Source organism: Ahaetulla prasina, chromosome 1 (assembly GCF_028640845.1).
Source record: "Ahaetulla prasina isolate Xishuangbanna chromosome 1, ASM2864084v1, whole genome shotgun sequence".
Classification (NCBI taxonomy): domain Eukaryota; kingdom Metazoa; phylum Chordata; class Lepidosauria; order Squamata; family Colubridae; genus Ahaetulla; species Ahaetulla prasina.
The window spans coordinates 243,692,291-243,826,235 of record NC_080539.1 but is presented as its reverse complement, the minus strand read 5'-3'; the positions used below and the strand labels follow the sequence as shown (position 1 = coordinate 243,826,235).

Here is a 133,945-nt window from a genome sequence, read left to right as displayed (position 1 = left end):
TGAGCAACCTTTTCCTTCTCTACCTCTCTTGTGAGATTTTTGACTTCTTCCCAGCGGTGAAATCCAGCCGGATCTATCCGTCTCGTGTGAACCGGTAGCGCCAGTGGCAGGAGGCTCCGCCCACCCACTGGGATATCATTACATCCCATTTTTGACCCTCTGCGCATGCGCAGAAGACTCTGGACATGCGAAGAGGTGCGCGCGCTCCCATTCCCGAACTGGTAGTGAAGGTAAATGGATTTCACTGCTGCTTCTTCCTCCTATAGCTAACTTGCTCACCTTGAATTCCTGAGCCATAGATTTCTGCTAATTCTCCGCGTTTCAGCACAAGAGACCTAGTTTGTAGGATAAAGTATATGGTTGCTCCTCTTAGCATTGACTCTGCACATTAACAGACACTTCTAACAAACCTGCATAGTATATTGCACAACCCAAGGATGTGCCTGGCTTGGACCTGGTCATCCTAATCAAACCATGCATTTAAAAAATCCAATTAATTATCCTGTTTGCAAAGGAACCAGCAGATGTATGTTTGCTTGTCAGTAGTTCAGTTTTAAGATGGTTTAGGATTACATGCTAACATGGTAATTGGTATGGGATAGTCTTAGATCTAGGAGAGCATCTTAATTGGAGGGGTGAATTTATCTGCTTTCCTCAGATCCTAGGCAAGCAGTCTGTATACCTGAACAGCAGTTTGTCTGTTTCAATTATTGCTGAGTTGCTGGAACAGCCTACATATCAAGACATTAAACACCCAAAGGAGGAAACGAGCAAATCAGGGGCTGGCGCATGTAATACACAAAACTAAATGTGGTTTATTGTGAATAAGCATATGATGTGAACCCACCAGGGAAATTCATACTTACAGTATGAATTACTGTAGCACTTTAATGATAACAAGTAGAAGAAGCTGTTGTTACCAATCAGTTGAACACTGACTGGGTATTTTTATTCTATAAACCATTAGAAGAAAATTTACACAGCTATTCAGAAGTGGCAAATGTTTGGCACTGTTGGCAGTACTGTGTGCTATACAATTTAAGTATCCATATTGTTAGTAAAGCATATTTCCATTCAGGCAGGAGTTCATTTCATTCCATATTTCTCCTTCATCTCATTAACTTTGGCTATATATATTTTGATTGCATCTTCTTTGGACATACCTGAAGGGGAATAAAAAGGTTTTTTGATGGGTGATAGCATGAAAATTTTTGCAATTCCCATTTATTTACTACCCTAATTTCTCCCTTTTGCAACTAGCTTGAGAAAACCTAATTGGGAAGTTCTTGTGTAAGTAATGGTTCCAGTGTGCCAGCTCCCTGAAAAATCTCGTTTTCCTCCCTTGTAAACTTCCTGGGGGGAAAAGTTCAATAACAATTAAAAGAATAGTACATATATTAATGTTAACTTATGCAGAGCACTGTGTATTTAACAGGACTCTTACTCCTAGCTTTTATGGCCTTTTGGTTAATGGGGTTGAGTTTTGATTTAAGCCATAACTTTTGGTAAGAACAAACAATGCATTTCATCAGTTCAATTTACCTGGGAATCCTGACCAATTAACTGAACTTTAAGATTCTTATCATTGTCAAGTTCTACTATAAAAACTTTCTTATGTAAAACTATCAATAATAAAATAAGATGTTGCCTAGAGAACAATATTGGCTAATGTAAGAGATTTCTACCTACTTATTTCTTCAAGAATTTTAGATTGGCACTGAATTTCAATGACCCCCCTCGGGCAAAAGAAGCATGTGCAAAAGTTAATTGTCTTTTATGCCGCCAACAAATCATCCGTTAAGAGCATAGAGATGATATTCTTTCCATTTGCAGGCTGAAGATTTGGTTAGAATTGATGCTTTTAAGTCATTTGTCATTTCACTATCTTTGCCAAAGCCTACCTTTTAATTTATTCCAGGCGTCCCACTTCGCTTTGCCTTTTAAATCAAACATTCCAGGGCGTTCTGAAAGAAAACATTTTCACATGGCTCTTAAGATGTGCTTATAGTACAAATCACAGCTTTGAGAGACTCACATGAGCAAAAATAATGTGCTTTAACTTTACAGGCTATGCAAAAGGTATGACCAGAACAAGTGGTTTTAAAAAAATTATATGGAATCAGGCAGTTTTGACATAAAAAAAATGTAAGGCTCTCCTGATTCTATTTTATTTGATCAACTAAGAGCTTTTATATTTTAAATCTTGCTAACTGGGAGACTGAAAGGACATTAAAAAAAATTAATTATCGGTCACAACACTAAAAATGCTTTATTGCAGTAGGGTGGACAAATTATTTTGAGCTGCTAAAAAAACTGTAGCTGTTCTAACTTAAATTAAAATATCCTGCCAGTGTGGGACAATTACAATTTAGTGATCCATGACATTTATTAGAAAACCAGAGAAGAAATGGTATTAATAATTGTAATATTTTCCACCCAATCAATATAGTATAGCTGTTGCTAGGTCAGAATACACTACAGGGGATCTGCTAATTAGTGCTAACAGTACTTATGTCAAAGAGATTTCCTATACAGCTGGAAAACCAGCCTACCATGAATTGTTATGAAAAGCTGAGTATGGCTTCTATTGCAATGGAGATCTTGACATACATGGACAAGCTTTGCTTGCAACATTCAGTTTAACATGCCTATCGACATGTACGCTCATGCAGAAGTCAGATTTCTCTGCTGCAGATTAGGTCACAAAGATTTGAAAACAGGCTCTACAGGTAGTTCTTGACTTATGACCGTGTTTGAGCCTGGTAATTATGCTTTGTAAGTCATGACAGTTGTAAAGCATTCACCATATGACTGGACCCAATTTTACAACCTTCTTTGCAGCAGTCGTTAAGTGAACCCATTGTTCGCTATGAAGCAGTTTTTGCTGGAAACATGAAGTAAACCTTTTTTCCCCAGTAAAACATTGTAAATCATGGTCACATGATCACGGAGCACTGCAAATAGCTGCAATGTGGGGCAGTTGCCCAGTGCCTGAAATACAGTCACACAACACTGTGTGTGCGCACAACATTTGAACTTTGAAATCAGGTTGCAAGTAGCTTTTAGGGGTCCATCATAACTTCAAGCAGTTGCAAGTCAACTACTTGCATTAAAAGGTAAACTTTTTGCATGAAATGGTAGAGTATACATGCACCATTAAAAACAAACTTTTACCTCCACATGAAATCACCTGCTTTTCATACTCAAGTATTGCACTTACAAATTTATTCCTGAACTTTCCAGAGTAACTTTGGAAATTTCCAAAAATAATTTGCTTTATTTTATATCTCCTTGTCTCCTTTATCATCCCAGTGAATGGAACAGCAAGATATAAAACAAATGAAAACATACATCCCCAATTTTGAGGGTTATTTTGTTCAAGCAAGTAGTTCCTCTATTAAAGATAGAAAAAGATTCTATTCAGAAACTATTCACATTAAAGCCCCATCTCCTTTTAGAAGAGGTTATGCTTTTTATTTTATATTACTTATAATTGCTATACAGCTAATTGCATTTGCAATTCTATTTCAAGAATTCAAATTAATCTGACATTGGGTCCTAGGATCCTTAGAGCCATTGTAAGAACAAAAGATGGCACCCATGTTCTAGAAAACCTCCATGGAATTTTCTGGCCATGTTTGTATATTTATGCTGACCAGAAAAACTTAAGCAGTTTTAAACAGAGTGCCATTTTTAACCCTTTGCTGTGCCTGCTTTACCCAAGACTCTAGACTCGGTGTACTGTGTGAACTCAACACGAATAGTCTTTTAGATTCCTGGTTAACTCCAACCAGATATCCATCGATGCAGCTATATATATAGTATCTGAGTGAAAGGGATGTAATATCACACCCACTCTGACTGATACACTGCGTCTGAAACCTTTGTAAAAACAAAGCATGTGGATGAGAATATTCCTGTGTACATTCATACAACCAGAGTTTTCCATTTTACACATTGTTCTGTGAACACGGACTTTGTTTCTCAGTAAACGATGTGTGCTTCTGCCTAGTGAGATAGTTATCTGAGCAGAGCAGTCTCCCTTTCCTTGACAACCTGTACATTTTGGGCACTTTTTCTTCTGACAGGTCACCAGAACGAAAGAATCAGGGTTGCGTACTTATCTCACATGAAACATATTTTGGAGATCTGTTCTATGCCTAAACTTTTGGTCTAAGCTACAAACGCAGTGAGGGGGGGGTGTCGTTCAACAAATCTGCCACTTTAAAACTTTAATTCTCAAAGTTGGCAGCGAGACTGTCAGGGAAAAAAAAATCCGCTGCTCACCAGGCAGAATGGATGACCTTGAGCTCAAGTTGGCAGCACTAACCTAGAGAAAAATTGAGCTACTCTCCCTTGCTTCCCCAGCAGAGATGCCAGCAATGCTCAGCTGGGAGTTTTATATCCCCCTGAAATGTCCAACAGTATCAATATAGTTGCAACTGTATTAGGGAAGAGGCTTCTGTGTCTCATTTTTTTTTGATCTCCAGGCTGCCCTTAGACTCCCTTTCTTATATGAGTAAGCAAAATTATTTTAAACTATAAGGAACATCTAAGTATAAAAGAGGAGCAGTATTTCAAAGTTTGGATCAGTTGCACAATAGGCCAAATCTTTAAGAAAATGAGGATATTATAATAGCAGGGGGTGATTGAAATGGTTCATGACATAATGATAAAGAATTGCCTCCAGGCTCAATTCTCATGATTAACGTAAGTGCATTCTCATTATTTTTTTAAAAAAATTGGACTGTTAAGACTAAGTTTCTTTCCAAATTCTCATACAACTTACCATTCTCACACAGATCTTGAAGCATAGACAGATAATTTGGTATCGTTTACATAAATCAGACCACAACTAATGCAAACATTGGCTATGCTGAACAAGGAAGATGACTAAGACATCTGGAGTTCTCTAGGCTGCCTATTCCAGTTTAAAGGTTTATGATGCTTATGGCTCATTTTACCTAATTTGAGTAGTTTTTTACATAGCCTTCCTGTAACATAATCATGTATGTCTGTACTGGAAACCTTAGTTAATTGTAAGGTGTTAATTAAATGGTATTACCAGTAATACCAGTAAATATTTTCCCATCTTCTATCAGGGCACCAGATTGTACTCTTCGTAACATATTGTAGTAGGCACAGTCATGCAAAACAAAACTTATATTTTCTACCACTTGTCTGTTATAACATCATGTTCTGTTATACAACCAAAATCAAACATCTGGTATTTTGATTTCAGTTTTCTAGAATTCGAAGAATCAAACACTTCATGCATTAATATGGCACGGCTTCTATAATCATTTCTTATATCATAATTCATGCAAAATTAGTCAAGACAAGTGACAAGTCAAAACTAGGTCACAATGTTTAGTTAAACTAGCTGTTCTATAAATGAAAACTCGGTGAAAAAGGCTGCATAACCAGGATGATTTTAGAAGTTGAAACTGCAATTCCCATAACTCCTATTTTGGAACAGTTCCATGATATGTGCCAAGATTCTTGGTCTAGTCATTTTAAATAATCCCCATAAAGCAGTAGAAGCCTGAAGTGTGCTGGTCCTTACACAAGTTACTTAAACAGCATATTGGCTAAAAAAGTTTTGCCAATAAGGCAGATTTCTTAATAAGTTATGCAATGCTTTAATTCCCATCTCTGATTGTCTATCTTGCTTGGAACATGGTATCTTCCTTAGCATCATAATATGCCAAGTCTGCTTGGAAAATATTGCTTAAGGCATTAACCACAAATTCCATCATACTTGGTCTCTATTGCTTTATGAAGAATAGCTAAAATGAATAGATCAAGAAACCTAAGATGCACTGTAGTATCACATTGTTTGCAATCTCATGCAGATTCTCAGAAGCAACACAGAAACATATTGAGTGGGAAATTCTAGAAGATGTTGTCCCAGGATGGCTAGTAGAGATGGCTACCTTGAACACTATCAAGCACTGCGTCAAAGAACCACTGCAATCATTGTGACCAGTAACATTATAGAAACACTTTGGTGTCATGATTAAGTTTCTGGAAAGTTCTAGTTCCCTATTGGCGTGAAACCTGGTTGGATGATTTTAGGCCTGCCTCTCTTTTAATCTAATCTTCTTAACAGAGCTGCTGTGTGGAAAGTAGAATATTACGTTCTTATCCCTAGATGCATGAAATAAAGGCACAATATAAATCCATAATAGTGAAGTATATGAATGAACATATTGTGATAGGTATGTAATAGCTGCAACTATGCCATAGATGATGTAGTGGCTGGCATGTTGGATTAGGGAGCAGGTTCAAATATCTGCTTGATCAAAGATACCTCAAGGTCTTAGACACAAGATGGGAATAAATCAAACAAAATGTAAATATATATTTCACTAAGAAATTAATGTTTATATTTCAGGGAGCTATGAGCCATTGAGGACCATGTATTAATAGTTATGCTTTTAATACTATCTGGAATAAATGAACTTTTAGGCATATTAAAGTGATGTGCATCTCTGCCTGTAGCTTATCTCTGACCAAATAAGGATTTTCAATCAGAAGTCAAGCTGAAGTCTATTAGCAAGTCTGTCATGAGCATAAATATTAAAGTGAAAGTAGAATAGGTTAAGAGTGTGTAGCTAAAAATGAGTCAGGTCTTGACTTCAGTCCAATAGCCATTTGTATTTTTAGCACATGGGCTTTATGGAAATAGTTCTGTTCGTATCAATTCTGAAAAGTTTTTGCTCGATCAAGGTGGTTTTATTCATTTGAGATGCTGCAACCTTGTGCACATATAGTTACTACCGGTCGTTCTTACCTGTATTTGTATCTCCAACTGTAACTTGCTTAAAGTGGGCGTAGAGATCCAGCAATTCTTGATCTGATGGTTGTGTCTTCAGGTTCTTAACTTCTTCAGCTGCTTTATCAAACTCTGCCTATTTCAGTAGATGCAATAAGGAAAAGGTTTAGTGCTGGAAAGCTGGCCATTCTTAATTGTATTCAACACAAGGACTGCCGTTTCTAAAATGTTCTTCAGTTTTAACCTAACTACAGCACAATAAACACAATGCACCGATTTCAACTTGAATTGAGGGATGCATGTATAGAGGGTTCTATTTTCAACCTACACAGCGCTTACTTGAACAAAGCCTACAGAGATCAAAAGTGTGATATGGGGTTGTGAAATGTTGCGAAATCAGGTTCCAACACAAGGCAACCGAGGCTTCAGAATTGTAATTGGGTCTACCTCCTACAATTCCGATTAGTTCCTACACGTCCCTTCCACTGAACATTGTTAGGTGCAGTATCAAAAGAAGTTACACTAGCAAACACTACTCTTCAGCGTTCAACTGTAGCCACAATTGCCAATTGTTTCACCAATGCACTGGAAACAAAGTACTACTTTGCTGTCCCTCCACCTCCCCCGGCAAGAATCAGAAGCTGCTTTCTTGTAGGCGTTTTGAACGCACTTCAGCTGCCGGCAAAAACTTAAGGTAGTTTATTTTCCCTTGAATGGGTTTCTCTAAGATGCCGAACAAATTACAAAGAATTCTTCTTCTTGCATTCATTGCGATCACTTCCGACAAACCTGCAGGGACGACTCCCTCACAGCTTTGCTAGGGCCGGTAGGAAACCGAAGAATTACAAGGAATAGAGCCTTAGAAACCGAAGAATTACAAGGGATGAGATTTAATTTAGCCAGGTTTCTTTAGAGACGAAATAAAAGGGAAGAAAGAAAATGGGCGCGGGGGTGGGGGAGTTAGAAGGCATGGCACACACGTCCGTATTTCCCCCCTCCCTCCCTCCCTCCCTCTCCATGCAAGACAAAAGAGTAATTCAAAAGAGAAAAAGAGGAAGAAAAACGCTTTTCGGCTATTCGTCCCAGGACGGTATTAGAACTCACCTGCGTCATAATTGCAAGATAGTCGGAGATCCTCGACAGGAACGAGAAAAAGACCGAAGACCGCCTAAACTACTGAGAACACGCTTCCCCTTTGCAGTTTTTTCGCTTTGCCGGAGCCACTATTTCACTCATCAGCCCAGTGGATGCCGACCAATCACAGAGGGAGGGCGGAGAATTCCTCTCCTTCCTTCAATCGCGTCTCCCCAAAGGAGCTGATGGACGGCGTGGACTAAATGGGAGACAAGAGTTCTCGCTCTGTGAAGAGTGGCGAGGGACCCTCACGTCCGGTTTCTGAGGGGAGCTAGCCGACTTCGGCCCGATTAAGTCCCAGGCTAGGACATCGGATTTTCATCAACAGAATAAAATATAAAAGTAAAAAAAGATCCTCTATTTCTGGTGAAGGTCGTTATAGCAATGCAGTCTGCCATTGTCTTTTCAGAAACTTCCTCCTTTGCCTGAAGTTTTTTAAGTTTCCGGGCGGACTCTCCCCCAATTAGCAATCCGGTTCAATTGTGTTCAGCTGTTTTAGCATTTGCAGAGCTGGTAATGGCGAAATCAAGGAAACCTATATGTTGGTTAGCCAGGGTAACAGTACTACAAGCACCATATTTCAAGTATTACAAAGTCCATACTGTGTGTCAGCTGCACAGCTGGAGCTAGACTTCAAAATCCTACAATTGCAGAGGGGATGACAAATGCTCGTTCAGTAGAAGCAGGTGCTAGTACAGCATAGGTACGTCCAGTTTGGCCACTGCAGGCTATTGAACAAGTGTTATTGTACAGATCCTCATCTTTTTACTTCCTTGTTTTCCAACATTAGTTTTTTTGCTACAACAAAATCAGGCTGGCTTTCAACTACATTGAATGCTAGGCCTGCCAAGACATTTTCTTTTTTTAAAAAAAATATTTGATAGTCATAGAACTTAAGTCAATGCAAAATGTGAAGCAGTATGATGAAAGTATAAGGGTCCTGTTTTGTCATTAAAGCAAGAAAGTATTCTAAAGTTGGATTTGCATGACATGCAGGTTTAAAATATGATTGCTCAGTTTATGACTCGGCATGTTATAAAGGTACTCAGTGTTGAGCTATTGTGATTGAGAGTATTGTGGAAGCCCAGATCACAAGGTTAATTGTTAACATGGTTGCACTGGGCCTTGGAATAGTGGAAAAGAGGTGTGTATTCGTCCCCCACCCCCCAGTAGAGAATATATGTAGTTGAGTGTTGAAATGTTGGGTTCTTGGCATTTGCTGACGTGGGTTGTTTTCTTGCAGATTCTTCTTTACCAGGTTAAGTAACATTATCAGTGCCAGAGGAGTGAGTTTCCTGGCTGATTTCATAGAGTTTGCCCTATTAATCACACTTGGGGTGTGGTTTCTTCTTGATGGTTCCCTCATTAAAGTAATAAAACGTCTGTGAAAATAACCCAGCTTGGCAAACACCAAGAGTCCAATAGCTGGTCTTTTAAAATATTCCCCCTAACACATATAGAATAGAATAGAATAGAATAGAATAGAATAGAATAGAATTTTATTGGCCAAGTGTGATTGGACACACAAGGAATTTGTCTTGGTGCATATGCTCTCAGTGTACATAAAAGAAAAGATACGTTCATCAAGGTACAACATTTACAACACAATTGATGATCAATATATCAATATAAATCATAAGGATTGCCAGCAACAAGTTATAGTCATACAGTCATAAGTGGAAAGAGATTGGTGATGGGAACTATGAAACGATTAATAGTAGTGCAGATTCAGTTAATGGTCTGACAGTGTTGAGGGAATTATTTGTTTAGCAGAGTGATGGCCTTCGGGAAAAAACTGTTCTTGTGTCTAGTTGTTCTGGTGTGCATATAGAAGTTGAGGCAGGAATTTAGGAAGCATAGGTAGAACGAGGACAATCCTAAAAAGTAGTAATGCCCAATGTTGGCAACTCTTAAGATCTATGGACTTCGACTCCCAGCATTCCTCAGCCATCGTGGCTGGCTGGGGAATTGTGGGAGTTGAAGGCCAAAGGTCTTAAAGTTGCCAAGGTTGGACACTCCTGCTGTAGAGTGAAAGATAAGCAATCTCAACCCTCCTATTCCCAAGGTTCTCTGGGTTTTAGATGCTCTGGCCCATTTTGTGGTGCTCTGCTTGGTGGATGCTGTTGCCATCTATCTTCCAGAGAAATGCATTTACCTGGCACCTTCCCCATATCTTCAACATGTTAGGCAGGTAGGGAACCCACAACCTGAGTGTCTCATTTTCAAGGAAGATTGACTAATTGTCTATGTGCCAAGTTATTGTCTTAGTGACCACATAGATTTTTCCATGACATTCTGTCCCTAACCTGGTCCTTCAGCTCTTCTAAAGAAGGCACTCATCAACACTGTAACTGAGTACACCTTGTGCTGGTTGTTCTCTTCTTTCTTAATCAAATTCAAAGACCTGCAACTTTGGGTGGCACATAACAATAAATAAAATAGCTAATATAAAAACAGATAAAAATATAAAAAGACCCCTATAGTAATTAACATAAAAATGAAAATAATAACCATGGGCAGAGTGTGATGGAATGTGCAGAAGGAGAAAAAGTGGAAGGAGAATTTTGGCAATCACACTGGCTGGATAGAATAGAATAGAATAACAGAGTTGGAAGGGACCTTGGAGGTCTTAAGCCCAACCCCCTGCTTAGGCAGGAAACCCTACACCACTTCAGACAAATGTTGCCCAATCTCTTCTTAAAAACGTCCAGTGTTGGAGCATTCACAACTCCTGGAGGCAAGTTGTTCCACTTATTAATTGTTCTATCAGGAAATTTCTTCTTAGTTCTAGGTTGCTTCTCTCCTTGATTAGTTTCCACCCATTGCTTCTTGTCCTGCCTTTAGGTACTTTGGCGAATAGCTTGACTCCATGGTGGGTTGCTCCCGGTTCTGTCCGGTTCTATAGAACTGGTAGTAAAGTAGTAAGAACCAGTGGGAGGCTCTGCCCACTCACCCCGACATCATCAAGGGGCTTCTGCGCATGCGCACACATGCTCCTGTTGCAAACTGGTATTAAAGGTAAATAGAACCCACCCCTGCTTGATTCCCTCTTCTTTGTGGCAGTCCCTGAGATATCGAACACTGCTGTCATGTCACCTCTAGTCCTTCTTTTCATTAAACTAGGGACAGATAAGGCAGCACGTTCCTGAAAGAGGCACAATATATGAAACTGCGCAGTCTTAAACTCCATGGAGATAAGGAGGAAAAGATTTAGCATAGCCACACCCTAGTTTTTCACAGGTTGTATCTTTTAAGTTAAAAGATTATAGATTTAATCTGGTGAGATTCTCTCTATTAGGTGCAAGCACATAAAGAATTGGACTCGACTGGATTTCCTTGAGTCATCTTTTTGCTTAGGCCAGACATGTAGGGAGGATAAAAATGGCCCCCTCAGCAATATAGCTCATTGAGACAAATCCCCCTGGGAGTCCCAGATCTGGCAGCATTAACCAGGTTTTGGGGGAACTTTAAAAAAATAATAATCAAAAGATTCTTCTTCCCTTTCCTTCCATCTTTTCCAGCATTAAAGCTTTCTCCAGAGAGGTAGGTTTGTATATAATGTATTTGAAGTAGGATAATTTGAGCCAAGTGCCTTGCGTAAAAGCTCTCAGTTAATTTGTTTGATGAGCCATTGGTTTACTTTTTTGGGGTGGGGTGGGGGGGGCTGTCCTTGGTTTTCTCAGGCATCTTTTCAACACCACAATTCAAAGGAATCAGTAGTACTCTGCCCATCCTGCTCCTTTAAAGTTCAACTTTTGCTTCCATAGAGTGTCACAGGGAGTACTATGGCTTGTACAATCCTTATCTTTGTAAGTAAAGATACATCATGGCATTTGAATGCGGTACCTTTTGCAAGGCCTTCCTGGCTGCTAAATGCTAAACTGTACTGCTGATCTGCAGTGTATTTCTTGACTGCTTTTGCTTTTACTATTGATAGATAATCTTACGAGACAGAAGCTATCCACCAGTTCAATCTCTTCACTGTCATTTCTAAGGCTGGTTGTCCTAAGGCTAGTTTAGTCTTCTTTATATTTTATAATTTTAGCCCTGCCCTCTTTTCACTGTGCTCCTTAAATTTTATTACTACGGCTTGCAGATCCTTTGTATTTTTGGCTAGGGCTGTAATGTCATCAGCATAACAGAGATTACTGATGTTTCTTTCTCAAGTTTTAAAACCATATTAATCTTTATGTAATCCAGTTTACCTAACTCAGCAGATAGATTGAATAAATGAGAAAGTGCCTTGTTGCACTCCTTTGCCAATTGGAGCCATCATGTTCTGTCAATATTGAAGCTTTCTGACCTATATATAAATTTCTCATGAGGATAGTGAGATGTTCTAAGATTCTGCCCTTCCCCTTTTAATCCATTCTACAACTTGATGTGATTGACACAATCAAAGGCCTTTGTATAATCAATGAAGCACATGACTTTTTTTTGGCCTTTCTCAATTATCTAGCATGCATTTTTTTTTGTTTTTGTTTACATTTATACCCCGCCCTTCTCCGAAGACTCAGGGTGGCTTACAGTGTATAGGGCAATAGTCTCATTCTATTTGTATATATTTTTACAAAGTCAACTTATTGCCCCCCCAACAATCTGGGTCCTCATTTTACCTACCTTATAAAGGATGGAAGGCTGAGTCAACCTTGGGCCGGGCTTGAACCTGCAGTAATTGCAGGCTTTGTGTTCTTAATAACAGGTCTTAATAACAGGCCTTACCAGCCTGAGCTATCCGGCCCTTGTGACATGTCTTGTATTCCTCAGCTTTTTCTAAAGTCAGCTTGAACATAAGGCATCTGCATTGGATGATCCTAAGTATTATTTTTTTAGCACATGAAATCAAGGACATAGAAAGTGTCTCTAGAGAATTTTGTATCAAGAAAGAATATGTAGGAGAAGTTTACAACTGGAAGATTCTGGACCAAATAGGTGACAGCATTGATTTGCTATCAGAAACTCCTCTTGCCCAGAGATTTCAAGTGGTATAAAACTCACTGAAAACTAAATTCACTGTGATAAATATACTATCAGGGCAGAACCAACATATTAGAGTCAATTAAAAACATTGGCTGCAAGGACAATAGATTGCCAGAGTAATGTAGATTTCTAGCTAAATGCTTAATCCATTAGCAGAGTCTTTGAATCAAAAGGTCCACTGTGTCCCTAAATCCTCTTAGTTCGATCTGCAACCATAGATTCTTCTTTGATTCCTAGGATTATGCATTTTTAAATGCATTTTGGGTCATGATTTGCCCTCACTTCCAATGAAGGCTGCCTAGTGAGGTTCTCATGAAGATGCGACTGTTGCCATTTCCTTGCTCTGTTTTCAGGAATTCTAGTGCATTCATCCTGTTCTCGATCCTCTGGAAAGCAGTCTATATGTTGCAACTAGGAACCCGAAGTCTACTTGCTAAATAATTGAAGTGAACTCTTTGATGTCACTCCGGCATCCACCCAAGTCGGTTGGCAATGGAGGAGGAATATAGAACCCGATGTGGCCAAATCAGAAAATGCTATGGAAATGATGACATTAGAACTCAAGCCAGTTTTAACCAAGAGAAAATTGTTGTCTTCATATATGTTGTAACTTCTTTGCGTGATTTGTCGTCTCTCCAGGGTGTATAATAATGCAAGTGAAAAAAGAATTCTAGTATTTTATAAAACTGTGGTCGTCCCCAACAAGACAGCAATCTTTTATCTTCTGGTCCAGGTCTTATTTCTAATCAGATAATAAAATCACAAAACTTAAAGAGCGTAGAGATTGGAGAAGCTGCAAAATGGGTAAACAGTGCAATAGTGTAAGGACGATATTTTATTTTTGAGAATTCTAGGCTTTCCTTTCAAATCTGAATATATTACTGCAGTACTTTGCATGATTATTGTAAAATGCTCTTTCCGCTGCATCCTTATTTTATGATTAGATTTTTATGCCGCCTTTATTACTTTGTAAGTAACTCGTGGTGGCAAACATACCTAATATTTCTTCCTCCTGGGTTTCCCCACAACAATCCTGCGAGGTGGGCTGGGCCGAGAGAGAGTAGAGACTGCCTCAAAGTCACCAAGCCAGTTTTGCAATTCAGACGGGAGAATAAGCGTTTCGGAGTGGGTGGGAAACAATCCCAATCACGTGGTGAGAAAGTGTAATTATTTGGAAGTAAGACATACTTTAATTTAAATAGGCACCTAACACTATTTTCATTGTTCACAGAAGTCTCGAAGTGTATCACAATAAAATCGGCATAGATACCAAGCGCGTAACATTCTCCCTGAAAGTTTTAGATGACCAGCGAAAAATTTTCATTGGGAGAAAGGACAGCGACACCTTTCATTGCAAAGCAAGGCAGTGAACATGCGAAAAGGGAATTCTAAGCTTTGTCATTGGGTGGAACGCAAAAAAGTAAGAGGAACAGCCAATCGTTGGGGAGAAGGGCGGAGAATAGCGAAAAAAGGGAAAGGAAATTCTAGCCTTTGTCATTGAGTGAAACGCAAAAGTGGGAGGAACAGCCAATCGTTGGTGAGAGGGGCGGAGAGTAGTCGCAGAAAGGGAATTCTAAGCTTTGTCATTGGATGGAACGCAAAAAGTGGGAGGAGCAATTAATCTCTGGCGAGACAGTTGGAGAATAGCAGAAGACGAGCCTTCTTTCTCCATCAGGAAATGACAGGCGGATAGGCGAGGAAGCCGCGGAGGAAGCCTTGTAGCCACGTGATTCTAAGGCAGGGGCGGGATGCAATTAGAGTGACTTCGCTGGGGCGAACCTGCAAGGCGAGGCGAGGAAGTGAGGCTTGGAGGAAACTATAGGATCCTTAGCGAAGCTGTCACGGGGAGTGGCAGGTGACTTCGGAGGTAGAATGACATGCATTGCAGATGAAGCTGAATGTGATGTGGACAGGGGTGCCTCCTGTGTGCTTGGAGTTGAGAGGCGTTAGCACGTGGGAAAGCCGGTGCGCGCATCTGGGTGGGCATTTTTGGAGTAGAGCCCATTGGAGTTGGGTGGTTAACAAAAATAAATGAAAATAGTATTCTGTTCTACTGGTAAAATAAGTGAATTAAACGCTGCTCCGTATAGATGTGATGCTGTGATTGCAGTGGTGAGCTCGCAGGCGGCTTCTGTCATGCACACACACACACACACACACACACACACACACACACACACACACGGTAGTGGACAGTGAGAGAAAGAATACGAGGGTAGAGTAGGTCAGTATCCACTAAGATCAGAGGTCTTCAAACTTGGCATCTTTAAGACTTGTGGACTTAAACTCCCAGAATTCTCCAGCCATCTATGCTGGAGTCACTGCAGCTATGCTGGCTGGAGAATTCTGGGAGTTGAAGTCCACAAGTCAAAGCTGCCAAGTTTGAAGACCTCTGCACTAAGAAGTTTTCTATTAACATCACTGTTTTAGGGCTTCTTTTCTTTATGCAGCTTTTAATACTTCTTTTCAAAACAGTATTCAAATGTTTCTAAATTTCTGAAATAAGGATTACTGTAAATGAATGAAATAATTATGTACCTTCTAAAAATCTCTTTGCGCCTCTTAGTTGATCGCTTATATTCTTATTTTCCAAAGAAGATCAGTTCTTTCAAAGGCAATAATTCAGTGGTTTTTTTTTTTTCCCTTTCCAGGTTAATTTCACATGTCATCCGAAAGTGTGATAGTTACCATTCGTCTAATTCGCTCTTTTGAGCATCGTAATTTCAGGCCCATTTTGTACCGTAATGTTAACCTGGACCAGACTGTAAAAGAATTTATTGCGTTTGTGAAGAACGGTAAGAAGCTGTGAAGGTTGACTTTGCTGGTCAGAGCACTGAAAGACTAATTGGCAGAACAGAGGTGGGGAGGGGAGGGAGTTTGCTGACAGCTCTCTGGCAGAAGAATTGGAGCATGCACATTTTTGCCTACAAAATACATATTTAGGCAAGCTGGAGAAAAAAAAAATCCCCAGAACTAAAGTGCTGCAGTCAGCCAGCTAGGACATCAGCCATGTATATGTTGGTTGGGCCAGTTGCTGATCTGATTATATATTATTTTCTTTGTTCCTACAGTGTTTCTGTTGTACCATGATTTGGAAAAGTCAAACTCAGTAAAGCTTTTATTTCAGTCAGAATATATGCTTTCTAAGGCAGGGGTCTCCAACCTTGGTCCCTTTAAGACTTGTGGACTTCAACTTCCAGAGTTCCTCAGCCAGCCTTGCTGGCTGAGGGACTCTGGGAGTTGAAGTCCACAAGTCTTAAAGGGACCAAGGTTGGAGACCCCTATTCTAAGGGATAATCAATATCATATGTTAAGAGATTATGAGAGCCAGTTTAATTAAGACACCAGGCAAGAAACAGAGAGATACTGAGTTCTGGTCTTCTTTTAGGGATGAAGCCAACTGATTTTGGGCCAGTGACAGTAACTCTTTCTCTGCCCTAGAAAAATGCAGTGGCAAACCACTTCTGGAAAACTTTGCCAAGAAAACTGCAGGCAAGCAGTCTAGGCAGTCACCAGGAGTCAACACTGACTTAAAGGCTGTAAACAAATAAACAAAAAACAAGTCATAGCAGATTCCGAATTATAACATTTCAGTCTATATGATTGTTACAATCCATTGTATGGATTAACTACATGTTTACAGGCAGTCCTCGTTTAACAATGCTAACAATCAAAAAGCAAACAATATCCCAATCAAGGAACTAACAACTCAGACAAACAAGCTAACAGTAAACCCAATCAAACCTAAAACAGCCCAATCAAGGAAACACCAAGACCACTCTCATCAACAGTGAAAGGGCAAGCCACTAGTATATAAAATGAAAGCAAACCCACTCCCTTCTCGCACTGATGATGTTATCTAGTTGAGTAATGAAACATCTGCAAGAAAACAACCAAGCTCAGAGAGCACTAAGAACCCCACAGTGCTAATTGGAACCAGAAACTCCATGGTTAAATGACAGGGGCATAAGTCGAAAAAATAACATGACCTTAGCAATAGCAGCCCTGGTTGCTATTGTAAAGAAAAGATTAAGTGGACATTGAATGAAGACCTCAGGTGATTCTGGCTTGCAACCTCCTGCCGGCTTCCCTATTGACTTTGCTTGTTGGAAACCGATAGGAGAGGTTTCCAAATTGCAACTACATGATTCCAAGACCCTATGACATCATCAGTGTGAGGGCTGGTTGTAGCTACCGCTCATTCACCACTATTGTTAAGTTTGTTTATTTATTTATTTATTTATTTATTTATTTATTTATTTATTTATTTATTTCAATTTTTATACCGCCCTTCTCCCGAAGGACTCAGGGCGGTGTACAGCCAAGTAAAAATTCAATATATAAACATTAAAAAGAGGTTAAAAAGAAATATTATAATGTGGCCGAAATTTTAAAACAGTTTAAAATCTTAAGACATAAATACCCCAATAAAATTTCAATCCAGTCCCGCTTGAATAAATAGGTGCGTTTTCAGCTCACGCCGAAAGGTCCGAAGATCAGGCACTTGACGTAAACCAGGGGGAAGTTCATTCCAGAGCGTAGGAACTCCAACAGAAGGCCCTTCCTGGGGCCGCCAACCGACATTGCTTGGCGGACGGCACCCTGAAGGCCCTCTCTGTGTGGCGTCTGGTCGGTGGGAGGCAAAAGGTAACAGCAGGCGGTCCCGTAAGTACCGGGTCCTAAGCCATGGGCGCTTTAAAGGTGGTAACCAAAATCTTAAAGCGCACCCGAAAGACCACAGGAAGCCAGTGCAAACTGCGCAGGATTGGTGTTACATGGGAGCAACGAGTCGCTCCCACTATTACCCGCGCAGCTGCATTCTGGACTAGCTGCAGCCTCCGGGTGCACTTCAAGGGCAGCCCCATGTAGAGAGCATTGCAATAGTCCAAGCGGGAAGTGACAAGGGCATGAGTAACCGTGCATAAGGCATCCCGGTCAAGGAAGGGGCGTAACTGGCGCACCAAGCGTACTTGGTGGAAGGCCCTCCTGGAGACGGCCGCCAAATGATCGTCAAACGACAGCCGCCCATCCAAGAGGACACCCAAGTTGCGCACCCTCTCCGTTGGGGCCAATAACTCGTCCCCCACAGCCAGCTGCGGCTGCAGCTGACTGTACCGGGGTGCCAGCATCCACAGCCACTCCGTCTCGGAGGGATTGAGCTTGAGTCTCTTTCTCCCCATCCAGACCCGTACGACTTCCAGACAGCACTTCGACAGCTTCATTGGGGTGGTCCGGGGTGGAAAAGTACAGCTGAGTATCATCAGCGTTCAGATGATAACTCACCCCGAAACCACTGATGACCTCACCCAGCGGCTTCATATAGATGTTGAACAGAAGGGGGCGAGAGAATCGACCCCTGAGGCACCCCACAAGTAAGGTGCCTCGCGGTCGACCTCTGCCCCCCTGTCAACACCGTCTGCGACCGGTCGGAGAGATAGGAGGAGAACCACCGATAAACTCCCAACCCTTCCAACCGGTGCAGCAAGATACCATGGTCGATGGTATCAAAAGCCGCTGAGAGATCTAATAGGACCAGGGCAGAGGAACAACCCCTATCCCTGGCCCTCCAGAGGTCATCCACCAATGCGACCAAAGCTGTCTCCGTACTGTGACCGGCCCGGAAGCCAGACTGGAACGGGTCTAGATAGACAGCTTATGTACAGTTTAGTCATTGAATGAGTGATTGTTAATTGAGAACCACCGTATTGGATGTAAAACTGAAAAAACAACAACCCACCAAACCTGAAAATGGCAAAAACCTTCCATACTATTGCCATGAAAACTCTGTGGAATACCCATGTAGCAGTGGTGAAATCCAAATTCTTTTACTACCAGTTCTGTGAGCGTGGCTTGGTGGGCATGGCTTGATGGGCTTGGCTTGATGGGCTTGGCAGGGGAAGGATATTGCAAAATCTCCATTCCTACCCCATTCTAGGGGAAAGATACTGCAAAATCCCCATTCCCTCCCCACTCCTGGAAGAAGGATATTGCAAAATCTCCATTCCCACCCCACTCTGGGGCCAGCCAGAGGTGATATTTGCCAGTTCTCCGAATTACTCAAAATTTCCGCTACCTATCAGAACTGCTGGATTTCACCCAGGGGTGAAATCTAAAAATTTTCCCTACTGGTTCTCTGGGCGTGGCTTAATTGGTGGGCATGGCTTGGTGGTCAGATGGCTGGGTGGGCGTGACCAATAACAATAAATAATAAAAATAATAAACAAAGTATAAAAAACAATAAGAGGTACCAAAAACCAACTTTCACACTTTACACACACACAACACAACACAACATAACTGACTCACAAATAATGTAAAAGCAGCTGCCTTTCACACTTCACACAGCCACAAAAAGCTCAAAAACTAACTTTCACACTTTACACACACACAACACAACACAACTGACACACACACACAAAATGCCACATACAGCTTTGTGAGATTTTGTGTGTTTGTGTAATTAGAGTGAAACACTACAGAAATACACCAAATCTCAGAAAGCTGCACAAATATTTTATTTTATTATTAAGGTTTGTGGACTTCAATTCCCAGAGTTCCTCAGCCAGCAAAGCCAGCCAGCATTAGTTGCTCAGTGATGAAATAGATTAGCTAAATTTAGATTAGTTCTGTCTGGTGCTGAAAGTGAAACTGGGGCTTTCAGGCTGGGAAAAAAGCCATGTGGTTGATCAGTAATCAGGTAAGTGCCTTAGAATCTCTTAAAAGGAGGTTTTCTACATGTTTTCTACAGAAATATTTTTAAGGTTCTGCTGATGACGAACTCAGGTGAGATCTCCAGAGTAGCCTTTAAAAAAATTATTTTTAAAAGTTTAAAGGCTCTGCCGATCTCAGCTGAGGGGCGAATCCTCAAAGGCTTTTTTTTACTTTTAAAGGCATGATTCGGCTGAAGCAAAACCTTCTTTTAAAAGTAAAAAAAAACCCCTCTGCTGATGGTGCAGCTCAGCAGAGGCGGGGGGGGGGGCAGGGATTTTTGCTACTGGTCCTCCGAACCAGCAGCCACCATTGCTACCGGATTGCACGAGCCGGTCCAAACCCGGAGCATTTCACCCGATTTCGCCCCTGCCATGTAGTCAGCAGATGTCAAGCCTGCCTCAAACATGTCTTTATTAAAATATGATGATCCTCATTGGCTTGGTATCTGCTTTCTCAGTCTAGCCGATAATTCTGGTGGGTTCCCATCTAAGTATTAACCAGATCTGACCCGGTTTAACCTTTCAAGATCACTGAAAGTTGACTAGGTGCTGCCACCTATTGGTCTCTTTGGGAGAAGATCTCATTGCTGCCTACCATATGTATACTTCTTTTGTGAGTTTCACTGGATTTGGTGGAGTTTGACTGGTATTGAAAAGCAGCTTATTTTTCTCTTGGCCTAAGACAAGGGTGTCAAACTCACAGCGGCACAGTTGCCATCATGTGATGTTTTGTGACGTTTTTCTCTTTGCGGAGCTGGGATGGGCGTGGCATGCGCATGATGCATCTGGCCCATGGGCCGCCAGTTTGACACCCTGGTCTAAGAAAATGGTCCAGGTGCTTATGTACATTGCTAAACTGCTAAATGTAAGGGAACGCAATGTTGATTTTCATTTTTATTCCCCCTCTAGATATCACATCGAGGACAGAACTTTTGCCGCCTTTCAGAAAATATACGTATGGTAATTTCCTTTCCTTATTTTTTAAACAGCATTTTAATATTGACACAAATTCTGCTTTAAATAAAGTAAGGTACAATCCATGAAAGCATGGATATCAACTTGGCTTGGTTTTCTAATTCGTTCAAACTTTCTTTGAAGATTTAACCCATAAAAGTCAGGCTTGGAGATCAGGGAATGACATAGTAAGGTGGGGATCAGTGGAGCCAGATGTGGGGTACATTTATTTTTATGTCTCAAACAATGATCTGAACTGTAGAAATGTGTATGCTGTGGGAGACCTTGTGCTGGGGAAGCAGGTGATTGAAAACAATTATTTCCGAAGAAAATAATAATTATTTTTTTCTCTTTTTTTCTCTTTTCTCCCTTTTAATTTGCCTCTGGTTTTAAAATCCTAAATCAATAAATAATCTTATTGCAATCTTATTGATTTAGTAATGTTCATGCTGGTCAATGTTGCCAGTCTTTAATGCATATATTCCTGTGAGTAAAGCTATTGAAGGAAGAATTTCCATTTGCTTCCTTTTGAGTAAACAGCATAACTGAATTGGTTTTTCCCTGGAGCTGATGGTAGTTGCATTAGTGATGTGGGTTTAAAGATTTCCTGATAGGAACCAGAGAAACCTACTCCATCACAGGACAAGGTTAGTGAGGTATTAGTGATGTGGTCTACATTCTCAGTCTGCACAGATACAATGGCAGCATTAATCATTTCTATCAATCAAATTTTGTATTTTAATTTCCTGCTCATCCAATTTTCTTAACAAACTTTGCAGATTGCATCACTGTATTTGTAAATCAGGCTTGCCTTTCATCTCTTGATTTGTATTGATGCTTGTGACAATTAAGTTCAAGAGAACAATACATGTTCTCTAGTATGATACCTATAGAGGGGATAGAGGAATGTCAGAAATAATGTCTCATAGCAGAGGATCAAGTATCTGGGTACCCAAGTTACTACAGGACATGTCATCAGAATATCTCCAGGTATTGGGGAATGGAGACCAAGTTTTATTCAAAAATATTCCTGGCAGTGTATCAACTGTTTGAATTATGACCAAATCATTACTAAGATGTGCCACTAGGCCAACTGCAGGTGTTGGGTTTATACCTGTATTTCTGGAGACAAGAGGCCCCTGATTCTGAACCTATCATAGACTTAAAGACATAGAGAAAGGTATTACACCATTACCAGCTGTTTCAGAGGTACACCTGCTGTCATTCTGGAGGTCCAGACAAGTTGAAGGGATGCAGTTTGGCATGGTCTTTTCTTTTAATGTTTAATTATTTTTCCAGAAATTGTGAGTGCTCCAACACTGGAGATTTTTAAGAAGTGACAGGACAACCATTTGCCTGAAATGGTATAGTTTCCTGCTTAAGTAGGGGATTGAACTAGAAGACCTCCAAGGTTTCTTTTAATTCTGTTATTCAGGTAATAACATTCTTGCTTGCACTGAATTCTATGACTTGTTAGCTGCCATCTTCCCACTGGTGCCAACAATGTTGGATTCCTGGCAAGACCAGGAAAACTCATTCCTGACAAAATATTTCCTATCCAAACTGGTTTTCCCAGTTGCAATATATGGCTGTGAAAGTTCGACCATAAGAGAGACTGAGTGCCAAAGAATTGAGGCCTTTGAATTATGGTGCTGGAGAAGACTCCTGCGAGTCCCTTGGACTGCAAGGCAATCAAATTGGTCAATCCTAGAGGAGATCAACCCTGACTACTCTTTAGAAGGCCAGATCCTGAAGATGAAACTCAAATACTTTGACCAACTAATGAGAAGGAAGGACTCACTGGAGAAGAGCCTAATGCTGGGAAAGATTGAGGGCAAAAGAAGAATGGGACTATAGAGAATGAGGTGGCTGGATGGAGTCAATGAAGCAGTCGGCGTGAGCTTAAATGGACTCCAGAGGATGGTAGAGGACAGGAAGGCCTGGAGGAACGTTGTCCATGCGGTCACGATGGGTCGGACACGACTTTGCAACTAACAACAACAATCCAAATTTAAAAATAGGGAAAAAAACTATCCAACAAAATGAAATTTTGATTTCAAAATTTTTACACCTTTTACACAAAAGGTTTTACACCTAGGCAGGAAAAACCAAAGGTACAAGTACAGATTAGGTGAAATCTGGCTCAGAAATAGTAACTGTGAGAGGGACCTTGGAGTGCTAATGGACGATCACTTCAATATGAGCCAGCAGTGTGCTGCAGCAGTTAAAGCGAATACACCTTTGGTTGTATAAACAGAGGCATAGAATCAAAATCATGTGAAGTATTAGTACCACTTTAAAAAACCTTAGACCACACCTGGAATACAGCATCCAGTTTTGGTCACAACATTACAAAAAAGATGTTGAGATTTTGGAAAAAGTGCAGAGAAGAGCAACTAGGACATGGGTGTCAAACTCTGTTGTGTCACATGACGTATCATGATGTATCGCAAGGTTTTTTTGCCTTTGCGGAGCTGGTGTGGTCATGGCCTGTGCATGACACATCTGGCCTGCGGGGCCAGCTGAACTAGGATGATTAAGGGCCTGGGGCAAAAACATATGAAGAAAGGTCGCAGGAACTGGGTATGTCTAGTCTAGAGAAAAAAGGGATTAGGAATGACATCGCACTATTCCAGTATTTGAGGAGCTGCCACAAAGAAGAGGGGGTCAATTTATTTTCCAAAGCACCAGAAGGCAAGACAAGAAGCAATGGATAGGAACTAATCAAGGAGAGAAACAACCTGGACTTAAGGAGAAACTTCCTAACAATTAACCAGTGGAACAGCTTGCCTTTAGGAGTTGTAGATGCTTCATCACTGGAGGTTTTTAAGAAGATACTGGACAGTCACTTGTCTCAAATTGTATAGGGTCTCCTGCTTGAGCAGGGGGTTGGACTAGAGGACCTCCCAAGTCCCTTCCAGCTCTATTCTGATTTATTGAAAAATAGCAGGCATTGCGATTCCATTGTACTGAGAACTTTTCCTTCTGGAGTTGTATCTTGGCATTCAACTTCCACATACTAATTATCGGAGTTGTCCTTGGGGTATAATTTTTGTGATATGATCCCAAAATGCTTTTTGGACTTGACTTACATGCTGAAATGCCATTCATGACCCACAATCCTTTGAACTCAGTTTCTTCCATGCTTCTGCATTTCAATAGCCAGCAACTAATTGTGAGGTCAAGAAGGGGGAATCAAGTAGGAGCTGGAAGCAACGAATAAGAATTATGTGCTGAAAGAATTTACATAGTAAGTAAGGTGCACATGAGAGCAGAGATAAACAAATAGGATTCTAAGATGAAGTAATATTTAAATCAAAATAAATCATTAAATTAAAAGATAAATTAATGAATTGTAAGAGTCCAATTATGCCAATTTTACAAGTATGGGGTGGTTTGAAACAATTAAACGTTTGGCTATATATCTATTAATATTCATTTAATGACCATGCCAGGTTTTTCAGTAAATAAATTTGCATGTCATAATGTAATGGACCATGCTAATGTAAAAAGAATGCACTAGCTGGCAAATGTTTAAAAATAAATAATGCACATCGCTTTGGACAAGTAAAAAATTATACAGTATACCTAGACAGTATATGAATGTCTGTTATATAGTATTTAACTAATTCAGAGAATACAGTGCTAAAATGTATGAATGTTAAAATTCTTCCAGGAAAATTGCATCATGTTTTTGCAGGTTTTTTTAAAAAAGCAAAATATACTAAACTGACTTAGAATTTGTTTTTTCAAAAATAATAAGAATTGACAATATTGTATACCAGCCTATTGAGATTAAGAGACAGTAGATGGCAGAGTTCTATAGTAAAGCCCTTGCATGATACACTGAGAGTAAAGTTTGAATAGGAATTACGGTAGTATGTTTTCAAGTTTTCTTTATTTGTTTTTATTTGTTTTTATTAATTTGTTTTTATTAAACCAACAAATTGTGTATTAATGTTAAAAAAAATCAAAGTCTTTTAATAGATGCTAGTTTCTGCCACAATCTGATAATGACATGAAATCACAAGATATTGATTAATATAGTTGATACATTTTAGTTCTATTGTTTTCTTATTCCACTAAATACTTTTATTTTAAAAGGATGCAGAGGGGATGGAAGGTAGAGGAGACCCCTTGAGGATTTGATTAACTTTCTCTTTGTGGTGAAAACAGTGTAGTTTTTTCCTCTTTTGGAAACATTAAACACAGCTTGTATTTTCAAAGATAACAGAAAGTGATGCAGAGTTAAGGTCTTCCCTGATGGGTTGCTGTCAAGGAAATAGCTTTCTCCTCCTGTTAGATCTAAATTATTTGAAGCCTGGTACAGGTGGTCCTCGATTTATGACCACAGTTGAGCTCAAAAGTTCTACTGCTAAGCAAGACAGTTTTTATGTGACTTTTGCCCAATTTTAACGACCTTTTTTTGCCACAATTGTTAAGTGAAGTAACATTGTTGTTAAGTGAATTGGGCTTCTTTGTTGATTTTACTTGTCAGCAGGTCGCCAAAGGTGACCCACATGATGCTGGGACACTGCAGCCATCATAAATACATGCCAGTTGCCAAGCTTCCAAATTTTGATCACAAGACCATGGGGATGCTACGACTATTGTAAATGTGAAAAACAGTCATGTCACTGTTTTTAGTTCTATTGTAACTTTGGAGGGTCACTAAATGAATGGTTGTAAGTCAAGGCAGTGGTGAAATCCAAATTCTTTTACTACTGGTTCTGTGGGCGTGGCTTGGTGGGCATGGTGTGGCCTGGTGGGCGTGGCAGGGGAAGGATACTACAAAATCCCCATTCCCTCCCCACTTCTGGGAGAAGGATATTGCAAAATCTCCATTCCCACTCCACTCTAGGGCCAGCCAGAGGTGGTATTTGCTGGTTCTCCGAACTACTCAAAATTTTCGCTACCAGTTCTCCAAATTGCTCAAAATTTCTGCTACCGGTTCTCCAGAACCTCTCAGAACCTGCTGGATTTCATCCCTGAGTCAAGGGCTACGTCTAATTCTTAGCAGTCTTTTATAATTAGGTGAGGAAAAAATAGATTGTCATTCTATAACTGAATAAATTAGTGAACTTGAAGAATTTGTTCATATGTTTGAGATAGTTTAGGGTTCTTCCCCCCCCCCCAATAAGTTGATTGAGAAAGAAAAATTCAGCTGCTGTAATGGCAGCTTAATTTCTTGATATGAACAAAGTTCAATATAAACCACATTCTTAGGTTGCTTTATATCAGGGGTGTCAAACTCGATTTCATTGAGGGCCGCATCAGGGTTGTGTTTGACCTTGGGGGCTGAGGTGGGCGTGGCCAGGGTGAGAGCGGCCAGCTTGACATCACTCGTGCCATGGCACCTGTGGTGGCCAGAGCACTCTGCCAGTGAAAACGGGCTCCTGAGCTTCATTTCTGGCTCTCACAGTCTTCTGCAACCCTCTGCCAGTGAAAACTGCGCATGGGAGGTCTGCTCGTAGCCCTTGTGAGCTCCGTTTTTGGCTGCGTTGGCCTCCTGCAAACTTCTGCCAGTGAAAACGGAGCTCAGGAGGGCCACACATGGCCCTTCCTAGCTCTGTTTTTGCTGGCAGAAGCACTGTGGGTTGGTCCTTTGCTGTTTCTAGGGTGGCCCTGCGGGCAAGATCTAAGCATCCTGTGAGCCGGATCCGGCCCCCGGGCCTTGAGTTTGACACCCCTGCTTTATACCATATGTTTTTACTTTGTGTTTATAATTAAGCACATGCATTATAAATGGAGGAATAATGAGTAAAGTATGTATGATAGCAGAATTTTTGTGTCGATAGCTGGACTGGCTAAATCCTTAAAACATGCTGTATTAGGGTATTAAAAATCACTGTCCACATGCTCCCAAATCACATGATGGTTACTTGACTGGAACTAGAAATAATCCTAGCAATCTATTCTCTAAACTAAAATATATTTGTATGGTTTCTCTTTTAACCATAGTACAATAAAACAAGCATAATAAAACGGAACATTGAAATTCACATTGGAGCCTGAATTTGACTGATCTAAAGACATGCTGGTTATTGCTGATTTGTGTCTTTGAATAATCTTAACAATGCTGTTCTGTGTGTTTAGTGCATTTTGGGTATATCTATATATGTAATTTGTAATCTCTTTTAAAATGTTGGAGAGAGAGGTCGTAGATGATAGTATTTTTAAAGCTGGCAACAAATTAATAGTTAAAACCCATGCAAGGATGTATTTGTATCAGTGGTATTGATTTAATTTGTTTATAGTGCTTTTAAACACTATGCAATGAAATGGACAAATAAAAGCGGCTTATAATTTTATAATTTAAACTTAAAAACTTTTGAAATAAATTCTAAAGCCAGTGTTCAAATTAATCATAATGAAATAAATAATGACTGGTTGTAAACTTTCTGAATTCTTAGTTGGGGTCCATTGATAACCCTAACGCTTCTTTTCTTTATGGGTCTAAATCGGGGTGAAATGCTCCTGGTTCGGACCGGATCACCTGATCTGGTAGCGATGGCGGCAGGTGGTTTGGAGAACCGGTAGCAAAAATCCCTGCTCCCCTGCCCTACCTGAGCCGCACGATCATCAGATATTTCTTTTTTTACTTTTAAAAGCATTTTTTCTTTGGCCGAAAAAATGCTTTTAAAAGTAAAAAAAAAAAAAGCCTCTGATGATCATGCGGCTCAGCTGGGATCGTCAGAACCCTTTAAAAGCATTTTTTCTACAACCTCTTCGGCTGAATACTTTTAAAAAGCTTTTAAAAGGCTCCTCTGGCGATCCCAGCTCAGTTGCCCGATTGCCAGAACCTTTTAAAAGCATGCTTTTAAATGCTTTTAAAAGGTTCTGGCAATCAGGCAATTCAGCTGGGATCGTCAGAACCCTTTAAAAGCATTTTTTCTACAACCTCTTCGGCTGAATACTTTTAAAAAGCTTTTAAAAGGCTCCTCTGGCGATCCCAGCTCAGTTGCCCGATTGCCAGAACCTTTTAAAAGCATGCTTTTAAATGCTTTTAAAAGGTTCTGGCAATCAGGCAATTCAGCTGGGATCGTCAGAACCCTTTAAAAGCTGTTTTTCCTTGGGCGATTCCAGCTGAGTTGCCTGATCATCACAGGCTTTTAAAAGCATTTTTTACAACTTCTTCGGCCAAAGAGATTGTAGAAAAAACGCTTTTAAAAGTTTTTTTTTTAAAAAGTTCACCACGCCCACCCAGTCACGTTACTCCCCCACCCAGGCACGCCCACGGAACCACATTTTACATTTCACCCCTGGTCTAAATTTATCCCAAGTGGCATCACTTCAGGAAGAAGTCGTTTTATATTTCAAACTGTGATATCATCTAATTTTAGCAAAATGAATGAAAGTAATACTCTGCAGAATGAATGAAGCATGCACAAAATCAGGAAAGTGTCCGTTGAGTGTTTAAGATCAACTCTGTCTCAAAGTAAATAATCTCTTTCAGACACAATGAAGATTATCCATCAAGCGCATGGCTCTAAGGTGCGTTTATCATTGCTTTTTTATTTCCCGATGATGATGATGTTATCTACATCTTCCAATCTTGCTCTGATTCTCTGAGTTTTTCTACACTGTGGCTGTTGTCAGCTTTGATGGTGTCCAGCCATCATGTTCTTTGACTACCTGGTTTCCTTTATTTCTCTCTAGATCAAGGGTGGGGAACTATGACCTTTTATGACCTGTGGACTTCAACTCTCAGAATTCCTGAGCCAGCTGGCTCAGGAATTCTGGGAGTTGGTCCACAAGTCATAAAGGGCCCATAGTTCCCCACCCGCTCTAGATCGTTCTAATGGATTTTTTTTTCTCTTGATCTTGGAAAATGTTGACTCTCTCATTCCACCCTTCTTTTCCTCATATTTCTAGACCAATGAACTTGTTCTGAGTTTAGAGGATGATGACAAATTCATTTTGGCAGAAGACAGCACCTTGAAAGCAGCTGGAGTAGGTAGGTTGCTCGTTTGAACTGATGGAAGATGTGGTTCATTGTGCTGGCCTTTATTCTGAGAACAGCTGACCGTATTTGGATAGCCAGCCAAAAAGCAAACACTATTTCCTGGTGTGCTTGGTGCACAAACTGGTAATAATTATTCAGGAGCGGGAGAGGAGGCCAGTTTAATGTACATTCAAATCATTGGGCTTGAGGGCACCCTGTCTCTCCCTACAGAATGCTAACGAAGGCATCTCTTTAAAAAAAGAAAAGAAAAGAAGGTATGCCTAGAACTCTGTGGAGAGTAATTTTAAATGATTGACAGTTTGGTTATTAGAACTACATCTGCTTCGTCTTTTCAGTAACATTTAAATGGACGGTTTGGTTGGAAATTTAAGAAGGGGAACTAGCGAGGAGACGCGAGAAAGGCATCTGTTTAATAAAGCACAGCGGTGAAATCACCCTGATGTTTGAAGCAGAGTGCCCTGGGGTATGTTATCCAGTAAGAAATGTAGAGAAAGAGGATCGTGTAGGCCAAACCAGGTGGCTGCAGGGTGCCAGTTAAATATTGATTTGGCATTGCAGGTAATCCTTGTTCAGTGACTGTCTTTATTTATTAAATTTGTTTGCTGCCCATCTTGCCACAAGGTGACTCTGGGCAGCTTACAGCATTAAAATGAAACCATACCTGTAAATATATGCATAAAAGAGCCATTCAGAGTTGCCTTGCAGTAAGATGGGCAGCTAATAAATTTTACAAAGAAAATCACATTAAAATTAGAATAAAATACAAGTTATAAGTAAAAATGGGGAGGAGGAGAGGAGAAGAATATCACGGAGAGGAAGTATTCATAAAAGTATTCCATAAAATAATTAGTGGTGGATCTGATCCAGGAAGACCTCAGGAAAATGTAGCTTGTGATGGTGAAGAGAGACAGGAAAAGTGGAATGTTTTCTGGTCATTGGACAGGCTGTCTTTTCTGGCGTTTGTTCGATGGGAACTTTCCTTTCAAAATTTAAGCCTCCAAGGAAGGGTGATTATAAAACCCTCTAAAAATACTAAAAACGATCTGAATAATTAAATTGACAACAGAAGAGAATGTATCGTTTCAGTAAGATAATTTTGAAATGATTTGAACATCGATCTATAAGATAGAGTTAGTTTGTAGGTAAAAAGGAAACACAACTTTCTTACATTTAGTGCATGAGTATCAGATACGTTCATTTTTATCTATTTTCTGAGGTTTATATGCCTAACAATACTTAATTCATCTCATTTGAATAACAATAACCAAGACTGTAGCCTTAAGAATAATTATAATGTATTAAAATAATAAGTCATAATAATTGGACAAAAAGGATTTGTCTTTGGTACATATGTTCTCAGTGTACATAAAAGGAAAAAGAAAAAAGAAAAAAAATACATTCATCAAGAATCATAAGATAAAACACTTAGAGATAATCATAGATTACTATTAGGAAATCAAATCATACTAGGAAACAAACAGAACAATATAAATTGTAAAAATACAAGCAACATGGTTATAGTCTTAAGTGGGAGGAGATAGGTAATAGGAAGGATGAGAAGAAGAATAGTAATACAGTCTTAGTAATTAGTTCTTGTGTCTAGTTGTTCTTGTGTGCAGTGCTCTGTAGCATTGTTTTGAAGGTAGGAGTTGAAACAGTTTATGTCCAGGATGTGAGGGATTTGTAAAATTTTTCACAGACCTAGTATACAGGTCTCAATGGAAGGCAGGTTGGTAGCAACTGTTTTTTCTGCAGTTCTAATTATCTGTTGAAGTCTGTGTTTGTCTTGTTGGATTGCAGAGCCAAACCAGACAATTATAAGGGTGCAGATGACAGACTCAATAATTCCTCTGTAGAACTGATCAGCAGCTCTTTGGGCAGTTTGAGCTTTCTGAGTTGGCACAGAAACAACATTCTTTGTTGTGCTTTTTTGATGACATTTTTGATGCTAGGTGTCCATTTTAAGTCTTGAGATATGATAGAACCTAGAAACTTGAAGGTTCCTACTGTTGATAATGTGTTGTCTAGTATTGTAAGAGATGGTAGTATAGGAGGGTTTCTCCTAAAATCTACCACCATTTCTACGGTTTTGAGTGTGTTTAGTTCAAGTTCTGTTTACACCACAAGGCTAGTTGTTCAACCTCCCATCAGTATGCAGATTCTAGTTGTCTCAAATGAGACCAATCACTGTTGTATCATCTGCAAACTTCAGTACTTTAACCAAGGGATCTTTTGATATGCAGTCGTTGGCGTATAGAGAGACGTGGAGAGAGCATAAAGCCCTGGGGGGCTCCTGTGCTAATTGTACAGGTATCTGATGTGATTTTGCCTAGCTTCACTTGCTGCTTCCTGTCTGGTAGGAAGCTTATGATCCATTTACAAGTGTGGTCAGGTAAAGCTAGCTGATTTAGTTTAGCTAGAAGAATATCTGGAATGTTGGTATTAAATGCTGAGCTGAAGTCTACAAAGGGCAGCATCTAAGCATTGATGCTTTCTCTCCTTTTTTTCATAGAAAATTGAATAGAGTGATCTAGCATTTCAATAAGCACGAAATATTTTTGTTCATTTGAAGAAGTTTTAGAATAAGGGTGCAAATCTGAAGCTTGCTCCTCATGATGTCAAGGGTCTACAAACCCAGATGTGACCTTCTGAACAGGCCCTCTCATTAGAGGAAAAACAAATTGTGAGAATAGAATAACTTTTTAGGAGCAATAATGTTCTGATAAGCAAGGCTTAAACAGGGTGCAGTTCACCCAAAAGTTCTATACAAAGTGCCTGCTTTCACTTTTGATTCCTCCAGGAGGACCTCTCTTTTCCCTTTCTGCAGATTTCCTAGTCATAGCTCTCCCCGCTCCTTGCTCCTTTCTTCATGACACAGGCAGACTTCATTAACTTACGGTTTAATTTTAAAAAGCGAGTGCCGAACTTGGTCGCTTCGCACTTCAAAAGGCTCCCACGTCTTCTAATTGTGATGACTTTCCATCAGCGATGTGTCTGCTCTGAATTAGTAATGTTGCTGACTTACTGTTTTAGAAGAAGTCCTTGACCTGCTGGTGGGAAGAACTGTGCCTGCTCTGAACCTCTGTGGTTCCTTGAGCTCTGCCAGATCCCCTGTGAATAATTAGAGGCATTTGAAGGTATTGCTGGAGAAGCCAATTTGTGTCTTTCACTTTGCATATTGTTGAAGCCTCATGAATTAATCATTGGCTGGGAAGGTGGGGGGGAATTAGCTGCTTCAGTCTCGCATTTGATGGGTCATGAGGGAGAATGTAAAGTGACCTGTAAAATATTCTACTGATCCTCTAAGTATTAAATTATTACTGCTACAGGTTAATTTCAGGGGGAACCTCCCTCCCTTCTCACTAAATAGAACAAGGAACTTTAAAATATAGGTTTAGCTATTTCTTATATTTTGAAATGAGAATACAATGAAAGAGAAGAAGTAATGCTTTCAGCTTCTGGAATGCTATCTCAATGTCTGTTTTGAATTTTGTTTTTAAGCAAGGGTCCTTCCCTGTTCCTTCTATATCAAGCCTACTATGTCTTCTTGCCATTGGGATCAGTTGTAAAAAGATGTTAATCAACAAATGCCTTAAATGACAGCTTAATTATTACTATATTTTTTCCGTGATGGGAAAACTCTGGTCTTTATCAAATAGATGAAATATGTGTGTTTTCCTCATTTCAGCGAATGAAACAGAGCTGGCATTTTTCTGCATGGACGATTACAGAAACTATAAAACCAATCCTGTTGCTACCTGGTGAAGACCAAGAAAATTGAAGGAAAAAAAATTCTGTACTGTTAATGAGAAGGTTTATTTTGAAATTCTAAAAATGTATGTTAACAAGCATTGAGACTTTTATTTACAGCAATGCAAGAGCCATTGCAAGGGTGGGGTGGGGATCGACTACAAACAATGATATTGCTTTCCGACGAGACTAATTTCACTTCCTGAATTTGTGATTTTTTTTTAATAATAAACATACGTTGATACCTTCTCTGTATGGCTTACAAATAGGAATTTGAATGTAGATTGACAGAGTCATTTATGCCAAAATGAAGATGTATCAGCTGAAGAAAAGAACCAAGCATAAAAAAAACCTCTGGACAATCTTACCATAGGGAGCTTTTGTTTAGAGTCCTTTGCATTTCTTCCCTTGTCTCTCCACAGCATTTTCTTCAAGATGAAGGAATTGTGAGAAATGCCTTTGGCAGATCCACAAGGGTAAATGCTGGGCTTTTTTTCAGGGTTTATGCTGCTTTTAATAAATTAGGCAGAGTGCCAAAGAGGTGTTTATATGGTGCTAAATCTGTAAAAAGGAGAAAAATAGCTAAAAAATTGTCATTTGCAGAGTGAACATCTACCAGTTTCTAATCACCAAGTAACTTCTCCCATTTTCTTTGATTTCTGAGTAGGTAAAACTTTCTTCGGTGTAGCCATAACTATCTAGTTCCCATCACGGTAGGAGTTGGTCACTGTAATTTATGAGATATGGTCACTGTGGTATGATATCTTTGATGATGTTTGATATCAGAATGCATCTGTATTATTAACTGAGTCCTTTGCAGTAACTTTTCTGTATCAGTATGGTCAAGAATGAGAAGCTTGTCATTTCTGCTGCTCTTCTTTTAAGGATATGGTTTGGATTATGTTCAGACTGGGCAAAATTCCTTTCATTATAAAAAGATACTGCCTCTAACGAATTAACTTTCTTTGGAAGGTGGGTTGCATCACTTCACTTTCTGCCTGATGGTTTAGTTGTGCTGGCCTGCATTGAAAAACATTAGGAATCAACTCAAAGAGAAGTGTTAATATTGCTGTTTCATAAAGAGCACAGGGTTATTCCCAGGGCTGAACGGTGGGGCAAATTATGGTCTTGTTAATGATGTTTCTGTATTATGAATCTCCAAGTAGTATTTAGTGCAGGGGTGTCCAAACTTGGTCCCTTTAAGACTTTTGGACTTCAACTCCCAGAGTTCCTCAGCCAGCTTTGCTGGCTGAGGGACTCTGGGAGTTGAAGTCCAAAAGTCTTAAAGGGACCAAGTTTGGACACCCCTGATTTAGTGTATTTTTAATAGCTCTCTTTTAATTGGCCTCAACAGATGGCAACACCTGGCTGACACTGACTTGGCTTGAGAGCTAAGTAAGGTTGGTGTGGGGTAGTGCTTCTGCAGAACAGAGGCTGAAGGCTAGATGGGAAGCAAGGGGGAACATTCTAGAAAGGAAGCAGTGCCATGGTAATTGTCATGGAGTCCCCAATTTTGGGCTTGACTTGTAAGAGACTATCTTGTAATCCTCCTGTAGTGCCCAGTTTTGCTTGTAGCATATACAGAGTCCTAGACCAGGGGTCTGCAAACTTGGCTCTTTTAAGACTTGTGGACTTCAACTCCCAAAGCTCCCAAAGCTGGGAGTTGAAGTCCACAAGTCTTAAAAGAGCCAAGTTTGCAGACCCCTGTCCTAGACTTACAGCCACAATTGAGGCTAAAATTTCTGCTGCTAAGGGAGACATTTGTTAAGTGAGCTTTGCCCCATTTTACAATGTTTCTTGCCAAGAACTATTAAAAAATACAGCAAACACTACTTGGAGATTCATAATGGAGAAACATCATTAACAAGACCATAATTTGCCCCACCGTTTGTTAAGTGAATCACTGCAGTTGTTAATAACATGCTTGTTAAGTGAATCTGATTTCCCATTGACTCTGCTTATCAGAAGGAGGCAAAAGCTGTTCACAAGATCCTGAGACACTGCAACCGTCATAAAAATGAGTCAATTGACAAGCACCATGGGGATGCTGCAGCAGTAGCATGAAAAATGATCATAAGTTCCTTTTTTTCAGGGTCCTTGTAATTTTGAATGGTCACTAAAACAAACTTGTAAGTGAAGGATTATCTTTACAGAAAGAAAAGAGGGAGAAATATGCACTCAGACTGGCTTTGGAGGGGAGGGAGTAAGGATTGATATGGTCCACTTCATGCAATTTTACTAAGCCAAAATAAAACAAACCCCTTATTCTGATGTAGTAGCCACTTTATACACCTTTTGAGATAAGTATGACTTCTTTATGATGTTAAGAAATTTGTATGCAAAAAAATGCTCAGTTTAGGCCCCTTGATTAAAAGAAGAACTTAAAGGTAAGTGTTCAGTTGGGAGATGTCTTTGGTGCAAAATTCACATCTGAACTTGGCAACGAACCAAGAATGTTTTGGATGTAGCAGTTATTTGGAAGAGAAAGGAGCCTTTTGTATGTGAAAGCAAAATCACTAGCAAAATGATCCTGGTTTTGCATTATTATACTATAGGATTTCAGCATTTTTGAATATAAAAAAGGTGATTTTGTCATTGTCACGAGAAATAACTTTTCTTCTAGAGAAATTGGGATATTTAGTTAATCTTTGGCTTCAAGGTGAAAACGAAATTGCTGCATTGTAGAATGAATGCCAAAATTAAATTAATTAGCTATAAGAATAATGCCGCAAAGAATCCAATTACTGTAGCTGTAAGAAGAAAATAATAATCAAGATAGTTGAAAATAGGCCTACCAGATCTGACTGCAAAAGCCAAGCCACCCCAGTAGAGATATATAGAAATTTCTAACTCTTTTTTGCCATCTAGTAAAGATTTTTGCAACCTAGCTATACTAGACCAAGTGTACATTGGATTCAGTAACCCAAGCTTTTAATTTGGTATGAATTTGTAGCTAGTATTGAAAATATGCCAAGAATGGGACAAAAAAACACTGGAAGATTGACTACCATTTTTAGTATTGGCCCTACAGGGAGTGCTTGGAGGAAAAATTCACCCTCTCTCTTTAGATAGCTGAGGTTTTCTTCCCCCCCTTCCCACATTTTTATACAAAAAAAATATTGCAAGTTTCAATCAGGATCAGAGGTTTAGTCTTCCAGACTTTTGGATTTGTGCCTGTCCTAAGGGAACTTCTCTCTACCGGAATATGTGCTTTGGGCTATTCTATGCTTCGTGTTTATGTGGTGCCTTCCTATTGACTGATGGTTAGCTGCTGGCCTGTGATTAGCTGTTGATTTCTTCTGTTGCCAAGTCCTTGGCTCCTAAGTACTTGATGAGCTGGTAGCCCTGTTGACTATCAAGAGGCCCATTTCTCAGGCTTCAGTCATTTCCCTGGCTATCTTTGTACCAGCATGGCCAACAATCTTAGTAGCTGCAAAATTGAATGTATGTCCTTGTTCATTGCAATGTGAGGCTACCAATGAATATCTTCATAAAAGCAGATATTTCCAGATTTTTGATTTCACATGATATGGGATCAACACATTCAAATTTTGTTAAAATTTAATTGGATAGATTTGAAGTTAACTGAAAGGCAAGTTATTTTAGTTTTCAGGACTGATGTTCTCAAGTATTCTGCATCTCCTTGGAGTCACTGGGTTGTTACCAAGGACCCAGTTTATTCACAACATGCACTTCTACAAGAAACACACTATTGAAATAGCAGTGCTGTTTACACAAATGCTAGAACAAAGTACTGTAATGGATTTTGTCTTCAGCAAAAACCACAAGGTGTCAGCACAGCTTTTCTTTCATGTAGGAGTGGGGGAAAGATGTACACAATGAGCGTCTCGCGTACCAAAGGCTGCTGAGGAAAAAAATGTGGTTTTTTTCCTCAGCATGGTTTTTTTACGTAATCCTGAACTGCTACTAATACAAAAATGAATGTAAACCCGTGAATATCATGTAGCACAGTTGTCTTTATATGGTGATATGTTGTGAACTTGATTTCTTCACACATTTAAATAGTCGTGTCTATTACCATGTCATCTTTAAAAATGTTTAAGGCTTAATCTGCACATTTTTCAGGGAACATCGCCTGGTACCATTATTTTGAAAAAAATAAAAAGATTAGGTTGCATGTCTGATTTGATTTCACTCCAAAATTAATTGGAGTGCTACTTTTGAATAAATGTGGTCAATGTAAAACCTTTAACTTGTATGTATAAATGTATAACATGCCTTGTAAAGTTACTCAATACTCAAAGGATTCCAAATCGTTACAGTTCTTTGTATTCGTCCAGTACAATTGTTGGTGGGAGTTGTCTTAATGCTGGACCAAAAATATAATCCCTTAAATCCCATATCAAATTAATGCTGTGGCTTGGGTGTATTGCTTTAAAGAAGAAATTGGGTTTAGAGGAAACAAGTGCAATTGCTAAAATTCTAGTCCAGACACCTAGGGAATGCTATAGGTAATCCTTGACTTACAACAGTTCATATAGTGACTGTTCGAAGTTACAAGGGCACTGAAAAAAGTGACATGACCATTTTTCACACTTACTACCATTAAGTGTAAATTCACTGAACAAATGCCTCACTTAGCAAGAGAAATTTTGGGCTCAATTGTGATCATAAGTGAAGGACTACCTGTATAAACTTTACCTGCAGAGATTAAATTTTGCTGCCTGAATTTGAAACAAACTCATTAAAAAAACAAAACAGCTGCCAAATGAGCTCATTAAAATCCTGCACCTTCTAACCAAGAGTGTCTCTGATGTTTTGGGTTCTTTTGAGGTAACTGTTAAAAATTAAAATGATGAATCTTGAATTTGTCCCATTGCCATTTTCCCCGACTAGTTCAGTTATTTATATATATATTTTTGGCAGGAAATATTAAAGGAATGACTCTTTCCTAAGTGGGCCAATGCAATCTGCTCTGGTTCTCAAAAGTACTATGTGGACCAAGGACAATCCCCTGCCAGAAGCATTCAGTCCATTCCATTCTTTTTTAAGTCCCTTCCTGCCTTATGCAGGAATTTTCAACCTACTTTAGAAAAAAGCTGAAATTCCAAATTTTCCCAGAAACTTTGTAACTTCTGAGATATCTTCAGTGCTCTTCCCCTCTTTTCCCCAAGTTTGAAAAACTAGGATAAAATGAAAAGGAGATCTAGAAATAGTCTTTTACTGCAAATAAGAAAAAAGAGAGACAGCAAGTTCTTTGCATCAGTTCATAGATATATCCTGATTACATTCTTTTTTTACACTATGATAGGAATAATAAAATATCCACTGTAGAGCAGGATTGTAACTTTACAATTACCAAGGCACAAATTAGGCAGTGCAGAAAAACATTGATATAGGCAGTATGTTACAATTTTTTAGTTTTGCGGCAGATATTCATACAGAATATAGATATAAAAATAATCTTCAAGCGAGCATTACACAAACCTTTCTGTCCCAATATTGACTGGTTAAAAATGCAGAAACTATTTACAAAGAGGTTGTTTCCTATTGTGACCAGAGAGAGAGAGAAAGAGAGGGGGAGAGGGGGGAGAGAGAGAGAGAAAGAGAGAGAGAAAAAAAACATGGCTGGTTTCTTTAACAAAATCAAAGTCACTTTTAAAATGCTTCATGCAAACAGGAATGTTCCACAAAAACTAAAGCAATTCTGATGCTTTGCAACATTTACATGTGACGTTCTTGGCAACCGTCAATTACTAATGTAATAACTGTATAGGCATCTTTGGATAATAGAGACAAATTAGCTATTAAATTGTACTTGCCAAGATTGTATCTCTTATATACACTGTATGCAAGAAGCCTGGCCTGCCTTGCCCTGGCCTGGCTGTTTAACAAGGATTTTTGCACTATTCGATAGAATCAGACATCTGCTAGGCTGAATGCTGTAAAGCCTTCGATATAGGGGAGAGTGTATATAAAAAACACCTCTTCGTAAATTTTTTAAGCAGCCGTGTCATTTGGAGGGACTGCATGGCTGGCTTGGAAGCTATTCCCCACTAGCTCTGTACAGTAGGCTTGGCACATACTGCACTTCTACAGGTTACAAAGCATCATTTCTGGAACTTATGCAGAACCCTAATACATGAGCACCACTTTTCATATTACTCATTAGTTTCTATCTGCGAGAAAGCTCCTCAAAGGAGATCTAAAACTGGTTTAGCGACTGTGGCACGGAACACATTTTGAGTTTTTTTTTTAGAAATTCAAAATGTCACAGTCCAAATGTAAGTCATTTCTAGCCCTTAACCACAGACATACTATTTCGGATACGCTATTACAGACATGAGGTCATAATGACTGCTCATACAATTTTCTTAATCTATGAAAATAATAGGTGGGACATGTCGTTAAATTTATTTTGTATAGTTAAAATTTTCATTTAGTGATCAAATTAACAAATTTTATAAATTGAGAAACAAATATAATAATAAATATTAGTCACCGCAATGTTTACAGAGTCTTTTTCAGCATTTGTTACATATTGGCTTTTTCCACATATAACACAAATGAAAAGTTTTTCCTTTTAAATTTGGATTACACAGAACACATTTTTTTCTTTTTTCAAGTTTATCTAAATTTTCATCTTAAGGGATTTCTTCTACTTGCAGAATTTTTCAAATTCAACCTTCAATTTTCTTGGTATTTTTTTATATAGTCGTCTTATCATTTCATCTCTAACCAATGTTTCTGCTAATTGTTTGACAAAGTTGAGCCTGGTTATTTTCTTATTGGTGTTATGATAACAATTGTAAAGGATAAAAGAATTTACTGAACTAATATCCAGTATACTGAAAAAATATTGCTATAGGCCATCTTCTGGTACGCCTCCCACTAGAATATATGGCACACTTTTGGTCCAATGAATCAATACCTCCTTTATTACTGTTGTAAGAAAGAATTTCAGGTTTGTTGCTATCGGGATCGGTATATTCATTATGATGCATCGAGGATGCTAAACATACTGTACAATTTTTCTTTGGAACATATGAAAAGAGGGTTATTTCTTTTGTAAATGCATACATGGAAGAGCCAATAGCTTTCCTTAGATGTGGAAGAAATGAAGGAGGAATCTCAGCTTTATTTTTCTTCAGAGTCCCTACCAGTGGTGAAATCCAATTTTTTTTACTACCGGTTCTGTGGGCATGGCAGGGGAAGGATACTGCAAAATCTCCATTCCTCCACCTCTAGCCAGAGGTGGTATGTGCTGGTTCTCTGAACTACTCAAAATTTCCGCTACTGATTCTCCGAACTGCTCAAAATTTCTACTACTGGTTCTCCAAAATCTGTCAGAACCTGCTGGATTTCACCCCTGGTCCCTACATAAGTCAAACCTCTGTCTCTTAATTCGCGAACTACCTCAATCGGACTAAACCAGTTATCAGCAGTTATATTTCTATTAGTATGAAATAGAGGTTTGGCTAATCTCAATAGATTGAGTAGGTTTGGAAAATTTGCAGTCCTTCTCTGATAAAGATCGTCCATCTGAATTCTTCCCTAAATATAAATAACCATTGAAAAAATAGCGATTGCGAGAATCCATAAGGCATAAGAGCTTTAGCCCATATTTGTCAGGTTTTAGTGGAAGGTACATTTTGAATTTGCATCTCCCACGAAATCCAATTAACATCTCGTCAATGGTGGCTGATGTCCCAATTGTGTAAGCCTGCTGACAATTTTTTACAAATTGTGCAAAGATTTCTGCAATCGGGGCAAAGGGATTCAATGCCTGTTGTTCCTTTTGGTCATCTGGATTATCAAATTAAAGGCATCAAAGAAGAACAGCAAATCTGTTTTGATTCATTACACATCTAAAAATTTCTTGACCAGTTCCATCAGTAGGAAAAAAACAGTCGATGTTTTCATGGTTGGATTGATGTATAGAGCAGTAAACCAAAAAACGTATTGATCTCTATCAAATCCACATCGCGCAGGTCACTTTTTGTTTCTCCATCCTTTAACTTCAATTTTTCTGCTCTAATCTTTACATTGGTCCATTGAATGATGGTGCTAATAATTTCTTTAGAAAATAATAATTTCCAAATCTCTAGCGGAGCAGGTGAATTTCTGAGATTTCTAGCTGCTGACCGTAGACCAGGTAATTGTAGTACACTATTGTGAGTAGCGGTTCTGGATCTATTGCTTTCAAAAGGTGCAGAAGACTATTTGAATTTGTTCTTGCCATATAAATTATTGCAAGACGTAGATTGTACCTGGTCATCAATTTCATTGGGAGCTTCATCATCACCGATGTCAGAATCGGAGGCAGGTTCCTCATCACACATTACAAAATTTTTGTTGCAATCCGATTCTACTTCACTCATATCACTCTCTACTTTTTCATACCATTTTAGAACAGTTTCTTCCAAGTTTGGATCACCCAAATTGCCCTCTTTTTGATGGAAAACTTGGCCCCAACATTATAAAAAATACATACGTTAACAAGATCTGCAATCAAAATGACTGAAATTCAAATTCAAATTCAAACGCCGCTATAGAAAAAATCAAATAACTAACTCAAGCACGATGCTGCTTACATTCTTATTGGCGGGAAAACAAAAGGTATTTGCAACTGGAACAGTCCATTTCTAAAAATAGGGGTGTTCCAAACATTTTGGAAAACTGTTACCATTACTATGAGTGTGGTTATGGACTAACATCCCAGATGCAGTCAGACAAGAACCAGATTGAAATAATAGGTAAAGAAATAATGCACAGCCAATTCTTATGGCTACTTTGCAGTTATTTCCAGTCAAGATCCATGCCAAGCTTATGAAATAATTATAGAAATTAATTTCTTGTTGCCAGCTTCCATGGGAACGATGGCTCAGGACCAATTTCTGCAAAGTTACCTGACAATCTTTGCTGCACAACTTTATAGTCTGTTTAAACTGTGCCAACCTCAGCAGAAATTTGTCTGGTAATATAAGGAATACTGTGTGTATGTGTTCCAACCTTGTATAGCAATAGCACTTAGACTTATATATCACTTATGCTAGACAGACTCCATGTGTAAAATAGATGCTGGGAAAGATAAATGCCACCCTACAAGGATTTGTGGATCCAGCAGGTCAATAGGTTTCGGTGAACTCACCTAAATCTCGATAGTCTATTCACCTTTAAGCCAGCATTTTTACCATGTTTGTTGAACAAACTTGGTTATATGAAGCTAAACCAAATATTATATATATTATCATCTTACTTTAGTGATGTGTGTGACTCAAGCCAAGTAGCTTGCCAATGGGACTCGGTTCCCGACTTCAAAATCCAAAACAAGCAGGTCTTGCTTCAAATGTGTCTACAGTACAGCCAAGGCCTTCATTGAATCATTGCACACTTTCAGAATTTAAAGATTTGGCAAATTATTTGTAGTTGGGCCATTCAGTAGGTTCAATTCATACTTAGAAAAGATGCTTTGAAGTACACAGAACCTCTCTGTAAAAGCACCTTATGACTTTTCCTTGGATTATGCGGCAATTGCAACTGTTCATTCTATTGTGTTCCACTGCCAATTCTTTTAAAGTTCACACTGAAACGAAAATTATTTTACTATATATGAAGAATTGGCATCGCAACGCAGAGGCTGGGCGGGGTATACAGCCATCAATTAATAACATTGTCTATGTGCAGTAAGATAGCACTGGAACACTTTTCATTCTTCAAAGTTGTGAGACCATTCAAAATGTCACTTTTATTTATTTTATTCGTTAAATTTAAATATGTTAAATGTATTTACCTGCCTAGCTTAAGTTAATTTCTCTATCATTATATACGCTAATAGGTTGCTGATACACAGTTGCTGCCACTTGTCCAGTTTATAGGCCCAAACTTTGTATCCTCTTCTTTGAGCAGTTTCTGTCCCCATTTGTTCAGTGCTGCTATGAATAACTGAGGAAAGGACGGCCCTCACTCAAGTTCTGAATCTAAGCAGTTTACCCAAACTATTCAGGAAAAGCCAGCCCTTCATTCTATGTTACCCCATGGCTGAGACAATGAGGAAACAACAGAACAATAGAGCTAATGGGTAAAGATGCAGGATAAAACATTCAGAATGGCGTAACTACAATACCTCTTAACAGTGGATACTGCACACTTGAGGGCCAGCTCTTTGGAACGGAAGAGCAGCTTTTGCTAATACCAATTATAAAAGGAATCCAAAGTCCATTTTATCTAACTGACTGAAGTGCTAAAAGGCTGCTGATCTAGAGCAGCCATTCCAAAATTGTTCTTTATGTGAATTTACTATGTCATTTAATGCTTTTCAAGGCCACTGTAATGTAGCATCTGTGGACAAGTTGGCATCTGCAGAATCTCAATTTTTTTTTTTTTTGCAAAAGAACAAGATCCAATCTCAGATTGCCATGAGAGCATGATATCTTAAAGCTCATGACATTCTATGCAAGGATGCCAAAATTTTAGGGGACCTGGTGATCTCCCAAGATTTTGAAATAGATGGAAGAAACATCCTTCCTTCCTTTAATCCCCCTCCCTCAACCACACCAGGGAATATAAGTGGCCCCCATATTACAAGATGGATATCAGCTTGAATCTGTGGCATATTTATCATTGCATTTGCTCAGAAGGATCAAGTAACCTATGTGTGCATTTGTCCATGTAAGAGAAATGTGACCAATATTATATGCTGCAGCTATGTGTACATATGTAAAACATTTAATTCTGTCTCCATAACGGCTGATACTGTAGCCCCAAAGCTTCTTTGCCCCTACCATGTTGTATACAGAAATAACACTACGCTGAAAAGTTTTGGAAACAATGGAAGGAATTAAAACGCAGTTGCTGTATCAGTAGCTGCGGGATATTTAAAATAACCCTCCCTGACCTTTGTTGACTAATTTCTAGGCAGTACAGTTGATTCCCTCTTCTCCTGTGAGAAGTATTTTCTTTAATAACTAGATGTTTGTTATTTGTGAGAATTAGTTCTCATTGTTTGATGAATAAGGGGCTGGGTATAGCTGAAAGTCAGTTTCGCAGAACTTAAAACATCTTTTGTTTGCCAGAGAATCTCCTTAGCTAATCTATCAGTGAACAACATTAGCACACTAAATGTCCCGTAGAAGCAGCTAATCTTCTGCTCAGAAGGAAGTCCAAATGTCATTCATGAGTGTGGGTCTGATTGCAGCCTAATGAAGGAAAAAAAAAAGACTGGTATCAGAGAAAAATGAAATGTTTCTAGTGTTGTGTTCTACCTGTATTGAAGAAGCAGAATGCCTGTGTTTCCTTACCTATGTTTCAATGGTCTAAGTGAAAATTCTGCACTGATGTTTTTAAGGCAACCTTTTTATAACCTAGGAGATTATCAGTGTATTCTCAATGTTACTCTGTTCGATATCTTTCTCCTGGAATAAGATATTGCCCATCATTTAATGATCCCAAATAGGCTTTTTTAAAAAAAAAAAACCTAAAAAACACACACAATAAAAACAGAATCATAATGCTTCTTCACAATTGTAATGGAAACAGAGGTTCATCAACATCACACAGTGCTGCTGCTTTCTCCACTGGAAAATTCCCCAGATGCTCTCGGCAACGTGAACTTGACATACCTGCTCCGCTCCCAGCCACTCCTGATGCGCTGCAGTCTTTGGCTCATACAAGGAAAGTTGAAAAAGAGCTTAGCTAGGATTATGGTGCACGGTACCAGGAGGGTGAGGGTGAAAGTGGGAGGCAGGTAAAACTTGTATTGGTTTTCATCAAAGGCTCTTGTCCAGCCATAAGTCAAGGTGTGGAATGTGCTGATCACCAGAGCAACGAAACCGAGGGTAGACTGAAAAAAGTGGGGAGGAATAAAAGACCTGTTATTTTCTTTAATGTTAACTTTTGTACTCTACTTCAGGGGTGTCAAACTAGATTTTATTGAAGGCCACACCAGGGTTATGTTTGACCTCAGGGGGCTCACTGGGTATGGCCAGGGTGGACATGGTCAGCTTGATGTCACTCGTGTTGGGGGTGCCTGTGGTGGCCTGAGCACTCTACCAGCGAAAATGGAGCTCGGGAGGGCCAAACTCTGTGTTCACTGGCAGAGGGTTGCAGGAAGCCGTCACAGCCGAAAACGGAGTTTGGAAGGGCAGCCCTCCTGAGCTCCGTTTTGCTGGCAGAAGCACCGTGGGGCGGTCCTTTGCTGTTTCTAGGGTGGCCCTGTGGGCCAGATCTAAACACCCCACAGGCTGAATCCGGCCTGCGGGCCTTGAGTTTGACACTCTTGCTTTACTTTAAACATTCATCCATACCTGGATATTTATCCTGGTTCACTGCAGTCATTTATCACTGACTCACTTGAGTCAACAGAATTTAATCCCACAGTAAACCCACAAGCAGTTAAATTACACATGAAAAATGTCCCTGAAATGTGATCATATTAATTCTGTAGAAGTTAATGAAAACATAACTCTTAATTCTTGTTAGGATGTAGTCAAGCCCTTTCCAGTCATTTAGATCAGCGTTGGATGCCTGCACTCCAAGTCCAATGAGATTTTGAAAAATAATAGTGATACAGGAATTGGAAGGCTCTGGGCAGCGGTGGGCTGCTGCCAGTTTGGACCGGTTAGGGCGAACTGGTAGTTCCGACAATCAGCTGGCCCCACACCCCTGCCACCATCCTATTCTGTCCTATATTTCCTTCTTTCTGGCTCAGCTGATTCATGCGGTACAGCTGTTTTCCGTGCCTCCTCTGTTCTACTTACCAGGGCTGCCTTAGAAGATAAGCAGCTGAGCTTCAAATTGATGTATTTTGAATGCTGCATGCAAGCATGTTATGGGTGCACGTGTGCGTTAGGTGCGCAAAGCGCATGCTCACAGAACCGGTTGTTAAACCTGTTGCTGCCTACCACTGGCTCTGGGAGGAACTTGTGGTCCACCAGCAGCCTGCAGAGCTGGCAATAGAGTTGGACAGCAATGAGGCTGAGGAAGAACAGGGGCCAGTCCTGGAGGCTGGGGAAGACCCAGATGAGGGCTCTGCGTCAGAGGCAGAGGTGGGGCCAGGGCCATCGGGGAGTGCGGTGCGGACTCCAGAGCCGCCAGAGGCTGACAGTAGTGAGGCAGGAGGAGCCTGTTCCTAATGCACACACAAGAGCTGCCAGAAGGCAAGAGCAGCTCAAGTAAAGAGGACGACTCAGGAGTAGAGCCAAGAGATGATTGGCCCCTCCCATAAGGCTTAAAAGACCAGCAACGGCGTTTGGGCTCTTTGCCAGAAAACAAAATTGATAGCTTTGTCTTGTTGCATTTGTGTTGTATCGGTGTCTTCTGAAATTTTGCCAAGAAAGGCCTTTGGCAGTTTGCCTAATTGGACCAAGTTGGTGATAGGACTGAGGAATTGTGTTGGGAGGAATTTGCTTTAATTTAGTTGGACAGCGCTGAGAATGAATTAATTCTCAGCTGCTCTAATAAAGTTTGTTTGTTTTTACATTGACTGAGTTTTCTACTACCTACTTGGCCCTGGGTCACAACAGAACTCTGATCCCATTACCATTTGTAAACTGAGCACATCATGGGTGCAAAAGGTTCAGTTCTGCCCCTTCAAAAGACTTAAGTTACAGCTTATAACCTAGTAGAGATTGGTTGAGCTGAATGCCAGGTGTGCTTCAAACTGGATGGAGATAAAACTAGATGTTGGCCTGAACTCTCTCCTCATCAGCAGTCAGAGATGTGAAGGAGGCCTGTGTTTGCAATGACACAGTCAGGGACTGTTACGAGCCCCAAATGATATATCAGATTGCAAATCTGGCTTGCTTTGACTTTTAAAACAGTAATTTGTAAATATGCAAGGCTCTGACATATGTTAAGGCATCTTGCCTTGTGTTGAATTGTAATAGATGGATTTGGCCTTTCTGCTGGAGCACTGTTTTAAATAAGAAAAGGAAGGAAGTTCGTTTTTTTAAAATAAAAGAATCATTATCACATTTCTTCGAGAAATAAGGACTGAGCAAATATCATGAAGGAGCAGCAACTGGTAATATGAAGTATTTGTTTGGATTACAAGCAGTTGCCACTTGAGAGGCCTGAGGCTGGCATGGCTGAAAACTTTCACATGGCTTCAATCTCTGTGCCATAAATCTGCACATAATAGACAATATATAGCTAGGTTAACAGAGCTCTTAGTCCAAATATCATCTAAACCTCCTTCAGACCTCACCCAACATATACCTTGAATCAAATACTTACATGGGGCAATAACTTTGGAGCCCTTGTGTGATGTAATCTTTTAGCAAAGCCTCAGCCAATAGAAAAAAATCAAGAGGATCAACCTTTGTTGGAGAGGGACATGGGTCCCTCTTTATTATTTATGTTGATAAATTTAAGCAAATCCATGTATGTATGGATTTCCCCTTTGCTTCTACGCCTTAGTACGGCTGAATCCAGTCACTGTGACTTAACTGTATCCAGCAAATCATAATTAGAACAAAACCAGGGCTTTAGTCTAAGGAGGTGACTCAACAAGCATCCTTCCTGAAAGGATCACGGTATTTGCAGCTAGTCTTTTATGTATTTCGCATTATCTTATTACACACAATGGTACCGCAGCCATCTCCGAAAGCACACAAGGCTGTTTGGCAGGAAGATTCCTTGCCTGTCAGAGAGAGTCATTAGCATTGACCTTGAAAGGATTTTGCCTTTCTGGCTTATTACAGGAGTGCTGTAATCAGAACAAGAGCCCAGAAAGCCATGTCAGAGCAGGAAACAGAAAGACTAACCTAAGTGGATGTACAGAAGTAATTGGTGACATTGTTTGATTTTGTTAGAAAATTAGGACTTGTTTCAAAACCAGGAAAATCTATTTATATTCTGGGTGATTATTTTTTTTCCCCAGTGTTCTGGTCTTTTTCTCACGAAAGCTAAATCTCTCTCTCATTAAACTGGAACAGCTTCTTGCTAGGATCTCTCTTGACGACGAGACAGCTCTGGGTAGCAAAAAACTCTCTTCTGAGAACTGCTTTCATTCACCAGTATCCCTTTGTTTCCCTTATTTTCTTCAGCCGCTTCTTCACCAGAGCAGCTTGCTGTATGTCAGCTGAAGGTTGTAGTGAATCAATGTCTCTCTTGAAACTGTCAAGATTTCCTACAGGAAATCTTCTTGGTACACTACAGCAGAGTTCCCCAACCTTTCTGGCTTGGCAGCCTGGAGGGGGAGAGGGGCAGGTGGCTTTATGTGCGCATGCGCAAACAGGGCTGCGAGTGTGTGATGCCTGCGGCGACGGTAGTGCCTGTGGCGACTGTAGCATCTACACCACACTCATGCAACGCTAGTGTAAGTGGGTGATGTGCGCACGCCTACACCTACCATGTGGCCTGGTGGCCAAGGCCCGGTAGTGGGTCGTGGCCCACAGGGTGGGGATCCCTGCACTACAGGATCTTCGTGATACATTTGTATACTTTGTGGAATTTTTGCCATTACTGAAATCTTCACCCTCGCTGCCAAAAGGATCCTTAAAGCTGTAAAACTGTTATTATTATGGGGCTCTGTTGAGAAAGATGTTTTTCTATAACCACCAACTTCCCCGTCCCCCCCAGTGACTGAACTTCTTAGGGATCCTGGGGCTTTTGGTCTTAATTTAATCCCCACTTTGCGCCACTTGTTCTTTTCAGCCCACTCACCTCACAGGGTGGTTGTTGTAGTAAGGAAAATAGGTGGTGGGGACATAATAGGTATACATACATATATATATGTTTTCTGAGGTTTTCGCGGGTGTTTGTATGTAGGTCTTTCGTTATTCGGGTTTTCTCCCGTGTAAAATTGGAAATGTCTTGGCGACGTTTCGACGAAGTCTCATTCGTCATCTTCAGGCTGGTGTTTACAGCTTCGTTCTTCTAGGAGCAATATGTAATCGCAGCTGTTTCTTCCTTTTAACTGCTAGTGGGGGTTTGAACCGATTGGTTGGGAGCTTGGCTGTGTTCTGATTGGGTGAAGGTGTGTTCTGATTGGCTGGGGGTTTGGCTGTGCTCTGATTGGATGGTGGGGTTGGCTGTGCTCTGATTGGATGGGGGTGTGTTCTGTTTGGGTGGGGGGGTTGGTTGTGCTCAGGTTAGTCTGAGTTGCAGGGAAATTTGAGTTGGTGAGCTGCATTGCTGTTGTTTGGCTTCGCGTTCGTGGTCGTGCTACATCTTCATGGTGGGTGTCAATCTGCTGCATGTGTGGATTAGAGGGGTTTGAAATGGCTAATGATGCAGCTGCGGACTGGCTTATGGTCCGAGATTGTGCTTCATCATCGGTGAGGGTTTGAGTCTGCTTTCTGTGTGGATGTGTGGTGGTGACATCTGTGTGGCACTCGTGAGTGTGGGTCTTGCGTCATTCTTCATGTTAGGGACTCGTTTGTCGATAAGGGCAGGTTTCCAAATGGTTGGTAGGTGGGAGGTATCATCAATTTTATTCATGCTGTGTGGGCGTTTTTCTATCTCGATGGCTTCTCTGATTACTCTGTTGTTAAAGTGTTCAGTTTTGGCGATAGTTCTGGTATTTTTAAAGTCAATTTTATGTCCTGTGGCTATAAGATGTTGGACCAGGGAAGAAGTTGGTTCCTCTTTTCTGACTGAGTTCTTATGTTCTTCAATGCGTGCACTTATTCTTCTGTTGGTTTGTCCGATGTATGTGGTGCTGCAGGCGGTGCATGGGATTTCATATACTCCTTAATTTTCTAACTCAATTTTGTCTTTGGGGTTTCTTAGGATGGTGGATATTTTTCGGTTTGTGCAGAATGCTGTCTTGATGTTGTGTTTGTGGAGGATCTTGCTGATTCTGTCTGTGGTGCCTTTTATGACACACACTCACGAGTGACGCAAGACCCACATTCATGAATGATGCAAGACCCACACTCACGAGTGCCACACAGCATGTCACCACCACACATACACGCGGAAAGCAGACTCAAACCCACACCGATGATAAAGCACGACCTCGGACCAGAAGCCAGACCGCAGCTGCATCATTAGCCATTTCAAACCCCTCTAATCCATACATGCAGCAGACTGACACCCACCATGAAGATGTAGCACGACCACGAACGCGAAGCCAAACAACAGCAATGCAGCTCACCAACGCAAATCCCCTTGCAACTCAGACTAACCTGAGCACAACCAAGCCCCCCACAAACAGAACACACTCCCATCCAATCAGAGCACATCCAACCTAACCATCCAATCAGAGCACAGCCAAACCCCCAACCAATCAGAGCTCACCTCCACCCAATCAGAACACAGCCAAGCTCCCAACCAATCAGTTCAAACCCCACTAGCAGTTAAAAGGAAGAAACAGCTGTGATCACACATTGCTCCTAGAAGCATGAAGCTGAAAACACCAGCCTGAAGATGATGAATGAAACTTCGTCGAAACATCGCCAAGACACTTCCAAATTTACGCGGGAGAAAACCTGAATAACCCAAGACCTACATATATACATATACATATACATATACATATACATATACATATACATATACATATACATATACACACACACACACACACACACACACACACACACAATGCTGCCTTGAATTGGACAACATCTGGATGGCCAATCATCAAAATGTAATAATTTGAGTTTTTGGATTCTACTTTCAATCTTGCTCAGAGCACAAGGTGGACTTCAACTCATCTAGGCAGTGCTGTGCAATCTTTGTGCAGCTCGAAAGTTCACTGTAAAAGTCACAGGATGGTGGCTTGGAGAAGCCATTCTACCCACTATTTATGGGGGCATCCACACCATATTGCTTCTCCATTCCAGGGATGAAGTTATATTCACCTACAGTGGTTAGCAACAAGGCTGGATAGTGATGAAATTCTTTATGTGTATGGACCTAAGAACACGGTCTCCTTCACCACCAGTATGGCATCAAGAATTCTTTCTTTCTGGAGAACAATCTTGAACCGTAGCACTTACTTGAACGAAGCTGAATTCCCTCCAGTTGAGAGAGTTCGAGATGGATGGGAGTGAGGTTATGGCAAGTAACGAGAGCAAGCCCAGAGCCATGATGCCAAAAGAGATGTATATCTCCATCCTCCAGACTTCCTCTTCCACCCAAGCGTCTGTTCTCTTCTCCACCTGAAAGAACAATGGGAAAGTCATGTTGAATAAACCAAGAAGTGGGAAACAGGGTGGCAAACTGAATAATGTTCGAGGGTGGGCTTAATTTCCATATAACGTCTGCCAGCTGCAGGATATCTGGAAACTTTGGACAAAGGAAGCCTGTCCTTCAGCCAACATTTTTTCTGCTCAGATACAGATCCCTAACCTCCATTTGACTTGAAGAAATAGGAGCAGGAACTTTTCATAGCTGGGAATAATCACAAGGGTTCCAACAGTCAGTTCTGGCCTGCTCCTACCATTGCCCCAGGCAGCTTCACACAGCTCGCATACACAATGTGGGGCTATTTCATAATTGTTCAATGATACTGAGGTTTAAATAGTTTAAGCTGGCACATGGTTGACTCCCACAACTGATATACAAGTGCTTCAGTTTTGCCACTGGCAATTAGCTACAGCTTCCTTCCTATTGCTCTTAATACTGCATAAAAGGAGTGTTTACCTGTGTTTTCAATGCAGTACGCTGTGTGCGCAATGTGTTGGATTTTCAGTATCGCCCTCCAAAAGTTTCCTTTAAGTCACTTATTGGTATTTAAATGTACTTAGGGTTTTGCTTCTCACAGGCTGAATGCAGTGGTTAAATACTACCAGTTTGCTAGCTGCGCACAGGCATGCACAGTGCACACCACGCACCGAATGCAAAGTGTGTGCGCGCATGCAGTGCATGCTGAAAGGAGGCATGGGGTAAGTAGAACAGCACGCAGGGTGGTGGTGGTGATCAGCTGTGGCGCACGATCTTTTTTTTTAACTTTTAAAAGCATTTTTTAAAGCCACCTATTCAGCTGAATAGGTTGCAAAAAAAGACTTTTAAAAGAAAAAAAGGCTCTGATGATCGCGTGGCTCAGCTGTGATCGTTAGAGTCTTTTTTTTAACCTTTTAAAAGCATTTTTTAAAAGATGCAGCAGCAAGAAGTGGGCGACCGGGGATTGTGTGGGCATGGGCAGGACAGGGCACGATTTTTGCTACTGGTTCTCTGAACCACCTGCCGCCATCGCTACCTGATTGGTTGATCCGGTCCAAACCGGGAGCATTTCACCCCTGGCTGAACGGAACACTGTTTCTGGATCATGAGCTGTTTAGAAATGATTTCCCTAGAGATGTGCAATCCACCAATTAGCAACTATATATCTTGGCGTAAAAATATTGCAAAGGAAAAGCTTCAGTTAAACTTTGTAATTGTGCCATGTGGCTTAGGGCTGGACAAAAACTTTTTATCAACCAACAAGGTTTTACCGACTCCTTTTCCTGGTGGACTCATGTGGCTTGAAGCAAAAATGTGAATTTGCTGCAGGCTTGTGTCTCCCACTTACCTTCACTTACCATCTGATATCAATAAAAAGAGTGAATCCCACTTATAGCCACACGTAGGTATCTGGATGAGACTGACAGCTGGATTGGCAACAAAACTATTATTCTAAACCCAGTCACATGTATAGGAGCCACTGAACAAATTTCCCCATATAGTTGAAACACAGTAGAAAAAAACCAGAACGTCTATAGCTCTCACCGACCTCTGGATGAATGTGCCAGGAACTTGGTGCCTGGAAGATCAAACCATTCTTTGCCATTTGAAAGATACAGTTAAAATGGCAAAGCAGCTCTAGTTTCAAGCAAAGACCACAAACATCACTCTCTGAATGCTGGACAGCTTAGAAGCTTAATGGGATTTGGTTTAAATGCTTTTAGGAGAGAAGTCTTCAGGCTAATGGGGAAAAAAACCCCCTCAGAAATGGGATTTTTACTATATTACAGAGACTGACACTTAGCTCCTTCCATTTATTCTGTTAAATCAATGTGATTCATGAAGCTTGGGTGGGGGAGAAAAATAACTAGCATAAGAAGAGAAACTAACAGGCCAGGAAAGCTTACTTGAGATTTATTTACAAAAATCACCAAAAAGAAACAGGACCAGAATTAAAAGCTGGGGTGGGGATATTGTGTTCCTAGCAGCAAATACAGGGAGGCGAATGGCCAAGGGATCATGCAGGCAAGTTAGAATGGAATGAAAATTCTTGTTTTTCTACACTGCATCTCTTATTCACTTACTTAAATAAAACTGAGGTCCACTGGCATCAATGAAACTTCATCAAGAATCTATATTGATAGGAAAAAATACTTGGTGGTTCAGGGTTGAACTATGGGGTCCTTGTTGCTCTCTGAGCATGGTAGCTTTCTTGCAGATATTTCATTACCAAATTAGGTAGATTCTGTATGTTCTGGCCTGGGCTGATATATGAAACAACCAGTGCTAATTTAGAAACTGGACTGACATCATTCTATTAAAATGTTCCATAGAAATCATCTACTCACACCTTAGATTTTGAGGTTAGGTGTACTATCTTGGCTTCCATACAGAAAGAAGCTACTTTTCTAACTCTCAGAAGGGCACAAAGGAAAATCAGGAATCCAGTTCACACTGGACAATACCTTCTGACCTAGCTTTCCTCCCACTGGCTCAGGTGAATGCTATGTCCAGGATCTCCTTCTTTTTGTCCTTGGAGAATGGGAACCTGGGCTGAATCATTCATGCCTTTGGGAAATGCTTGGAAGCCTCAGCTAGCTAGAATGTACCAGCCAGTTTTCTGGAATATAGAATATAGACTAAGAATGGCTATGGAATTTTTGCTAATTTTGGGGATGGAAAATCCAGAAAATGAGACTGGAAGGGGACTAAAATCTCTTTCATGTCTTGTTGCAGTTCTAAATAACAGCATGGTTAATCAGAACAGAAAGAATCCCAGTTTTGTAGCTTTTAAATGTACAAATGTCACAACGATGAGGTCCTCGATGCTCTCTGACCTTGTTTTCTTGCAGATGTTTCATTAGGACCCCACAGTTCAACCTTGAGCTACAAATATTCTCTTCTTTTGATTACAACTGAGGAAAGAGTGATGGTGGACAATCCAGGGCTGAATGTGCCCTTAGGCTCTTCTAATCAAAGAAGCCCTTCTGAGAACATTCAAAAACTGTAGGGCTAATCCTGACAGAAACTCCATGAAGTGTTTTTTTTTAAATTTGAATTTATATCCCGCCCTTCTCCGAAGACTCAGGGCAGCTTACACTGTGTTAAGCAATAGTCTTCATCCATTTGTATATTATATACAAAGTCAACTTTTATTGCCCCCAACAATCTGGGTCCTCATTTTACCTACCTTATAAAGGATGGAAGGCTGAGTCAACCTTGGGCCTGATTTTCTCTCGTTTCTCTCGTTAAAGTAAGAATCTCTAAACTCTTTCACTCCCAAATCTAAGAAAAAGTTCCCATGGCATTCTGATCCTGCCCATTTGGTATCACCACTCCACTCACTGCTGCTCCCATCCTGCCAAAATATAACTACAGGTAGTCCTTGACTGATGACCACAATCAGGCCTCTGGTGGCTCAATAGACTAATGCAGTCTGTTATTAACAGCAGCTGCTTGCAATTACTGCAGGTTCAAGTCCCACCAGGCCCAAGCTTGACTCAGCCTTCCATCCTTTATAAGGTAGGTAAAATGAGGACCCAGATTGTTGGGGGAAGTAAGTTGACTTTGTATATAATATACAAATGGATGAAGACTATTGCTTGACATAGTGTAAGCCACCCTGAGTCTTCAGAGAAGGGCAGGATATAAATGCAAGTAAAAAAAAAAAAAAGTTGAGCCCAAAATTTCTCTTACTAAGACAGCTGTTAAGTGAGTTTTCCCAATTTTACAACCTTTCTTGCCACTGTTGTTAAGTTAGTAACCCCAGTTGTTAAATGAATCTGGCTTCTGTATTGACTTTGTTTGTCATAAAAGGTGATCCCATGACCCGGGACACTGCAACCATCATAAATATGAATCAGTTGCCAAACATCTGAATTTTGATCATGTGACCATGGAGATGTTGCTAGAGTCATGTGATAAAGGGTCATAAGTCCCTTTTTCAGTTCTGTTGTAACTTTGGTCACTAAACAAATGGTTGTAAGTCGAGGACTACTTATACCTGTGATGGCGAACCTGTGGCATGCGGAGCCATATCTGTGGGCACGCAAGTGTAGTCCTAGCTCAGCTCCAGTGCGCATGTGCGTGCTGGCCAGCTGATTTTTGGGCCTTCCAGGCCCTCCAGAAGTCAGGAAATAGGCTGTTTCTGGCCTCCAGGGGGTGAGGAAGGCCATTTCACCCTCCCCAGGCTCCTAGGAAGCCTCTGGAGCCTGGGGAGGGCAAAAAACGGGCCTTCCAGTCCCACTGGAAGTCAGGAAATAGGCTGTTTCCGGCCTCCGGGGGTGGGGGGGAAAGGCCGTTTTCACCCTCCCCAGACTCCAAGAAAGCCTCTGGAGCCTGTGGAGGACAAAACAGGCCTACCGGGCCCACCGGGCCATCACATGCCAAAAGCTGGGAGAGCATGGGAGGGGTCACACGCGCATGCGTGGGGCACATTGAATTATGAGTGTGGGCACGCGCGTGAACGATCCCCCCCGCGCTCCCCCCCATTTGGCACAGGAGGCCAAAAAGGTTAGCCATCGCTGACCTATACAGCCCACTAGTTAGCACAAGGCTACAGCAATTTGGAATGAAGCAGTGGAGCTAGGGATTCCTAAGATCTTGCAATGAAAGGAGTAACCAGCCAGTTTTTCAATCTCCTTCCTGGGGGTACCATACCTGCTTGACTGCCTCGTTGAGCAATAAATAGCGGTGGGACCGACGCATGGGTAGGCACAGACTGTAGACAGCATGCAGTGCTGCACAGAAAAAGCTCAGGAGGCCTATCTGCTTCCGGTGTTGCAGCCACTGGTCAAGCCAGTCAGGGAAACGCCGGTACTTTGTGCAGTGGTACAGCTGAAAGATGGCTGCGAGCACTCCAGGAAGGTAGACCAGGGAGAGCATGACGTAGGCCACGCAAGGCAAGGTGGTGTTGACGATCTCCACAGGGATCTTGTAGAATTTGTTCTTCTTCTCTCGAATGTAAGGATGCAAAACTTGCCGGATGAAGTTGTAGGTGTAGAAGCAGAGGAAGAGGCCCAGGGCCAAGAAGACAGGAATCTTCCAGGCAGGAAGGAGACGCAAAGGAATATTCTCTATTTCCCGAGCTGAGAACAAGGCGCCCATGTCCACCGGGCTGAAGCCCAGGGCATGAGCAATTTCAGCAACAGCCTGTTTGGCTTCTTGGTTGTCAGAGCAAATGAAGACCTGCAATGAAAGGAGAGGGAGGGGAAACATTTGGGAAATTGTAACAGGAATCCAAGGCAGTGGTGCAACCAAAGGAATCTTAACAGGATAGTGTTGCCTAGTGGTTAAGGCTTTAGATTTGGACCAGAGAAGCTCAGTTTTAAATTCCTATTTCAACCATGGGATTCACTGCTGATTTGGGGGCATTTATTCTCTTTCACTCCAACCTACCGCACAGAGTCAAATGAGAGGAAATCCACTTGTATACTGTACAGTAGTATCTCAGGAGAAAGACAGGATATAAATGTGAACAAATGGGTGGATGGCAGCAGGAACAGCAGTGAAAAATGATTCACCTAACAACATTTTCTTTTCTGCTCCTGGATGCCTTTACTTCCCATGATAGCCTCATTCTTGAACCAGTGAACCATCATGAACAAAAGGCTTCTAGTGAGATATATTAAAAAGGTACTGAAGTATTTGATTATATGAACTTTAATGAATCAGTTATAATTTTCTATAATAATGACCTCAGTTACCAGGCTAGCCAGAATTTAATACCTGGGCCTCGAAGTGCAGAGCTATATGCAACACTGCAACTGTCTGGGTATCAAAAATAATTCAGATATTCATTACGGGCATGCTAACCACACACCTTAGTCATTATATGTGTGTATATATACTTATGTATGTATGTATGTGTATATATATATATATATATAGGTCTTTGGTTGTTCGGGTTTTCTCCCGTGTAAAATTGGAAATGTCTTGGCAACGTTTCGACGAAGTCTCATTCGTCATCTTCAGGCTTCAGCTTCGTGCTTCTGGGAGCAATGTGTGATCGCAGCTGTTTCTTCCTTTTAACTGCTAGTGGGGGTTTGAACTGATTGGGTTGGAGCTTGGCTGTGCTCTGATTGGCTGGGGGTGTGTCCTGTTTGGGTGGGGGTTTGGTTGTGCTGAATTTAGTCTGTGTTGCAGGGGGATTTGAGCTGGTGAGCTGCATAGCTGTTGTTTGGCTATCAGAGCACAAAAAAACCTCCATCCAATCAGAGCACAGCCAAGCTCCCACCCAATCAGTTCAAACCCCCACTAGCAGTTAAAAGGAAGAAACAGCTGCGATCACACATTGCTCCCAGAAGCACGAAGCTGAAGCCTGAAGATGACGAATGAGACTTCGTCGAAACGTTGCCAAGACATTTCCAATTTTACACGGGAGAAAACCCGAACAACCAAAGACCTACATACAAACACCTGTGAAAACCTCAGAAAACCTCAGAAAATATATATATATATTATTGACTGCCCATCTTATGAGCATCTTATATATTTTATTAGTTGCCCATCTTATGAGCAGCATGTTGGCAGAGCTGAGGCTTCACAAGCAGGAGGCTATGAGTTTGATCCTTGGTAGCGGCAGATATTTCTCTCTCTGGGAGCAAAGAGAAAATATCTGCTGTGAACTCTGTGTAGGCATCAGGAAGGGCATCCAGCCAGTAAATGCTCAGCTCCATTCAGTCACCCTGATTCCAGCTCGATACAAGGGTTGTTAAAAGAAAAAAAAAACTGGCTGCCCATCTTACCACAAGGTAACTCTGATGACTTACAATCATACATATATGATAGTGTGTGTGTGTGTGTGTGTGTGTGTGTGTGTGTGCGCGCGCGTGTCTTTGTGTATGTATACATGTACACACGCATATATAAACATACATACACAGTATATCATAAAATAAATGAATCAAATTGCTAAAAGTCAATTACAAATGGGGAGGGCAGCGGGAGGGTGGGGAAGGGAGGTGGGATCTAATATTAATTGATCAACTTCCTCCATTGGGATCCTCCCCCATCACAGTGGAGATGGTTGATGCTTTTCCCTTTTTCTCAAGCTAAATTCACAGAGTCTCTGATGGGTCTGAAGCTTACGCAGAACAAACTGGTTAAACAAACTATGACTTCTTTCTCAGAATCCCAGAGATGCCGGTATGTCCACAACGTACCAAAGGGAAAACAACAACAACAACAAAACCATTACCTGTTTGTTCCCATCTCTGGGACCTGACTGCAGGGTCCAGGCTGAAGTGACGTTAAATCCTTTGACCACAGTGCAGGCTGGCAAAATTGAGGCTAGATACTCTGCATTGGATTCTTTGTGATGATTTATTTCAGCATTGTTGCTAACATCCACCAGTAGCTTGCCAGAAAGCTCGTTGTTGAGGTCACAGAGTGTGGTGTAGTGTTCTCTGAAAATGGCAACAAAGATGATATCGGCCTTCTTTATGGCGTCTGCCTGGCATGTTACTTCAACTGCAGAAGGAAAGAGGCTGGTATTGCGCTTCGGGTTCCGGCTTCCAACCACTACTTTGAAACCTGAGCACACCAGGCGCATAGACAAGGAGCGTGCAAAGTCGCCACTTCCCAGAATCCCAATTGTCCTGCTCCCAGCAGCCGGGGCCAGGCTTAAATTACTGTCCTTGCTCTGATGATCTAGCAGTGGTTTGGCCATGTCTCCTCCTGGCATCCCGTAAAGCTGAAGCAAATAAACACAAGGTCATATCAAACACCCACATTGGTTATTTTCATGAAGCATCTGCTTGATTATTGATGGTATATAGCTTAAGTCCCACACTGAAAATTCTTTGAACATCAAATAATAATTTTTTAAAAATAATTTCTTTATATCATGCAGCTGTACGGTATAAAGTTAAGTGCTAAATGTTATAAGCCTAATCGGTAAATAATTAAATCAGGCTTCATAATTTGTCATTAAGATTTTGAATTATGCTTAAGTATTAACTCATTAAATAAAGAAACACACCTACTTACAAACTTTATTTAAACTTACTTCTAAAATCTTTAGTGTTTCCTGATGAAGAGCTAAATTTTACTTTAAAAGCAAGTCTTAATAGGATTTTATAAATACACAATGTTTAACAGAATATTTTTAGCACTTGAATAAGTATTAGAAAATATTACACATTTCCACAATCAGCTCATAAGAATTAAATTTCATGATGTTTCTATGCTTATTTGTTTATTTAAAACACTGTCCAAGAGTCTTTATTGTTTTTGGATGATCTTTAGAGAAAACCTCAAAAACTTATCTGCAATAAAGATTCTGGAATAGCTATAGATTAGAATTGCATTTCATAATATGATACCCCTGACTTGAGAAGCCATTCCTGTAATTACAGCAGAAACATTCTTACATTATATTCATTTAATCCAACGAACAAATTATCAGCTTAAAAAACTGATCAGTTTTTGAGCTCTATTTCAAAAGTTCCTTTTAAGAGCACTCTTAAAAGCTATTCTCTTAAAGCAGGCATGATTGACATGCAGTCCTTTGGATGACCTCGGACTATAACTCCCATTATCCCTCACTACTGGACAAGCTAGAGAAGATGGGAATGAGAGTCTAAGGACATCTTCAGAGCTAATTGTTGCCCAGTTCAGACTTCAAACAAACAGAACCTTATTTGTCTAAGTGAAATTAAGATATATAAATATTCAGTAATGTCAAGATAGAATTTACCTAGAGATTTGTCTCGTGAACCAGTGATGCCTCAAATGTGCAAGCCGTTCTCCCTACGGATAAGAAACTGTCCTAGTCTCTTTTATAGTCTGGCACCTGTGTTTTGCAAACTGCCATTCAAAATGAGCGAGGGCAGATTTGCAAAGTTTTAAATTAAACATTGTGCTCTCTTGTTTTGATAGGCCAAGACAATGGATGATGCAATACATCTAAATCTGAAGCATTACACCCTTTGAAAGTGTAAGCAAAAGAGTGGTATTTTTAAAGGGGGGGACTAGCTTAAGTCTGGACTCTCATTAATGGTAGATTTAACTAAGATCATTGTTTGAAGTCAACATGATTAAGACAGCTTGTTCAAAGATCCTTTATAAAGGAGTGTGGTCTAGCACGGCTGTTTAAAACAGGTGAGTCAGACACCATTGGTGGTCCACTAAGCCTTTATTTTTGCTGATTCATATGCAGTGCTTATCTGTGGCAAGACAGTCTTGGATATACAGAGATGACTTGTTCCTGCTTTCCAAAATTCGAATTAACATAAATCCAATGAAAATGACTCCTTCCTTGATGCAACAGTACCATTTGTTCTGATTCTGTTTGGAACTCATATGCTACTGGTGGGGAAAGAGCAAGGTGATTTTTTTAACCCAAAATGTTTTAATTGCAATCGCTTCTCCTTTCTTTCCAATCACAGGAGCAAGAAAGTGCAGGCAGAGAGAATTAGCAATGGCTCTGGGAGAAATTCTTTAGATGGTAAACACAGACAAGATGGTATAAAAGATAAAGATAAAAGACTTCCTCTGTCCAGTCATGTCCAATTCTAGGGGGGCGGTGCTCATCTGTTTTGTAGCCAAGGAAGCCAATATTATCTGAAGACAATTTCTGTGGTCATGAAAATGTTGTGTCTCGTCCGATCTCACCACAGCCGGGGCCTTCTTATCTGCTTCCGAACACGGAGGAATGTCCTAGTATGCCTCCCGGCCCCAGCCCTGGCTCCATGCCCAGGCAAACGGAGCAACTAGACCCCTCCCCCTCCCCCACAGCATGTGAGCCTGAGGGAGGTCAATTGCCAACAGCTGCAGACTGGAGTGACCCTCGCGTCAGAAGACTTGATAGACGGAGGCAACAGAAGGAAGGGAGGGGCAGGCCTGGATAAGTGCTGAGTCATGGAGCCACACCCCATGGCCTATATAAAGGACCTGCTTTCTGGCATTCTCTGAGTCAGGCAAAGTCTAAACATATCTTGCTGAAGTCACTTTCTGGTCTTCTGCCTGCCCTGAGGACTTTGCTAGGACTTTGGCAGAGCTGCAGAGGCACGCCTGATTCGGATTTCCCTGACCTGGCCGTCAGCGGAGGAGTGGGACACGACAGTATATGCCAAAGGCACATGGAACGCTGTTACCTTTCCACCAAAGTGGTACCTGTTTATTCTCATTTGCACGCTTCTGAATTGCTAGGCAGGAGGGTATTCATTTTGCACAATTTATTTCTCTCTAGGGCTGCAAGGATACATGGATAGTCTCTGTTTTTCAAAACACAATTCTTGAAATATTTTAAAAATAAAAATCACTTTTAAGAGCAGTCCCAAAATTACCAGGAGTGTGATACTGATGAGAATTGTTCTGCATTTGGGATTATGGTTATGCAGTTGCACTTTGGATCTGTATCATACTAATTTATACTTAGCTGGTATATATTATCGGGTTTTATTTCATATACTGATATTGTACATTTTGAGGAGCCAATTTGGTGTAGTCGTTAAGGCATCACCTAGAAACGGGGACACTATGAGCTAGTCTTACATTAGGCATGAAGCCAGTTGGTGATCTTGGGCCAGTCAACTGCCCCGGAAGGAGGCAATGATGAACTACTTCCAAAATCATTCCAAGAAAATTGAGGAGACTTTTCCAGGCCCAGGAATGAAAATCTCACTTGGAGGAATACACCCAAGAAAAGAATCTTGAAACCTCCAAGTAGCTGTCAGGCCTGGAAGCCATCTTTTGCGTTGGGCCTTCAGGCCTGCCACCTTTAGTGCTGTGGGAAACTGGGAGGGGAGATTGTATGGAGCAAGGGAAATATATAGTCATAACAAAATTCCTTTCTCAGAGAGTCAAGGACATCTTGCCTTGCACCTGGAGGGCTATGACTAGGAGGCATCTTCAGATGGGACGGTACTTTGATTGGACCATGTGATGGACATGTGAGTGCTGGAGAGGGACTTGGACTTTCCTTTGGGTGGGGAAAAACTGGAAGCTTTTAGATTCAGGTTTTCCCAGATGTGCCAAGATGACATCTCTAATAAAGTGGAACTTTGAGGAACTTCAAGCTTCGGAGTCTTCTTTGATTGGGAGTGTTACTTGGAACCCTGACAGTAGCTTGTACTCAAGTAACATGAAGGACTGCTTTTTTTGCATTCTTAGATCAACAGTGAATCTGTTTTACAAACCTACTAGTAACAATCATTACCCTGTTGGTAGAATGGAAGGGTCAGTGATGGCTCTGCATTTATGGAACTCAATTTTAGTAGGAATACGCAGGGCTCCATTCCCACATCAAGCTTTTAAAGCTTCCCGATATTTATTGTGATACTGCCTTTGTTAGTTTTTATACATTTCTAACAGTCCTTCCTCCTCCTATTGTTTCCCCACAACAACCCTGTATGGTGGGTTGGGCTGAGAGTGAGTGACTGGTCTAAGGTCACCCAGCTGGGATTCATGCCTAAAGTGAGACTAGAACTCAGACTCCTAGTTTCTAGCCTAGTTATTATAGCATATATATTTAGTATTTCTTTATCTACAGTAAGTACTATGCAATTCTAGCTCTTATTTTATTTTTTAACAAACCATGTTATGATTAACTTATTCTGAATTATTTTTCTTAATACTGTAATGCTTTATGTTTTAAAAAAAACCCATAGTTGATTGTTTATTGTAAAAACATACAGGGAGCTGTCTTGGGAGGTTTTATTCTAAATGGCAGTCTACAAATCTTTTAAATAGATAAATAATTACAGACTATGAGAGAGGTAGCCAAAACAGTCTTTATCAAAGGAAACAACTTTGGAGAGTTAAGCTTTTCTTGTTGTTGTTGTCCAGTGCAGCAGAAATTTAAGGACATTTTAATCTGCAGCTCTTTATTGTTGGAAATATAAAGGGGGAAACAACATCATCATCATCCAGCACCTAGCAAGCATGTTGTTTGGACACAAAATAAAAGAAACCAAATTACTATACAAGGAAATAGAAGCATCAGAACAGAACAGCTTCCCTGAACACGGATGACATGGATCCTCTTAAACTTAGATGGTTACTTTGGTGCATGCATTTGCAGGTTTTTCCATGAAATTATTAAGAGTTTGGTGGAATCATTGAAAATTAGTTTAATCATTTTTCTTTGGGGAAGGAGGGAGAGAGAGAAAAATACAGATAAATACAGGCAATTCTTGATTTAATGACCATAATTGAGTCCAAAATTTTTGTTGCTAAGCAAGACAGCTGTTGAGTAAATTTTGCCCCATTTCACAACCTTTCTTAAAACAGGTATTGAGTGAATCACTACAGTTGTTAAGTTAGTAATATGGTTGTTAAATGAATCTGGCTTCCCCATTGACTTTGTTTGCCAGGTCACAAAAGGTGATCACATGACCCCAGTATACTGCAACCGTCATAAATATGAATCAGTTGCCAAGTGTCTGAAATTTGATCATGTGATCATGGGGATGCTGCAATTGTAGCGTTGTAACTTCAAACAATCACTGAGCAAATGGTTGTAAATGGAAGACTATCTGTAACTTCTATCACCTCACTTTATTTACTTGACTTATGACCAATCACTTAACGACCATTCAAAGATATGATGATTTCTAAAAAGGGGACTTATGACCCAGATCCGAAGTTACGATGATCCATGGTCATGTGGTCAGCTTCAGGAGCTGAGCAACACGGCTTCCTTTATGGCTATTTGCAGCATCCCATGGTTATATGACCATGTTTTACAACACCTTTGCCAAATAACAGCACATTTCCCTTTTTCAGCAAAACCATGCCTATAACAAACCAGTGGTTTGCTTAATGACTGCAGAATTTACTTAACAACAAAGTCATAAAATTGGCTAATATCACCACCTCATTTTTAAAACTCTCATGACATAACAAACATTATGGACAGAACCGTTATGGTTGTACGTCAAAAACTACCTCTATACCTCCTGATGGAACTCAGACCAGTGTATTCCTGACAATGTCCTTGTGTATTTCAAAAAGAACATAAGGTTCAGTGGACTTGGGTCTCCTATGGGTGCGAAGGGACACCAAACTAAGCTAAGCAAAGTTAGGTCTGGTACGTGGATGAAAGATGACCAGAGAATCTAAGAATTGTCAACCAGACAGGGAAATCTTAAAAACTTCTTGAAAAAAGCAACGATGATCAAGTTTAATAATGCTGCTAAGAAAACTATATTATATAGATTTATCCATTATATGGGATGGACATGAGATCATGTATGGAATACAATGGGATGACTTTAGTTTGAAAAAGAGTTCACTTTCTTTTAACAACAACAACAACAACAAACAACAACAACAACGAGTTGGAAGGGACCTTGGAGGCCTTCTAGTCCAACCCCCTGCCCAGGCAGGAAATCCTGCACCATCTCAGACAGATGGTTATCCAACATTTTCTTAAAAATTCCCAGTGTTGGAGCATTCACAACTTCTTCAGGCAAGTCGTTCCACTTATTAATTGTTCTAACTGTCAGGAAATTTCTCCTTAGTTCTAAGTTGCTTCTTTCCTTGATCAGTTTCCACCCATTGCTTCTTGTCCTGCCCTCAGGGGTTTTGGAGAACAGCCCGACTCCCTCTTCTTTGTGGTAACCCCTGAGATATTGGAACACTGCTATCATGTCTCCCCTAGTCCTTCTTTTTATTAAACTAGACATACCCAGTTCCTGCAACCGTTCTTCATATGTTTTAGCCTCCAGTCCCCTAATCATCTTTGTTGCTCTTCTCTGCACTCTTTCTAGAGTCTCAGCATCTTTTTTACATCGTGGCGACCAAAACTGAATGCAGTATTCCAAGTGTGGCCTTACCAAGGCATTATAAAGTGGCACTAACACTTCACGTGATCTTGATTCTATCCTTCTGTTTATGCAGCCCAGAACTGTGTTGGCTTTTTTAGTAGCTGCTGCACACTGCTGGCTCATATCTAAATGGTTGTCCACTAGGACTCCAAGATTTTACTTATCTGAAGTCAAACAAAAAAACACACAAGATAAATTCTGGTTTAAGAGTGCATAATTTTGAATTACTATTGCCAAATCTTGCATATTAGGAATTTTCATGTCTATTTCTTATGTGGGTGTGGTCCTGCTTCTCTATTTTCTGCCCTTGACTTTCAGAATCACTTATCCAACAATCAGTCCTATATTCAAATTATACTCAGTCAGGGCTGCTCGACTGCCACTCCCCCCTTTAATCCTTTCTTCCCTTCTCATCCTTCTTAAACTTCCCCCACCACCTTCTCCTCGCTTTCCTACTTCTCCTCCTCTTTCCCACTTCTCACTACCATCCTTTCTAACCCTCTATCTTCTCCTTCTTCTCCTCCTCCTATCCTTTCTTCTCCCTCCCTTCTTTCCTCCCTACCCACCTACCTACCTACTTTCTTCCTTCTTCTCCTCCTCTTTCCTTACCCTTTCCTTCGGGAGTGTTTGCCGAGCAGTCCCGACATTACACCATTCCAACTTGTTTAATTCTACCATTATTCCTGTACAATGGCAACCAATCAATTTATAGTCTTCCCTTCCCGCCTCCTTCCCCGAGACTTCCCAGAACAGAATACAGGGTATTGTAACTAACAAACATAATCTAAAATATAACATAAAACATATTCCATTTCACACCATCACACTATCAATTCCCTTCTTTCTTAAACTAATACATAATAATTCCTAACTTCACTCAAAAACTAATTGATATTTTTTAATCTGATACTTATTTTGAATATAATCAATCCACTTCCTCCATTCCAATATATATTTTTCTTGTGTACAGTCTTTCAAGTAGGCAGAAATTTTTGCCATTTCTGCTAAATTTGATACTTTACTAATCCATTCTCCAATTGTAGGTAAGTCTTCTTTCTTCCAATATTGTGCAATCAATAATCTTGCAGCAGTTATTAAATTCAGAATCAGTTTTGTCTCTATAACAGTGCAATCTGAGATTATTCCTAATAAAAAGAACTGTGGAACAAACTTGATCTTCTTTTTCAAAATGTTCTGCATAATCCACCATATTTTTAATCCAAAAGGCTTTAACTTTTTTGCAAGTCCACCATATATGATAATAGGTAGCATCCTCACAATCACATCTCCAACATTTTGCTTTCACATTTGGATACATACATGACAGTTTTTTAGGATCTAAATGCCATCTATAAAACATTTTATAAAATTTTCTCTTAAATTTTGTGCTTATGAATTTAACATTCCTCACCCAAATTTTTTCCCATGTTTCTAACATTATAGGTTGTTGAAAATTTTGTGCCCATTTTACCATACAATCTTTAACCAACTCCATTTCTGAATCAATTTCAACCAATACATTATATAATCTCTTTATATGCTGTTGACCTTGATCTTTTATTTGTTTTACCAGATTATCATCACTTTGCCTTATACCAATTTTCTGATCTATTTTCCATCTAGATTGCAATTGTCCATACTGGAACCATGTATAATTTCTTCCTTCATCCCTCAATTTCTCCCTAGATTTCAACTGTAATTCCCCCTTTTCCATAGTCAAAAGCTCTTTGTAAGTGATAACTTCCATTTTTTGTAATATATTTATATTCTCTATCATATGTCTGGGGATGGTCCATATTGGTATCTTTCCATCTAACTTATATTGATATTTTTTCCAAATCCTCAACAACGCACTTCTGACCATATTATTCTTAAATGTCTTATCAATTTTCTTGTCATATATTACATATGCGTGCCATCCATATAACAAACCATAACCTTCTATATTCAAAATCCTTTCCTCTGTTAAATTAATCCAATCAGAAATTAAAGTTAAAACAACTGCATCATAGTACAATTTCAAATTAGGCATTTTTAAACCCCCTCTTTCCCTAACGTCTTGCATTATTTTTAACTTTATCCTCGGTTTTTTACCCTTCCATACAAATTTATTAATCCTTTTGCCATTCTTGTAAATTTGCATCTTTCTTCAAAATTGGAATCATTTGAAACAAAAATAAAATCTAGGCAAAACATTCATTTTATAGCTGCCACTCTTCCCAACAATGATAATTGTAACTTCTTCCATTTCTCCATTTCTTTAATTACTTTTCCCCACAATACCTCATAATTGTTTTTATATAATTTTACATTCGATGCTGTAATGTATACTCCTAAGTATTTAACCTTTTAACTACTTCATATCCAGTTATTCTTTCTAATTCTTCCTCTGATGTGTATTCATATTTTTAATTATCATTTTGTCTTCTGTTGATTCACTTTAAACCCAGATACCTTACTATACTGATCAATTGTCTCCATCAAATATACAGCTGAATGTATTGGTTGAGATAAAGAAACAACCAAATCATCTGCAAACGCCTTAATTTATAATCTTGATTTTTAATTCTAATTCCTTTTATTCGATCTAAACCACGATCTTACTCAATAATATTTCCAAAGTTAGAATGAATAATAATGGTGACAAGGGACATCCTTGTCTAGTCCCTTTCTCAATCTTGAAAGATTCTGTTAATCCACCATTTACTATTATTTGAGCTGTTTGCTTTTGATATATAGCCTTAATTGCTTGAATAAAATAATCCCCAAATTGCATTTTTCTATTACTTTAAACAAAACTGCCAATCCAATCTATCAAAAGCTTTTTCGCATCCAAAAGAGGAATGCTGCTGAAACCTGGCTGTTTCCTTCCAAATATTCAAGTAAATTTACAATTTGTCTCATATTATATCTCATCTGTCTCCCCTTAATAAATCCTGATTGGTCATTATGAATTAATTGATTCATCAGTGGCATCAATCTATTCGCTAGTATCTTAGCAAATATCTTATAATCAGTATTTAAAAGCGATATTGGCCTATAATTCTCTGGTTTAACACCATCTCGATCTTCTTTAGGTATTAATGAAATAAAAGCTGTCCTCCATGAAGGAGGAGCTTCTCCTCCCCTTTGTATTCTGTTAAATAACTCCTTAAGTGGTACAATCATCTCATTTTGTAAATTTTTATAATAAGTAGTTGTCAAGCCATCTGTACCTGGTGCTTTATTCGCTTTAAGCTGCTTAATTGCAAACACTATTTCCTCTGAAGAAATTAATTGATTCAACTCTTCCTTTGATCTACTGTAATTTCTAAAATACCGTGGTCCTGTAAATATCTATCTATATCTTTATCACTAATCACATCTCTAGAATATAACTTAGTATAATATTCTAAAAAAGCTTTTTTAATCAAATTTTGCTGATATACTTCCTTACCTCTATATTCTATTTTATCAATTATACGTCGTTTCTGTTTCTTTCTTAATAAATATGCTAACCACCTTCCAGGTTTATTAGAATTATTAAACAAATTATGTCTTACATATTGTAAATTAGTTGCCACCTGATCTGCCATTAACATATTAAATTGACCTCTTAATATATTTATTGACTCTTTTGTTTTACTATCTCCTGGATTGCCTACCAATAACTGCTCCTTCCTTTTAATTTCCTCTTCTAGTTCTTTTCGCCTTTTGTGCAGTCTATTTCTATATTTATTATTCATCTCTAATAAAATTCCCCTCATATAAGCTTTACTGGTGTCCCAAACTATCTCTATAGGTGTCCCTTTATCCATGTTCAAAGAAAAAAATTCCTTCATTAGAGTTTTACATTCATTTACATTTTGTTCATATTTAAACAAGTTCTCATTCATCCTCCACGACCTCCTGGCCTCTTTTTCCCGATCTAACTCAATCCATACCGGCTATGATCAGACAAGGTTCTAGAACAAATTTTTGTCTTCTTCACTCTGAAAAACAAATCATTAGTAATTAAAATGAAATCAATCCTAGAAAAAGATTGATGTCTGTCAGAAAAAAATGTAAAATCTCTCTCTTTTTCATTGCGTTCTCGCCATACATCTCTCAATTCTAAATCTTCCATCAAATCAAAGAATGCCTTTGGCAGTTTTACACGATTGGAAATATTTCTAAGACTTCTTTTATCTTTCTGGGTATCCATCACTCCATTCCAATCACCCATTAATATATAAGTTTTATAATCCCAAGATGTTATTCTTTTATGTAAAACTTATAAAATTTTTCTTGTTGTTGATTTGGTGCATAAACTCCTATTAAAAGTATTTTCTCCTTCCAATAAAAGTTCAATAGCAATATATCTTCCTTGATTATCCGCTTCAATTAATGTTGCAGATAAATTACTCTTTATATAAACAACTAGTCCATTCTTCTTTTCTGTAGCAGATGCAACAAAATGTATTCCCAATTTCGAATTTATCAAATATTTCTGGTCTAATGTTCTAATATGTGTTTCTTGTAAACATACAATGTCATTTTAAATTGCTTCAAATAATGAAATATCTTTCTTCTCTTTTGTGGTGAGTTTAATCCATTGACATTCCAAGATAAAAGTCTAATTGCCATTATCAGCAATCGGAAACTTTTGAAGCACCAGCCGCAAATCATATCTTTCTTTGGGCCTTGCTCCTCCCACTGTTTCCGTCTTGGTAATAGCAGATTGAGCCTGTTGAGCCTTTTCTTCTTGTTCCTTGCGTTTGACAGCTGCTCTTGTCATCCTTGGCTCTTTTGGAATCTCTGATCCCATCTTAGACACATCCAACGCTTGTAAACGGTCTTCTTCCATTACTATCACTTCTTTTTCTTTAATTTCACCTTCCTTTCTCCTACCATCCGGAGATGGTGGACTTCAGCCTTAAGCACATAAGCATAAAACTCTTGTGCTTTACTGACTGTATTAAGACGATGTGCTTTCCCTTCATAGTAAACTATTATACCAATTGGGATGTCCCATCTATACTCAATCTGACGTTTTTTAAGTTCGTTCACCAAAAAAGCAAACTCCTTCCTACCTCTCAACATTTTGGGGGGAATTTCCTTTAGTATTAAAATATCTTGGCCGGCTGCTTGAATCTTGTCTCCTTTAAAAAAAGCTTGTAAAATCTCATTTCTCACTGTTCTAGTAGTAAAATAAATAACAATGTCTCTGGGAAGATTTCTTTGTCTTGCTATCCAGGAATTCACACGATAAATTTTATCAATATAAATGCCACATCTACTGGCCGAACTGCCAAAATCTCTGCAAAGGCCTCCGAAAAAATTTGCTTCAAATTCTCATTTTTACATTCTTTTAGTCCACGGATTCGTAAAGCAAGTTCCATTGCTCTATATTGTACCAAAACAATTTCATCATCAACTTTATCCATTTTACTTTGAACTGCCTCAATCTTATTTTCCAATTTTAAATTAACTTTCTTTATTTCTTCTACTTCCTGCTCCAATAAAATCACATTTGATGCCAGACCCTGTACTGCTGACACCAAACCTTCTTTAACTTCTTTATTTCCAGTCTGAATTTCTAACATCTGTTTTTTCATCTCTGACATTTCTTCTGTAATTAATTTAAACTTATCCTCTATCTGGGAAGTTTGCCAATTCATAGCATCGTTAAGAGATTCTTTCATAAATTCTTTCAGGTTATCCTGAAGTGCTTCCAAATTTAGTGATTTTGTATCTGCTGTATGTGCTGGAGAGACTCCCGGTGTTAATGTTCCTGGAGTTTTTGTAGCAGTTGACTTTAATTGTTTTGCTGCCATCTCTTAAAATTTCTCTTTAACTTAATATTACGTATAAACCTTTTAAGTCTTTTTTTTTTCCAGTCTCAGTATCTCTTCTCCCTTCTCATTACAATGTTTAAAAAAAAAAAAATTTCCAGCTGGCCTCAGCAATAAACAACAGACAGTGAGACTTGTAACACTTTCGTTTTCAACTGTGTAGCTCATTAAAGAACGATCGCCATTTTCACTTTGAAGTCAGATCCAAAACTTAAAAAAAAAATAACAGGGAATTGATTGATTACTTGCTTTTATAATTAGAGCTCTCCTGTTTCTGTTCAGTCCGGTATTATCTTCTTTAAGTTAAAATTGGTCCCGGCTAATATTACGATAAACCTTTTAAGTCTTTTTTTTTTAAATCAGTCTCAATATCTCGATCTCTTCTCCCTTCTCATTACAATGTTTAAAAAAAATTTCCAGCTGGCCTTCAGCAATAAACAGCAAACAGAGAATTGTAACACTTTCGTTTTCAACTGCGTAGCTCATTAAAGAACGATCGCCATTTTCACTTTGAAGTCAAATCCAAAACTTAAAAAAAAAATAACAGGGAATTGATTGATTACTTGCTTTTATAATTAGAGCTCTCCTGTTTCTGTTCAGTCCGGTATTATCTTCTTTAAGTTAAAATTGGTCCCGGAAGTTGGTCGCGGCAATTAGGTCTGCCGGAGCAGGAAAAAAGCCTCAGATCTGGAGCACTTTGAAGTTCTGAGGGGGCTTAACCCTTCGAGCCCCCTGGTATCTTCCAGGAGCTCTAGGGAAGCTCTACCTCTGCTTCTTTTTGCTCACCACCGCTTCTTCTCCCGAAGAGGGGGGTTTCCGAACTGCTGGACAGCTGATTGTCGCTGTCTTAGCAGTCCAACATGATCCAGAGGTTGGTGACCAGAAAGATCACCTCCACTGCCAACGGAGCCAACCAGGAAGTCTCTTTGATGGCTTTGGAAATGGGAAGGTTTACAAGAACAGGCCATGGCTCAATTACCAAGTATTTTTTACCTCGATTGAAAGAAAACCAAACAAGGTCATCCTTGGCTAGTCCCTGAATGGGAGACTAGCAGGATATCGCAAGCTGTAGGCTAGACTGAGTAACTGAATGAAAATCCAGGAATGGCCTGTTATCACATAACATCAACTTCTCCATGGAGTCATCAGGATAGGAATCAAACTTGATTAAGAGAGACTCACTTTCCCTACCTCTATACATTCAAATGTTCCCAAATCCTCATGTATAGCTCACTCATATTGCCTGGATGCTTAACTAAATCCTGGCACAATAGGATGAATTGCTTACCAGTCCAGCTAGCATATAGCAAATACAACTGTGACTAAACCAGAGGTGGTATTCAGCCAGTTCACACCAGTTTATGCGAACTGTTGGCGGAAATTTGGCTGCCAAGGTTGCCAAACTGGTAGCGATGGCCGACTGGCCATGCCCCCGAACTGAACCCCCGGTCACTGTTCGCTTGCCCTGCCCACCATGTCCTTTGCACATGCGCATCCTATTGCCTTGCAAGTCCAATGGGATGCACTTGCGTGAAGAACATGGTGGCCACGGCAGCAGCTTTTTCCGCAGCCTCCAGTGCTTTTCGGCAGCCTGCAGCCAGCTTCTGCAGCCACAAAGCTGCTCTCAAAGAGGTGGTGGCTGGCCACAGGCCGCCAAAAATTCAGGTAAGGTTGCCTTTCGGACTCTGGACCAGCCACTGTGGAAGGTAAGCAGCCCGAACAAAGAGGTGATGGAGGGGGAGAAAGTGGGGCTAGGGCTGGGGCCGCTAAAGGAGGGGAAACAGGGCGACTGGTGAAGGGAGGGTGGGGGTAGATGTGGAAATTCCCAAAATTTTCCTGAATTTTCCTGTGGGTATGGCTAGGTGGGGGGGGTCATGTGACTGAGTGGGCGTGAGCATGAGTGACATCAAGTTGGCCCCTGCCACTCAGTCACATGCCCCTCCACCTAGTCATGGCCACTGAACCGGTAGTGAAAATTTTTGAAACCCACCACTGGACTAAACAACTGCACTACACCCCCCCACCCCAATACTGTTTAGTCCAACAACCGAAACTCTAATGTTAGGTAGTTTACTCTCTAATGCTGTTGTTCACTGGAGCACAATATCCACATTTAAGGCATATTATATAACCTACTGGGCATAAATATTCTGTAGTTGCTTCTTTAGAAGCAAATAAGGAGTTAAGGAGTGATACTCAGCATACTCTTCTGCATTGACACAGCTACTGAATCCCTTTGGAACTGAATCATTTTTCTATAGGCTTAGCTAAATCTCCAGATTAAAACCATAAATGTTTTGTTGTAGGCAAGACACATTCACGGCCATCTGCAAAGGTTGCTAGCAAATAAGCAGACACACAACAAAGCACCAACAGGATACAACACAACAGCCTGCTTTTGGCACACACACAGGCTGCTTCCTTGCCTGCAACCGCTAATGACTGATCACTTAAGGGTACTTTCAATGCATTTGCTTCTTCCTTTTTAAAGGGCAGCAGGCAATTTACATGTTCTTCCCCCAAATTCTGTGCTGCTTCTAGGAAGTCACATTTTCCAAAGCAAGCCAAGTCCGTGATTTTCTAGTAGAGAAAATATGATATATGTGGCTGGTGGACTATCTGGAGAGATGCTATCTTGATGCTCTAGGGACTTATCCTGTCCTTGGCCTAATTAAAACAGCCTCCCTGTGACTAATTGAGACTGCTGGCAAGAGCTATTTGCCCCCTTCCTGGCAGTCTTTAGACGAAAGAGTGGAAAGCAAGCATGAAGGGATATGGAAGGAACGAAGGAAATCTTGCTCATATTTGCCATTATCCTCATCGGCTTTAAAGCCTCCTGCCGATGGCGTATGACTTGATGGCCTGGAGGTGGGGAGAGGGGTGAGTGGGGAACCGGCCTGCACACACCAGCCCACTACTTGCGCAGCTCGGTTCCAAACAGGCCACAGCCCAATAGTGGGCCACGACCTGGGGTTTGGGGACTCCTGGCCTTTACTCTTCCTATCAATCCCATGAAAACACAGCCCTCAACAGGAAAACGGTCGTTCACCCTGACTGGTTTGATATAACTGAGGTAATCATTTATATCATAAGTTCCGATACCAGTCAAACTGTATTCACTGTTCAAAGACGGGGTGCTCTTATTTTTCTAAAGGCTTTGTTTAGCTCTCCTCACTGCTCAACGCTTCTTCCCCCGAGGGCACCTTTTTCAAAAGGTATTTTGGCACCTGAAGTTGATCTGTTTTCCTAGGCATGGTTTCTATTCAAATTTGTGACCTAACATGTTTTGCCTCTAAATAGCAGCCGGAAAGTTGTGACATCAGCTCTGTTACCACTAACTCTCCTGAAAGGAGTCAGTGCAATGCCAAAGACGGGATTAGGGGAAAGACTACACAAGGCTGGTAAGAGGTCCCATTTATGCAGAAGGGTGGCTGAGCTGGTCCCAGCAAAGCCACTCTATCATCCAACATCACGAATCCGATAATAGCCATGTGGGTTGCCAGAGCAAAATCAAGCTTAGTTTCAAGGGTCATTATTATTGTTGAGTTAACTAGGCCTTCGGATATACTGTATTTATTCATCCCTTAAATTATTTCCGTTTGCAAAATATTGTTGCTTGGCTGTTTCCCAAGCAATTATACTGGTGTTTCCCTGAAAATAAAACCAGGTCTTATATTAATTTTTGCTCCAAAAGATGCATTAGGGCTTATATTTTGATTGGGTCTTATTTTCAGGGGAATACGGTACTAAATGCATCCGTCTGGCTGATAACCTTAACTGGGGCTTATTTTTGTGGTAGGGATTATATTACGAGCATCATGAAAATCATGCTAGGGTTTATTTTCCGGTTGGGTCTTATTTTTGGGGAAATACGGTAGGATTTTGCTAGGTTAGCATACATAAGAAGCCTGGCTTTTTTCTAGCCTAAGCAGGACTTAAGAAATCCTGAGGTTGGGTTCACACAAGCTAAACTAATGTTATAAAACATTCTTTGCCCAAACAAATGATTGCTTAATACAATTATCTGATTCATAGCACAGTGAGCCACAAATCATCCAACCCTATTTAGCTTAGTCAGGTGTGTTTTGTGTACTAAACCTAAAGAAAACTAGAGACACATGAAAGAAAGTTAGAAACTCTCCATCCCAATTGCTTGACTTTTACAAAAAAGGAGTGAAGAAATACTGACACCATATTCCTAACTGTAGTTACAACTCATGTACAATAAGGGATCCTGACTCTGTAAGGGTCCTGCTCTCTTCAAATCTTCTCTACTAACAGTGCAACTCTAATTCATCTCCAACTCCCTTCTAGGTCTTCAGTTTGTTAAGAACTGATCTGACTAAGCCGTCTGCCTTGATTTACAGAATTTGGCAGTATAGGTAGTCCTTGACTTACGACTACAATGGAGCCCAACATTTCCATTGCTAAACAAGACATTTGTTAAGTGAGTCGTGCCCCATTCTATCCTTTTTTGCCGCAGTTAAGTGAACCACTGTAGTTGTTCAGTGAATCATGCAGATATTAAGTGAATCTGGATTTCTCCATTGACTTTGCTTGTCGGAAGCCAGCTGGGAAGGTTACAAATGGTGATCACGTGACCCTGGGACAGTACAACTGTCATAAACACATGCCAGTTGCCAAGCGCCTGCATTCTGATCACGTGACCATGGAGATGCTGTAATGGTTGTTAAGTATCACAAAAGCCGGTCATAATTCACTTTTTTCCAGGGCCATTGTAACTTCAAACCATCACCAAATGAACGATTGCAACCTGTACAAGGCTAAGGTCTTTATTGCAAAACATTGCAGAAGATTCTGTAGAATGTTCCAACTGGATCCTCAATATTTAAAAAATTAACATGGCAGCAAAATTAATGTAGCATTGTCAATCTATAGCCTGAAGATCAATTGGCTCACTATTAGCCTTATTCCCACAATCGAATATCCTCATGTGTATAAATATAATTTTGGACAAAGCTATTGAGCATGGATACTTAAAATGTCTAGTCAGTCAGTCAGTCTACCCTTTTCCCCCCAAATAAGACATCTCGATAATAAGCCCAATCGGGCTTTTAAAGGCATTGCAATAAGGCCAAGCAATTATTTCAGGGTTCAAAAAAATATAAGACAGGGTCTTATTTTTGGGGAAACACGGTATCTATTATCTCATTTATCCAAATAACAGTTAATTTCTTTATTATTAAATAAATAATTATTATATTATTAAATCAATCAATTGCTGCTTTGGAAAAAGTATTTTGAGAGAGTTGTGTACTTAAAGGAAATAAGTTGAGGGCCATAGTGTGTGTTTTGTGTGTGTGTGTGTGGGTATATTGAATGAAACCATGAACCCAAATTGGGTGGGAACATCTATTCATTCCCACAACCCTCTCGTCTCTCTTCTCTTCCAAACAGCAGATGCAAGATTTAAAGTTAGACCTTTGTCCCTCTTTTGTTTTTGTCTGGTCAAAAAAATAAAACTTAGTGTAACTTCTTTTCCCTGAAAAACAAAATTGAGTTGCTATCTGATTGCCAAGAAATGCACAAAAGCAATTACCCCCAAATCATTTTTCATAGTCTAATTCCTTAATCCATATCATTTTGGATTGAGAAGTGGGGAATAACTGCTTTTGGAAAATGTATCCAGATAATTGATACTTTATAACTTTCTATTAACAAATCTTTACTTGATGAATCATTCTGTTGACAATACAGGAGTCCTTTAAATGTAATATATAAGTTATCTAAATTTTTGATGAACTGCTTAATTTATGCAAACAATAAACAGGTGAAAAACCTGTTGTATGATCACTGTTCTTTTTTCCCCAATAATGCAATACACTACTATAGGAATAAAATGATAAAAAGGTGCAAATAATAGTACAAAAAACTATTATGGCAAATCAGAAGTATTTCATAATTGATTCAAGTGCTTATCTTGGCCTTAATATTGATATGGAAACTTGGACATCTTTCATTTAGTTTGCAAAATACTTTTTTTTAGATTTTAAAGGATTCTCTTAAATTATTTTTGGGGGTCATTGAGCTGTTGATAATAATCTGAAAAGGAGATGGATTTAAACTAATTCTCCCATGTGGGGGAAAGACCTCGACTGCTTCTATCACCATGTTCTTAGCAAACTGAAAGCGTACAAGTTTAAAGTTAACTTATTTGGAGAGAAAATGTGGTCTTTCTTTCAGGTTGTCCTCAACTTACAACTTACCACAGTTCATTTAGTGACCATTCAAAGTTACAATGCCACTGAAAAAGGTGAATTAAGAACATTTTTCATAGTTACAACTTTTGTAGCATCCCCATGATATGATCAAAATTCAGATGCTTGGTAACCAGTTCATACTTATTACCATTGCTGTGTCCCAACGTCATGTAATCACCTTTTATGACCTTTTGACAAGCAAAGTCAATGGGGAAGCCAGAGTCACTTAACAACCGGGTTACTAACTTATCAACTGCAGTGATTCACTTAACAACTGGGGCAAAATTCACTTAACAAATGTTTCCGGTAACAACAGAAATTTTGGGTTGAATTGTGGTCATAAGGCGAGGACTACCTGTATTCTTGACCTACACTGCAGGGCTGCTGTGAAGGTACATTTCACTCCACCCCACCATCTTCATATGGAAAAGTTAGCAAAACAGATAATAAATAAGTAATATTGACTTGGCTGGCAATCAATATATTTCTGCCGTTTATATATTATTCAGAGCATTTATACTCTGCTCTTCAGCCAGAAAGGCTTTCAGAATGAGATTTTTTTTTTTTTTGCTACTGAAAGCTTCTATTGGACTGAATTCAAAATGTGACCGGATCTGTAAACCTGGATGCCTGAGCTGCAATTAGATAATAAAACTGGGTCAAAAAGAGATTTGTGGAAATTCAGATGTTTCCTGTTCCCTACTTTTGTTGCAAAATTACCTCTCCCATTGCTTACAAAAAGACTTAGGTAGAATTGATCGTATTTTCCATGATGCTTGTTCCTGCTCATTATGGGTAATCAAGTAAGAGAGGCTTGATTGATCTGAAGTCCCATCTCTCTGGCATTCTTTAAAGTTAAATCTCTTGGAAATTTGCCCAGTGACAGTAAAAAAACAAAAATCAATCCCCCTATTAATTTCTAATAAGAGGTAATATTATGACTGATGCTTCCTGTTGCTTTTTTTCCTTAGTTACCCAATTTTTGCACCCTTTTACTCTACATAGATCGGCCATGATTTCAGTGTCACAAATACTGTGTCTTAATATTGCAGTTTTTACTGATATAAATGATAGAAATTAGGATTTTAAAGAGTATTACTATGTAAGCAATTGACTCAGTACGCTATTCACTAAGCACTTATTGTATGTAAAGAAAAAATATATAAACGGGGGAGGGGAGAAATGGTTTATTTCAAGATGTATAAAAGGTAAAGGTTCCCCTTGCACATACGTGCTAGTCGACTCTAGGGGGTGGTGCTCATCTCCGTTTCAAAGCCGAAGAGCAGCACTGTCCGAAGATGTCTCCGTAGTCATGTGACCAGCATGACTCAACGCCAAAGGCGCACGGAACGCTGTTACCTTCCCACCAAAGGTGGTCCCTATTTTTTCTACTTGCATTTTTACATGCTTTTGAAACTGCTAGATTGGCAGAAGCTGGGACAAGTAACGGGAGCTCACCCCGTTACACGGCAGCACTAGGGATTCGAACCGCTGAGCTGCTGACCTTTTAATCAACAAGTTCAACGTCCTAGCCCCTGAGCCACTGTGTCCCCTTCAAGATGTATAGGGAAAGCAATTTAAATGTTCTTAGGAGAAAAGTTCACATTCCTGTAATAATGCATGTTTGCGTTGGCTAAAATAACAGTTAAGAGAGTGTACCGTAAAGACTATAATGCAAATGGAAAGATAACCGATATATACATTCATTAACTTTTTTCAACTAAGCAACTTGTCGCACCTGGTCTCTAACCTCCTCTGCCCTTACATGTTACCAAAATATATCTGATACTTTCCTCCATTTTTACCCTTTTCTGAATCTGAGAGATCTTTGGAGATCTTGAAGATAGTATGACATTCCCTCCCCCAAGTCTGTTGGCCAAAATCGTCACAAATTCTTGTGTACAGGCACTGCTGCAGGTGATATGAATTATATCCTGCAATGAACTGGCCAAGAGAATGTCATCGTATTCCAGAAGTAATTGTTACTATAGAGCCATTACAATACACAGGGAGAATGTGGGACATTTATTGTTGCAGGTACCAAAGTAGCTAAATGGATGTCTTAAGAACATGGAAACTTAGAATCAATCCATATATCCTCCTGCCAACTACGAGAAAAACCAATAAATGGAGCAGTTTTCAACTTTTTCCTTTGAAACTAAGGATGTAAGATCTGCCTTTTAGCTAATTTTTTTTCCAAGAAAGAAGTTTTTAAAACAAGTTTCTTAACAAAGGCAAAACACTCAAGAAGTACAACTTTTCTGACAAAATTCTACTCTTTTTAACTTACAGCCTGGCCATTGGCATTTTGCCATGTATAACAACAAATATAAACATTTGCTCTCTTAATCATTAGCTTTTTTTTGTTTTTGCCTTCCAGTCAATGTTGGTTCCTGGCAGTTGCCTGGAACCAATTCCCACTCTCTGCTGGGTTTTTGGGCCAGATTTTAGAAGAGATTTGCCCTTGCCAGCTTCCTATGGCTGTGTGTGTGTGACTGGTTGGAGGTCACTCAGCTTTGCTTTGTTTTTAAGGTAGGACTAGAAGTTGCTCCCTCCCAGTTTCTAGCCTGGTGCCTTAATCACTACACTAAACTAGCTTTCAATCATTAGTTTAGGCCAAGTGTCTCTCAACCATGGTTGTTTGAAGAGGTATGGATTTTAACTCTCACTCAGCATACTGACAGGAGAATGTTGAGAGCTGAAGTCCACACATCTCAAAGCTGCCAAGGTTGAGGGACATAGTTTAGGCAAATGTTGCTTATAAGAGATACTGACAGGCTTAAGGCAAATTCTTATCAAGAGAGGTGCAGTAGAGAATGTTTGATGTCTGATAATTTACTGTATTTTGTGATCACATTTAAAAAATTAAGAAACATTTAACAATTGATGGCAGGCAAATTCACAATGAGTAGACTGAACATATGGCTTTTTTTTCCATCTTAAATGAAGCTTTTCATCCATAAAAGCTTATGCCAACCAGCATGGCCTAAAATTTGTAGTCTCAACAAATCCTGATGTTACCAGGAAGGCTGGTTTATGCCACAATAAAAACATTTAGAGGCAAGATGGGAATCAATGGAGTGTTTCATTCCAAAGCTCATCTTTTCCCTCACATTACTTTCACAGAGAGGGAGAAAAATTTCATGCCTTCCTACTCTAATCCACTGTTCACAATAGGTATGAAATAGCAGCTGATAGGTATAATTTTCTCCACAATAGTTTAATCCAGCATTCAGGCAGTTAAGTATTTTGAGTATAATTTTCTCCACAATAGTTTAATCCAGCATTCAGGCAGTTAAGTATTTTGAGTCTGCCTTGCTCAGGTGCCACCATCTAACTCTGCTTTGTGGATTAAAAAACAACACACAGATTTGATTAATGCTGAAATAGAGGACCACCAGGAAATCATAAGGCTGCAAATTAGACTGGGAACTTAAAAAAAAAGTATCTTGGAAAAGAGCAGGGGTAAACAACTCCCCTGTTCTTTCCAACAAAATCATGTTCATGATGAAGTCATCAGAAATAGAGCCCAGCCTCAAGCAGTTATTTTTACAAATCTTGCCAATACACTTAGAACTTAAGACTTAGAATAACTTTGTCACTTTGAATATACACTAATCAACATACATGAAAATAAAATTTTGTTGCCTACAGTTCTCAATGGGTCTCCCCTTTGAGATACAGAACTACTAACTGAAAAGTTTGCATTTTTAAAAATTACCTACTCTATTGACCCATTATCCTCACTGCATTCCTTCTTTGCCATTGTTTAGTTTATTGTTCTATTATTTTACTTCTCTTCTGTTTACACTCCTTCCATTTTTTTTTTCCTGTTTGTTATCATACGCCACTTAGAGTAGCCCCCACAGCGACATGCCGTAGGCAGCAAATAAATTTAATTAATAAATCGGTGGTAGGTAAACTTAGAAGCTTTTTACTGGAAACTTTTCGCCCCCTACTAAAGTCGACTACTAGGGCAAGGTTGCCACAACAGAACGAATCGAGGCAACACAGCCTACTACATGAAAGAAATCCAGGTGCACCGAGTGGAAAACGAGGAGCAGGCGACGGAGTAGCGCTACACGCGATATACACCCCAAGACCGACAATCATCCCAAACAGGTTTTCAGGTTACTCTTACACCGTTGCTTTAAAACGACACACACACACCGGACCCTGCATACATGCTACAGAAAACGGAGCCCGGTAAACGGCCCTCTTCTTTTTTAACGCCGCGCAGATGATTCCTTCTAAGACTCGGGAGCTGCCGAGAGATGAGTTTCCGGAAGGCGGGGAAGATGAAAAAGGAAAAAAAAATCCGACTCTTCCCCCCCCACCCCTCTACACGCCAGACTCTTTGCAATAGGAAAATCATGATTTTTAGAGTAAAGCGGAGAAAAAGAGAAACGCAAGCGGGAGAGGAGAGGAGAGTTGAGTTGGCCGGAACTGGAAGGCGAGGCGAGCTAACGTGGAGAGCAGGAGGTTGAGGGGGACGGTCATCGAGACGGGATGCGTCTCGCAAAGCGTGTTTTAAGGGTTTTGTGGGGAGGGGGGGAGACGGTGGTTGCGAAGCCCTTCCAATTGAGGGGCGGCCATCCATTGAGACCTGCCGTTGAGGGGCGCGGCCTGTGGCTCGCAAGGGGACCCGAGGAAGGGGAAAAAAAGGGGGGGGCTTCCCTAGGCAGGAGGAGCCTGTCGTCCGGGCGCTTTCCGGTGCCTTAGGGGTTCCCCTTTGAGCGCCCCTTCCCCCACTTTTTTTCTTCTTCAAGCGCTCGCTCCTCGCTCCCTCCCTCCCTCCGCTGGGTCTTCCACGCATGGCCAGCAAATGGCATTCAGCCACGCAGCGCGAGAAGCCGCGACCGAATCGGGAGTCCAAACCCAAGGGACCCTTTTTCGTGGTTCCCTCGCTCGAGCTGCTGGTCTACTCACCGCTCTATGAGGTCCGGAGACAGACGGCGAAGCGAGGTTGAAAGTGGACGCTTTATAAAAAATTATAAACGAGGGAATTAAAAACGGCGGACTCCTCCCCCTTTCTCCTCCCGCCAGCTCCGTGTTGCTTTCCCCGCCTCGCTCCACGAGCGAGCTCGACCGACCTGCCTGCCTCATTCGTTCCCTGATCCGGGCCTGGCCTGGCGCCCGTGCACGTGTTACGTGCGTGGGGGGCTTCGGCCGCTGTTTGGGGAAGTACAGCGGCGCTGCCCCCTTCGCCGCCTCTCCAGGATCCAAGACCCCGGGAAAAGGGGCTGGTGGGTGGCTCAAAGCCCCGCCGCGCTCTTACCTCTTGTGGGATGGCGGATCCCGAGCTCCGGCTCCTGGGATAAGACTCCAAATCCGGTCTGGCTTTTTGATTGCTTTTATCCGGAGAAACGCGCGTGTGCAAATGGCGAACAACCAGGTTTAATTTACAACTAGGCAAAGCTAAATTAAATAATCCACCCGAAAGGAAGCTACCGTAATTATGTCGCTCGTTCGACCCAAATCGCTTTTCGTTTGCAACAGTTGTGACTCCCCCATGTCTTGAGGGGCCAATAGATCTCAGGTGAATCTCTTCCTCCGTCGAATGTTTTGATGCTAAAGGGTAAAATCCCTTTGAGCTCCGAGAGATAAATGCAGTCAATGTTATATAAAAGTTGTGTCCAAAACAAAGGGCGCCTCTACGTTGATTTTGAAAAAAGCCGAGCGGGGTCTGAGTTAGTTTCTGCTCGGGAAGGAGACCACCAAGAAATCCAAGGCTGGAGGGTGGACTCGCAAATTAATACCACCACTAGAAGTCAGCATAGGGAAACCTCTTCAGTCTTGCTCCAAAGAAAAGCTTACACGGAGTTGAGAAGCTCAACAGGGACTTGAGGCTGGGGAATGCTGTTGCATATTAAAGAAAATCATTCTGATTACTTGTATGTGTGGAAATGAAACATATTTACAGCTGGGAGACATTGTTGGTATACAGTCTCATTTCAGGTTTACTAGCTCATATATTTGAGGTCAGCTTTTCTTATTAGGGATGTTGTAAAAACAATGGGATACGTGGATAATCAAGATTTAAATAAAGCCAGCAATTGTACATTTCTAGGGTTCTTTTTATTGTTAATTACATCAGTGTATAAAGCTGTCCATCCTCCATTTATAATTCTGAATAAGAAAACAATTAAAAACAGAAGAATCAATTAATGACAAATAGAAGCCCAGGCTGCGTATTTAGAATGATAACTTTTGCTGTAACTAGACCTTTACGGAGTTGACCAGAACTAATCCCAAAACAAGCTTAAAGTAACGGAGGAAAAGTCAACCACTTTTTCATTTCTCAATTAGGGTCAGCTTCAGCATTTCATCGTCTTTTCTGGAATTATCTTTTTCAAACACGACAATCATAAATATAAAAAGGTAATGGTAAAGGTTCTCCTTGCACATATGTGTTAGTCGTTCCTGACTCTAGGGGGCGGTGCTCATCTCCTTCAAAGCTGAAGAGCTAGCACTGTCCGAAGATGTCTACGTGGTTATGTGGCCGGCATGACTAAACACCAAAGGCGCACAGAACGCTGTTACCTTCCCATCAGAGGTGGTCCCTATTTTTCTACTTGCATTTTTTACGTGCTTTCAAACTGTTAGGTTGGCAGAAGCTGGGACAAGTAACAGGAGCTCACCCTGTTACATGGCACTAGGGATTCGAACTGCTGAACTGCCAACTTTTTGATCGACAAGTACAGCATCTTAGCCACTGAGCCACCGTGTCCCTATTATAAATATTACAACATTTTATTACATCTATTATTATATCATAAATATAATGTGACCTAAAAATGACCACAGCAAGTGGCAGTGCCTAGCTAACCTTGACTGACTCAGAACAAAGGTTCATCTATAGATAGAGAAGAAATCATCCTGCAGGAAGGCAATGGTGGTCTCTTAGGTGCAATGTTTCCCAACCTTGGGAACTTTAAGAAGTGTGGACTTTAATTCCCAGAATTCCCCATCCAGCATGGCTGTCTGTGGGATTTTGGGAGTTGAAGTCCATACATCTTAAAGTTCCCAAGTTTAGGAAACATTGCCTTAGTATCAAAGAAGTGGTGCAGGGATATCTGTGTAGCCATCGTATTTGATGCAGGCTACCCTGATGTCCATAGGATAGGGTCTAAAAAGTCAAAATAATGTTTACAATAGCACACACAAAACTACTCATTTTTATGTATATTAGAGTTTCAATCACCTGGTGGTGGCTGCCATCTTGACTTTTTGGACCGTATGTAAGCTACTCCTAGATGTAAGGCATATTTATATAATTGCATGTTATTTTTTTAAAAAAGTACCAAAAGCAAAGCTGGAAAGTGGAACATAAGATGAGAGGAAGACATTTCTTTATAGAGAATGGAGGGAGCTTATGAAGCAAAAATGGGAAGCTGAAATGAGGTTAGGCTGAGCAAGGGCAGAAAAGAGAGCAAGAAGGTGGAAAGGAACCATTATGTTGGATGTTCCCTTTTTTCCACAGCTTCTGATTCTCCTGCTCTTCAGCAACACACACAGATCATCCCATCCATACAGAAAGAAATTGTTTCTCTCTGTGTATGATCTATACACGTGTAGAACATGTCAGAGCATAAAAAGGTGCCATAGTACAAATATATGTTAAGTTTTACTGGGACAGGGTGAGTAACTAGAGCAACCCCATTCCTAAGAGGTCTGTAAGGGATGTGCATAAGAGCACCAGTGTGCCTACTGTTCCTGTCCTTTTGTTTCCTTTTGTTATATCCAATTCATATAGTTATTTCATCTTATGCTTATATATATGCTTATATATCGTATAGTTATTTCATGCTTGTGCTTATATATACTGTTGTGACAAATAAATAAAAAAATAAAAAAACTTGACCTGTGGACTTCAATTCCCAGAATCCCTGAGCCAGCATGGGATTCTGGGAATTGAAGTCCACAGATCATAAAGTTGTCATAGTTGCCCACTCCTGTACGATGATATTTAGGGAAGGGCCTCCTGCCTGTTTCTTTATTCTTGAACAGTAAATGTAAATGCTCAATAGTAGCAACTGTGAGAGGGATCTTGGAGTCCAAGTGGACAACCATTTAGATATGAACAGCAGTGTGCAGCAGCTGCCAAAAAAGCCAACACAGTTCTGGGCTGCATAAACAGGGGGATAAAATCAAGAACACGTGAAGTGTTGTTTTTTTTAAAAAAATTTTTTTTAATTTCCATTTTCCAACATCATATTTATGTACAAACTATTATCCATCATTAATCATTAATTTTTATTTCTTGCTGATTCGGGCCTGCCCGACTGCCACTTCCTTTCTTCACAACCTCCCTCTACCCTCTACTACTTTCCCCTCCTTCATCTCCTTCACTTCACTACTTCTTCTCCTCCTTCTCCACTCCTCCCTTCTTCCACCCTTTCTAACCTTCTTATTCCCCTCCTCCTTCTCAACTCTTTCTTACCTACTTTCTTTCCTCCTTCTACTCCTCTCTCCCTTTCTTTCTGAAATGGCAGCTGGGCAGCCCCAATATCATTTCAAATTTTAATTTCATATCTTCAATCATTACTGTACATTAATAATCAATCCATGTATCATTTTCCCCCCCTTTCCCCCCCCTCCCCCCCCGGACTTCCCAGAGCAAATACCGGGTATTATGACCAACAATCGCAAGCTAAAGTATACAAAATATACATAAACTCCCACCCCTCAAAACTTTAAATCCCCTCACAATAAAAAGAAAGAGATAAGAAAGAATAAGAAAAAAGAAAAAAGAAAAGGAACAATACCAATACTATCTTCCCTTCACATATTACTTCTTCTTAGAGTCCATTTTTAAAATTAGTCCATCTTCTCAAATTCAAATTTTTTCCACTTGTATATTCCTTCAAATTTCATAAGTCCATTTCTTAAATTACAGTCCATCTTCTTGAGCTCAAATTTTCATCACTTATATATTTCTTCAATTGTCATAACATTTAATGTCTGTTCTTCTTACAGTCCATTTTTAAAATTAGTCCATCTTCTCAAATTCAAATTTTCTCCACTTGTATATTCCTTCAAATTTCATAAGTCCATTTCTTAAATTACAATCCATCTTCTCAAACTCAAATTTTCATCACTTATATATTTCTTCAATTGTCATAACATTTAATGTCCAATCTTCCAATATTACTCCATCAATGAATAAAGTCTCTCAAATACAATATTTCCAACTTAACTTCATAACTTTTACTGTCTATAAATGTGTCAATTAAAACGAATAATCATTTAAGTTACATCCACAATATAACAATAAACAATTAAAATCATTACATCCACAACATTATCTAAATTCATAAATTTTACTTTCCATCCTTCACAATTAAATAATATCATCCCATAGGTTTATATCATACAAATAACAAATAACAAAAATCCTATAATTTATATCCTAAACAAATCAATTCCAGAAATTAACTATAATCATCATATTCACATCTTAAACATTCCTCCCTTCTCCTATTCTATTTTCCATCATTTCCAAACTTAGCATCTAACAGCAAAGGGTTCCCACTTTTTAAAACATTAATATAGAAGTGTCTTACTTTCATAACTGTGCTAAGAAAATACTTTCTACCTCTAAAATTCACTGACAAACCCATTGGAACTTCCCATCTAAAATATATCTGATGTTTCTTAAACTCATCCACTAAAAAATCAAATTCTCTTCTCTTTCTTAACATTTTAGGAGAAATTTCCTTCATCATTTTTATATCTTGTCCCAATATTTGAAATTTATTATTATAAAAGGCTTGCAAGATTTCATACCTAACCTTTTTAGTTGTAAAATAAATAACCACATCCCTCGGTAATCTATTTTGTCTTGTCCACCAAGAATTAACACGATAAATTCTTTCAATATTAATCTCAAAGTCTTCTGGCTCCACACCCTTTATCTGAGCAAAGGCTTGCATAAAAATCTCTTAAGTTTTCCTTCCTACTTTCCCTCAACCCCCTCACCCTTATAGCATATTCCATTAATCTATATTGTAATATTACTCTCTTCATCTGCCCTATCTACCTTTGCCTGTATGTCTTCCATCTTATTATCTAAGTTCCAATTGTTTTGATTCTTTTGAATTTCCTCTATTTTCCTTTGCAACTCTAAATTAGCTTTATTAATTTCTTCAAAACTATCCTCCATCTGAATACAAGAGCTTAATATTTGCGAAATTGCATCCTTTACCATTTTCATTTCCTTCTTCTGCTCTTCTACCACTTCCTTAAATTCCAACATCTCTTTCTCTATTTCATCAAATTTTTGATCTATTTCTGAAAAACGAGTCTCCAGAAACTCCTGTAAAAAATTTCTTAATTCCTCTTTGATTTCTTCTTTTAATTTTCGTATCTGAACTGAAGAAATTTCTAAGTTTTTAGTGGCTTTTGGTACTATTTGCTTAAAAGCCATTTTTTTAAATATAACCTAACAGAGGACAAAAAGAGGTTAAAAAAGAAAAATTCAAAAAACGTTTCTTCTAAATCACTATAATCCCAAAGAAGAAGAAAAAATATAAATCATAAAATTCTCATTTCTTCCATTTAGTCAGTATCTTCTTGTATATCTCCTAGTTCCACACTAGCTGTTAATAAGCATTTCCTTACCTTTCGTTTCCAATACACACATTCTACAAAACGCCATTTGCTTTCTTCTCTCCTATCTTCACAACAAATGTATCCTCTATTAGGGGCTTGCAGTCTTCTTACAAACAAATGCTAGAACTCCAGTTTCTGCTCTGTCCGCGTTACAATCCATCACAAATCAATTTCTGCCACGGAGATTGGACGCTACGTTTTTTTCTGCCAAAAGGCAGATGCCCTCTGAGTCTGGAGCTTTTCAGGCTATGGAAGGAGCACTCCCTTCAAGCCTCCAGAAACTTTTTCTATGGCTTCTCTAGGTGGCTCAACTTCAGCCTGAATGCTCATCTCTCCCTCTTTGCCTGAGGGGGAGATTTACAAGCTGTCAGACAACTGATTTACGGTGTCATGGCAGCTCTACAGACTACAGAGTTAGCAGTCTAAAAAAGACTGCTTTTCAACGCAGCGGAGCCAAACCGGAAGTCCAGAACACTTGAAGTGTTAATACGCTTTATAATGCCTTGGTAAGGCCACACTTGGAATATTGCATCCAGTTTTGGTTGCCACGATGTAAAAAAGATGTTGAGGCTCTAGAAAGAGTGCAGAGAAGAGCAACAAAGATGATTAGGGGACTGGAGGCTAAAACATGAAGAACGGTTGCAGGAACTCGGTATGTCTAGTTTAATGAAAAGAAGGACTAGGGGAGACATGATAGCAGTGTTCCAATATCTCAGGGGTTGCCACAAAGAAGAGGGAGTCAAACTATTCTCCAAAGCACCTGAGGGTAGAACAAGAAGCAATGGGTGGAAACTAATCAAGGAGAGAACCAACTTAGAACTAAGGAGAAATTTCCTGGCAGTTAGAACAATTAATCAGTAGAACAACTTGCCTGCAGAAGTTGTGAATGCTCCAACACTGGAAATTTTAAAGAAAATGTTGGATAACCATTTGTCTGAAATGGTGTAGGGTTTCCTGCCTGGGCAGGGCGTTGGACTAGAAAACCTCCAAGGTCCCTTCCACCTCTGTTGTTGTTGTTATTATTATTATTATTGTTGTTGTTGTTATTATTAAATGTGTTTCTTTCCTTGTCTTTGACTTTTTTCATCCCTTTCTTTCTCTTTTGCTTTTGGAGAACAGGTATGATGTTTTCCTGTAACTGGGCTTTTAAAAAGCTTCCATTGCTTTTAACAGAAGAGAACTTTCTGCCTTCAAGCCTAATTGTTGCATGGAGGATGCTGCAGGGATCAGAGTCTCTGGTCCATTGACACTTTTTTCCCCCCTCCCTAAACCTAATTGCCATATAGAACGTGGTGAGATCAGAATTAATTCTTTCCTTTCCAATGGCAAATCCATGGCCTTACCTTTCTGGAGTAGCAATTAGGCCTAGGCAAAAAGCCTACTGCTTCTACCTTGGTTTAAAAAGGTGATCTAAGCCTCTTATATAGGTTGGGATCTTAGGCCCCAGGTAGACTAATGTCTCTGCCTGTCTGATTGCTTTGGTTCTCAAAAACTCTTCAATGTTGATATTTCAAAGGGCCTCAAACGGGGAGGCAATGGCTCCTGGTGTAGGTAGTTTTAAAAGGGGATTTCTGAAGAAAGAGCTAAATGCACTTGCCAAATTTGGAGACGGCTTTTGCCTCTCCTGCAAGCGATTCTGTTTGGAGTAGCACCTAACACCTGGGTCTTAAGTCTGGTTTCATTAGCTGAAACTTCCCTATTTAAATTGAGGTTGTGGAGTTCTCTGCTCTACTTTCCTTGTTTGCATTCAACATTGAAAGAAGGGAAAGTACTGAAAGAACAAAGGAAAGTGCACTTAGGGTAATAATGATTTATTATTGGTGGCTCCATTGTATGTAATGTTTTACTCATTCCTTGTGGTCTGTAGATTTTAAATCTTTTATAATCTGTTTTTGCTACATGGCCAGCCCATTTCCATTTCAATTCTTTTACAATTGTATACTTTCGTTTCTTCTCTAATCCACGTGCAGGTCTTTCTATTTTGCCTTGTAATCCCGAGCATATATTTTTCCATGGCTCTTTGTGCCACTCGTAGCTTTTGTATCGATCGATCATGAGGTTAGTGTCCATGTTTCGCTGGCATATGTTAGAGCAGGTGGCATCCACAGTTTGAAAACTTTTCTCTTCAGGCATAGTGGGAGGTTGTTCTTGAAAATTATGCTTACCTTGCTGAGTGCCTGCCAACTACACTTTAATATGCTGTTCAATTCTGTTTATTGCATAACCTTCCATTGAGATTCGTTGGCCAAACTATATGTAATGTTCCATTATGTCTAGTTCTTCTCCAGATATATATATATATAAAATATCTCTGGTGAATTTATTAAACATAACATGGCTCTTTTTCAAGTTTGTTTTTAAGCCAAATGGTTCTCCTGCTTTGGGCAGCTCTTGTATGTGTCTTCGTAGCTCTTCTGGGCGGTGGTGAAATTCAGCCGGTTCTATCCGGCTCACGTCCCGTTTTTGACCCTCTACTCATGCGCAGAAGACTCTGTAAATTATAAGGTGTCTATAGGCTTCTTTATATATACTTCTAACATAGGCCTGTAGATTTTTTTTTTTTAAAAAATAAGCTTCTCCAACTGTCTTACTGTAGCCTGTTGGAGAAGCAAATGAGTTCTGAAGCCTTTAAGAAGAAACAAAATGTAGAAAACTATTACAAATGATTATTTGCTAATTATAGTATCACAGTTCAGAATAATATTCTACCATCTGTATGCAATGAAAGCTAAAGCAGGGGAAAAGAACGTTGTCAAACATTTAATACTTCGTGGTGGTTTAGAAATAGAAACTTTTAGAAGGATGGAAGGGTTTTTTTTTATCCCTTGCTTTCTGAGGCTTTATTATATTTCCTGAACCAAATGCCCTCTAGATGTCCTGGAATTAAATTTCCCAGAATTCTCATCCAAGCAATGCTGCCTGGAAATCTTGGGAGTTGTAGTTTTAACACATCTGGTCATCATCAGGGGAAAACTGAACTAGATGTACATGTACCTCCTATTGAGCTGTTTGAATTGAATAGTATCATTTCTTTTCCAGATCCCATTTTTGAATACTTCCTTCTAGAAAACAGACAACAAACTTCCCTGCAAGTAGAAGGTCAGCAAAACTATGTGAAAATTCAGACTGAAATTTCCTCTAGAATACCTGATGCACTAGCTTTCATCCCTACACCGAAAAGAAGCATTTTAGAAAGCATAGGGTTGAAAAAGAGCACTTTGAATGATTTTGGTGTACTGTTAGTACCTCATTCTGTGAGAACCAAGTTTTAACCCAATAGCATTTGAGAGACAGGAAATGGGCGAAGGAGAAGGCTTCGCTGACTGAGCTGATTATATGCAAAATCCAGTTTGCAGAAACCCACAGAGAAATAATGAGGGGTGGATTATGCTGCCATCAGCATGCTGTGACAAGATAGCACCCGTTTCTCTTCTTAGACAGGAGCTTGACACAAGCTTTCATTTTCTATTAGCAAGCCCATTTTATACTGCAGATACGTAGCCTGTTTCTGTGGCTGGGTGTGATGATTTTTTTTTTTTGAAAAAAAGCATGTTATCAATAGCCAGTCCTTTGCAGCCCCCGACTGCCAAAAGGTATAAAGGCTGATAACAGAATGTACCCTAACTAGACTGGGAGAATGCCGTTGACCTGAGAATAAGATAAGTAACTTGGTGTTCTGACCTAGGCTTCCTTAGAAAGTATAAAGCACAATCTTAGCCCTGGCAAAACCTCTTTCATTTACACAGCTGTGAATTATTGTTATTCATAGTCCGCAAGGCTTCACAAACAGTCTTTTAGGGGAACGTTTATAAATACCCACCTTATCTCCCTTGGAATGCTGTCGGAGAATTAATTGCCAGACACAGGCAAGGCCAAACTTGGCACAGAACTTTTCAAAGCTTGAACCGACCAGATGAACTAATTGCTTCCTGCAAAAACCTCACATTCCGTTCACTCCTCTTTTATATCTTATGGGAGGGGCCAATCATCTCCAAGCCTTACTCCCAAGTTGACCCTGTTTTCTTAATTGTCCTTGTCTTCTGGCAGCTCTGCACATGTGAGAGAACAGGCTCCCGCTGTTCCTCTGCCTTGCTGATGTCAGACTCCGGAGGTTCTGGAGGCAGCATATAACTATCAGATGGCCTTGGCCCCCTCTCTGCCTCTGATGCAGAGCCCTCGCCAAGTTTTTCCCAGCCCTTAGGACTGCCCCAAGTTACTCCCCAACCTCACTGTCCAACTCTGCTGTCAGCTCCACTGGCTTCCAGTGGGCCACAACTCTTGGTACTTCGTTTTTCCTTTTGATTAGACCCCAAATGCTTACTAGGATTGCCAACCGAAGGCAGGGAGACACAGGGTAAGTAGTCCTTGACTTACAATGATTTGTTTAATGACTGTTTGACGTTACAATAGCAATAGCATGGATAGTCCTCGACTTATGACCACAATTGAGCCCAAAATTTCTGCTGTTAAGCAAGACAGTTGTTAAGTAAATTTTGCCCCATTTTATGACTTTTCTTGCCGCAGTTACTAAGTGAATCACTGCAGTTGTTTGTTAAGTGAATCTGGCTTCCCCATTGACTTTGTTAGTCTGAAGGCCGTAAAAGCTGATCGCGTGACCCCGGGACATTGCAACCGTCATAAATATAAGTCAGTTGCCAAACATCTGAATTTTGTTCACATGACCATGGGGATGCTGCAACGGTTGTTAGTGTGAAAAGTGGTTATAAGTCATTTTTTTCAGTGCCCTTGTAACTTCGAATGGTCACTAAATGAACTGCTGTAAGACGATTTGAATACCACTTCACAGTTGCATTGTAAAAGTGACTTATGACAATTTTTCACACAACCAATGTAGCATCCCCAAGGTCGTGTGATCAAAGCTCAGATCCTTGGCAACTGTTCCATATTTATGACAGTTGCGATGGTTCCAGGGTCATGCGATCACCTTTTATGACCTTCTGACAAGCAAAGTCATTGGGGAAACCAGATTCACTTAACAACTGTGTTACTAACTTACCTGCAGTGATTCACTTAACTGTGTCAAGAAACGTCATAAAATTGGGCAAAACTCACTCAACAGCTGTTTCACTTAGCAACAGAAGTGATGGCTCAACTGTGGTCATGTTGAGGACTACCTGTATTATACTATAACCGAGATGATTATATTTAACCCCAGCTGCGAAAAAAGGGAACATTTCCAAAAGTGATAGTCTGATAGGAAAAGGTGCAGCTACAAACAGTCGGGTTAGCAAGCTCAACTCTATGACATTAATTAGTTTAGAAGGCCGCCCTGGCTACCTGAACCTGACAAAACCCTGATCAGTTTTGCACTACTATAAAGAACTTTGTTTGCCTCCAAAGTGGCTCCCATTTGCATTCCTTTCATTTAGCTTTCACCCTTTATTTTTAAAAAATAAAAAATTTGATTGTATTTATCTCTTGTGAGATCAATCTACTCACAAGGAGGGAAAAGGCAGATTTCCCTAGTCGCATCTTTTATTTCTACAAGGCCAAGAGATGGTACTATATAATCAATTTTCCTTTTATTTGGCTGTAATATTAATGGGTTTTGTGAACTTTATATTCTTACATCCATCGACAGTAGGGATGTGTGAAGCCAGCTAAAGATATCCCTCTGGAAGATACTGTATGTGATTGACAGCAGTAATATCAAGCTGCAAAGCAAGACAAGACATGCAGCTAGGTTGTATAGTCCTAAAGGGCTTCTAGGAGAGAAAACCTAAGACCTCCAGCTAGTCACCCTACAGGCTCAGACTTGATGCTGTAGCATATGGAAATGACCTTGGGAGACAGGGAAGAGCTACAGCCAAGCTGAAAAAGAGGCCGTCTATAAAATTATCAGGAGGATTTTCTGCCTCTTTTTGGAAGAGTATAAGAGTCTTGCCCCATTGATGTCAGTCTAATGAAGTAGTCCAGGGAAGACACCCAGTGTTGTGGTCCGCCAGCAGCCTGTGGAGCTGGCAGCAGAGTCAGCGATGAGGCTGAGGAAGAGCATGGGCCAGTCCTGAAGGCTGGGGATGGCCCAGATGAGGGCTCTGCATCAGAGGCAGAGGTGGGGCCAGGGCCATTGGGGAGTGATGTGCAGACTCCAGAGCCTCCAGAGGCTGTCAGTAGTGAGGCAGAGGAACAGGAGGAGCCTGTCCCTAATGCACACATGAGAAGAGCTGCCAGAAGGCAAGAGCAGGTAAAGCAAAGAGGATGACTCAGGAGTAGGGCCAAGAGATGATTGGCACCTCCCATAAGGCTTAAAAGACCAGCAATGGCGTTTGGATTCTTTGCCGGAAAACAACGTTGATAGCTTCATCTTCTTGCATTTATTTCGTATCGGTGTCTTCTGAACTTTTGCCAAGAAAGGCCTTTGGCAGTTTGCCTAATTGGACCAAGTTGGTGATAGGCCTGAGGAATTTGTGTTGGGAGGAATTTGCTTTAATTTAGTTGAACTACACTGAGAATGAAGTAACTCTCAGGTGTTTGAATAAAGTTTGTTTGTTTTTACACTGACTGAGTTTCTTACTACCTACTGGGGCCTGGGTCACAATACCCAAATGAATGAATTCTAGTAAGATTACGGGAAGAGAATCTTGCAAGTTTCCCCCATCCCGTTACAGCCCAAGAAACTAGGGAGGATGATCCCTTCTGAGACATTTGCAATGCCTACATTCTTGCTGTGGGCTAAACTGACTCCTATTTGACCCTTGCCCTGGCTGTGACTCTTCCCTCTGTCCTGCAAGAACATTTCCACATACCATTACAGACACACACATCATTTAATGAAATGAAGGTGGAAGTGTTGATTGTCCAAGCTGTAATATTAATGACCTCATAGGATATTTCCAGAAGAGATTTTCAGGGTATAATCACCCTACATCAGGGGTGTCCAAACTTGGCAACTTCAAGACTTGTGGACTTCAACTCCCAGAATTCTGGAAGTTGAAGTCCGCAAGTCTTAAAAGTTGCCAAGTTTGGACACCCCTGCCCTATATCATTTCTGGAATTCTACTAAACGTTTAACAAAATTCATGAAATTCCCATATTTCTCCACTTCTTTTGTCACTTTTTTTGTCCTGTAAACAAATCAGTTCAGAAAAAAAGCAAGTATAAGCACAGTGTAGATTGATTACTATAGATAAAAACTTTCCACCCAAAGCATTTTAGTAGCTATGGTGTTGGAAACTGTGACTTTGTAGTGTAATACTTTGTAGTGAACGAAATCGTTCAAATACTGCTGGGTTCGTTCTCCCGTATTCTGATGCGATACGTATAAGATTATAAACTTTTCCTCTTTTTTTTTTTAAAGTGAAAGTTGAGATTTGCAGAAATATCCCATAACAGACTTGTGGACATGCTGATTGTGTGACTAGAAAAGGCCATTCTATATTTGCAGTGCAATATTTCTCAGGGGTTAAATATTTGCAAGCTGTGTGCCCCTGTTAACCTATTTTAACTGCTAGTAGTGCTGTAATAGCATCAGAGCAAATGATTATAGATGTACTCTCTCCATTCCTGCACAAAGAAGCTATATCTGAGCTAGGACTTTATGAGAGGTATTAGGCGAATTTCAGTGCAATGGTTTTATGGTGCTGAAATTCCAGCTGCTCCCCCATTTATTTATTAATTATTTTAAAAGATGCATAAGTCTATCCAAATGAAGTAAATCTCAACACGACATATATAATGTTCTATAACAGCAGTGGCATTGCATTGTTTCTTTTTTTAATGACCCTGTAGTACCTTGATTCAGGGTGGAGTCAGTGTGAATAGTTGGAGCTGAACGTTTACTGTCCAGATACCCTTCCTGATGCCTACACAGAGTTCACAGCAAATATTTTCTCTTTGCGCTCTGAGAGAGAAAATCGGCTGCTACCTCGATTCGAGCCTTCTGAGTGGGAGGCGAGCATCTTCACCACTAGGCCACCATACCTCTCATATTGCATTGTTTTTTTTATCAGCTTCTAATTTTCTCAACCTCTGTCTACTCTGTTTTCTAAGTGTTCTTCACTAACAAATAAATATAGTTACTCCAAGAGTGCTACAGAGTCAGAGTTTTCATACATTTCAGAATCATAAAGGCTTTTACAAATGAAGTTCACAATTAACACCCATACTTTACTCCAGAAAATGGAGCATCATTATTTACTCAGCATGAGAACCGCAGATGACTATGACTTGGATATTTGCCTAAATATAAAGGAAAATGTTTGTTTCCTCTTTTCCCTGTCTCATTATGTTTATGAAAATGCAGATTGGGGAAGGGGCCAGTTTCGTGGAAGCCAGTAAACAGAACAGATTATAGCTTCACTGTTTTTATTTTTGGCTGCTACCCTAAAATCACTTTCTAATCTTGGAGGAGTCCTGGCATTTAGTCGAGCAGCCTGGGGACAAGGGATGAAGGGCAGTCTGTTGGCTGGCAAACTAAATATATATAACATTGCCTGATGCCTTGTGGATGCCTGGACCATGGGAGCTTCCAGCTAATACATCTGCTGAAAAATGTCAGGTCCATGCAGAATAAGCATTCAATCATTCCTTCAACCAATCTTCTGAACAGCTTCTCTTCCTTACCTCCTGCCTTCAGTTTCTTTCTGTCTTATTCTTCTCCTCCCCTCCCCATCTCATTTCTCATCTATCAATCAATCAGAATAGAGCTGGAAGGGACCTTGGAGGTCTTCTAGTCCAACCCCTCGCTTCAAGCAGGAGACCCTATACAATTTGAAACAAGTGACTGTCCAGTCTTTTCTTAAAATCCTCCAGTGATGAAGCTTCCACAACTTCTGAAGGCAAGCTGTTCCACTGGTTAATTGTTCTCACAGTTAGAAAGTTTCTCCTTAATTTCAGGTTGCTTCTTTCCTTGAGTAGTTTCCATCCGTTGCTTCTTGTCTTGCCTTCTGATGCTCTGGAAAATAAGTTGACCCCCTCTTCTTTGTGGTAGCCCCTCAGATATTAGAACACTGCTATCATGTCACCCCAGTACTGCTTTTCTCTAGACTAGTCATAGCCAGTTCCTGGAAACCTTCATGTATTTTAATCTCTAGGCCTTTGGTAGAAATGATTCTACCCACATTTGTTTTCATATTTTGCTCTCTCCTTTGCATCTTCAATGTGATAATGCATGTGAAATAACCTGAGACACACAATACATTGGAAAATCATGTCTTAATAGCTGCTGTGAACTCCTATAACAAGTTCCCTTTTCTCCATAGCTCCAGCATTGCACTAAGTAGCCTGAAGATAGGCTATAAGGGGCATTCATTGTGTCAGATATCTGCAAGTTGGGTGGGGGGCGAAATCAAGCTTAAAAGTGAAACCAATGAAGGAAAAATGCTTGGAATCAGGAATGGGAGTTCCATGGAATAGCACTCTTCATTATGAAGTTCATACCCAGTGTTTAAATAACATGTAATTTAAGAGATCTTAATTTGTTTAAGTGACAGAACAATCTAAGAACTGTAGCTGTCTTCTGATAAGGGCCTGGGTACCTACGGGACCGCCTGCTGTTACCACATGCCTCCCACCGACCCGTACGCTCTCACAGAGAGGGACTTCTCAGGGTGCCGTCCGCCAAACAATGTCGGCTGGCGGCCCCCAGGGGAAGGGCCTTCTCTGTGGGGGCTCCCACACTCTGGAACGAGCTTCCCCCAGGTTTACGCCAAATACCTGACCTTCGGACTTTTCGCCGCGAACTAAAGACACCTTTTTATCCGCGCGGGGCTGGCTTAAATTGAATTTTAAATGTCAAATTTTATTAATTTTAAATGGGGTTTTTTAGTGTATGGTAAATTTTTAAATTGTCAGGCTAATTTAAATAAGTTTTTTAAATTGCATTTTAATTGTATTTTGTATTGTTTGTTTTATTCTGCCTGAGTCCTTCGGGAGAAGGGCGGTATAAAAATCAAATAAAAAAATAAAAAAATAAAAAAATAAGGAGCTTGGAACATCTGCCTTTCTAGATTGCAGCAACTTGTTCCGAGATAAGCAGAGCACGCTCTCATCTGCGTGAACTGCTTCCCTGGTGCAAGGAAGGCCCACGAATCACGTTACAAAGACAGGAATCCACAATGCTATCCTTGACCTGTTCCCAGCTCATTGCAAAGACAAGCTCCACCTGTCCTTCTTGTGCCACTTATAAGTAAGACCACACGCCACAAGACAGACTTCATTTCCTAATAGGAGTTTTCCTTCATTTCTCTGCTCCGATTGGCTACTGTATGCTGAGGTGAACTGACCCTTCCCTCTGGTCATCAATTGTTGCTCTCTATGGTCAATTTATCCAGGGCTTCTGGACTCATGAAAGGCTGGTTCCCTCCTTTCCTTTTTTTAAGGAACCAGTTGAAGTTTCCACTTTTGAGTCAAACGAATTGGAGTTAGATAAAACCCACCCTTCCTTCCTTTCTTCCTTTCTGTGGCCTAGAGGTGGAGCTCTTGCCTCACAATCAGGAGATTGTGAGTTCGATCCTAGGTAGAGGCAGATGTAGGGTCTCCTGTTTGGGCAGGAGGTTGGACTTGATGACCTGCAAGGTCCCTTCCAATGCTGTTAATCTGTTAACTCCTCCCTCCCTCCCTCTTTTTAAATGATGAAATTGACAATTTTGCCAGTTTCCTATCTAGCTGGGGTGAGAGGAAGAATGATAAAACGACTATATTTTCTCTCTATTTCTCTCCCTCCCCTCTTCCTATGGACTTACAAAAAAGGTGAAATTGGCAAGATTTATTCCAGTTTCTTCTTCATGGTGAACTGAGGTGATCTTTCCTCCACTACTATTGGACATGCCTAATGGGAAAGTGTCAAGCACATGAATGGGAGCCCATATAGCTGGACTCTTGCAAAAGGTTTATCAGTGGAAACCATACATCCAAAAAGAACCATCTAGAAATGTTTGCTTTCTTTGCACGGGAGCGAAGGACAAAGACCAAGGAAAGTCCACAAATGGTATGCTAACTGGTAACTATGTCTGGAGAAAACATTTGGTCAGTTTTGTTGGCAGAGCTTGAAATCCAGGCATTAATTTCCTCAGACTTTTTTTTCTAGTTGGTATCTACAGTTAAGCAGCTTAAAGAGGCCATGTGAAATTGCCCTAAAATTCAAGGATTCTTTTTTGTTGCAGAATATATTAATTAATATATTAGCACATTATGAACACATTGGCTGTTGCTAACATTATTCCAATTTACTTAAAATATTAAAAATTACTATAACAAAGGAAATCTGAAGGAATTTGGTTTTAGGAATATAATATGATGAATTTGTCTACTTCTCTTGCTGTTTAAATGTGTAGCAAAAAGCCTCAGCCACAAACAGCTTCCTAGTGAAAATACAGAAAATGGTACTACCGATCTTCAGCAATTCACATAGAGGATTCCTTATCTGAAATATATCTTCTGTGAAATGGCCCTGAGAGATATAAAAAAAGACAAGGTTAGGTTAGGAAGAAGGCTATCCAGCCACCCGTGTTTGGGGTGGGGAATTAAGATAAAAATAATTCAGAGGGAAAGAAAATGCAGGCGTGATAATTGCCTATTGAAAGTAACCATTTTGTAAAGATCTGGGTAAGCAAATATATGGAAGTGAACCAAATAGACGATGTGTTTTGTTTTGTTATGGTTTTTTTTGTCTCCAGGCAGCATCTCTTGAAATCTGTGCGCAGGAACGATGACAGGTAAGTACTGGCACTGCTTAACTCATTTTGTCTGTCACATCACAGGGCAAAGTCACAATGAAATGATTTGACAATTGCTGCTTAAACTCTGCAAAATGGTGCAAAATGGAGCAAACCCCTAAATTGGTGCTGAACAATTTGGTGAAATAGGTCATGAACTGGCTTCTTGTTTCAGTTCAAATTCAGTTTAAGTGTGTTTCTTGCAGATGACATTTCCTCAGCCTGCAATACAATTATAACAATTTGTGTGACGGATATATCTAACATTCACATTACAAGGAAAAGAGCTGTGAAAGTATTCTGTTGAACATAGTTGGAATGATCTTTCTGATCACCACCTAGTGGATAAAATGATTTTTAAAAAAACTTTACAAACATTTCAAGAATGCATTTCTTGCTTTTCCCGAAAAAGGAACAACTGTTGGTAATGCATTAATAAATAATGATTCTGACTTATTCACCTATAGGGATAGCTGAAGAATTCATTACCACACAATGACTTACCACTTAGAGATAGTTTCCAAAGAGATTGGACAAACTCCCAAAGAACAAAATTCTTATTTGTTGGTATCTTTTATTATTATTAATAATGTATTAATTCGTATGCCAACTAACTCTCACTGACTCTGGGTGACTCACAACAATCAAGCAAAGAAATTACAATAAAATCAGTAGCAATAGCACTTAGACTTATATACCACCTCATAGTGCTTTTACAGCCCTCTCTAAGCAGTTTACAGAGTCAGCATATTTTCCCCAACAATCTGGGTCCTCATTTTACTGACCTCGGAAGATGGAAGGCTGAGTCAACCTTGAGCCTGGTAAGATTTGATCTGTCAAATTGCTGGCAGCAGGTGATCAGCAGAAGTAGTCTTCAGTACTGCACTCTAACCACTGTGCCACCACAGCTCAGTAAAACGTAAAATGTAAAAACGGGGGTCTCTCTTGGACTGTCCCTTGCTGGAAGGTTGGGAGAAAAGCCAGGACTTCAGTCTTAATGATTGTCCTAAACATCTGGGGAACCATCTGGATCTTGGGGAAATTTCATTCCAGAAGACAAGTGCCATTTCAGAGAAAGTATGCTTACAAGTTCTGAAAGAAGACATTGTTTAATCAAAGCAATCCTGAGCATGTCAACCTTACAGGTTCAAATCGGTCAAGCTCTGGTGGAAACACTGACTAAAGGAGAAGGAGGAGTAATAAGGTATATCAGAATGGTTCCAGTGGAGGAAACTTCATAGACTACTAGACCAATGAAACCTTAACTACTGGTTCCCAAGGGAATGCAGCCAATCTGGCGAGATTCTTGTAATACAGGTAATCAACAATAAAGAGACTGCTTTGGCCTAGTCATGAATTTGTTTTGGTCCCTTGTGCCTGTCACAGTCTCTTGCATGCCTGTTGTACACGTGTGCTGGGACAATACAAGAGCTTTGACTCAGCAGTACAGGAAACACAACATGATTGCTATTGTTTCCAATAGTGCCAGTATAAGACACAGCTGGGAATCATGGTGCTTATATCTTGTTGATGGCATGTTTAAAGCACCAGACTGCTAATACAGGAACAGCAACATGGACTAACAAGGCATATCTGGTGTGCTGACCAGTTGGTTGGTGGCCAGCAGAACGGCAGCACTGCTTCCATGCGATGCTTGGAAGCAATAAAAGATGTCCATATTGGAGGTCTTGGGGCATGGTGAATTTACGATACTGGTAAATGCTGGTAAGCTGCACAAGGCTTGCTTGTATGTTCTGTACTGGTCATTGTGTGTTTGCATGTCCTTGTATGTTCTGCATGCTTGATCTGGAGCCCCCACCCCATTTGAATATGATGAGTATGGGAGCTCATTTATAGAGCCTAATTCCACATGACGGTCTTTCTTGAGCACCTGGATATTACTTCCTTCTAGTTTGATTAGAAAGTTGAAGGAAGAGCTTGCTTAATATCTAGGAACCCCTCTGCACAATGGCTGGCAATGGAGGGAAGACAGTAATAATTAGTATCCAATCAAAGAGAATAAAGGAAAAGAAACACCTTAATAACACCTTAATAATAAAACAAAAACACCATTCTCACCATTGCGTGATGGCACAGTGATTAGAATGCAGTACTGCAGGCTATTTCTGCCGACTGCCTGCTGCCAACAGTTCTGCAGTTTGCTTCTCACTGGCTCAAGGTTGACTCAGCCTTCCATCCTTCTGAAATCAGTAAAATGAGGATCCAGATTGCTGACTCTGTAAACCGTTTAGAGAGGGCTGTAAAAGCACTGTGAAGCGGTATATACATCTAAGTGCCATTGCTATTAATATCATTTTCAAAACAAGACACAAGTTGGAAGTAGAGGCTGAGCCATTTGAACTGGAAAGTTATCCACGCTTAATCAACGGCTTTTTGTTTTCAGAATGACTCTCTAGTAAACATATTTAGGCCTACAGCTTACACTCCGCTTACAAAGGAATAAGTCCACTGAACACAATATAAATTAAATACTATTGTAACTTGTAGAGCTATCTTTTGATTTGACATATTATCAGAGTTATAAGTAGCTCTTCTCCCAGAAATCAAGGTGCCCCAGATCCATTCTGGAAGTATTTTGATTGATGCCAATGGTGTCCTAGACAGAGGGCGGTTTTGGCATGGTTAGCAAACTGCAGTGTATTGTTTCTGTAGGCTAAATTAGATTAGATTAGAAGAGTTACAATAATGGAGCCTCTCCCCTTAATGTGTACACTTGATGCCCCTTCCCTGCAGGGATAGCAATGCAGTCCATTCTTTCAGTCAAAGAAGATGCAGTTGTGTCCGAGCCTTGCCATTCTCTGCAAATGATAGCAAAACGTGCTTAAGGAGAACCTCTTCACAGGCCAGAAAAGTCTTAACACATCCCCTAGAAGCTGTTCACACTTCCTTAGGGAAAATCATCTTCACTTTGAAAAGGATTAGATGAAACGGCTTTTTAAAACAAAACTCCCTGAAACATCATTTAATTAGCTCATTCAGTGAAGTGGTCACTGAAGATTGGCGAAATATTTTGAGCAAAGAAAAAAAGAGGCAGCTTCTTTGGAAATTGCTGTAAGCTCATACCAACAGAGAAAATAAATAGAGAGCTGGGTTGCCGTAATCAGATACCAGAGTTATTAATAGTAGTGACCCCAAGTTCATCAGGTAAGAATAGTAGATGATAGAGACCAAAACTATATTGATTAGGAGGTAAGCAGATGCAACCAAGTGTGTCTCTGGAGGAAAGATACAGTGATGGATTACATATCTTTCAAAACCTCTGGTAGCTTTGGAGGAGACCTTATCCAGATTTTTTTTAAATTTTATTTTGTCACAACAGTATACACAAGCATCAACATAAAACAACAACACATCATATAAGCCTATATATGAGCAAAAGTATGCAATAACTATATTAATTTGATATAATGAAAGGAAATGATAGGACAGGAACGGTAGGCACTTTTGTGTTCTTATGCATGCCCCTTATAGTCCGCTTAGGAATGGGGTGAGGTCAATAGTAGACAGTTTTTGGTTAAAGCTTTGGGGATTTTGAGAAGAGACCACAGAGTCAGGTAGTGTGTTCCAAGCGTTAACAACTCTGTTACAAAAGTCATGTTTTCTGCAATCAAGATTGAAGCGGTTAACATTAAGTTTAAATCTATTGTTTGCTCTTGTATTATTGCAATTGAAGCTGAAGTAGTCTTTAACAGGAAGGACATTGCAATAGATGATTCTATGTGTTAAACACAGGTCTTGGAGTCGGTGGAGTTCTAAGTTTTCTAATCCCAGGATTTCAAGTCTGGTGGTATAAGGTATTTTGTTGTTTTCAGAGGAACGGGAACTCTTCTTGTAAAATATTTCTGGACGTGTTCAATTGTATTAATGTCAGAGATGTGGTATGGGTTCCAGACAGGTGAGCTGTATTCAAGAATTGGTCTAGCAAATGTTTTATAAGTTCTGGTTAGTAGTGTAGTGTTTCTGGAGAAGAAGCTATGTAAGATTAGGTTTACAACTCTTAAAGCCTTTTTTTGCGATGTAGTTGCAGTGGGCTTTGGCACTTAGATCATATGATATGAAAACTCCAAGGTCTTTAACAGAGTGGGGGTCATCTGTAAGGTAATGGCCATCAAGCTTGTACTTAGTGTTTGAGTTCTTTTTTCCAATATGTAAGACTGAGGGTGGGGAGCTTCACTTTGTAGAAACCCACAACTGTCCTGGCCATGGCTGTGAATTGTGGGAATTGAAGTCTAGGCAGATGAAGGGCACCCCAACCGAGAAAGGATGACATAGTTCAACGACAGACCTTGGTTTTAATTCTCGTTCTTTCACGTGAATGAATGAAAGAAACTCGTGTTTATTTTTTGTCTCTCATTTGAAACCAGAAGGATTATAGGTGGATTACAGAACGTACATATAAAATTCAGCACAAGTCAATATCAAGAAACAAATAAATAATGACTTAAATCTTCAAAGGATAAAAAGAAAGCCTTCGTCGCTTGGGAAATGCACATTTTCCCATGAAATATTACTTCATGAAATATTACAGCTGTGTGACAAACATCTAATTTTGGGAGGAGACTGTAAAGATCTCTCAATGCATCTGATGAACTGAGCCCCTTCCAAGAGACCTGAAAAGATGAAATTCAGTGTCTGTTTCCTCCAAACAGTCTCTCCCATGTAATCCCATTTATGCACATTGCAAAAATGGAACTTGTCCCAGTCTGGTCATCTATGGAAGACCTGCTGAGAATATCTTTTCTGCCACCCGCACATGCAACAGAAGAAGTATATGTGGTTGGCCGAAGTATTAGACCTTCTTTCCCTAAAGAGATATGCCCATGGTTAGTTTTGCTGCTTCTTGTTAAAATGACTAATATAGGATATTTGGGCATTTTGAAATTTTGTAGATTTTCTTTTCTGTGTAGCAGATCTCACAAAAGGGATTCGTATGTTTCACTGCACATACATCTTCCATACTAATTAAATGTATCTGGCAAAAAGAGAGTGGATTTCTACACTGGAAAAGTCTGATTCCTGGAAATTAGATAGAAGAGATGTGTGATTGGAATCAAATTTGAGCGTGAACTGAGCAAAAGTTTTTCCAGACAAATTTCTTCACTTCTGACCTCCTAAATTGAACACTTTTAGGCATCTTCTTGAAAGCAAGATTTGTAAACTAAAGTATCTTTGGTTCAGGGAAGAAAAAAGATATTTAAATTAAGGGTTGAATAAAATTAGGCCGTGCTCTGAATTTACAGTTCAGAGAAGCATGGGAAGCTAAGAAGATCACAAAAATTCAATTTTATTGAAAGAGTAGATGAAAGAAAAATGAGACTAGAATATGAAGAACTAATTTGAACTGGTAGGGGAAGAAATCACTGCCTGCCTGAGGAAAGAATGGAAAACTCTGAATATTGCTATTCTTTCCACTGGGGAATTTCACTACAAGTTTCACAATGGAATCTTCCCTTCTACACTGAAGTATCAAATGTCTGGTCAGTACTGAAGGATGAATATACAGCGTCTATTAAAACTGCTTTCATTTTTGCTATTTATTTCCGTGGAATTTTTTTCCTCACCCTCAAAGCAACTTATAATAGGAATGTGAGATACTTTTTTCAATGGAGGGCAGAATTTGGAAATAGGTTGATATTTAGGCAGGCAATGAAACACCATATTTTATTTGGCTGTCAACATATTTTGCAACTTCTTCTTTTTAAAGGCTCTATTCCCTCTTACGTTGCCTTGGTTTGTAAAATATGTTGCAGCTGTTTGTTAGGGCCACAGTGCCAGACAGCAGTGCTTTTGCAGAGCTAAGTGAATAAAGTAGCAGCTGTGTTTATATTCTGAGCTACCACCAGCTCACTTCGGAATCCAACACATTTTATAAAAACTCAACTACAGGGTCTTCTCCTAGTGTTACTTCGTGCAGGGACACAATTAGCTAGATATTGAGATTCACTGGTCACCATTTCCCAAGTGATGTTCCAAATGAACTTTGCATTTTAACCTCGCCTTTTTACCCTGCCATATAAATTTATTAATCCCAATCTGCCAATCTTCCAAATTTTTATCCTTTTTAATTATTGGTATCATCTGGAACAGAAACAAAAATCTAGGTAACACATTCATTTTAATAGCCGCAATCCTTCCCAATAGGGATAACTGCAATTTCTTCCAGCCACTCATATCATTCTGAACTTTTTGCCATAGCAAGTCATAATTATTCTTATAAAGTTTCTTGGTCGATGGGCTAATATAGACCCTAAATATTTAACCTTTTTTACTACCTCAAATCCTGTCATTTCCTCTAGTTTTTGTTTCTGTTGTATAGACATATTTTTAATTATCACTTTTGTTTTATTCTGATTTATTTTAAATCCTGATACCTTTCCATATTTATCAATTACTTCCAACAAAGATCTACTTGAATTTATAGGATTCATTAACGTAACCACTACATCATCTGCAAAAGCTCTAACTTTATACTCATATTGTCTAATCTTAATTCCCTCTATTTTCATTAATTCTCGTATTTTATCTAATAATGGTTCCAGAGTCAAAACAAACAATAATGGTGATAAGGGACATCCCTGTCTCGTTCCTTCGCAATCTTAATAACTTCTGTCAAACTACCATTTACTATAATCTGTGCTGTTTGCTCTCCATAAATCGCTTTAATTATTCTAATAAAACAGTCTCCAAATTGCATTTTCTCTATTAATTTAAATAAAAAATCCCAATGCAATCGATCAAAGGCTTTCTCTGCATCCAAAAAAATAAGTGCCGCTGAAGTATTCTTCTTTTCCAAATATTCCAATATATTAATAATCTGTCTAACATTATTCCTCATCTGCCTCCCTTTTATAAAACCAGATTGATCAGTATGAATTCTTTGTTGTAAAACTAACATTAATCTATTTGCTATTATTTTTACAAAAATCTTATAATCATTATTTAAAAGTGAAATCGGCCTATAGTTACCAGGTTTAGAGCAGTCTTGCTCCTCTTTTGGTATCAGTGAAATAAAAGATGTTTTCCATGACGGGGGTATTCCCACTCCTAATTGTATCTGATTAAATAATTCTTTAAGTGGGCCTAATATTTCATCCTGTGTTTTTTTATAATAAGTTGCTGTAAGACCATCTGTACCAGGGGTTTTCCCCATTTTTAATTGTTTAATTGCCTCCACTATTTCTCCAGTAGCTATCGGCCGATTCAGCTCCTCCCTCTGTTCTAATGTTAGAATATTAACCTTATAATCTTTCAAATAATCATAAATGTCCCTATTCAATATTTTGTCTTTTGCATATAGTGCAGTATAAAATTCTGAGAATGCCTTTTTAATTTTATCCTGTTGGTATATCTCTTTACCTTTATATTCTATTTTTTGTATGACACGTGCTTTCTGTTTCTTCCTTAAATTATATGCCAACCATCTCCCAGGTTTATTTGCATTACAAAAGGTATTATGTTTAGCATATTGTATATTCGTTGCCACCTGGTCTGCCATTAACATATTAAATTGACTCTGTAATATTTTTATAGCCTCTTTAAGTTTGTGATCTTGTGGGGTTTGAATTAATAACTTTTGCTTCCTTTGAATTTCTTCTTCCAAATACCTACGCTGCCTTTGTTTATTATTCCTTTGCCTATTGTCCAAATAAATCAATATCCCTCTAATAAACGCTTTGCTTGCCTCCCACACAGTTCCTATAGGTGTCCCTTTGTACATATTAAAATCAAAAAATTCTTTTAACTGTTTCTTACAATAAGTTACATTATCCTCATATCTAAACAGATTTTCATTCAACCTCCATGTTCTACCACCTTTTTTCCCTTGTAATAATTCCATCCATACTGGGCTATGGTCAGTTAAACACCTCGGAAATATCTTCGTTTTCTTCACCCTAGAAAGCAAGTCATTAGAAATTAAAATAAAATCAATGCGTGAAAAAGATTGATGCCTATCAGAAAAAAAAGTAAATCTCTCTCATCTGGATTCCGTAACCTCCATATATCTCTAAACTCAAAGTCTTCCATCATTTCAAAAAAGGATTTTGGTAATTTTGCATGTATAGGTATCTTCTTGGAGGAGGTTCTCTTATCCCTTCTTGTATCAATTACTCCATTCCAGTCTCCTAATAAAATAAACGAACTATAATCCCAGAGGGTCAACCTCTCATGTAACATTTTGTAAAACTTTTCTTGTTGCTGATTAGGTGCATAAATACCTATCAACAAAGTCTTTTGCATCTATCACCAGTTCAATAGCAATAAATCTTCCTTGAATATCTGCCTCAATTAACTTAGCTGGTATATCCTTCCTGATATATACAACAATTCCATGCTTCTTTTCCAAAGCTGATGCAACAAAATGGTTACCCAATTTTGAATTAATTAAATATTTTTGGTCTGATAATTTTATATGTGTCTCTTGCAAACAAATCACATCATTTTAAATTGTTTCAAGTAGTGAAATATTTTCCTTCTTTTCTGAGCTGAATTCAAGCCATTAACATTCCATGACAAGATTCTATTTGCCATTACTGGCCTCCTGAAGCTTTGAAGCAGACAACGGAAGCTCCTCCTCCGGTATCTTCCGTCTAGCTCCTCCCACAGCTTCCATACTGGGATCCTGACTTTTACTTTGAGACTGTTGCTCTTCTTTACGCTTAAGGGCTCCTCTTGTCACCCTTTGCTCTTGTGGTTCCTCTAATACTGGCAGCAATAAAGACTCTTGGATCACCACGCCTTCTTGAGTCTCTTGAAGTTTTTCTATCACTTCTATTTCGACTTTCAAAACTGTAGAAAGAAAATCCTTTGCCTTTAAAATAGTGTCAATTCTATATCTCCTTCCTTGATAGAATACTGTCAGTCCAACTGGCACCTCCCATCTGAATCTGATGTTTTTTAAGTTCTTGTGTAAAAAAAGCAAATTCCTTCCTGTCTCTTAACATCTTTGAAGGAATCTCTTTCAACACCTTCAACTCCTGTTCTCCAATTTTTAAAGTTGTCTGATATGAAACTTGCAGAATCTGATTTCTCATAGTCCTTTTCACAAAATAAACCACAATGTCCCGAGGAAGCTTTCTCTGTCTTGCAATCCAGGAATTAACTCTATATATTTTATCAATTTGGTAAGCTACCTCTTGGGGTTCCACTTCAATAAATTCAGCCAATGCTTCAGATATAATTTTTCTTAAGTCTTCTCTCGCTCTTCTTGCATACCACAATTCTAAGAGCTCCTTCCATAAGTTTATATTGTAATATCACAACCTGATCTTCATTTTGATCCACTTCTTTCTGAACACCTTTCATTTTGTCTTCTAAATGCTTATTTGACTGAGAGATCTGTTCCATTTCCACTTCCAATCCCTCAATTTTTTTACTCAGTCCTTGAACTGCCATGAGAATATCTTCTCTTATTTTTGCATTAAAATTCTCCATCATCTCTTTTTGCCTATCTTCAGAAAGTTTTAATTGTTCTTTCAATATTTCCTCAAGACTTGGTTCAGATCCCCTTCTTCCAGAAGGCTTTAAAGGTTTAGCTGCCATTCTGTCTTCAAAAGAATCAGGAATTCAAACTTAATAACTCTCCTTCCCTCCTTTCAGTATAAAAAAACTCCATTTGTAACAATCCACAAATAACGCTGCTTCATCGTACTAAAAATTTTTACTTTCACTTTCAGACGCCATTTTAAAAGTCAATTAATCAAAGACAAAGAAAGGTTTCAAGTTTCAAAAAGGGAGTCGGTACTTGCCGTGCTGATCAAATACCTAGTCTTTTATACTAGATATAAAACATATAATCAACCCATTTCTTCCAGGTCTTCGTCATTGTCTTTCAGGGACAATAATATTTTTGTCTATTAATAATTCAAAGAATAGTACTTTTGTCTCTTGCCATTTTTTTTGATGCATTAATCTCTGTCTTTCCTTCATTTCTCCTTTTGAAAAGTCAGTCACAATATTGCCTAGTAAATCCTTATGTTCAAAAATCCACAAAATACTACCATATATTCCATCAGTCCAAAGAGGGAATTCTTGATAAACATTAAGCCTATAAGTTTTTTCAGTTCGGGAGACAGCCTCCTGTAGCACTAATTCTGACATTTCATCCAAACTATTTAAAGGAAACTTCTTTACATCAACTTGTTTATTCACGATCATATCTTCATCCATTGCATTTAAGTCCTGTTTCAGTTCGTATTTTTGAGTAATTAAATACATTCTTTCTGTGTAATCCTGTATAAAGTCACGAATCCATTCTTCTGAAAGAACCTTCATAACAAAGTTCTTGCTGAAAATCCCCTTATGAAATACTTAAACAACGTAATATGATCCTACAAACCAGAATCCAACACAATAAGATGATGTCTCCATTCAGTTTCGATTTCGCAGCAAGCTATTTGCAGTTAGTCTAAAACGCCATTTTAAGAGAAGGAAAAAAAAGAATAATTTTTCTCTCTTTAAAAAGAGGAGGAAGTCAGAAAATCAACAATACTTGCAAACCAATAATTATTCACTCATTCTTCTTCCGCCTGCTTATAAATCCACAAAAAGAAATCAATTGTTAGCAGAACTTGGACACCTTCCTCTTTTCCTGCTGTTGCAAGAGACATGCTGGATAATAGAGGTAGGAGGGATTCAAAGGGACTCACCTTCCAGGACTTTGCATAACAAAAACAAAGCCCCTAAGGGAATCTACCTCTCTCCCCCCTGCTCATTCCCCTGCTCTCTCAACCAGAGAGGGAAAATTAAGTCGGGAACAGCTGTTCAAAAGCTATTTACACCGGCTTTTACCGTTATCTAGCGCGGAGTGCCATAAATTAGCACCCAGCGAGAAAGGTGGAGCCAAGCGGAAGTCCCTCGTGTTTATTTTTTGTCTCTCATCTGAAACCAGAAGGATTATAGGTGGATTACAGAACGTACATATAAAATTCAGCACAAGTCAATATCAAGAAACAAATAAATAATGACTTAAATCTTCAGAGGATAAAAAGAAAGCCTTCATTGCTTGGGAAATGCACACTTTCCCATGAAATATTACTTCATGAAATATTACAGCTGTGTGACAAACATCTAATTTTGGGAGGAGACTGTAAAGGTCTCTCAATGCATCTGATGAACTGAGCCCCTTCCAAGAGACCTGAAAAGATGAAATTCAGTGTCTGTTTCCTCCAAACAGTCTCTCCCATGTAATCCCATTTATGCACGTTGCAAAAATGGAACTTGTCCTAGTCTGGTCATCTATGGAAGACCTGCTGAGAATATCTTTTCTGCCACCCGCACATGCAACAGAAGAAGTATATGTGGTTGGCCGAAGTATTAGACCTTCTTTCCCTAAAGAGATATGCCCATGGTTAGTTTTGCTGCTTCTTGTTAAAATGACTAATATATGACTAATATTGAGCATTTTGAAATTTTGTAGATTTTCTTTTCTGTGTAGCAGATCTCACAAAAGGGATTCGTATATTTCACTGCACATACATCTTCCATACTAATTAAATGTATCTGGCAAAAAGAGAGTGGATTTCTACACTGGAAAAGTCTGATTCCTGGAAATTAGATAGAAGAGATGTGTGATTGGAATCAAATTTGAGCGTGAACTGAGCAAAAGTTTTTCCAGACAAATTTCTTCACTTCTGACCTCCTAAATTGAACACTTTTAGGCATCTTCTTGAAAGCAAGATTTGTAAACTAAAGTATCTTTGGTTCAGGGAAGAAAAAAGATATTTAAATTAAGGGTTGAATAAAATTAGACCGTGCTCTGAATTTACAGTTCAGAGAAGCATGGGAAGCTAAGAAGATCACAAAAATTCAATTTTATTGAAAGAGTAGATGAAAGAAAAATGAGACTAGAATATGAAGAACTAATTTGAACTGGTAGGGGAAGAAATCACTGCCTGCCTGAGGAAAGAATGGAAAACTCTGAATATTGCTATTCTTTCCACTGGGGAATTTCACTACAAGTTTCACAATGGAATCTTCCCTTCTACACTGAAGTATCAAATGTCTGGTCAGTACTGAAGGATGAATATACAGCGTCTATTAAAACTGCTTTCATTTTTGCTATTTATTTCCGTGGAATTTTTTTCCTCACCCTCAAAGCAACTTATAATAGGAATGTGAGATACTTTTTTCAATGGAGGGCAGAATTTGGAAATAGGTTGATATTTAGGCAGGCAATGAAACACCATATTTTATTTGGCTGTCAACATATTTTGCAACTTCTTCTTTTTAAAGGCTCTATTCCCTCTTATGTTGCCTTGGTTTGTAAAATACGTTGCAGCTGTTTGTTAGGGCCACAGTGCCAGACAGCAGTGCTTTTGCAGAGCTAAGTGAATAAAGTAGCAGCTGTGTTTATATTCTGAGCTACCACCAGCTCACTTCGGAATCCAACACATTTTATAATTACTTCGTGCAGGGACACAATTAGCTAGATATTGAGATTCACTGGTCACCATTTCCCAAGTGATGTTCCAAATGAACTTTGCATTTTTGGTATTCACAGTTCAAAAATAAAGCTTAAATTGCTAAATCTCTGCATTGTAACAAACAAAATGATGTTTCTGTGTATTTGTGTTTCCTTACAAAGGGTCACAGAATACAGAAACTATACTCTCTTTGCATGTGTCGTACTAAAAAAGAAACACCGAACAGTTGCTTGAGTGTTGATTAATCACACCGCACCCTAACAGAAAGGAAATTACAGATGTGGGAGGTTGCATCTTCTGCTTCCTTGCCAAATGTAAGCTCACAGTTGACATATGGAGTTGTGCGGGCCAATTAAGTAAGGTTCATCTCTTCTCACTGGTATGTGACTTCAGGAAATAGGCATAGGTTTATATATCAGTTGCCTCTCAAAAGTACAACAGCGACGATGCAGTTTCAAACTAACCTGTGCTCACTATCACTTCTGCTGACCTCAAGAGAGAAAAATACTAATAGCCAGTGCTCACATGCAAATAGGAGAATTCAAAGGCCAAAATCCAATCAGTGTCCTGCTACTTGAGTTACTACCAGTCCTTGAATAACAAAAATCCTTACACACACACACACACACACATACACACACACACTACACGTACGCACAAATGTTTTTCCTTTGTTTGGTGATTTTTTCTTTCTTGAAATCTACTGCATGAGAGAAAATTTAGAAAGCAAAGGAGAAAAAGGGTTATCAGACAAAGGAGGGTATTGGAAAGAGACACTGAATTCAAGCATTGTACTAAACCATGTTTGCTCTAATCATTGTTTCTTGAATCAGCCATGGTTGGATTTTTTTAAAATAATATGCTAAGCAGAACCAGACTTTATGGCTCAGCATAAGAGGTCGGTGAGCCTTTACAATGTCCATCCTCACTTTTGTTTCTGTCTGCGAACACCATGCAGCTGTTGTGGTCCGCCAGCAGCCCACTGACCTGTCAACTGAGTCAGACAGTGAGGAGGCTGGGGAAGACAATGGGCCAGTCCTGGAGTCAGGGGAAGGCCCGGAAGAGGGCTCTGCATCGGAGGCAGAGATGGGGCCAGGGCCATCTGGGAGCGATGCACGGACTCCGGAGCCTCCAGAGGCGAACAGCAGAGAGACAGAGGAACAGGAGGAGCTTGTTCCTAGTGCATGCATGTGAAGAGCTGCCAGAAGGCAAGAACAGCTGAAGAAAAAAGAACAACTCGGGAGTAAGGCCAGAAGATGATTGACCACTCCCATAAGGCTTAAAAGAGCAGCAATGAGCCGTTGGGTTCTTTGTAGGAAAGCAATGTTAATTTCCATGCTTCTTGTCAGCATCTCTTGAACTTTGTGGGGTTTTTGCCAAGAAAAGCCTTTGGCAGGTTGCCAAAGACATCAAAGGTTGGTGATAAGGCCGATGGCCTGGTTATTAAGAATGTTGTTTTGGACGAAGCTCAGAGTGAATTAATTCTCAGCTGTTTTAATAAAATAAGTTTGTTGAGGACTGAATTGTGTTTAGTAATCACTACTTGGGCCTTGGTCACAACAGTATCACCCAACAGACTACCTGAGGAAACAAAGGCTTTGACAGGCACAATTTTTCCTTTTGTGAGGTTGTGCATCTCCAGGCTGGCAAGAAAATTGAAGTTTTATCAGGTCCCTAAAGAACTGCTATTGTAGCTGGGGCATTACATTCATCTTGGTAGCTTGCAGATTGCAGAGGCCTGCTGCAAATGAGTGTTTTCAGAGCCGTGGCTGAAACTGCCTGTGGCCAACACAGCTCTTTTACATTCCCATCAGCAACTAACGGGATCAAGAATTGCTTTGAGTGACATGTATGAAAATGCCCTCTGTAGGTTTGGAAAGGGAACCAAAAAAATGTAACTAAATGTGTTCTGCCATCTCATTGAAAATGGAAAGCTTGCAAGGCCTGGAGCAGATCCAGTTTATATATCTACTTAGGACTGATTTCAAGAATCGTTCCGATTAGTAGATTGCAGGTATGGGATGAAATAGAATTGGTTTACTCAATAGTTTGTTACTCAGCAGACAGAGGTGTTGAGTGCAGGCATACATTCACTGAGACCAGGTCAAGTACTCTTAAGTCCTGCTAGTCTGTTCTGTGCACACACTCAAGGAGTTTGCATACAGTAAACATACAGTTTAGGAACTGGCACATTCCAATGAGACCCTGCCTACTCAGATTCCCTCCACCTACTTGTTCAGAATAAAAAAGCTGCTTGGATGGGCAGTGAAATGCTTCAAACCAACAAGAAGGTAAGTCCAGTTGCCGTGACTCAGCTTCCAGATGACTCTACCTGGATGATTGAGAATCTTCATCAGCATACATACAGTAAACTTACAATGGCCTTGCTGCTGAAGAATGGAAGATGTATTTCAATCAAGAGGGTTGGTGAAACCCAAGGAACAGCACAAGCCAGTAATATTGAAGGATGGGTTTTCAGCCCATAGAGCTTTGTGAATTGTGCCTCCCCACCCTCCCACACAAACTATATAGAGAAGGTCTTCAGGGTGTTAGTTGAAAGATCATTCCCTCTCTCTCTCTCTCTCTCTCTCTCTCCTTCTCCCCCACTATCTCTCTCTCCCTCTCCCCCTGTCTCTCTCTCCCTCCCTCTCTCTCTCTCTCTCTCTCTCTCTCACACACACACACACACTGCATGCAGACAGAACCACAGAATCATACAGAGTATTCAACATGGGTAAAAACGTAAAATTTTACTGCTTTTAAAATAACATAAAAAAGAGAAAACAAATATATTTTATTTTCTTATTATTATATACATGCATTACCAAAGAGCAAAAAAAACCCACACAGAAAGTGCTTTGATTAAAAAGTTAACAATCTGCTGGAAGGAGGAGATAGACAGTCATGTAATAAGTGTCCAAAAAAAGCAACATCTATACAGTAAAAATACAAAATAATGCAACTGGACTTTCTGCTATTCTTGATACTGTAAGGAGGGTTGAGAGGACAAAGCCACTGAATGAAACGTTGGGTGTCTCATCCATACAGAATGTGCTTTATCTGATTGGATGAATAGGGTGGCTATCACTTTTCTTCAAGATGGCCATAGATAGTAAATCTCTGACAGAACAGATAATCAGAAAGATGATAAGATGGCCCACAGTTCTGATGTAGTTTTCTGCATTTGCTTCTGTTTGCCTTCCCAAAAAAAACCTGGAAGAAATGTTTAGCCAGTGGTGGGATTCAGCCAGTTCGCACCACTTTGGGAGAACCGGTGGTTAACTTTCTGAGCAGTTTGGTGAACTGGTTGTTGGAAGAAATCATTAGGGCAGAGAACCCGTTGTTAAATTATTTGAATCCCACCACTGGCTATAGCATAGATCAGGGGTCTCCAACCTTGGTCCCTTTAAGACTTGTGGACTTCAACACCCAGAGTTCCTCAGCCAGCTTTGCTGGCTGAGGGATTCTGGGAGTTGAAGTCCACAAGTCTTAAAGGGACCAAGATTGGAGACCCCTGGCATAGATAGTTGTCTGGTGCCAGTTAGAATGCTGATGGTTGTTCAACTGCTCCAGCCCCCCCCCCTTTTTCTCCATCTGGGAAACACATATGAATAAAGGCTTTCCTTATCTCTTGACATATTTGGAAGAGGAACACTCATCAGATTTGCTAAACTGTAAAAAGCTTCAATAAACTTTGCCTGCTTTTAAATTGCAGAGAAGCTGCTCACATGTTTGTTTCCAAGTAGTAGGAACCTAGGTATTTCTGGTGTTTTTTTAAATTCGAATTTATATCCTGCCCTTTTCCGAAGACTCAGGGCAGCTTACATTGTGTTAAGCAATAGTCTTCATCCATTTGTATATTATATACAAAGTCAACTTTTATTGCCCCCAACAATCTGGGTCCTCATTTTACCTACCTTATAAAGGATGGAAGGCTGAGTCAACTTTGGGCCTGGTGGGACTTGAACTTGCAGTAATTGCAAGCAGCTGTGTTAATAACAGACTGCTTAGTCTGTAGAGCCACCAGAGGCTGCCTCACAGTTTAATCTACAGGTATAATCTGTGAAATTCTTCCTTCCTTATTGACATATCAATTGAGCAATTCCTTTTATACTCTCCACTAAAAGTACTGGCACATTGCAGGTCACAGCCATGGAATCAATCTTCCTCCACTCTCTCATAATAAAGCTTTCCATGTGATAGAAAGATTGTTCCCCCCCACACTCAAACATAAGTTGCTTAGGCTGAACTAGATTAGATCACCAGTCTAGTGAAGAAGGAAAGACAGCAGGACAGTGCAGAAAAGAGTGACAGCTGCTCAAGACCTTCTCTCTCTCTCTCTCTCTCTCTTGCCATTGTCACTGGCTCTGACTGCAGCTTGAAAGAGAAAAGGACCAGTGATTGAGACTAAGTTGATTTTGAACTTAATAACAGCAGCACGACTGTTGATTGGACAATATTGGAAGAAAAAAGAATTACCCACAATAGAAGAATGGATATTGAAAGTTTCCAATTTGGCTGAGATGGCTAAAATCTCAGCCTTCTTGAAAGACAGTACTCAAGAAAAATATTTAAATGAATGGAAGAACTGGATTGATTATATTCAAAATAGATATCAGATTAAGAAATTTCGGATTGCTTTTGAATGAAGGATGTTATTTTTGATTTTAATGGAAGAAGTCAGGTTATGTGAGAGAGAAAGATTATAATTGTGTTAGATTTTAAAAAATTTAATGTATGACTGTTTTGTTTAAGGAACTATACCTTGTGTTTGCTCTGGGAAGTCCGGGGGGGGGAGGGGGGTTTAGGAGGGAGGGGGGAGGGGGAAAAATTTAATTGTTGTAAAACTTTTTTTAATAAAAAGAAAGAGAAAAGGACCAGAAGTAGTTGTAGCAGTAATTTTTTTTTGGAATTACTGTTTCCCTACTGAAAAGGAGACTGATGACACCCACCTTGGCATCAGGTGTCCAGTTTGATAGTTTATGCATCATTAACCACACTGCTCTTTGCTTTCTCCCTCCCTCCCTCCCTCTCTCTCTCTCTCTCTCTCTCTGATTTCCCTTCTCTCTCTCTTTTCTGGTTTGTTATATGGCTCACCCTCTTGTTTTGAAATCTGAAAAAGAAGGTTGCCAACTATGGAAGTCTTTTTTGCTTCTTTGGTTTCCTTTAAGGAGGGAGTTCTTATTGTTTGAAATGCCTCCTTCATGCTCATCTCTAGGTCATCAATGGCTCCTGAATATCTCTAATTTTTAAATGTCTATAGAGATTTAAAAATCTCAGTCATCCAGGTCATGGTTGTCCCTTTGCAAATGACCAGCTGTCTGCAAGGAGTATAAATCTTTCCATTCCCTGCCATCCAGCCAGAGCTAAAGAAGCTTCTTGGGTGAGAGGTGAAACGTGTTTAAAGAAAAACCAGAAAGTCTTCTTGCAAAAGCACCTTTGGGACAATATCTATTTTTTACTTCCCTGTTTACATTAAAAGTCAATGTTACTAGTCACAATAGCCTTTAACTGCTAAACAGTCTTTTTTGTTTTCATGCCACAGTGACCTCTCTCATGATGTATGTTCTTCTGGAGTTGCAACCTTTGTTAGATGTCCTTTGACTTGCAAACGGTGCCTCCATAAACTCAAGGATACCTCAGTTTATTGAAATAGCTTAGTTTACAAAGTCATAGTTCGCAAATCAGAGGACATCTAAAGTATGTTTACAATTCTCCCCATTTTAAATGGGATGCTGGATCAAGAACTTGGTTAGCAATCATACTCTCAAAGGCTAAATGGCCTAGATTTTGAGATGTTCTTTTTCTGGACATGGGGATGCCCAGATTCCTATGTACCATTATCTGTACATCTTATCAGTTGTATGTCAATGATCAAATGGATTGAGTATTCATCTTCAATCTCTGTAACTCTATACCAGGGGTGTGAAATAACTTGCATCATCACATCCTTGTCACGTGACGAATCATGACTTTCCCCCCTTTGCTAAACTGGGGGTGGGAGTGGCCAGTGTGAGACGCATCCAACCCAAGGGCCACAAGTTTGATACCCCGTTCTATACTAACTTTGTTGATGACACTCTTCATTTTAACAACTGCACAACTCACTGTAACTTGCTAATTTTAATAAACACATTTTTGGATTTTTTCCAGATGTTGCTGTGTTCTTAGCTTTTTCCACCACACCTTTCTTGAAGTTTTTTACATTTCTCATTGTAGTTTCTTGCTGATGTCTCATAAAACTCTGGGTATAAATCAGCAGGGTAGGTCACCACAGCCTAGTAAAGTTTGCTAACATTTGTTTGTTCTGCATATAACTTTGTAAAAAAAAACTTTATAAAGAGTTGGCCGGTCTCCAGTGATTCATGTAAAGTCTCCAACTATAAACCATTCAAGTAGTTTGCAAAACTAGCAGAACAATTGATAATATCTGAACTTGTCTCTAGATTGTGCCAGAGCTAAATTATCAAAGCTGGAAGTTTTTAAGAAGAGATTGGGCAACCATTTGTCTGAAAAAGGTATAGGGCTTCTTGTCTGAGCAAGGGGTTGGACTAGAAGACCTCTAATGTTCCTCTCAACTCTGTCATTCTGTATCCTGTATTCTATATAAAGCTATTCTAGTTGAAATCCCACAGTATTCATAATAAAGATAAAACATGGACATTTGCATTAACAACTATAAAGAATTCACTGCAATAAAAGGAATTTACTGCATAGAAATTATTGTTCTGCTAATGCTATGATTGAATATTGAACTCCTAACATGACCAGAATGCCAGCGGCCCTCATTGGCCTGACCTTACTAGAAAGAGAGAAAAAAATATCCCAGAATTTATGTGGAAAATATTATTTGTTTTGAATAAAATAGGAGTTATGGAATGCTAGATCTGGGAGCAAACTTGAACAAAGAAATCTAATTTGAATCTTTGCTCAAGCAAGTCTATCCTGAAACTTCATAGCCTGATCTCTCCCATCACTGAACACTGCACTGAGTTTGTAGAAGATGGAGAATTCAGAAGCACACAATATTAATAATAAGATATATTGTATATTTACTTTTGGAATATTATCATGTAAGCACATTCAGAACTTAAAGGGGGGGGAACAGTGCTGGGAAAAGGAAGGAAAACAAGCAGACACTAATTTCAAGATGAATAAATTAGAGAAAAAGTAAATTTTGGGAATAAAGAACCTTCTCAGTATGCAAGTCCTTTTCCCAACCTCTAGAACCTCCAGATTTCAACTTTCAGAATTCCCCAGCCACTGAAGTCATTGTTGAAAATTCTGGGAGTTGAAACTCATATAGTTGAAAGGTACCAACGTTGGGGAAACCTGGTATAGAAACTCTTCTGTCAATATGTAACTCAGAAACCAGTATGCATATTTATATAGTATACTTGGATATACTGGTATACTTTTTCTGATAGTAGAAACAAATCAGCCCGTGCAAGCAAGAACTAGTTCTTGAAAGATGGACTCATCCCATCCACAATAATTGATTGACTTTGGGGTCCTTGGTGCTCTCTGAGCCTGGCTGTTTTCTTGCAGATGTTTCATTACTCAGCTGGGAACATCATCAGTGCACATCTGGAAGGTGCCATGAAAATGAAACTTCTGCAAGAAAAACAACCAAGCTCAGAGAACAAAAGGATCCCACAGTTCAACCCTGAGCTATAAATATTCTCGTTGATTGACTTTGATTCCATAGATACATCAGTAACTTCCTGGGATGTGTGTGTCTTTCACATTTGATTTCCTTTGAGTTTGTAGAAAAAAACCGCCTCCTCAGTGCACCTAAAATAGACTGAAATATATTGACTAACATAATAACAGAGTTGGAAGGGATCTTAAATTCAATTCAATTCAATTACTAAGAAATTAAATCTTACTCCAACTTTTCAAAGCGGTACATGGTCTGCTGTCTGGGTTCAGGTTTCATTCAATACTTCTCTTAATTTACCTGCCATTTTCATAGCTTCATGGATTTGACGTGCAGACTGGTATTTGGTTAGGTGATTTACACATGAATTTTGATCCTCCTTTGGCTGGGAAACCATAGCACTTGATTTTGGAAATATTATAATCAGCTGAAATAAAACCCCATCAACACCCTATATGTGATTTCAAATTATTTGGAGAAGCCAGTGTCTCCGCTGAATTCCTATTTGAATCACAATGAATTTCTCTATATTATATTATATCTCATCAGCAGTTTTGTTGTAATCCTACGGTAAATGTCTCATCAGTTTATGCAGATTCTATGTACAAATCAAAGTATCTAATGTAATGTACAGTAGGCTTGGGAGGTCAGGCTTTCTGTAACATTGGCAATGCAAATATATAACCTTCCAAAATGTGTCCTGAACAATACAGTTATATTTTATTTAATAATAGGGCTTGTTGCATATTGTTAAAATGACAAGCGCAGATGGGAAATAGGAATCTAATGTGACTGCTGGATGCTTCTCAGTCAGATCACCTTGGAGTGAGTTTGACTGAATGAGATTGCAATGGCAGAAAGTGTTCTGAGCAAATTAAATGTAAATTGATAGCAATTTGCTTGATAGCAACTACATGGTCTGGGCCAGTGTGAAAATAGAGAACTAAGCAAATCCAATAATGTAGGTACTTTTTTTCTTTCTGTAGTGCGATAAATCCACTAGGTAAACTCCATGTATAGAAAATAATCTTTGACCTTCAATAATATTAATATATTTGCTCACAAATAATGCTTAGAAGGAGCATCAAAGTAAACTATCCTTGGATAAGTATGTATAGGAACTAGACCTCAACTTATGACTACAATTGACCCCAAAATTTCTGCTGCTAAGTGAGACATTTATTAAGAGAGTTTTGCCTGATTTGATGAGCTTTCTTGCTGCAATTGTTAAGTGAATCACTTGCAGTAGTTAATAACAGGGTTATTAAGTGAATTTGTTTTCCCTATTGACTTTATCAGAAGACTTCAAAAGGTGATCACATGACCTCCGGACACTGCAATCGTCATGATTATAAGTGGGTTGACAAGCATCTGAAGTTTGATTACGTGATCATGGCAATGTTGCAATAGTCGTAACGGTGAAAAATGGTCATCAATCACTTTTTTTCAGTGCCCTTGTAACTCTGAATGGTCACTGAATGGACTGTTGTAAGTCAAGGGCTACCTGTACATGCTTACAGTAGAATACTTCTGCATTTTATCTCTGGAAGGCATGCCAGAAGTAAGACAGTGCTATGTAGCTCCACTCTGCTACTGTGCTCATCCCATAGATCAGTGATGGCTAACCTTTTCCGGACCGAGTGCCCAAAGTGCATGCATGCATGTGTGAATGTGTGTGTGTGCGGCCAAACCCCCAAAATGCATTGCATGTGTGGCCCCTGTATATGCGCCCTGCTCCCCACCTGCATGTGTGTCCCCCACACATGCACATGCAGCCCCCACACATGCACCCCATCCTCCGTGCATGCATGGGAGAGACTTGAAGACCAGCTGGCCGGCATGCGGCATGTGCAACGGAGCTGAACTGGGGTGAAGGCTTGCGTGCCACCAGAGAGGGCGCTGTGTGCGACCTCTGGCACACATGCCACAGCTTCACCATCATGGCCATAGATCCTGCATACACCAAGACATATATAATAAATGTCCACAGAGCAGAGGGTTTCAGTGTGTACCACTTTCCAAGTGAGCCTTCGATGAAAGCTAGAACATCTGTAATTCAGGGCTATGCTTTTATTGGGCGAGCTTATGCATATGGTGTGTACACACACACACACACACACAAAGCCCTCCTTGGCAGCCATTCTTACTGTCTATATCCAAGATAGTGAACCTATGGCAGGGATACCAGAGGTGGTACACAGCGCCCTCTCTGATGGCACACAAGCCATTTCCCCATTCAGCTCTGCTGCGCATGCGCATGCTGGCCAGCTGGTCTTCAGGTCTCTGCCGTGCATCCGTGGAAGGTGGGGTGCATGTGGGAGGCTGCATGCACATGTGTGGGGGCCAGGGATGGGTTCTTCTTACCTTTACTACCGGTTCTCAGTGGGATCGCATGCGCAGAAGCTTCCTGATGATGTCGGGGTCAGTGGGCGGAACTACCGGTTCACAAGAACCGGTCCGAACCAGGGGCAACCCATCACTGGTGGGGGCAGATCACATGCAGGTGGGCCGCACATGCAGGCAGGGGGCAGGGCGCATGCATGGGGCCCGCACACGCATTGCATTTTGGGGGTTCAGGCATGTACGCTCGCATTCACGCATGCATTTTGGGCACTTGGTCCAGAAAAGGTTAGCCATCACTGGTCTATATGGACATTGGGGGAAGTGTTACAAGCTGCACTGGTGACTTGGAGTAAGAAAGAAACTGGTTGCTGTCCTGTCTCGGCTAGGTCTTTGAAGATACAGTGTGTGGTTTTTATCAATAGATAAAACTGGTTGCTCTCCTTTCTTGGGTAGGTCTTTGAGGATATGTAGTTTTTATCAATAGACCTTTTGTATGAATAATCCCTAAAGAGGGCTGAGAATGGGAATAAATAGGGTGAAGGAAGGTGGAATAGTCTTAAGTCTTGATTCCTCAGGGCAAATAAAACAATTAATATTTCTAACTATAGTATACAAAGCTATGCAGGTAGTCCTCTTACAAGAGTTCATTTAGTGACCATTGAAAGTTACAACAGCACTGAAAAAAGTGACCCATGACCGTTTTTCATGCAGCTCTTGTAGCATCTCAGGGATCATGTGATCAAAATTCAGGAGCTTGGCAACTGACTCATATTTACGACGGTTCCAATGTCCCACAGTCACATAAGTACCCTTTGCCACCTTCTGATAAGCAAAGTCAATGGGAAAGTTAGGTTTACTTAACAACTGTGTTACTAACTTAACAACTGCAGTGATTCCCTTAACAACTCTGGCAAGAAAGTCGTAAAATGGGGCAAAACTCACTTAACAAAATTTTCACTGAGCCACAGAAATTTCGGCCTCACGTGGTCTAGAACTATTGTCTAGGTATCTTCACCTGAATGCCATGAAATTACTTTCAGTGCCACAAATGTATGGCCTCTTTGGATTTATATCTATTTCTAAGATAAGTTTGTCGGGCATCACTTTTCTCCTCTTCCCATTGTTGAAACCACTCTAATGTTTGTGTATGCATGTGCAGTTGTGAAATTTCCTTGTATTTTTAGACATTTGACTTTCAAACTAAATCATGTGTATGAGTTACATATTGCTACTGATACCTTAGATAGCCACAGAGCAGCTTTGGAAATTTGTGATTCCGTTCCTTGCAGAATTGACAGATAACGTTTGAAAAACAAATGTCAAAATGCATTTAGATTTTCCTCCTTTTTCCTAACAAGCCCAGAAGATTATACAAACCTTTCTTGACAGAATCAGTTCATCAGACTCCTTCAAGCCATGCCTTAAGTGTTCAGAAAACTCTAACTCTTCCAGCGATGGCAATCTACCACTAGTCCACCAAAAAAAAAAAAACCCACCACAACACAACACAACACAACAAAACAAACCCACCAAACAAAAACAGCCCCTAAGCTCAGAGGCAGGATTGTTTAAGAACATCTTGATTTGATTATATGTCATAACCCAAATGGTAATTATAATAAGCTTTTAACTAATTGGGCAACATTAATTCTAATGCCTATGAAATCCTTGAGTTGGTATCGTAGAATGTCAGGAGGTGCACCAACTTGTCTTTAAAAAAATAAGCTGAAAGCCAGGTGAACAATTTCCTATTGGTTTACAACTACGTATTTTAATAACACCTATTTTAGGCACTAGGCTAGGACCCAGGAGACTATGAGTTCTAGTCCTGCCTCAAGCTTGAAAGCCAGCTGGGCAACCTTGGGCCAGTTACTCATTCTTGGCCTAATCCACCTTGCAGGGTTGTTGTTGTGGGGAAAATAGGAGGAAGAAAGTTAGGTATGATCTCCGCTTTGAATTATTTACATATATATTAAAAGGTGGGATACAAACCAACCAACCAACAAACAGACCTGCTTTTTGGATCTCTTGGCAAAATACAGAGCAGCTAAAATGCGCTCTTTGGCTATTTATATCCCTGGTTTATTTGCAAATATATCCAGTGTAAAAACACTACCTTAGTCCAACCTTAAAGACCTGGAGAAATTTTCTACAACCTGCTAATAACATGTTTAGGAAGAAGAAGAACACCAGGGGTATTCCAGCGAGTCTTGATGGACTTGAGAAATAATTTGCAATGGCAAGTATTCATTTATTTATGTATTATTTCATGCTGCAAGCTCTCCTGATTTCAAGGTTGCTGGGAGTGGACTCTGGGCTCCCCTTCAAAAGTAGTTGTTCACCATCAATACAAGCTTTAATGGAGGCATAACCATGAAAGTGTAGACGTTTGTTCATCTCTAAGATTCCCTGTGGTTTTTGTTGTTATTGTGATAGATAAATACAGTATGAGAAACTGCCTAGCAATTCTTTTTCTATCCATCATTAATCTATGTTTCTTTAGATGCTCATGGTGGTATAAATCTAATTCTATCAAGGTTTCCCAAAGTGAGGTGCCCCTACTTTGGGGAGGTGTAGACAGAGCTCAGTGGGTAAGAGACGCTGAGCTTGTCGATTGAAAGGTCAGCAGTTCAGTGGTTCGAATCCCTAGTGCCGCGTTAACAGGGTGAGCTCCTGTTACTTGTCCCAACTTCTGCCAACCTAGCAGTTCAAAAGAAGTAAAAATGCAAGTAGAAAAATAGGGATCACCTTTGGTGGGAAGGTAACAGCGTTCCACGCACTTTTGGCATTTAGTCATGCCCGCCACATGATTTCAGACAGAAGCCAATGTAGTGTTGAACGATGAATGGAAGAAGTGCCTTTTAAAAGTGGACAATGCCCTAACTTGCTTCCTTCTGCAACTTTGCCAATTTCTACCCCTTCTGGGTGACTGTAGGACAGAACTTAGCAAATACGAACCCAATTTTGTTTGTTTCAGCTCCGGGCCTTTTAAGCCTTTTCCAAGTAATTTGCTTTCTGATAAGCACAAAAGGACTTCTCTGCCTTTGGGATATTTGTCATTACATCTGACTTTCTGAGCCCTCTTCTCTGGCTCCCAGCGCCAGGGAGCAGAGCTTACAATTTCAGGCAGTTCAGGAGCTGAGAATCTAAAGGCAACCTTGCAACACCTGTGATTAGCTAGCCTAACCACAACATGTCACCAGCGCTCCACACAAGCTGTATTTGCACAGGAGAAGGTGCCGCGCCTTTGTGTTGGCAAAGAGGGAGAATATGAGATGGAAGAGCAGAAGTTGCAGCCAGGTGGGGAAGAGGATCGAAGGAAGGTTCTTCCTGTCATTGTAAAATGCAAACCAATTGTCCTATGAATGTACCATTCATACTTCGTGGTACGAAGCAAGCAGAAATGGAAAATATCATCATGATGCCATTGGCTAAACTCTTGAGTATCCCCTGCAATCCTCCTCTGTTATATTTTATACCTCCCTGCTGGGTTTATTTCTTTGCTGTTGACATATGCAATCTTTCCATGACTTTAGGGAGTTCAGTACATATAAGAATATATACAAGATGTCTGCTCAATAGCAACCGCCTCCTCCTCCTCCTTTAAGCACAAAACAGTAATTCAGTAAAACACTTTTAAAACCAAAAATAACTGGAAAAATGCTAAAATGTGGGGCAACAAGAACAGGCTGGGATGAAAGAAAATGAACGTCATCCTTTGGGAGGAGCAAAATTACCGTTGGGTGTTTTAAGTGGTTCAACACGTGATCCAACCCACATTGGCTTCTAAGTTTTTAAGAACCTGTTGCCCTATTTGATCTGTTTGTATTTTGTATAAGCATTAATGCCATTGAATGCAATGGTAGACGTTAGGAAGGAGAGAAAGGAAAATAATCTGCTTTAAGAAGAGAATTTGCCTAGCCTTTAGTGTGAACGTCTAAGATGGTAGAAAGGATTTTTTTTTACTGAAATTCAGGGAAAAGCTGAGGATAGGTGGAAATAATAATAAAATTCTTTGAGTGACCAAGAGCAGACTCAGTTTGTGACTCAACCAAGATGTATGTCAAATTCTTGAACCAAAGTTTCTTGTGATAGTCCTGCATATGAAAATGTATTGTAATATAGAACAATCAATTGCATTCACTCTCTATTAGATCAGAAAGTCCATATCATGCCGAAGAGATTAGCATTTATTTCAGCTCCAGAGTGTCAATGAACAAAGAAAGAACAAACTAAATTTTCATAAGTCTCAAATTCTAGTCTGTTTTTTTTAAAAAATCTCAGTTCTAATGTCAATCCCCAATTTGGGTGCAATTTTCTGGACATTTTGTTGCTGAACCCAAGACAGAAATAAAACTCTACTGTTAATTTTAAATTGATAATTCAGATTGTAACACATTTATGCCTGAAAATTACACTATTTTTGTAGAGATTCTGGGTACATAAGACACCCTAACTAGGACAAATGAAATATCTTCCATAGAAATGTTGTTAGATAGTAGTAATATGTTAGGAATAAATATAATAAAAATTAAATAGATATCAAGAATAGCAAACTAGAAGGAGCTACAATGTTGAGAACAACCACATGGTCTCCAGGAGAAGCATGACTTGGTCCCTCTATGTCAGAACGGAAGCCCTACCTGTCTCAGGTTGTCTTAGTGATGGATGTGAATGAATGATTTTCCAGAACTCTACACTCCCCCCCGCTGCTTTAGATGACTGAATAAACTTCCTTCTCTTAGGAAGACATAGAGAGATCTAGAGGCAAGATGGCATCATTTTGATCAACACAGCCTTCCCCAGTCTGGTGTCCTTCAGAAGTACTGGATGCATAGCTGTTACATTTCCCAGTCAGCAAGGTCTGCAGCCCTGCAGGTGGGAATTATGAGAGTTGTGGTCTCATCACACCTGCCAGGCACCAGGTTGAGGAAATCTCCAACATGGAGTAAGAGTCAGCCATTGAACAGGAATAGCCCTGGTGCCAGTTAGAAGTATTAAAGTGAATGAGGATCCTTGGAGGGGAATCTTATTTGCCCAAGACTGATCTATTTCTCTTGGCCAGGGAAGACATGTGGAAATTCACTAAGGCAGCCCCTTATCAGAAAAAGTGTGTGGATGCATCCATCAGATGTATCTTGGTGTAACTTACTTAAGGCTTGACGTTGAAAATAGTTTCTGATTCTTCAACTGTGGCTCAGAATAAATCTCACAGAAAAGGAAATTGTGTAATTGTTGAGAAAGAGAGAGAGGAAGGGAGGGAGGGAGGGATGGAATAAGAGAGAGAGAGAGTGGGGAACAAATTCCATAACCTTCTTGCAAGCCAAACCAAACCAAACCCTTGGATGCAATAGCTTGAACAGAAAATTTCAGTAGAGAAATAATTTCCTTTTAGACATGCGTGACAAATACATGAATAAAATTATCTCCCTGCATATTTCAGAAAAGACAAGGACATATGCATAAAGTGACTGGCCTATGTTATTAGGCAGAGTAGATTTTGCTCTTTTTGGCCTTCTGCTCTGCATAGCACAGGTATTTTTCAAGGATGATTCTGAAAGATTCTTGTCCATTTCCTTCACATTAATTTCACCCATTTGGCAAATATTTTCTCCTTCCACACTGTGTCCAAGGGCATTTGGCTTCATTCAAGCAGCACAGTAACTTTGCTGTCTAACTAGCAAGTGGCTGGGCACACTCTTCATTAGGCATAATAGGGGGACAGCAAAGCCAGTTTGTAACTCTGGTCTATTGTAAATCATAAAGCTGGTGCTTTACAGAAGTGCATCTACGATGCTCTTTGGCCAATTAACTAGGAAAAGCATCAAACTGACAATGGAGAGAAACTTTGATAAGAGGAGTTACACACAATATATATTTATACTTTCTGAAGATCACTGCATAAGTAGATTCTCCTTTAGCGGGTCAGATAGGTATAAAATATGTTGATATTTTACAGATCGTTAGTTCTCAATGGATCAGTAGAACTATAGAATATTTGGTACTAATATTTTTAAGCTACTGAATATAGGCAGTTGGTCAGTCCTTCTCTCTATTAAAAAATTAAGGCAGGACATTTTTTTTTATAGCCGTTGTTTCAAGTAACAATTTATGACTGTCAGGGATTTAAGGAGACATTGCTTTAGGTGGATATTTCCAAGGAAGTAATTTTAATGGCAGCCAGAAAGCCGTTGGATTTAAGATCAAAATGGGAGAAAATGGTAATATGACATGAATTTTGGAAACTCATAATCAGTAGAATACAATGCACTGCAATGGGCTACCAAACAGTTTGAAGGCAAAAGGAGAGGGGGATGGCAGAGGATGAGATGGCTGGATAGTGTCATTGATGCAGTGGTGAAATCTGAACCGGTTTACTACCGGTTTGGTGGCTGTGCATGCGCGCCGCGCGCCAAATGTGCACCGCACACACACATGCATTTTACACACCACGCACCAAATGTGCGGTGCGCGCATGCGCAGTGCACACCAAAAGGAGGCATGGGAAGGAAGGTAAGTAGAACAGCGTGCGTAGGGTGGTGGTGATCAGCTGTGGCATGTGGTCGTCGGAGACTTTCTGAAAACTTTTTTTAAAGCATTTTTTTACTACCTATTCGGGCGAATAAGTTGTAAAAAATGCTTTTAAAAGGTAAAAAAAGCCTCCAATGATCACAGCTGTGGCACACGATTGTCGGAGCTTTTTTTTTACTTTTTAAAAGCATTTTTTATTACCTATTTGGACAAATAGGTAGTAAAAAATGCTTTAAAAGGTTAAAAAAAAGTGCTCTGACGATCGCATGTCACAGCTGTGATCATTGGAGCCTTTTTTTTTCTTTTTAAAAGCATTGTTTACTATCGGTTCTGGAAAATCGGTAGTAAAAAAATGTCTAAAAAGTAAAAAAAAAGTTCCTACGATCATACGTCACTCAGCTGATCATCAGAAATTTTTTTTTTTTACATTTTTTACTACCGGTTCGGTGAACCAGTAACCTTTTTTTACTACCGGTTCAGGCAAACCTGACCGAACTGGTAGCATTTTACCCCTACACTGATGCAATGAAGACAAATTTGGGAAAACTCCAGGAGACAGTGGAGGATGGTGGTGGTGGGGATGCTCCGCGTGCTGTGGTCCATGGGGTCAGGAAGAGTAGGACATGATTTAGCCTAGCCACTGAACAACAATTGGCCCTTGTATTTGTTTTGCTAACTGCACCTTTTGCAGCTTGCTTTGCTAAGGGCAAACTGGAAGATAAGCCACTATGACTGAATTGTCAGCTTGGAATGTATGTATAGGATATGAGGGTGTATGTATATAATATGTCTTAACAGAACACACAAAAAAAGGAAAAAGTTGCTTTGTCAATGAAAGCATGTCCTTAATCATTCTGACAAGCAGCAGAAAATGAACATGCTGAGGGATGCAGTTTTCCCCATATTCTGGTCATCTTGGGCTTTGTTATTCTGGGGAGGTCATCCATCGTTCAGATTTTCTACTTGTTCACTTGTATATTTATTCTCCTAATACGTCCAATATAGCATGAAGGCTTCCCAGAGGCATTGAAATAGCCACCACAGAAATAGGATTCCAGACCAGGTGGTCTCTTGGTCTTTCTAACAGGTACTTCTCACATTCTCATTTCGGAAGACCTGGGATCAATCTTGAACAATGATGCAATTACAACTGGGGTTAGTGGTCTCCATGGTAGGCCAATGCTGATTCATTACAGCAATTGGTGTAACGTGAAACTTCTCACTTGGTTTTTCACTGTCATTATTTCCTTCTTCGCAGACAACATCCTGGATGCTTCTGTAACTTGTGGACGCTAATTGCAACATACTTTTAAGAATGTCACCGAAAGCTTTGTTATTTGCTTTCTATCCATATATAAACAATCTCCCACTTGAGATGGCTGAGGATATGTGACAGTCTTTCAGCAGATATTTGGTACAAACAAGATCTTTGAGCTTCCATAAGGTCATAGCATTTTGCTATGCACAAGCGGGCTTATTGAAATTATGTAAGTATAGTACTGGACTATATCTTTCTAAGTATTTAGAAATGATGAAATCGAGAAATATTTATTTATTCTGTTTATTAATTAAACAAATTTTTATAGCTACTCATTTACCAAAAGGAGCTCTGGATGGCAAAGAAGAATAAAAGCAAATATAATTATTAGAAAACTATTAAAGCAATAGCAATAGCGCTTAGACTTATGTACCGCTTCACAGTGCTTTTACAGCCCTCTCTAAGTGGTTTACAGAGTCAGCATATTGCCCACTACAATCTGAGTCCTCATTTAACTGACCTTGGAACGACGGAAGGCTGAGTCAACCTTGAGCTGAGAATCGAACTGCTGAACAGCAGTTGGCAGTCAAGAGAATTAGCCTGCAGTACTGCGTTCTAACCACTGCGCCACCACAGCTCTTAAAGAAAAAAGAAAAAATGTTGAGGTCCTACGAAAACTCTTATTTATAGACCAGTCATCCCACTGCTTTCCTGAAGTTCAACAGTGTTGGTGTCAGCATCAGGGAAACCAGGAGAACTAGGGAGTTCAAATGCGCATAAACATTTATTGCAAGCTTAAGCTCCCTACAAGAATCTGAAGAACAAGCATTCAAGGGAAATTAGTGGGAGTTAAGAATAGAAAGGAATTCACAATTGGCTGAACTTCGATCTCTTGTGGGCATGAAGGGACACTCATGACTGATTATGCGTTTGACCCTTCCCCTCTGGCTCAGCCTGGTCATCTCCTACAGTTGAGGCCATCTACATTTCCAAGTGGAGACTGTTCTATAAGGCACGGTGACACAGAAAGTATGCCTCCAAGGCCTCACCAAGTGATGCTCTTTTGCTGAGGGGATATGGAGCATGCCCACCCTGCCAGGTCTAGTGGGATGGGTAGAAACCATCAGGTCTCACAACTCACCCCTTTAATGGTCCCCTGTAATGGTGACAACCAGCACTTTGAATTGCGCCTGGAAGCCCACTGCAGCTCATGGAGAAGAGGTGTTACATGGGTGGACCATGCTGTATCCACTATTGCCTGCACCACTCCACATCCGCGGTAGTATTTCATGAGATAGATAAAAACGAGTGATAATTGTTCACCCAAAGTTATATAACTGGATGGCAATTTGAGCCCAAATCTCCCTAGCCTAATATTTCATTCACAGCACCACCACTGGATTACATTCTTTCCATCTCTCTTGCAATACTATTAACTAATGCAGGAGAACATCCTAAATCCTATTGTGGCAAAATTCACCTATGGCTACGGTGTGGCCTCGGTCTCTCCTAAGCCACCGCTGGGAATTTAAATAATATGCAGATAGTTATGCGTACCATGGAAGGGTCCTTGTGTGTGATATCTATAATGAAAGATCTTTTTAAGCTGCTTTAAATCCTTCCATGGTATGTACAGTGAAGCATAACATTTGACTGCCATAAAAATCCACAGAATGAAATGTAATTTAAGAATGTGTTGGGGAGTCGTAGTTCTTGGATATATATCCTCCTCTATTGTCATTGCTTGCACAAGGTGTCCAGGTTCTTGTAAAAGGGAAGAAGTTTAAACCTAAAGCAAGAAATCTCTATTGTTCTGGAAAGAAGCACTGTATATCTTTGCCCCCCAAAAGGCAAATATAGGGAATTCTTGGCTTACAACTTTTTGTTTAGTGACCACTTGAAGTTGTGACAGCACTGAAAAAAGTAACTTATGACCATTTTTCAAACTTACGACCATTGCAGCATCCCCATGGTCATGTGATCAAAATTCAGACACAGGTATTTATGACGGCTGCAGTGTCCTGGGGTCACGTGATCACCTTTTGTGACCTTCTAACAAGCAAAGTCTATGAGAAAGAGCCAGATTCACTTAACAACTGGGTTACAACTTAACAGCTGCAGTGATTCACTTAACAACCATTGCAAGAAAGGTCGTAAAATGGAGCAAAACTCACTTAACAACTGTCTTGCTTAGCAACAGAAATTTTGGTCTCAGTATTGTGTTGTTGCACAATATATATAAGAAATATCCAGTACTAATTTGCTGCAAACCAGAAAGTAAACCGTTAACTAAATGGGCACAATAGGACTCTATGTGATTGCATGAACTCATATGTGTTTATGTGAATGCATGCCAAGTAGAGCAGAGGATCCTTCTCAGAGGTCTGGTTTGCACAGCAGAGTTACACGGTGTAATTTCACTGAATACTCCTGAAGTGGGGAATTTTGAGGTCTGCCAGCTAATTCCAGCTGTATTTTTCAATCCTACATTGAATACACATCAAGCAACTTCTATATGTATTGTGAAGAGAAAATAGCTTGGTCAGCATAATCACTACCTAGCATATGGACTTGTATACTAATAGATTGGTAATGTGGTGATAGGAAGAGATTGAAGCACTAGTCAAATAAAAAGGAGAATGAAAAAGGAGACTGAAGCACCCTGAAAATGGGAAGCATAAGTGGCTGTACCCCAAAAGAAATCTTAAAAGGTGGTGGCAGTGAAAGGCTGATAGCTATGAGACCTGTTGTGGTATATCCAACACCTGTTCAAGCAGGAGACCCAATACCATTTCAGACAAATGGCTGTCTAATCTCTTCTTAAAAACCTCCACTATTGGAGTCCCCACAACTTCTGGAGGCAAGTTGTTCCACTGATTAATCATTCTAACTGTCAGGAAAATTTTTCTTAGTTCTAGGTTGGTTCTCCCCTTGACTGATTTCCATCCATTGCTTCTTTGTCCTGCCTTCAGGTGCTTTGGAGAATAGGTTGACCCCCTCTTCTGATCAAATGATTGGACTTGTCTTGAGATTTTGTAATGGCAGCCTCCAAAGATTTTCTCGGTTTATTCTTTAATCATTACAACATCTGGACTCAAAAGTAGCACACAACTAGTGGATTGGCTTCTTCTACCAAGAAGAACAGGATAGTTCCAGCAAAGACTCAGAGCATTCCCATCTGTGAACTAGGAGGAATAACAGGTAGAAGGAAGGTATCAGAGGTGGGTTTCAGCAGGTTCTGACCAGTTCTGGAGAACCAGTAGTGGAAATTTTGAGTAGTTTAGAGAACCGGTAAATACCACCTCTGACTGGCCCCGCCCCATCTATTCTCTGCCTCCCTAGTCCCAGCTGATTGGGAGGAAATGAGGATTTTGCAGTAACCTTCCCCTGAGTGGGGAGGAATGGAGATTTTACAGTATCCTTCCCCTGCCACACCCACCAAGCCATGCCCACCAAGTCACACCCACAGAACCCGTAGTAAAAATTTTTGAAACCCACCACTGGAAGGTATCGTAAGAAATGTTCTTAGAGGCCAAGGAAACCCTGAATCAATCTTAGCCCAGAATAGAAATGTGCAAGCACTTCGGCTGCCAGAGAACACAAAAGGTGAGGGAAAATTTATTTTCCCTGATTCAAAGACATTTTTAAAGTTAAAATGACAAAGAGAATCCAGGCATAGAATGGAGGGATCAACAGGACGATTGAGTGGAATGAAAGGAAATTTCAAGAAATGATTGGAGTCGGATGACATCACATAAACAAGAATAATTTCATTGCTTTAAATGTGATGATTGACAAAAGCTATGTAAATAGAGATAAAGAGGCATCCATAGGCCAACGCAAAGGTGCCATATAAATGCTGAGACAGAATACCTGAGAGCAGCAGTATTATACTGTAGTTTTCCTCCTGCGCTCTGCAAAGCTGGCATTTTCAGGAGGAGTCTGTTAATCTGTGATCCCCTGATTTGTAGTTTGTTTATTTGCCCTATCCCTAGTAAAGTACTCACAAACTAATATTTAGCTGGAGATTCAGTGCTAATCCCATACATCAGAATTCAAATCCCATCTTATTTGTTGTAGGCAACCAATAAGCAACCCGAAGGAGATAAATATGCTCATGTGCTCACACACATTTATACAATTGCCTTGTTCCTTATTTACTCTGCAGAAATTCTCCTGTTAAAGCGCTTCATGAATAAATGATAATGTTTCTTTTAGGAGCCTTGAATCTGTTTTCTGAAACATTGGCACACTGGCAGCTTTAGGACAGCAAGTTCAAAAGCTGATCAAATTGGGAGGAAAAAAATCACAGCGAGAGAGCAGGAAAGTACCCAGCCTTGTGCTGTGACTAGCCAGCCTTCAAATTGATTGGAAAGGAAAATCCCAGATATCTGGTCTGCATTTTGTAATGCATGTTTCTTTAACTGGAAGGAGGATTGGAAATGGATTTGGGGAAGATCTGTGAGTCTGTTTCTGGGCTTTGGGGTAAGAGAGGTCTGAAATGTTTGGAAGCCGAGTGCAAACAATTAAAACAACCTAGCTAGCAAACAGGAGGGACTAGCTCAGTAAAAATAAAATGTCTGCACTCTTGCAACTCATCCAGACAACAGCTTCCTTTCTCCTATTGCTCACCTGAGAGCATTGAATGGGCCACAAAGAAAGCATATCTGATTCAGGCTAAGCTACTGCAGTGCACTTTCTGTGAGGCTGCTTTTAAAGATAGACTTAAGATCCAGTGAAATCTGCTGATTAAGATCTTAGGGATCAGAGTAACCCAGGTTCACGTCCTATCTTAAAAGTGAACATCAATAGATGCACACGATGATCACAAATGATGCAGTCAGTCAATCAACTTTGCTCACAGAATACTACTATAAGGATAACCTGTAGGTTCCTGATGATCTCCCTGAATTCCTATAGGAAAGATTGGATAATAAATACTGTCATAAAAGAAAAGACAGAAAGAAGGAAGCATAGCATTTTTGATATCAGCCTGATTTTTGGAATAAGTGACAAGAAATTTAGTTTGTATGCCATTATGTTTGGTCTATGATCATACGTTTTAATAAACTAAAACCAAAACTTGGAATGTCATTGAATGTATTAATACAATAAAACAATACAATTTTTATTATAACAATAAAAATACAAACAACACAAATACCCCTTAAGTATGAGCCAGTAGTGTGCTGCAGAATACCTGTAGTACAACAAGCAGGTAGACATTTCCTGTTGGCCTCTAAGGCAATTGAAGCTCTTCCAAAATGA

The 133,945-nt window shown here is 39.8% G+C and overlaps 3 protein-coding genes and 1 long non-coding RNA gene across 10 annotated transcripts; 2 read left to right on the top strand and 2 right to left on the bottom strand.

The window, feature by feature from the left end:
• Positions 1–911: 911 nt before the first annotated feature.
• Positions 912–8,040, bottom strand: DBI (diazepam binding inhibitor, acyl-CoA binding protein). The gene is made up of 4 exons (XM_058194611.1): positions 7,883–8,040; positions 6,797–6,914; positions 1,902–1,964; positions 912–1,163 (listed from the first exon to the last, which is right to left on the bottom strand). The coding sequence occupies exons 1-4, from the start codon at positions 7,889–7,891 to the stop codon at positions 1,087–1,089; spliced, it is 267 nt and encodes an 88-aa protein (XP_058050594.1). The 5' UTR covers positions 7,892–8,040; the 3' UTR covers positions 912–1,086.
• A 6,488-nt stretch (positions 8,041–14,528) lies between these two features.
• C1H2orf76 (chromosome 1 C2orf76 homolog) lies at positions 14,529–32,521 on the top strand. Of its 4 annotated transcripts, none has more exons than XM_058194597.1 (6): positions 14,529–14,629; positions 15,544–15,687; positions 20,512–20,562; positions 28,013–28,050; positions 28,432–28,513; positions 32,211–32,521. In XM_058194597.1, the coding sequence occupies exons 2-6, from the start codon at positions 15,555–15,557 to the stop codon at positions 32,285–32,287; spliced, it is 381 nt and encodes a 126-aa protein (XP_058050580.1). In that variant the 5' UTR covers positions 14,529–14,629; positions 15,544–15,554; the 3' UTR covers positions 32,288–32,521. The 4 variants fall into 4 exon arrangements, with proteins under 4 accessions (XP_058050580.1, XP_058050567.1, XP_058050563.1 ...); XM_058194584.1 differs by having other exon boundaries at positions 14,543–14,747; XM_058194580.1 differs by having other exon boundaries at positions 14,546–14,759.
• A 4,917-nt stretch (positions 32,522–37,438) lies between these two features.
• STEAP3 (STEAP3 metalloreductase) lies at positions 37,439–82,076 on the bottom strand. Of its 4 annotated transcripts, XM_058194529.1 has the most exons (6): positions 81,083–81,423; positions 57,546–58,040; positions 55,007–55,534; positions 50,182–50,343; positions 43,855–44,075; positions 37,439–43,431 (listed from the first exon to the last, which is right to left on the bottom strand). In XM_058194529.1, exons 1-6 carry the CDS (start codon positions 81,257–81,259, stop codon positions 43,407–43,409), a joined length of 1,608 nt encoding a protein of 535 aa, XP_058050512.1. In that variant the 5' UTR covers positions 81,260–81,423; the 3' UTR covers positions 37,439–43,406. The 4 variants fall into 4 exon arrangements, with proteins under 4 accessions (XP_058050512.1, XP_058050519.1, XP_058050529.1 ...); XM_058194536.1 differs by lacking the exon at positions 81,083–81,423 and adding an exon at positions 81,605–82,076 and having other exon boundaries at positions 37,439–44,075; XM_058194546.1 differs by lacking the exon at positions 81,083–81,423 and adding an exon at positions 81,432–81,593 and having other exon boundaries at positions 37,439–44,075.
• LOC131203865 (uncharacterized) lies at positions 81,555–112,392 on the top strand. The gene is made up of 4 exons (XR_009156493.1): positions 81,555–81,692; positions 89,807–89,866; positions 98,404–98,442; positions 111,844–112,392. It is a non-coding gene; the product is annotated as an uncharacterized LOC131203865 (long non-coding RNA).
• Positions 112,393–133,945: the final 21,553 nt, after the last annotated feature.

Excerpts from the sequence above, each read along its gene's own strand:
- DBI (XM_058194611.1), bottom strand. Across the intron at positions 1,965-6,796 it reads AGTTGGAGATACAAATACAG|AACGCCCTGGAATGTTTGAT; the intron begins GTAAGAACGACC and ends GTTTTCTTTCAG. Across the intron at positions 1,164-1,901 it reads CGCCTGGAATAAATTAAAAG|GTATGTCCAAAGAAGATGCA; the intron begins GTAGGCTTTGGC and ends ATTCCCCTTCAG.
- C1H2orf76 (XM_058194597.1), top strand. The coding sequence starts at position 15,555 with ATGTCATCCGAAAGTGTGATAGTTACCATTCGTCTAATTCGCTCTTTT. Across the intron at positions 15,688-20,511 it reads TATTGCGTTTGTGAAGAACG|ATATCACATCGAGGACAGAA; the intron begins GTAAGAAGCTGT and ends TTCCCCCTCTAG. Across the intron at positions 20,563-28,012 it reads TTTCAGAAAATATACGTATG|ACACAATGAAGATTATCCAT; the intron begins GTAATTTCCTTT and ends AATCTCTTTCAG.
- STEAP3 (XM_058194521.1), bottom strand. The coding sequence starts at position 81,259 with ATGAGGCAGGCAGGTCGGTCGAGCTCGCTCGTGGAGCGAGGCGGGGAA. Across the intron at positions 58,041-81,082 it reads TCTCCGGACCTCATAGAGCG|CTTTACGGGATGCCAGGAGG; the intron begins GTGAGTAGACCA and ends TATTTGCTTCAG. Across the intron at positions 55,535-57,545 it reads CCAGAGATGGGAACAAACAG|GTCTTCATTTGCTCTGACAA; the intron begins GTAATGGTTTTG and ends CTTTCATTGCAG.